At 36.9% G+C, this 144,179-nt stretch overlaps 5 protein-coding genes, 1 long non-coding RNA gene and 1 other non-coding gene across 10 annotated transcripts in view; 5 read left to right on the top strand and 2 right to left on the bottom strand.

Annotated features, from left to right (window-relative positions):
- Nucleotides 1-19,190: 19,190 nt before the first annotated feature.
- LOC133823814 (uncharacterized) lies at nt 19,191-20,633 on the top strand. Its single transcript, XM_062256663.1, has one exon. It carries the CDS (start codon nt 19,191-19,193, stop codon nt 20,631-20,633), a length of 1,443 nt encoding a protein of 480 aa, XP_062112647.1.
- Nucleotides 20,634-63,552: 42,919 nt separating this feature from the next.
- Nucleotides 63,553-64,113, top strand: LOC133823812 (uncharacterized). The gene is made up of 2 exons (XM_062256658.1): nt 63,553-63,705; nt 63,805-64,113. Exons 1-2 carry the CDS (start codon nt 63,553-63,555, stop codon nt 64,111-64,113), a joined length of 462 nt encoding a protein of 153 aa, XP_062112642.1.
- Nucleotides 64,114-64,847: 734 nt separating this feature from the next.
- LOC133821019 (uncharacterized) lies at nt 64,848-66,661 on the top strand. The gene is made up of 4 exons (XR_009887266.1): nt 64,848-65,032; nt 65,113-65,187; nt 65,648-65,709; nt 66,429-66,661. It is a non-coding gene; the product is annotated as an uncharacterized LOC133821019 (long non-coding RNA).
- An 8,700-nt stretch (nt 66,662-75,361) lies between these two features.
- Nucleotides 75,362-78,988, top strand: LOC133822365 (F-box/kelch-repeat protein At1g67480). 2 transcript variants are annotated; one of them, XM_062254668.1, is made up of 4 exons: nt 75,362-75,583; nt 76,410-76,479; nt 76,576-77,528; nt 78,183-78,988. In XM_062254668.1, exons 3-4 carry the CDS (start codon nt 76,993-76,995, stop codon nt 78,811-78,813), a joined length of 1,167 nt encoding a protein of 388 aa, XP_062110652.1. In that variant the 5' UTR covers nt 75,362-75,583; nt 76,410-76,479; nt 76,576-76,992; the 3' UTR covers nt 78,814-78,988. The 2 variants fall into 2 exon arrangements, with proteins under 2 accessions (XP_062110652.1, XP_062110653.1); XM_062254669.1 differs by lacking the exon at nt 75,362-75,583 and adding an exon at nt 75,707-75,757.
- Nucleotides 78,989-79,454: 466 nt separating this feature from the next.
- On the top strand, nt 79,455-85,053 carry LOC133822363 (nuclear pore complex protein NUP54). The gene is made up of 9 exons (XM_062254667.1): nt 79,455-80,024; nt 80,116-80,169; nt 80,284-80,343; nt 80,463-80,573; nt 82,918-82,983; nt 83,066-83,152; nt 83,259-83,360; nt 83,462-83,611; nt 84,380-85,053. Exons 1-9 carry the CDS (start codon nt 79,539-79,541, stop codon nt 84,488-84,490), a joined length of 1,227 nt encoding a protein of 408 aa, XP_062110651.1. The 5' UTR covers nt 79,455-79,538; the 3' UTR covers nt 84,491-85,053.
- Nucleotides 85,054-89,848: 4,795 nt separating this feature from the next.
- LOC133828336 (small nucleolar RNA R71) lies at nt 89,849-89,954 on the bottom strand. Its single transcript, XR_009890962.1, has one exon. It is a non-coding gene; the product is annotated as a small nucleolar RNA R71 (small nucleolar RNA).
- Nucleotides 89,955-133,781: 43,827 nt separating this feature from the next.
- Nucleotides 133,782-144,179, bottom strand: part of LOC133822362 (mannosyl-oligosaccharide glucosidase GCS1) — a 17,694-nt gene continuing 7,296 nt past the window's right edge. For 2 of the 3 annotated variants that reach the window (XM_062254664.1, XM_062254666.1), the window contains exons 9-22: nt 138,798-138,905; nt 137,499-137,620; nt 137,281-137,388; nt 137,114-137,187; nt 136,624-136,749; nt 136,292-136,359; nt 135,733-135,879; nt 135,605-135,655; nt 135,363-135,419; nt 134,840-134,989; nt 134,633-134,724; nt 134,425-134,534; nt 134,285-134,348; nt 133,782-134,177 (exon numbers count right to left, since the gene is read on the bottom strand). In XM_062254664.1, the coding sequence (XP_062110648.1) occupies nt 134,033-134,177; nt 134,285-134,348; nt 134,425-134,534; nt 134,633-134,724; nt 134,840-134,989; nt 135,363-135,419; nt 135,605-135,655; nt 135,733-135,879; nt 136,292-136,359; nt 136,624-136,749; nt 137,114-137,187; nt 137,281-137,388; nt 137,499-137,620; nt 138,798-138,905 (1,422 nt within the window). In that variant the 3' untranslated portion in view covers nt 133,782-134,032. The remainder of the gene's footprint in view (nt 134,178-134,284; nt 134,349-134,424; nt 134,535-134,632; nt 134,725-134,839; nt 134,990-135,362; nt 135,420-135,604; nt 135,656-135,732; nt 135,880-136,291; nt 136,360-136,623; nt 136,750-137,113; nt 137,188-137,280; nt 137,389-137,498; nt 137,621-138,797; nt 138,906-144,179) is intronic. The other variant, XM_062254665.1, reaches the window with a different exon arrangement.

Here is a 144,179-nt window from a genome sequence, read left to right as displayed (position 1 = left end):
ATATAAAATTTCCAATTTATTTTAATATTATTGGGAAAACAAAATTTTTTAAAAATATATAATTAAAAATCAAATTTAAATAATCGTTTTCTAGCACAATTCTTAGTCGGCAATGCTTAACCTTTGCTGACGCAATTTCACAATGCTTATAGAATATCTTTGGCCAACGCATAATTGCGCCGGCTAAGATATAGGTTTTTCTCAGCCCATATATGACAAAGATATAGACTTTTCCCGACGCAAAACTGTGCTGGAAAAATTCATTCCCTCAATTTTGTTGTTCACTTTTTTCCCCGGCATGTCTCATTTTTACCCGCACAAAATTACACCAGTGATTGTTGATTTTTCAGACATATTTCATTTTGTGGTGGAAAAAGTCTAATTAGTGGACCTCTGGCGTCACTATTTGGCGACGCAAAATTGCGCCGACAAAAATAACATTTTTGTAGTGTATACACATAAGATTCTATAACTTAAGCATAATAATAAAAAAGAATCAAAATAATGAACGAAACAAACACTACCTTTATTACTGTTTGTCTCACTAACTTTTTTAGGCTATTCTTAATATTAAATATGCTAAAGTAGAAAGGAAAAATTACTCTCACTCCAATGAATGGTACTACATCAGGAAAAATTTGGGAGCTGCAACGTCTAGCCATGGAACAAATGTTGTTGCTGCAGCACCATCTGGTCGTGGACGAAATGGTGCAGCTGCAACGTCGGACTGTGGATGATTTGGTGTAGCTGGGCATGGACGATGTAGTGCAATTGCAACTTCAAAGTGTTGCTATTGGAAATAATGAGGAGTTGCTGGCAGTGTAGAAAAGTGGGGTTGCGAAGCAAATGGTACAATTGCAGCACCACCATTTGGCTAAAACTGAGTAGCTGCCGATGTTGGGAAAAAGTGTGGATATGGCGACGGGAAAAAATGTGGAAAATTATTTAGCGGCTGAGTAAATTCACCATATGGTATATCAATCGGTACCAACGGTGGGATTGGTAATGCACTTTGTGGTAGCATATGGGGCGGCAAACGTGGATGTTATCGGGAGCCAGTAGTACTCATGTGTCGTGGCTGCAGACGGGGCGTCAGCTGTGGATGTGGAAGTGATCGTGTAAGTGTAGTATTCCTTCCATGTTGTGCGGCTTATAAAGAAAAATTTGGTGGTTGGATTCTTCTGGGATAAACTTGAGTGGTGAACCAGTTTGTAGCAATCAAGTCTCTGCCTGAAAAAGTCTGATTACCAACACTATTAAGCGACCGAGTAAATTCACCATATGGTATATCAATCGGTACCAGTGGTGGGATTGGTAATGCACTCTGTGGCAGCATATGGGGCGGCATACGTGGATGTAATCGGGAGCCAGTAGTACTCATGTGTCGTGGCTGCAGACAGGGCGGCAGCTGTGGACGTAGACGTGATCGTGTAAGTGTAGTATTCCATCCATGTTGTGCGACTTATAAAGAATCATATGGTGGTTGAATTCTTCTGGGATAAACTTGAGTGGTGAACCAGATTGTAGCAATCAAGTCACTGCCTGAAAAAGTATGATTGCCAACACTAGCGTTAGGAAATATGATAACCCTTAGATCATTGGAAGTGTTTGATTCAGGTAAATAAAAACTTATAATTGAATAAGGCAACAAGAGAAAAATCAGTAGTTGTTGATAGTCTTTGCGAATTTGAGGTAAGAAAATATATAATTAACGCTTTTATTATTTTGGTTTGGTACAAAAGTAAAGTTTGAATGGTTGTACTCCTAGAATTCATCTTCCATTGTTCTATCTATTATGAAATGAAATGAAGTTAGTGTCATAAAAAATATTGTTAGGACATCCAACAAAACAAATGATATTTATCGTCTTGAAGATATGCGTATATATATATATATAGAAATACCTATAGATATGTGAACTGCACAAATATGTATGAAAACTTGAGAAATATGATTACAATAGTGAAACTCACAACTTCGTCTTGAAGATCAATGACAAAACCTAAATGTATCCAAACTTAAATCACAATGTACAAAACCCACAAAGCAAGATTAATAAAAACACAAAATTCATCACCCAAAACTAGGTAAAAAATCACTAAACATACACCAATGCACAACTACCACTACTTCAAGAACTCAAGGAGGCCAAGATCATCAAACACCCAAGTTCAGTCGTATTATTATAAATCCATATCAAAGAACCCAAAATATTAAATATGCCAATAACAGAAAGACTACAAAGTTTATATCTTTCACCTCGGAACCATCTAAATGGACCGACAAAGAAAATTCAATGATCAAAATGCCTTGCATGAGAATATCATTTCAAGAAAACCAACCAGTCATAACATTTTGGCTCTTCTTAATATTAAATATGCTCAAGTAGAAAGGAAACATGAATCTAACTCCAATGAATGGTACTACAGCGCGAAAAATTGGGGAGCTGCAACGTCGGACCATGGAACAAATGTTGTGTCTCCAACACCATCTGGTCGTGGACGAAATGGTGCAGCTACAACGTCGGACTGTGGATGAATTGTTGCAGCTATCCATGGACGATGTAGTGAACTTGCTACTTCAAAGTGTTGTTGTTGGAAAGAATGAGGAGCTGCTGGCGGTGTATAAAAGTGGGGTTGCGGAGCAATTGGTACAACTGCAGCACCATCATTTGGCCAAAATTGAGGAGCTACCGGTGGTGGGAAAAAGTGTGGATATGGCAACGGGAAAATATGTGGAGCATTATTCTGCGGCCGAGTAAATTCACAATATGGTATACCAATAGGCAGCAGCGGTGGAATTGGTAATGCTCTCCGTGCATGCATATGGCGCAGCGGACGTGGACGTGATCGGGAGCCAGTAGTACTCATGTGTCATGGCTGGAGACGGGGCGGCAGTCGTGGACGTGGACGTGATCGTGAAAGAGTAGTATTCCTTCCATGTTGTGCGGCTTGTGAATAAAAATTTGGTGGTTGAATACTTCTAGGATCAACTTGAGTGTTGAACCAGTTTGTAGCAATCAAGTCACTTCCTGGAAAAGTCTGATTGCCAACACTAGCATTAGGAAATTTGATAGTCCTTAGATCGCTGGAAGTGTTTGATTCAAGTAAATAAAAACTTACAATAGAATAAAGCAACAAAGGATTATTAACATTCGCAGAAAAAATCAGTAGTTGTTGATTTGGGGTAAGAAAAACATATAATTAACGCCCTTTTTATTCTAGTTTGGCACAAAAGTAAAGTTTGAATGGTTGTACTCCCAGAATTCATCTTCCATTGTTCTATCTATTATGAAATGAAATGAAGTTAGTGTCAGAAAAAACATTGTTAGGACATCCAACAAAACAAATGATCTTTATCGTCTTAAAGATATGTGTATATATATATAGAAATACCTATAGATATGTGAACTGCACAAATATGTATGAAAACTTGAGTGGACGTGGCGCGACAGTCGTCGACGTGGACGTGATCATGAAAGAGTAGTATTTCTTCCGTGTTGTGCGGCTTATGAAGAAAAATTTGGTGGTTGAATGCTTTTGGGATCAACTTGAGTGGTGAACCAGTTTGTAGCAATCAAGTCACTACATGGAAAATTCTGATTGCCAACACTAGCGTTAGGAAATGTGATAGCCCTTAGATTGTTGGAAGTGTTTGACTCAGGGAAATCAAAACTTATAATTGAATAAGGCAACAAAGGATTATTAACGTTCAGAGAAAAATCAGTAGTTGTTGATGGTCTTTGCGGATTTGGGGTAAGAAAAACATATAATTATTGTCCTCATTATTCTGATTTGGTACAAAAGTAAAGTTTGAATGGTTGTAATCCCAAGAGTCATATTCCATTGTTTTATCTATTCTGAAATGAAATGAAGTTAGTGTCATAAAAAATATTGTTAGGACATCCAACAAAACAAATGATCTTTATCGTCTTAAAGATATGTGTATATATATATATAGAAATACCTATAGATATGTGAATTGCACAAATATGTATGAAAACTTTTGAAATATGATTACTATAGTGAAACTTACAACTTCGTCTTGAAGATCAATGCCAAAATCTAAATGTATCCAAACTTAAATCACAATGTACAAAACCCACAAAGCAAGATTAATAAAAACACAAAATTCATCACCCAAAACTACGTAAAAAAATCACTAAACATACCCCAATGCACAACTACTACTACTTCAAGAACTCAAGGAGGCCAAGATCATCAAACACCCAAGTTCAGTCGTATTATTATAAATCCATATCAAAGAACCCAAAATATTAAATATGTCAATAACAGAAAGACTAAAAAGTTTATACCTTACACCTCGGAACCATCTAAATGGACCGATAAAGAAAAATCAATGATCAAAATGCCTCGCATGAGAATATCATTTCAAGAAAACCAACCCGTCATAACATTTTCTAATGTAAAGTGGAATAGTCTTACCTATTACAAGTGGAAAGAGAGACAGAGCGAGAGAAGAGAGACAAATGGGATTTGGCCCTTTTTGGTCTCTTTTTTGGACTTTAAAGTTTTTGGCGTGGGGTCCTCATGAGCAGACCATTTCCACGTGTTAGCTAAATGATTATGTGGCATTGAAGCACTGGACGTAAGCCCTTACCAAGCTGCGCCCGCGTGGTGTGCGCACCTAGGGTTGTACGTGTGCATAGACACGCGCATCAGGCATACGTGCGCTCGTGTATGGGCACAAACCATCGTGGACGAAAACACCATGGGCAAATAAAATATTCTCTGGGTAGAGTGTGGTTGAAAAACATTCTAGTAGGGCATAGGATGTGAGGTTAAGAGAACTTTAACATATATGTTTGGGAAGGTTCCCAAATAGGGAAATATGTCTCCCAAGCAAAAATCATATATGTTCCTTGTAGAGGGGTGAATCTCCAAAATGCTCTTTAGGATGGGTGGTACCTATGCCCCAAAGAGAAGTCATTGGCCATGGCCTAGGGTTTGTGTCTGACCTATGTTAATGTATGTCTAAGCATGTTTAGAATGGTAGGATTCGAGTACTGTGGGGTTAACGCGATGTGGCGCCAAACTCATGTGTGTGCATGCACAAAGGCGTGCGCGCATCTGGAGGTTGGGGTAAGAAAAACATATAATTAATGCCCTCATTATTCTGGTTTGGTACAAAAGTAAAGTTTGAATGGTTGTACTCCTAGAATTCATCTTCCATTGTTCTATCTATTATGAAATGAAATGATGTTATTGTCAGAAAAAAAAACATTGTTAGGACATCCAACAAAACAAATGATCTTTATCCTCTTGAAGATATGTGCATATATATATATACAAATACCTATAGATATGTGAATTGCATAAATATGTATGAAAACTGAAGAAAGATGATTATTATAGTGAAACTCACAACTTCGTCTTGAAGATCAGTGTCAAAACCTAAATGTAACCAAACTTAAATCACAATGTACAAAACCCACAAAGCAAGATTAATAAAAACGCAAAATTCATCACCCAAAACTACGTCATGAAATCACTAAACATACCCCAATGCACAACTACTACTACTTCAAGAACTCAAGGAGGCCAAGATCATCAAACACCCAAGTTCAGTCATATTATTATAAATCCATATCAAAGAACCCAAAATATTAAATATGCCAAGAACAGAAAGACTATAAAGTTTATACCTTACACCCCGGAACCATCTAAATGGACCGATAAAGAACAATTAATGATCAAAATGCCTTGCATGAGAATATCATTTCAAGAAAACCAACCCATCATAACATTTTCTAATGTAAAGTGGAATAGTCTTACCTGTTACAAGTGGAAAGAGAGATAGAGCAAGAGAAGAGAGACAAATGGGCTTTGGCCCGTTTTGGTCTCTATTTTGGACTTTAAAGTTTTGGGCGTGGGGTCCTCATGGGTAGACCATTTCCATGTGTTAGCTAACTGATTATGTGGCATTGAAGCACTGGATGTAAGCCCTCACCAAGTTGCGCCCGCGTGGTGTGCGCACCTAGGATTGTACGTGTGCATAGACACATGCATCAGGCAGACATTCCCACGCGCATGAGTGCAAACCATGGTGGACAGAAATACCATGGACAATTAAAATATCCCCCAGGCGAAGTGTGGTTGAAAAGCATTCTAGTAGGGTCTAGGATGTGAGTTTAAGAGGGTTTGAACATATTTGTTTTGGAAGGTTTCCAAAAATGAAAATATGTCTCCCAAGAAAAAACTCATATATGTTCCTGATAGAGGGGTGAATCTCCAAAATGCTCTTTAGAAAGGGTGGTGCCTATGACCAAGAGGTAAGTTGTCGGTCGTGGCCTGGGGATGGTGTCTGAGCTATGTTAAGGTGTGGCTAAGCATGTTTAAAGGTGGGATGTGTGCGTGCGTGCGTTTCATGGTTGGTACGCAGTGCACGCACATGGTGCACGTGGTGGCTGATAAGGGTGCCTTGTGAACAGACATGACCAAGCGATTATTTGACGATTACTAGGAGTTATCAAATGTATCCACGGGGTGTGCTTAGATACGTTGAGGGATGGATCGAACGGTACTTGACCTGAATGCTTGGCTTAGCGGAGTGTGGCTGCTCAGTGGAGACTTGGCATGGCTTAAGGACGTGTTGCACACTGGTTGATCCAGCTAACACCTAGACGGTTGGGGTTGTCAACTGATGCCACTATTGGCATGTTATTTTATATAGCTTGGGCTCTTGAGACATCAGGATGTGATGTCTAGGGCAATACACTGTTGTATATTCTTTGTGTTTATGATTGAATGCAGAGTTGGGAAAGGGTTCTCAGAATCGTGTGTGTGCCTATTATAATCATGTGTGCGTCATTGTTTTACTTGATATCAAGTGTGTGCCTCGAGTGATCGAACAATTTGGTTTTTCCCATTGTGTGTGTGCGAATTTAGTGTGTGTTGGTTTGGCTAACTTGGTTGAGAACTCAAGCCATCACAGACAAAGATTTAACCCTAAGACAGCTTGTATTTAAGCCTTGATCATGTAGGGATTCTGGGAGCAATGGTTATAATGGCAGAATTGAGAGATAGGGTCCACAGACTCGAGGAGAATGTTGGAGCCCCTCTGAATGACAATGTTTTGAGTTTGTTCATTCTGGATGAATAACACACGAACCAGTTGATTGTTCTCAGAAATGTTGTATATGACTTGCCATAAAAGACGTTACCGAAAGGTTCGAAGTAATTGGCTAGGCTATGACCGAGACGGAGAAGGATTTAACGAAGAAGATTAAAGGGTTCTCTAAAGAAGTTCAAACCCTGTCACGTTCGGTGAAGGATCGTTTCATGGCGGTGGATGTAGATGTTGCCTTGATAAAAAGGACGATGGTTAACCAAACCCCAACACCCAAATCTTCTACTAATTCTTCTATGATCAAGGTGCCTGAACCAAAGTCTTTCAATGGGAGCCGAAATTAAAGGAACTGGAAAATTTCCTTTGGAATGTTGATCAGTACTTCAGGTTTGCAAGGATTCTTGATTCGGAACGGTTTACAATAACGAGTATGTACCTTCAAGGTTACACCAAGTTGTGGTGGCACATCAGAATGGAAGACGATGCTAATGCAAGTCGACCAAAGATTGAGACATTAGATGTCTTGAAGAAGGAATTGAAGGATCAGTTCCTCCCCCGAAACATGACATGGGTTTCCAGGGAGTTTCTCAAAAAGCTTAAGCACACGGGAACAGTACGAGATTATGTCAAGGAATTTAGTTCCTTGTTACTGGACATCAATAACATGTTCAAGGAGGACAAGATGTTCAATTGTCTATTAGGACTACAACCTTGGGCGCAGGCTGAACTTAGAAGGCAGGCGGTGATAGATCTACCCACGTCCATTGTTGCTGCTGAGAAACTGGTAGATTATAAGTACACATCCCGGACTTCATAAGGGAATGTTGCTAAGAACTCTCATAGTGGGAAGAAGAGCAATAAGTCTTCGTTTTAAAAAAGGGGACAGAATCAATAAGAGGGAAAGAAGAAAAAAGGATAGGGAGACAGAAACCATAAAGGCTCCACCAATACATCTAACTCTCAGAATAAAGGAAAGAGCATTGGATGCTTTCTTTGCAACGGTCCCTACATGGCTCGTGAATGTCCGAAGAGGGAAAAGTTGCCAGCATTGATTGCTTAGGAGGGCAGTAGTAACAAAGAGACTGGAAACCAAGATGGTCCTTTCCGGATGAACCCACTACAGTTACTGAACGCACTTACTGCAGACAAGCCGACTCAATTGAAAGGCTTGATGTACGCGAAGTCATATGTCAATGGCAGGGAAGTCAAGGCTATGGTTGATTCTGGTACAACAAACTAGGGGAGCACAAAAAAACCCATAATTCGCCCCACCTGCCTAACCCATCAAAACCAGGCCGCTTTGAACCCGTCCATTAAAAAACCCGCTAAAATTGGGTTGGGTTGAACCCAACCTGCCACAAGATGGGTTGGGTACGGGTTTCAATAATATAAGGAGGGTCCCACCCGCACCCGCTACTTTATTCTTTTTTGTATATACATTTATAGTAATAATCTAAATCTAAAAATACAACCCATAAAGGGTTCATTAAAAATTATAAAATTTGTGACCTTTTTAATATGTTTGATGGAGATATTGGATTTTGGGATGTGAATCATTGTATTCATTATATTTATGTATATATAGTTATGGTAGTTCAAAGATTTAACATTTTTTAGTGAAAGATTTTGTTGCTATGAGATTAATGGTGGTAACTTAGGAATTTTGTATAAAAACTTGTTTAGGAAGATAGGTGAAAAAAGAAATAGTGTTACTTGTATTGATGGTTTAATATTAGTGAAATTTTTCATAACAAAACTCAAATTGTTGAAATTATTAATGTGTGAATTGATGAGTTTAATACCATTTATAATTTTTATAATTTAGATAATTATTAGAATTTTAGTTTGTAAAGTTTAACATTCAAGTTTGAGATGTGATAATATTTTATCAAGTTATTATTCATGATGACATTGATGAGTAAAGATGATATAAATTTGAATTTTATGGTCTACAATTTTTTGTTTTTTTTAAATATCATTAGTTGATAATTTTGAACTTTAAATCAACTCAACCCGCCCATAAAACTGCATAAAACATCCCAAACCGCACACTTGTTGGGTAGTTATATTTTTTGAAAACCGGCAAATAAAAAAATCGCATAAACCTCCCAAAACCCGCCCAATCTGCCCGCCATGCACCCCTACAACAAACAATTTTGTTTCACAACGTGAGGCAGATAGATTAGAGTTGGATGTTGCTTAGTGTTCCACGAAACTGATGGTCGTGAACTCTGAGGCAAAACCCATTCAAGGGGCTGCAACAACTACACTGAAGATTGGAATATGGAAGGCAAAGTGCAATCTGATGGTGGTGCCTCTTGATGATTAAGATTTGATACTTGGAATTGAGTTTTTGGGTGCAACAAAGGCCATGGTGGCATCGTATCTGAGAGGTCTTATGATATGTGATGAAGGGAGTCCATGCTTCGTTGAAACAATTTCTGTAAACCAGAGTAGGGAGAAGGGCATTGAATTGCAGTCGGCTAAGCAGTTCAAGTCTAGAATGAAGAAAAGGAAATCAAGCCCATGTCGCAGCATTGATTGAGATCAAGCCTAATCAGGTTGTGGAAGTACCTGATTTTGTGGCAGTCATGTTAAGCGAGTTTGCTGACATGATGCCTCCATAATTTCCTAAAGAGTTACCACCGAGGAGGGAAATTGACCACAAGATCGAGTTGGAGCCAGGGACCAGACCATTGGCAAGGGCCCTTTATAGGATGGGTCCTGCAGAATTGCCTGAGTTGCAGAAATAGTTAGATAAGTTAGTAGAAGTTGGGTTAGTGCAACCATATAAGGCTCCTTATGAAGCCAGTTCTATTCCAAAAGAAGCAAGATAGATCGCTACGTATGTGTGTGGATTATCATGCATTAAACAAGGTAACGGTGAAAAACAAGTATCTAGTCTCAAATGTTGCAGACTTGTTTGAATTGTTGTCCAAAGCCTCATACTTTATCAAGACGGACCTCAGGGTAGGTACTGGCAGGTTAGGATCGCACCAGAGGATGAGTCAAAAACTACATGTGTAACTAGGTATGGTTCATATGAGTTTCTGGTAATGCCTTTTGGCTTGACTAATGCCCCTGCAACGTTTTGCAATTTGATGAACGATGTGTTGTGTGAGTTCTTGGATCAATTTGTTGTTGTCTATTTGGATGATATTGTTGTTTATAGTAATACTCTAGTTTAACATGTGAGGCATCTAAGGGAGGTGTTCTCAAAGCTAAGGGAATTTAAGCATTATGTCAAGAAGGAGAAATGTGAGTTTTGTCGCCAGAAAGTGAAATTCTTGGGACATTGGGTTAGCAATGGCAAGTTGAGGATGGACAAAGGCAAGATCAGGGCAATAGTAGATTGGCCTGCTCCAAAGAAGGTGGTAGACCTTCTATCATTTCTTGGGCTAGCCAACTACTGTCGGAAATTCATAAAGGGGTATTCAAAGAGAGTGAGTCCCTTGAACGACTTGCTGAAGAAGGACAAGCAATAGTGCTGGTCCGAAGAATGCAAAGAAGCTTTTGAAAAGTTAAAAGTGGAAATATCTTCAGAAACTGTCTTGAAGCTTCCTGGTCTTGACTTGCCATTCGAAAAACACACTGATGTGTCTGATAGAGCCTTGGGTGGAGTACTGGTGCAAGAGGGGCACCCAATTGCATTTGAAAGTCGAAAGCTGAAAGATGCAGAACAATGATATTCTGCTCACGAAAAGGAGATGGCAGCAGTGGTACACTACCTAGATGTATTGAGACATTACCTTCTGGGAACGAGATTTACAGTGGTTACGGACAATGCGTCCAACACTTACTTCAAGTCTCAGAAGAAGCTAACTGTAACGCCATGGATAACCAAGACTATTACACTGTGTATTTTAAAATAGTACAAGACTTGCTAATCAAGTCGTTTGAACAGTAATGTGATCCTAAGCTAGTTAGCAGGTTAGGGTTAAAAGATTTTGATCTTAAACGGTTAATTTTTCATTAAAATAAACGTTTGGTACATGGGATCCCAAAAACAGGGTTTAAGAGACAAATTTACAATTCTAAAAAATATATACAACCAGTGGCCACTCTAATGGCAAAATACAAATTTTAGGCTCTGTCCCTGTACTTTCCCTCGGCCGTGGTAGACGAGCAGCTGACTATGTACACCTTGCCCCCAGAGCTCTCCAACTCATGGTTGGTCCAACTTACCCTTGCCTTTACCTGCACCACGCAGCACTCGTGAGCTAAGGCCCAGCAAGAAAACCATAACAGTAAATACACAATCAATGATATCAATCGCTCAATCATGAGACTATCATTTCAAAGCTTAAAAAATCTTAAGTATCAAATTGATAATAGTAAACATATACATTCAAACTTATATCTCAGATAATATGCAAATGCTCAGGGTCGGCGCCCTTAGGCCGAGCCCTCTGTTTACTCCACTGACTCTGACTCGCTTAGGCCAAGTCCAGTGTTTATCAAGCTGACCCCAGTCACAGTGGTTGAGCCACGTCCTATGCGTAAATCATCAGCCCCAGCTCTCTTAGGCCATTAATTTCATGTTCGCATAATAGTATCACAGTTATACCATACATACATATCCAGATACAGGGAATCTCAGTCCCAACACAGCCACACAAGGGTGTAGTTTTCTTACCTTGAATTCCAAGCGGAGATAATAGAACGGTCCCAAGCATGATCCTCAGCCTTGACTGTAACACCCTGGTTACCCCAGAACAGTTACGGTGAACCAGAAATTTGACTCGCTACCCGAGTCCTTTGGTTAAAAACGTGCATCTAAGTGTTATTAACAAGCTAAGGTGGAAAACCAATAAAAAAGAAAGGATATATTTTATTTAATACATAAAACTGTTCATGGGCCCATCAAAAAAATTTACAAGTTATTTACAACTCAAAATGGTCATTACTGTTTCAAATTTACAAACTCGCCGACCTAAGCGACAAAAATAAGGTAAACCCCCTAGTTCCTCTGAGAACTCCTTGGCCGTGGTGGTCAAGCGACCGCATATGTACACAGCATCACCTAAGCTCTCCACTCAAGGCTGGGTGAGCTTTTCTTTCCCTTTACCTGCACCACATAGCACCCATGAGCCAAGGCCCAGCAAGAAAACACAATATAGCATGATATAATATCAACAATGATCATAATAATCATTCAGGACTATCAATCCAAAATAAAGGAGTGACAATTAGAAAAGTCACTGAGGTGGGCACAACTTCCTTTAGCCATGTGAAGATAGGGTCACTGGGGCTTAACAGATAAGTGAACCTTTCACTAGCTTAAATAGGTTAGGTGCATGATGACTAGTCACCAACATAACCTACCTCATGACTATAGAGTCATAACCATGGAACACTGCTCCCTATCCATGTGACAAGCAGTCACCTAGGCCTTAGGCCTTGGCTCTAAGTAACTAGCTTAGACTAGTCAAGTGCTTATGATTTTCATCAACCTTAGGGTTGGTCCAGCATTAATGCCTTAGAGTCATTCAACGCTGATATCTATTAGATCTAATCTTCATTCGGCCTTGCGTTCAGGACGCTTATGCCGTTCTGACTCTTAGGTCAGTAATACGCGACTAGTGTCGTCCCTGACTAGTCAGTGCCATACACAAGTAATCAAAATTCGCTAGTATTTAATATGCAATCAATATCCACATTTATCAACCAACATGCCTCAACAACAATCATGCATGTCATATACACAAGGTGCAGTTTTCTTACCTCTGATTCAAGCGAGAATAAATAAAAGAACGACCCTTGAGAACGATCTGACTTTTAGTCCTTTAGTGGTCACCTAGTCATAACCAAATATGGGACACCATCAATAAAATGATTAATAAAGGTTCCCAAACCAAGATCTAGCCTTCGGGACATCAATCCCCACTAATTCGGGTAGTAGGAACAATCCCGAGGCCTAAAACCAAGTTCCCGAGGTCAAAACACTCAAACGGGCTCAAACCTGCCCAAGGGCTGCGGCCCTAACACCTTGAGCCGCGACCCCCAGCCACTCCAGGAGCAAGGGTCGCGGTGCCCTACACCCAGGGCCGCGGCACCCAGCAAGGAAAAATCGCTCCACCAGCTTCTTCGAGCTAGGGCCGCAGCGCCCAAGAACAGGGCCGCGACCCCCAACCCAGAACCATCCCCAAACTCATTTTCCTTCCCCCCAAACACCCCAAAAACATACCTAAACACTCCCAAATCAAAGTTCCCAAGCTTCCCAATGATCCAAAACCATCAAATCCCAAGGCTCGAACGAACCAAAAACTCAACGATTCACAAAATCCAATTCGAAGCTTAGAAACGCTAAAAACTCAAAACTTAAAACTTAGATTACCTTTGATTGGGTTGTTTCTAGTCAAATCCTTCGGTCAAGAAGCTTCTAATCTTTCCTTGGATCGCTGTGCCTCGATTCTCGCTTGATTCCGACTCCTAGAAATCGAGATATCTTCGAAAGTGCCTCGAACAATAAAATGAACTAACGGGAAGAGAACGAGAGGTTTTCTAACATACAGTTCTAGATACTTCAAGCTTAAGTAACCTCAAATAAAACCTAGTGCTCGGGGTCCCAAAAACACCCCTGGGGACACTATAGTCAAAACTCCCAGAATTTCCTCATGATCTCAATAACTCCCAATTTATCATCAAATAACATTCTCATTACTCAATATCACAATAAAAGACCCCCGTTATGACAAAATTGCTAATTTATAATATAAGACTGTCTCATGCCGAATAGCTCGAATATATCTCCATAATAATGGGATCTCATTCACAAATCACAATATGCACCCGAATATACAATTATGCCCTCAACAGGCCAAATTACCAAAATATCATAATAGTCAAATGTGGACCCACATGCATGCATATAACATCGTATTATAATATAATTCACATAAACATGCACATAATCATTTAATGGCATAATTAAATAGTTATGGCCCTCCCGACCTACTAATTCAGCCATTACTCGGTCTTTTCCTTCAAGGTATAGGGTGATGGTTGATTTAGGGTGAGCTATGTGATGCTATTGTATAAACAAAGTTGCATGGCATCTACTTCAAGTTATGAAATAAGGATATGCAGTAACCATTTATACATTATATAGTATTTATAGTTTGTGATGGTAGACATATTAAGTTCATTATTGTGATTAGTGCTTTTAAATTCTAATTTATTGATGCTCCATTTAGATTATTAATTGCTAATAGTTTATGGGCCTTAAGAGCCTAAGACTGTGTTTGTTCACTCTACTTACTCACATCAGTACTGGCAGCAATTTATCTTGTGTTGTTGGGACAAATTTTGTGTAGTTTTTCTGATTCATTCATTGAATTCTAGTTCATATGGAGAGTCTTAAAGGCTTTCTTGATGCGTTCATCTTTATTGGGTTGTAACTCTGAGGTCTTGTATTCAAGTATGAAGTTGCTAATTACTTGCCATTGCATGGCAGAATAGATTTCAAGAACTCAGATATAAAACATGAATTTACTTTATCATATTTATTGTATGTATTTTGTTTTTATAACCACTATGCATTTATAGAAACGTGACTTTGTTTCTGAGTTGTTGTAAATTAAAGAAATTCTATTATTCATGTGAAGTTTCTAAGATTTTTATGTTGCTGCAAAGAACATTGCTAATCTTCAAAAGGAGCTAACTTCGACCAAATAGATTCTTCAGACCCAATCAAAGATAGTGGACGCTCTAAGTACACGGGTGGGTGGGTGTTTGGAAAAAAAATTATTTGTTATTTTATTGATACTATTTTTTATTTTACAATTTTGAATGATAATTGTATTACTTTAGTGGAGTTTGAATATCTTAGATATTCATCCGTAGTGAAGTAGGTTATAGAAATTCTGTGTGCTGCGGTGATAACGGAAGATTGAGAACTTGCATGTCTTAGTGAAGTAGGTTCTGATAATTTTGTGTGCTGCGGTGATATATGGATGAAAACCTGTGTGCTGTTTGATTTGTTTGACATGTTGGTGTTGATTGTGACAGATGGCTAGGCTAGTAAATTAGGGGATATGCTATCCGATTTTCTATAGATTTTTTTGTACTTAGTTTTGTGTGGAAATATGAAAATGATAACTGCCACAATGATAAATTTGTGATCCAAATATTTAACATTTGACCGTCTAATTAATAATTAAGTTGAATTTCAATTTTTCTACTAATCACAAAATTTGCTTAATCCAAGCCTCAAATGAGTCAATTTAGAGTAACTATGTGATCACAGATTTGTGCTTTCGAGATTATAAGTGCAGGGCAGGTCTTTCTAGAATTTAAATCAAAATCCTCATCTTTTCTCTCCCAAAAGAGTAAGTGATGTGAGTGGTGTGAGTGCTTGGATACTATTTGGTTTATTATTTTAGATAAGCTACAGTTTGGTTTCCTATATTAATATACGGTTTAGTATATATTATTTTTTATGGATTGATTACATATGTTTGCATACTTATATATTAATTATTGTTTTAATTTTTGCATAAAATTTGATAATAAGATACTAAGTATATATGTGAGTGAAATTATATGATACCAAAATTTTATATCTTTGTCCTATTAAAAATTTAGAATTATTTTATGATTTTACTATTACATTAAATTTGGTAATCACATTCTAGTTGGTATATATGTGATTGGTTGGATCTTAAAATCCAATTCTCTCATTGTGATTTGGATCCTATTTATCACAAAATTTGGATGATTTCATGCATTGCATGGTAAAAACATAATAAAAAAATTGGATTTGGATTTGATTAGGTAATATTATGAGATCATTCATTATTAGTATATATACCAAGAGAAGAGAGATCAAGGATCTATATTGTAATGCCATGGTTACCCCAGAACCGTTACGGTGAATAGTGAACCGAAAATTTGACCCGCTACCCGAGTCCTTTGGTTAAAAATGTGTTCTAAGTGTTATTAACAGGCTAAGGTAGAAAATCAATAAAAATGAAAGGATGTGCTTTATTTAATACATAAAACTGTTCATGGGCCCACAAGAACATTTACAAATTATTTACAACTCAAAATGGTCATTACTGTTTCAAAATTACAAACCTGCCAACCTAAGCGGCAAAAATAAGGTAAACCCCCTAGTTCCTCTGAGAACTCCTTGGCCGTGGTGGTCAAGCGGCCGCATATGTACACATCACCACCTAAGCTCTCCACTCAAGGCTGGGTGAGCTTTTCTTTCCCTTTACCTGCACCACATAGCACTCATGAGCCAAAGCCCAGCAAGAAAGCACAGTATTGTATATAAACATTATCAAAGGATTATCATTATAATCACACAAAGCTTAAAGCTCTTAAACAGATGAGTGAATATCACTTGAGGTTCTAGAAAACCATATTGAGTGACTGACAAGCAAGTCACTAATTTAAACAGAAGAGTGGCTGCTGGGTAAGCCACTAGCCTTAAACAGATGAGAGACTGATGGGTAAGTCTCTAACTTAATAGATGAGTGACTGATGGGTAAGTCACACAAGCGCTTATAGTATTCATCGAACTTGAGGTCGGTCTGGCATTAATGCTCTTTGAGTCATCCAATGCAGATGTCGATTAGATCTAATCTTTATTGGCTTGTGTTGAACACGCTAAGGTCGTCCTATCTTATGAGTCAACATTATGTGACCAGTGCCCAGTACCACTGCAGAACCTGACTAATGAGTCACAACTTCACAGTTGATACTGACACCTTTGCCAATTCTGACTAATGAGTCAGTACCATGCACAAGTGAGCAAGTTTTGCTAAGAATTCGATAATCAATCCATGTCCACATTTACACAATCAACATGCCTCAAGAATAATCATGCATGCCACATATGGGGTGCAGTTTTCTTACCTCTGATTCGAGCTAGAATGAATAGAAGAATGACCCTTGAGAACGATCTAGCTCTTAGTCCTTTAGCGGTCACCTAATCATAACCAAATATGAGACACCATCAATAAAATAATAATCAAAGGTTCCCAAACCAATATCTAGCCTCCAGGACATCAATCCACACTAATTCGGGTAGTAGGAACGATCCTGAGGCCTAAAACCATGTTCTCGAGGCCAAAACACTCAAACGGGCTCAACCCTGCTCAAGGGCTGTGGCCCTAGCACCTTGGGCCGCGGCGCCCAACAAGCACAAATCCTCCCACCTGCTTCTTCGAGCTAGGGCCGCGGCACCCCAAGAACAGGGTCACGACCCCCAACCCAGAACACGCCCAAACTCGTTCTCCAACATCCCAAAGCCTCCAAAACCATGCCTAAACATTACCAAATCATCACATCAAAGTTCCCAAGCTTCCCAATGATCCAAAACCATCAAAACCAAGGTTCAATCGAACCAAAAACTCAACAATTCACAAAATCCAATACAAAGCTTAGAAACTCTAAAAACTTAAAACTTTAAACTTAGATTACCTTTAATTGGGTTGTTTCTCGTCAAATCCTTCGATCAAGAAGCTTCTAATCTTTCCTAGGATCGCTATGCCTCGATCCTCGCTTGATTCCGACTCCTAGAACTCGAGATATCTTCGAAAACACTTTGAACAGTGAAAATGAACTAACGGGGAAGAACGAGAGGTTTTCTAACGTACGTTCTATCTGACAAGCTACTTCAAGCTTAAGTAACCTCAAATAAAACCCAGTGCTCGGGGTCCCAAAAACACTCCCGGGGATATTACAGTCAAAACTTCCAGAATTTCACCATGATCTCAATAACTCCCAATTTATCATCAAATAAACATTCTTACTACCCAATAATTGACCCCGTTATGACAAAACTGCTAATCCATTATATGGGACCCTCTCATATCGAATAGCTCGAATATATCTCCATAATAATGGAATCTCATTCACAAATCACATTATGCACCCAAATACTCAAATATGCCCTCAATGGGCCAAATTATCAAAACATCATAATATTCAAATGTGGACCCACATGCATGCATATAACATCATATTATAATATAATTCACATAAACATGCATATATTCATTTAATGGCATAATTAAACAGTTATGGCCCTCCCAGCCTACTAATCCAGCCACTAAACCGCATTAGGGATTTCGGGGCATTACATATATTTGATCACATCAAGGAAATTTCTTTAAGTATTTACTTTGTTTAGTTTAAGTGGTATAATGATGAAGCTAATGTAACTTGTGGCTTACATTTATTCATCTTTCTAGTATTGTTGAAAACAATGCATATAAACACAAACCATTATTATTAACAAACGAGCAACTTTTTGCATGCCTTGAATATATAATATAATTAGACACACACACACAGAGAAAATATGTCTAAATAAAAAAGCACTTAAAGTGTTCATTAGACAAATAATAGTTGTTGATACAAGTGTGACACGTAAAAGAATATACAAGTATGTATGCATATATTTGTTGTGTTGATTTTAACCTTTTTAAAAGAGCATGTCAACATCTAACCTTTTTTCTTTTTTTTATAATGTTGATTAAAATGAATAGGTTAATATTTTGATTGGTCTTAAAGCATTGGATTGGTAGCTAATTGCAAGAGGTATGTTGTATTTGATTTAGTTTTAAAAAATTTCAATATTTTACCATTTTGAATGATAACTGTACTACTTTAGTGGAGTTTGAATATCTTAGATATTCATCCGTAGTGAAGTAGGTTATGGGAATTATGTGTGCTGCAGTGATAACGAAAGATTGAGAACTTGCATGTGTTAGTGAAGTAGGTTATGAGAATTTTGTGTGCTGCGGTGATATATGGATGAAAATTTGTGTGTTGTTTGATTTGTTTGACATGTTGATGTTGATTGTGACAGATGGCTAGGCTAGTAAATTAGGGGATATGCTGTCTGATTTTCTATAGATTTTCTTGTACTTAGTTCTGTTTTGTATGTTTATTTTATTTTATTTTCTTAATTTTAATTTTTTATTAAAACAACTAGGCGCAATATGGAAAAAGAATGGATGTCAGCTGATAGGTTGTCAGTAGAATATATAAAAGGGGTCGATGAGTTTCTTAAATTTAGTTTGGATCATGCCAAAGATCCAAACTATATTTGTTGTCCTTGTAGTAAGTGTGGAAATATGAAAAAGATGACTGCCACAATAATAAAAGAGCACTTTTATTTCCACGGGATAGACAAAAGTTATAAAATATGGTATTGGCATGGTGAAGAGCTTCATGTTACTCCGGACCCTCCTATGATGAATGAAGTTCGAAATTATAGGCAATTGGATCGTGAGGATAATTTAGATGAAATGATTGACGATGCATATTATGAATCAGAAGTAGATCCCGTTAAGTTTGAAAATCTTCTTAATGACGCTGAAAAGCCGATTTACTCTGGTTGCACTAAATTTTCAAAGTTGTCAGCCCTTCTTAGATTGTACAATATAAAAGCCAAAAATGGATGGAGTGATAAGAGTTTCACGGAATTGTTAGTTTTTTTGAAAGATTTACTGCCTGAAGAAAACGAGATGCCCGTATCATTTTACGAGGCTAAGAAAACTATGTGCTCATTAGGCTTGCAATATGAAAAAATACATGATTGTCCTAATGATTGCGTATTATATCGAAATAGCCTTGTAGATGCGAATTCATGTCCTACTTGTGGTGTGTCCAGATGGCAAAAGAAAAAGAATTTAGAGGAAGTTAAGGAAGGAGTACCAGTAAAAGTTTTGTGGTATATTCCTCCAATTCCTCGTTTGATTCGATTTTATCGAAATGTTGATCATGCTAAGAATTTGACTTGGCATGCAAATGAGAGAATAAAAGACGGTAGACTTAGACATCCTGCTGACTCACCAGCGTGGAAGACAATGGATTTTGAATGGCCTTCATTTGCCAATGAACCTAGAAATATTCGTCTAGCTCTTTCTACGGATGGAATTAATCCTCATACTTCTCTCAGTAGTAAGTATAGTTGTTGGCATGTTATGCTAGTCATATATAATTTATCGCCATGGCTTTGTATGAAAAGGAAGTTTACCTTATTGACCTTGCTGATATCTGGACCTAAACAACCTGGTAACGATATTGACGTCTACTTAGCTCCCCTAATTGATGACTTGAAAACTTTATGGAATGAAGGAGTTAGGGCTTATGACGCATACCGAAAAGAAAAATTTACCCTTCGAGCGGTGTTGTTATGGACAATCAACGACTTCCCCGCTTATGGAAATTTATCTGGTTACAATGTAAAAGGATATAAATCTTGTCCTATTTGTGAGGAGAAGACTTCCTCTCAATATTTGAAACATTCCCGCAAGGTGTGCTATATGGGACATAGAAAATTCTTGCCCCGGAGACATTATTTTAGAACTTGGAAAAATGCATTCAATGGTGAACAAGAGTTTGGTTTGGCTCCAGTTCCTTTGACTGGGAATCAAGTACTTAATAAAGTATCTGTAATTCAGTTTAAGGTAGGAAAATCTATTATTTGTTCAATTAAGAAAAAGAAGGGTCGTGGAAAGAGTGTTGGCAAGGATAAGACTGAAGTTAGTTTGACTAGTGCGGATGAGTCTACAAGTCCTTGACGAAGTTCGAGAAAAATGGGTGATGTCATTTTTACAATTGGTTAGAGCAAAATGAATGATGTTATAGCTAGCTTATTACAATACATATTCAGAAATTTTTAATTTCTTTTGCAAAAATTTTTTGCCATTTTTTTAGTATTTTCTTTTCAAATTTCTTTTAATACATTTTCGACACTCAAAGGGATATATATTTTTAAATTAAAATGAAAATTTTAGCTGCATTTTTTAAAAAAAAAATATACTTTTAAGGGCATGCAAAGCGAGTCCTAAAAAATTACTTAAAGACACTCGTGAGTCCTAAAAAATTACTTAAAGACACTCGCGAGTCCTAAAAAATTACTTAAAGGCACTCAACCAAATTTTTTAGGACTCGCAACACGAGTCCTAAAAACTTAATTAAAGGCACTCAACCAGATTTTTTAGGACTTGTGTTGCGAGTCCTAAAAAACCTCAGTTTTTAAGGCTCTCAAATAGATGACTCGCGCCCCGCGAGTCCTAAAAACTTTTTTAGGACTCGCAATGCTAGTCCTAAAAAACCTTTTTTGTAGTAGTGTACGTAAAAAAATCACTAAACATACCCCAATGCACAACTACTACTACTTCAAGAACTCAAGGAGGCCAAGATCATCAAACACCCAAGTTTAGTCATATTATTATAAATTTATATCAAAGAACCCAAAATATTAAATATGCCAAGAACAGAAAGACTACAAAGTTTATACCATACACCTCGGAACCATCTAAATGGACTGATAAAGAAAAATCAATGATCAAAATGCTTTGCATGAGAATATCATTTCAAGAAAACCAACGAGTCATAACATTTTCTAATGTAAAGTGGAATAGTCTTACCTATTACAAGTGGAAAGAGAGAGAGAGCGAGAGCACAGAGAGAGGGAGGGAGAGAAAGAGCGAGAGAAGAGAGACAATTGGGCTTTGGCACTTTTTGGTCTCTGTTTTGGATTTTAAAGGTTTGGGCATGGGGTCCTCATGGGCAGACCATAAGTCCACGTGTTAGCTAACTGATTACGTGGCATTGAAGCACTGGACGTAAGGGTGGAAATTTGGGTCATGACACGACACGACACGGAAATAAATGGGTTTGGGTGACACGTTTAATAATTGGGTCGTGTTCATGTTTACCTTAATTGTGTCGTGTCATAATCGTGTTGACCCATTTAATAATCGTGTTTTGTCATAATCGTGTCACACACGATAACACGAATAATTTTCATAGGTTTTATGCTTTTTTTCATATAGTTATGATTAATCGTGTTCGTGTCATGTTCATGTCGTGTTGACTTGTTTAATCATCGTGTCATGTTCGTGTTTACCTTAATCATACACGAATCTGACACATTTACACGAATTTCCAGCCCTAACTGGACGTAAGCCTCTCACCAAGTTGTGCGCGCGTGGTGTGCGTTCCTAGGGTTGTACACATGCGCAAACACGCGCATCAGGCAGACGTTTGCGTGCGCAAACAATGGTGGACAGAAATACCATGGACAAATAAAATATAACCTAGGCGAAGTATGGTTGAAAAGCATTCTAGTAGGGTCTAGGATGTGAGTTTAAGAAGGCTTGAACATATTTGTTTGGGAAGATTTCCAAAAATGGAAATATGTCTCCCAAGAAAAAAATCATATATGTTCCTAACAGCGGGGTGAATCTCCAAAATGCTCTTTAGAAGGGGTGGTGCCTACACCCCAGAGAGAAGTCGTCAGTCGTTGCCTAGGGTTGGTGTCCGAGCTATGTTAACGTATGGCTAAGCATATTTAAAGGTGGCATGTGTGTGCACGCATGTTTCATGGTTGGCACGCAGTGCACGCACATAGTGCATGTGGTGGCTGATAAGGGTGCCTTGTGAACAGACGTGACCAAGTAATTATTTGACGATTACTAGGAGTTATCAGGTGGATCCACGTGTTGTGCTTAGATTTGTTGAGGGATGGATCGAATGGTGCTTGACCCGAATGCTTGACTTAGCGACGTGTGGCTACTCAGTGGAGACTTGGCATGGCTGAAGGATATGTTGCACACTGGTTGGTCTAGTTAACACCTAGACGGTTGGGGTTGTCAATCGATGCCACTATTGGCATGTTATTCTATATAGCTTGGGCGCTTAAGACATTAGGATGTGATGTCCAGGGCAATACACTGTTGTATATTCTTTGTGTTTATGATTGAATGCAGAGTTGGGAAAGGGTTCCTGTAATCGTGTGTGTGTCATTATTTTACTTGATATCAAGTGTGTGCCTTGAGTGATCGAACAGTTTGGTGTTTCCAATTGTGTGTGTGCGAATTTAGTGTGTTGGTTTGGCTGACTTGGTTGAGAACTCAAGTCATCAAACGCAAAAATTATAGGCAAAGATTTGACATTGGATGTATTCTTTTAACCTTTTGACTCTTTTTTATATTTTTAATATTTTATTAAGCATAAATATAATAAGTTAAAGTTGAGAGTTTCTATTTTACGTGCATATAAACAAATTTAGGCATGCAATTAATTGTTTCAACCCTATATATAATTTTATTATAAATTATTATGAATTTTTTATTTAAAAACTATATATTAATATAAATTCAAATATTATAAAATATTATTATTTAATACAAGACTATATATTTAATAATTATATTAATAATTCAAATATTATAAAATATCATTATTATAATAAGGGGTATTTACAGCATAAATATTCAATGTTTTACACTTGTTACAGTTAAATACCTAATTTTTTATTTTTACAGCAAAAATACCCAATGTTCAATATATGTTAAAGATAAATACCTAATATTTTTTATTTACGGTAAAAATACCAAAAGTTGCTAAAACATTGCTTTTACAGTACCTCATTTGTTAGAGTTGTTAAGTGTTGACTCATCAAAAATGTAACACTCCATAATTTGGGTATTCTTGTCCTTAAAATATGTATTTTTTAAATTTGAATTAATTTAAAATGTCTTTTTAATTCATTTTTCTAATTTAAAATATTTTAAAAAATATATGTTATGAAATGGACTGATTACACAGTGACAAATGTCTGCTTAGTCAACATATTTAACAGCTCTAATAGATGAGGTACGTACAAAAGCAATGTTTTAGCAACTTTTGGTATTTTTTCCGCAAAGAAAAAAAATTAGGTATTTATCTTTTAACATATATTGAACATTGGGTATTTTTGCTGTAAAAATAAAAAATTAGGTACTTACCTGTAACAAGTGTGAATCATTGTGTATTTATGCTACAAATACCCCTTATAATAATATATAATACAAAACTAAATATTTAATAATTATATTAATATAAATTTAAATGTTAAAAAATATTATTATTATAATAATATATATAATATATAATCCTAATTTTTACAAATTTTTGATAGAATAAATATTTAGTAATTATATTAATATGAATTCAAATATTATAAATATCATTATTATAATAATATTTAATACAAGATTATATATTTAATAATTATATTATTATAAAATATAATTATAATAATAATATATAATTCATAATCTTAATTTTTATTAAAAATTTTATTATTTATATATAAAAAGAAAACATGTTATTTTTTTTATTTGATGTAACTTATATAAATATATATATTTATATTAAATAATAATTAACATTATAAATATATTGTATACAGGTGTTGTGTATATATGAATAGTATGACTGTGTAACTACATAAGATATTAAAATAATATTTTATCTTATTTTAAGAATAAACAAGTTTCTTCTTCAACAATTAAGGTGTAATTTGTATAATATCATAAATATTTTGTACCTTAAATAGATTAGTTTGTGATCTAAAATGTTATCATATTATAAATATATTTTTAAAAAATCATAAATAATATTTTGATTTAATTTTTTTTTAATATGTTTATGTCATTTTTTTTATATATAATGTTGTTTATTTATTTAAAATTTATATGACAGCCATAAAAATGTAATAAAATAATTAATAATTTTTTTAAATAAAACTAAATAAACAGGCATGGTAAATTATAAATAAATATGTGTAGAGAAAAGAAAAATAAAAGTATAAATAGAAGCATCCATTTTGTAATTATGGGGTATTTTTATTTCATTACAAGCTTGCCATGATTCAATAATCTCTCTTTTTCATCTACTCCTTCAATGCATATACACTGTTAAAATATTTGGTTTTCCATTGTTTATTTTAGGATTAATTTTTTTTAATGTATATTATTTTTTCCATTTTCCTTTAAAAAATTATTTCTATTTACTAAAAATCATTGAAAAATTCAAAAAATCGTAAAAAAAAAATACATGTATAAAAAATCTTATACATATGAGGCTTGTAAAAAAGTTTAAAATAAGGAAGAAGAAGAGAGATTAATGGGCCTAAAATGTTGTTGCCCACAAGGCATTACCCTTTTAAACTATTGGGCTGGAAACCATATGGCCCAATAAGAAGTCCATTTACTTTAGACATTCTAAACAAAATTAAGGCTTATAAAATTAAGAAGAAGAAGGGAATATATATCACTTTGTGCTGGAGCTTAATCAAATGAGTGATTTAACGCTTGAGGTTCTGGTAAACCATAATGAGTGACTGATGAGCAAGTTACTAGTTTAAACAGATGAGTTATTACTAGGTAAGTCACTAGCTTAAACAGATGAGTAACTACTGGGTAAGTCACATGGGGCTCAGCACACACAGCCATGTGACTATCTATTTGGTACCGTGTGTTTTATCGAAATACAGATTTTGTATCTTATGTTTTCAATAATGCTCATTTGGTACCATGTAATTTGAAATTATATATAATTAATATCCTAGACTCAAATTTGAATAATAAAATTTTATAAATATGCTCAAACTGTCATCAGTTATATGTAATTAACTAGGGTATATAATAATTTGTTATTCTGTATTTTATCAAAATACAAACTTGGTATCTTATATTTTCAATAATGTTAATCTGGTATCTTGTAATTTAAAATCGTACATATTTGATACTTTGGACTCAAATTTGAACAATAAAATTTTATCAATATGATCAAATGATCATCATTTATATGTAATTAGGTAATTAAATTTGAATTTGAAACTCATATCATTGAGTATAATTTGATTATATTAATCAAATTTTAGTCCAATGTACCAAATATGTACATTTCAAATTACACAGTACCAGATAAATATTATTAAAAACATAGGGTACCGAGTATGTATTTCGATAAAACATATGGTACCAAATAAATATTTACCCAATTAACTAATTAAATTTAAATTTGAAAATCATATAATTGAGAACAGTTTGGTCATATTGATAAAATTTAAATCTAGAGTACCAAATATGAACGATTTCAAATTACAGAGTACCAAGTAAGTATTATTGAAAACATAGGGTATCAAGTATGTATTTCGATATAACCCAAGATACTAAATAAGTATTTAACCAAAAAAAATTACATCTAAATACATATTTTTAGAAATAATTATAGATATAACCTATTTCTTAGAGATGGGTTTTGGTATAAGTCCGATTATCCTAGCATGAATCATTTAAATTGTAAATACTTTTTAGTTTGTGATGATTGATTTGTTTATTATGACTACTATTTTGAGTTGAGTGTTGATGAATACATATGTTTTGAAGTATGTAAGTTTTTCTTTTCAAACCTGAACCGTATACCTTTGAGTTGTTATGTCTTAATACCTATAAGTATCTTGACACATACGAGTTTTAATACATATGCATGTTATATCTTAAGCCAATTGAAATCCGTAATGGGGAAAGATTATAGTTTCCATTTTGTTAAAAGAGTACATTGTGTGGTTGTTTTTGTTAAATTGTAAAATAATATTACGAGCATTAAATCCATAACTCAGATTCAAATCAACATTACATGCTCATACAACAATCCAGGAATACATTTTATTTAGAACATTGAATTGAATATATAGAGATAAAACATACCTCACATTGAGTCTCCAATGTTCATTCTTGAATATCTTACGATCTACACAAAACAATATTAGAAAAATAATGCAAGAGAGAACTTATGGAAAGCAACCCTTACCGAAACCACATATGTCTGTATTTACCCAACAACACATATGTTCTATATATATGTCTCGTATACCTTCTTACCCTAAGGGGTATATTGGGCCTATTGGACTTATATTATTAGATATGGTGGACTATGGTTTAATGAGTCAACCTATAGTTTTAGGATGCTACCATGTACCTCAATTGTAATTAGATTAATATTAATCATCCCATTATGGTCTTTAACTACTCGTAGGCACTCTAAAAAATGATTGTGATAATAGAATTATATTTGTAATTATATTAGTCCATATCAAATTCTAACAGTTTTTACATCATACTATCCATTCTACACAACAAGCCTTTTGTGTAGATTTTTGTCCAGTATATGATTTATATGTATGTAATTTGATTTTAATATAGATAATATATATATACAGTATGCTTGCTCATCAACTGATATTATATATTCTGTTTTTTTTTTAATTCATGTGTTAAGATAAAATATTTTTAGTTTTATCGTTTTTAGTTGTGGATCTTAACTTCAAGTCACAAGAAAGAATAGAGGTTTTTTTTTTTTTGGTAAACTTGAAGGCCGATTATTTTGTCTTTATGTCTGCTCTTGGATTTTTAGTATCTATTTGATAATTTTTCAGGTCGATATTAAACATGGGATTATTTCTATTTAGACTATGCACGACTTTATTAAAAATCGTTAATGAGTTTATACTTTGTGCCACATCTATTTGTCAGTTAATGATTTATACTACCGTTTTTTATTTCCCGGCAAACAGATAGCATGATTTACTTATCTATTTTAAGATTATTTCCATTCCACCTATAATTTTGTAAAGGACTTTATAATAATATATCACTATAACAAAATAATTATAAGTTTGTTATAAAAAAAAATAATATACTCAAATGGACTATAATATTATTAAATATAATAGATTTTATATTCATGACAAATATCTCTCATAATTAATTCATATCCTCATTCATTATTAATGACATATTCCAAAACATTTAACACTCATTAAAACAATTATTAAATATAATAAAATATTATTTTTTTAATCGTTTTAAAGTAGAAATACGTTATCACATTATAAAATATATCATGTAATTATATATTATAGTATGATATTATGTAATTTTTGATTGCATATTATACACAATAACAAGTTATTTAAGAGATTCCAATTAGTTCCAAATTGCATATCACACTAATGGATATCATACAAATATTGTATGTCAACTCATAACAAATTATTTTGGATACCAATTAGTACCGAATGACATAAGATACCAATAAATATCATATTGTATACTAAATGATCATAATAAGTTATTTTGGATACCAACTAGTATATATATCAAAGTGCATAACAATTAATACACAATTACATATGATACCAATAAGTATCAGATTGCATATTAGCTCATAACAAGTTATTTTGGATACCAATTAGTACCAAATTACATATGATATCAACAAATATCTTTTTGTATATACTAGCTTGTATAGGATATCTCCAATAAGTAGTTAAATATGGTAGCATATATTTTTAGATAAGATACTAAATAGTAAATGTTTTATAAGATACAAACAAACAGATTCTATAGGATACTAAATAGTATTGTTTTATTAATTATGTAGTAGTATACTACAACACAAAGTAAATGGAGAAATAGAATAATAATGATTATAAAGTAACTATTATTTTGATACTATTTAGTGGTTTATGTGATTTTTTTAGGAGCTAAACTAATAAATGATAACAAAATAAAATATAGAATAGCAAATAATATCCAAATAAATCAATTCTCAATATTGAAGTAAACATGGAACATTGTTCATTCAAAATAAAAATTTACTACTTATAAATTGTTTAAAAAAACATAGAACTCGACAATTAGGGATTGAAAAAACTCAGTCGTAAAAAGCAAAGAAAATAAGGAAAAAATTGATTTAGTCATAATTAGGAAAGCAATTAATTAAGGAAATGCAATAAATTAATATTTCCAATTGGGTATATTATACACATAATTATTGAATTAATAAATTAGTTTATATTAAAAAAGTAGTGGGTATACTAAATAAGTAAATAAAACTTGAATATTTGTTATTTAAGTTAATAAATATTTTAATATGGGTATATTAAAATATCAATAACAAATTAGTAATTATTTATAATATAAAGTGTGTGAGTGTAAATTTTCTTTTTTTCAAATTATGATTTACGTGTATTAAAAATAAAGTACCTACGGAAATGAGGGCAAATGAGTAAATTTATTAGCACCACACATATTTCATAGACATCTGGGGAGTTCACTATGGCCAATGTCTATTTAAAAAAAAAAGAAGAAGATAATGTAATATTTTAACTTTACACAACAATCAAATGAGAATTAGAATAGATTTCATTTCCTCAAAACTGGTGTTTGGCTCGTTAATTAAAAAATTTATTTTTTGTTTTTAAAATTAAAGTTGTATTTTGTTTTTAAAATTTAAAAAATGATATTTATTTTTAAAACATAAAATTTGTTTTTTGAAAACAATCACGGATGTTTGACATTATTTTCAGAAAATAATTTTTAAAAATAAAGTTAGAAAAAATACAAAATTTTGAGAATAACAAAAATTATTTTTAGTCGTTTTCAAATTTTTTTGTCAATTTTTTTCTCGACTTTTTTAATTATTATCTCACATTATTTTCTCTCTCATTATTTTATCTCTCCTCACTTTTTCTAACATCACTCTCTCTCATTATTTTTATCTCCTTATTTTTTCTCTCATCACTTATTATCTCATTATTTTATTTCTCATCACTTTCTATATTTTTATTTTCTCTCTCCTTATTTTTTCTATCTCGTCATTTTTTCTCTCATTTTTTTTGCATAAATTTCTCCCTTCTCAATTTTTCTTCCTCAAAATTTCTCTTATTACTTTCTCCCTTCTTATTTTTTATTATTTTTTCTTTCACATTACTTTATCTCATTATTTATTACAAATTTTTAAATAATTTTTCTCTTTGTAAATATATTTATTACTTTTTTATTTAAGATTTAAATAAATTAAACTAAAATATTATTTTTATAAAACATTAATCAAACATATGTTGTTTTCTGTTATTAAAACGACAAAAATTATTTTCTGTTTAATTTTTTAAAATACAATTTTAAAAATAAAAAATAATATCAAATAAATCTTAACAGATTAACAGTGTATCTATCATTATTCTAAGTAAAAATCTTATTCTTGGCATCACGTGCCACCACCACACGTGCTAGCAGACTGTTTTTTTCTTTATGAGAAGAAACTCTTTACTCAAAACACAATTTGAAAAAGCCTTGGTAATCACAATTTGGGGGGCACCTCCCATAGAAACAAAATACCAACAACACGTGAAGACAGAGCCCATTTTTGCAACAAAGTGAGATGAGGTGTTTGTTCTCCTACTAACCCAAACTACACGACCAGAGCCCACTCACAAACTGAAAAAGATAAGTAATTGTCCCTTCATGGCATTTTGTGGTTTGGACAGCATTAAAAGCACCCAACAATTAATTTAGAAAATAGGTCAATCTCTATTCTTCGAAATCTAAAATGCAACAATTAGACCACGCCATTCAGCCTCCAAACCCAATTGGCCAATTGCTTCAAAACAGTACACAATCCAATTTTTGCCCTTAGAATCTGTATCCCCTATCTTAACGCAACGTTTTATGACCAGGTTCAAAAACCCCACCTAATGCCTAATAGGTACATTTTGCCCACCTAAAAAAAGGTACATTTTGCACCGAACAATAGAATTTAAATTATTTTTTCATATTCGAATATCTTTCACGATAACTAACTACGCTACCAATTTAACAAATCTATTAAACAAATAATGTCATAGTTCTATTTCTATATTTTTAATGAAAAAATAGTATATCATTATTAAGAGTACCCATTGAGGCTATTTTAGTTAGCACGATGTATTGAACTTTTTGCTTTGATTTTTTGTTCTTAAGGCGAGTTTATTATACTCAAAAAGTGACAAAACTCACTAACACTTTTTAAGCTTAATATATAAGTTAAAGACCACACTATGAACTATTTTTTTTTTTTTTAAATGTCAACTAACGTTTGAGTATTTAACCAAATACTTAAATCTAACTGTCACTCCCTTTAGTGTTACGTAGATAGAATAGAATGTTTGTACACCTCAACAACACGTTAGACTAGACTTTCATTCCTTATCTAAGAACTGACTTTTGCCATATATGATAATTTATGACAAAAACTTACAAGTTAGATAAGATCAAATCAAAATTTAAAGCAAACCCTTTCAAAAATATAGGGTCAGTTGGCATTAGAAAAAACCCAAAATTAATGTAATCACGAGATAGAGATCAATACGTGTTTCTTACCAATTCAAAGTCATTAAGAATAATTTGCTGTTTATTGTATTAAGACTAAATACTTGTTATAGTATGGCTCTTCAACATTGCAAAAAGTCGATTTACAACAAACCTAAAATTTGAAAAGCTAAGTAGTGATTATTAGGAAGGACTGGTTTAATTAGGCGAATAAAAAGACTTTGATGGGAATACCTTTTTGTAGTATTCGTTTTATAATTAGTTGAATAACTAATTATGTATTTAATAAGATGTATCACAATAAATTTATATATTTTTAATAAATATCAAAAAATAAAGATGTCATCTTTTTTTTAATATATAATATTTGTTGACATTTTACATTTTAGTTTAACTTATTTTATATATTGATAAAGCAAACTAAATATATTGAGTGAACACATCTCTTGCCAATTGGGATTATTATTTGTGTTTTTGCATGTTTTTGTACGAGACATTATCTACTAGGAGCATCTTTAATGCAATGGCTTGACTAACTTTTGTAAGATTAATATCAATGTGGCTACCGAAGAGTTTTATATATTGTGAGTGTTACCCCCTCATCAGGCCAGGCGCGCATAGGTGCGCGCAGACAGGGGTGTGCGCGCACAGGTGCATGCATCAGGCAGATGTGCGCGCGTCAGGAGATTAACGCGCGCGCACATGGGCGCAAGCTTGGGAGGAACGGACACCACCGAGCCAAACAATTATTCCTTGGGCAGAGTTTGGTTGAAAAGGATCCTAGAGGGGTCTATGATGTGAGGTTAAAAGGGCTTGAGGATTTGAGCTTAGGAAGGTTTCCAAAAATGGAAATATGTCTCCCAAGCAAAAATCATATAAGTTCCTGCCAGAGGGCTAAATCTCCAGACTCCTCCTTAGAGGGGGTGACCTTGGTGCCCCCAGGGTGGGTCTTCGGCCAATGCCTAAGGACGGTGTCTAGGCCATATTTGGGTGTTGTTAAGCTTTCAAAAACGTGGGAAATCAAGTGTTGGATTATTGGCGCCATATGGCGCCAAGAGGGTTGGTGCGCGCGCGTGTGCGCTCTCGTCTGACAGGTGGCGTGCTCCTAGGTGTCCACATGCTGACTGATGAAGGTGTCCCTACGAACGGGTGTGATTGAGCAGTTACATGACGGTTATTAGGGATTATCTGAGAGGGATCCACGTGGAACGTCGTGACCCTTGGAGGAGATTCCAACAGTAGATGTCCCATGAGCTTGGCTGGGCGACAAGTGTCCATCTGAGGGGCAAGTGGCTTGCCTGGTGGATGTGTTGCATGCTGGTTGGTCCAGCAAACACCTAGGTGGTTGGGGTTGTCAACCATTGCCACTGTTGGCATGTTATTTATATGGCTTAGGCGCCTGAGACATCGGTATGTGATGTCCAGCGCATGTACACCGGTGTTCTTTGTATTTTGTGAGTAATATACAAAGTTGGGAGAGGGCTCCCATAATTGTAGTGTGTGCCTTTACTTGTGTTCATGCATGTTTATTTACCTGATACACGAGAGTGTGTGAGTTTGTGATCCGAGTATTGTTGGTGTGCGTATTAGTGTTGGGTTGGCTGACTAAGTTGGGGAACTTAGGCCATTACAGGAAAAAAAAATACATAGCGTAGATTGGCCATGTAACAACTGGTATCAGAGTGCAGTTTCGTGTTGGGAAACTTGCAACAATGGCGACAATGGCAGAATTGAGAGAGAGGGTGGAACGGCTTGAGGAGTGCGTTGGTGCTCCAGCGGATGACAACTCTGTCAGTTTGTTCATTCTCGGAGAAGAACATTCTGAGCAGTTGACTGTCATGGGGAATGCTATCACAGATTTGCAAAAGGATGCCACTGAAAGGATCGGTGTAATCGGTCAGGCGATGACTGAGATGGAGGGGGATCTGTCTGAGAAGATCAAGACGTTGTCTGAGGATGTCCTAGTTCTTTCACGGTCTCTGAAGGACCGAGCCATGGCGTTGGATGCGAATATGGTTTTGTTGAAGAGGGTTATGGCTAATCAGGGCTTTGAGTCTTTTGGTAGTTCCTCCATGGTCAAGGTTCCTGAACCGAAAACCTTTAATGGCAGTCGTGATTCGAAGGAATTGGAGAATTTCCTTTGGGATGTCGAACAGTATTTCAGAGCCGCGAGGATTCCGGATTCTGAGAAAGTTTCGATAACCAGCATGTATCTTCAGGGTGACGCCAAGTTATGGTGGCGTACCAGAATGGAAGATGACGCTAGTGCGGGCCGTCCCAAGATCGAGACATGGGATGTCTTGAAGAAGGAGTTGAAAGATCAATTCCTCCCTTGTAACACAGCGTGGGTTGCGAGGGAGTCTCTCAAAAAGTTGAAGCACACTGGAACAGTAAGAGATTACGTTAAGGAATTTAGTTCCTTATTGCTGGATATTAAGAACATGTACGAGGAGGACAAATTGTTCAATTTTCTATCAGGTCTTCAGCCGTGGGCACAGGCTGAACTTCGAAGGCAAGCGATGGTGGATTTACCCACGTCCATTGCAGCGGCCGAAAAACTAGTAGATTTTAAATACACAGCCCAGACTTCGCAGGGCAATGCGAGTAAAAAGTCTAACAATGGTGGGAAGAAGAACAACAACAACAAACCCTCGGGTTCTCAGGGAGGATAGAGAAACGATGGGAAGAAGAAAGATGGTGGGGGAGGGAACGAACGGAAGAGTTCCTCCAACACATCTGACAATCGTGGCAAAGGGGAAAATGGGGGCTACTTTATTTGCCAAGGCCCTCATTTCGCGCGGGAATGTCCCTTAAGAGGCAAAGTGAACGCAATGGTTACCGAGGAGACGGGAACCGCGAGCCAGGAGGGACAACCCCGGATGAATCCCCTATAGTTGTTGAATGCGTTAACAACAGGTCCGACTACCCAGTTTAAGGGGTTGTTGTACGTTAAAGCTTTTGTCAACAGAAGGGAAGTGAAGGCCATGGTTGATTCGGGTGCGACGAATAATTTCGTAGCACACCGGGAGGCGGAGAGACTAGGTCTCGATGTTGTTCAGAGTTCCACTAAGTTGAAAGCTATGAATTCAGAGGCAAAGCCAATCCAGGGTTCGGCTAGGATCACCTTGAAGGTTGGCTCGTGGGAGACAGAGAGCAATCTAATGGTGGTGCCTCTAGATGACTTTGATCTGATCCTTGGAATTGAATTTCTTAGTGCGACAAAAGCCTTGGTGGCACTGTATCTGCGTGGAGTAATGATATGTGACGAGGCAAGGCCGTGCTTCGTCGAAGCTGTTGCTGGGAACCAAAGTAGGGAGAAAGGTGTTGAGCTGTAGTCGGCCAAGCAGTTTAAAGCAGGTTTGAAAAAGGGAAACGAAGCTTACGTCGCGGCGTTGACAGAGATCAAGCCAGACCAAGTTGTTGAAGTACCGGATTCTGTGGCTGAGGTGTTAGCGGAGTATGCTGATGTGATGCCTCCTGAGTTACCAAGGGAATTACCACCAAGGAGAGCCATCGATCATAAAATCGAATTAGAACCAGGGACTAGGCCGCCGGCCAAGGCCCCTTACCGGATGGGTCCGGCAGAGCTGGCTGAGTTGAGAAAACAGTTGGATGACTTACTCGACGCAGGGTTGGTACAGCCATCCAAGGCTTCGTATGGTGCTCCAGTTCTTTTTCAGAGGAAACAAGACGGATCGCAGCGTATGTGCATGGATTACAGGGCATTGAATAAAGTAACAGTGAAGAACAAATACCCAGTGCTGAATGCTGCAGATTTGTTTGATCGGTTATCTAAGGCATCGTATTTCACTAAGCTAGACCTCAGATCGGGGTACTGGCAAGTCAGGATCGCGCCGGGGGACGAGTCAAAGACCACGTGCGTGACGAGGTATGGCTCTTTTGAGTTTTTGGTTATGCCGTTTGGGTTGACCAATGCCCCGGCTACGTTTTGCAACCTTATGAATGATGTTTTGTATGAGTTTTTAGATCGTTTTGTGGTGGTTTATCTTGATGACATTGTCGTTTATAGCAATACTTTGGTAGAGCATGTGAGACACCTGAGGTAGGTGTTCTCAAAGTTGAAGGAATTCAAGTTGTATGTTAAGAAAGAGAAATGTGAGTTTTGCCGGCAGGAAGTCAAGTTCCTAGGGCATTGGGTTAGTAAGGGTAAATTACGAATGGATGGGGATAAAATCAGGGCAATAGTTGATTGGCCCGCTCCGAAGAAAGTGGTTGAGCTACGGTCATTTTTGGGGTTGGCAAACTATTATCGGAAGTTCATCAAGGGGTATTCAAAGAAAGTGAGTTCTCTAACAGATCTTCTGAAGAAGGACAAGCAATGGTGCTGGTCTGAAGACTGTGCGGAAGCCTTTGAGAATTTGAAGGTGGTAGTATCTTCAGAGCCTGCCCTTAGGCTCCCAGATTTTGAATTACCATTCGAAGTACACACTGATGCATCCGATAGAGCATTGGGTGGAGTATTGGTGCAAGAGGGGCACCCAGTTGCATTCGAGAGCAGAAAGCTAAAGGATGCAGAGCAAAGGTACTCTTCTCATGAGAAAGAGATGACAGCAGTGGTACATTGCCTAGATGTCTGGCGACATTACTTGCTGGGAACAAGATTTACGGTGGTCACCGATAATGTGGCCAATACGTACTTTAAGTCTCAGAAGAAACTAACTCCAAAACAAGCACGGTGGCAGGAGTATTTAGCTGAGTTTGATTTTGTATGGGTTCACAGATCCGGGAGGCAGAATCATGTTGTTGATGCTCTGAGCCGAAAAAACGTGGAGACTTACATTGCGGCGTTGTCTCAGGTGGAGACAACCTTTCTTAGCCGGGTGAGGGAGCAGTCCCTGCTCGATTCCGAATACGCCAAGTTGAAAACGCAGGTCACCGAGGGGGTGGTGCGAAGATATTGGCTTGAAGACGGCTTGCTATACTCCAAGGGTAGCAGGTTGTTTGTTCCGAAAAATGGGGGTTTAAGAACAGAACTGTTGCGGGAAACACACGATCCACAGTGGGCAAGGCACCCAGGTGTGGAGTGGATGATGGCTTTGTTAGCTAGGTCCTACTATTGGCCTAAGATGGAGGAAGATGTAGAGACGTATGTCCGGACTTGTTTAGTTTGTCAGCAGGACAAGACTGAAAGGAAGAGAGAGGCCGGCTTGCTACAGCCTCTGCCTATTCCGGAGCATCCGTGGCAAAGCATCAGTATGGATTTCATTGTGGGGTTCCCGAACATTGAGGGAATGAGATCGATTTTGGTTGTTGTCGATCGTTTTTCAAAATATGGTATTTTCATTCCCGCACCACATGCGTGTACAACAGAGGTGGCTACTGGTTTGATAATGAAACATGTGGTGAAATACTTTGGTATTCCAGTTGATATCATCAGTGACAGAGATTCTCGGTTTACGGGAAGGTTTTGGACCACTTTGTTCAATATGTTGGGGTCGGATTTAAAGTTTTCCACTGCAAATCATCCCCAAACCGATGGTCAGACCGAGAGAATGAATCAACTGCTGGAAGAATACTTGAGACATTATGTTACTGCAAGCCAGAGGAACTGGGTGGAGTTGTTGGATGTGGCCCAATACTGCTACAACGTTCATCAGTCTTCGGCTACAGGGATGAGTCCCGCAGAACTAGTGTTTGGGAGACAGCCATTGACGCCGCATGAGGTGGCGAAGCAGAAATCTCAAGGTTCTTGTTCGTCTGCATATCGGTTTGTGAGAGATAGGACCGAGTTGCTGGAACAAGCAAGGGATAGTCTTGCCAAAGCTTCTAAGAGTATGAAGAAATATGCGGATCAGCGTAGGCGAGATGTTGAGTTTTCTGTTGGGGACAAAGTTATGTTGAAACTTACACCCCAGATTTGGAAAAAGGTGACAGATAAGCGTTACCACAAAGGATTGGTACAGAAGTATGATGGGCCTTTCGAGATTGTGAAGAAAGTGGGAGCGGTGGTTTATAGGCTGCAGTTTCTAGAAAGATATAAGGTACACCCTACATTTCATGTAAGTTTTCTGAAGAAATTTCATGATGATGGTTCAGGTTCGAGGCAGCAGGCAGTAAGAGCTCCTCCTACTGTGAGGAAGCAATTCGAGAAGGAAATCGAGTGAGTGCTTGAGCATATAATACTTGGTGCCAGCAAGAAGAATCAGAGGATGGAGTATCTGGTTCAATGGAAGGGCGAGGAAGTAGCTGACGCTACTTGGGAGAAAGCAATGTCCTTGTGGCAGTTCGAGGACCAGGTGAATGCGTATCTCCAAAATATCTCAACAAGGACGTCGAGTTCTTCTGGTGGGGGAGGTCTGTTACCCCCTCATCAGGCCAGGCGCGCATAGGTGCGCGCAGACAGGGGTGTGCGCGCACAGGCGCGTGCATCAGGCAGATGTGCGCATGTCAGGAGGTTAGCGTGCGCGCACATGGGCGCGGGCTTGGGTGGAACAGACACCACCGAGCCAAACAATTATTCCTTGGGCGAAGTTTGGTTGAAAAGGATCCTAGAGGGGTCTAGGATGTGAGGTTAAAAGGGCTTGAGGATTTGAGCTTGGGAAGGTTTCCAAAAATGGAAATATGTCTCCCAAGCAAAAATCATATAAGTTCCTGCCAGAGGGCTAAATCTCCAGAATCCTCCTTAGAGGGGGTGACCTTGGTGCCCCCAGGGTGGGTCTTCGGCCAATGCCTAGGGACGGTGTCTAGGCCATATTTGGGTGTTGTTAAGCTTTCAAAAACGTGGGAAATCAAGTGTTGGATTATTGGCGCCATATGGCGCCAAGAGGGTTGGTGCGCGCGCGTGTGCGCTCTCGTCTGACAGGTGGCGTGCTCCTGGGTGTCCACATGCTGACTGATGAAGGTGTCCCTACGAACGGGTGTGATTGAGCAGTTACATGACGGTTATTAGGGATTATCTGAGAGGGATCCACGTGGAACGTCGTGACCCTTGGAGGAGATTCCAACAGTAGATGTCCCAAGAGCTTGGTTGGGCGACAAGTGTCCATCTGAGGGGCAAGTGGCTTGCCTGGTGGATGTGTTGCATGCTGGTTGGTTGGTCCAGCAAACACCTAGGTGGTTGGGGTTGTCAACCATTGCCACTGTTGGCATGTTATTTATATGGCTTAGGTGCCTGAGACATCGGTATGTGATGTCCGGTGCATGTACACCGGTGTTCTTTGTATTTTGTGAGTAATATACAAAGTTGGGAGAGGGCTCCCGTAACTGTGGTGTGTGCCTTTACTTGTGTTCATGCATGTTTATTTACCTGATACACGAGAGTGTGTGAGTTTGTGATCCGAGTATTGTTGGTGTGCGTATTAGTGTTGGATTGGCTGACTAAGTTGGGGAACTTAGGCCATTACAGGAAAAAAAAATACATAGCGTAGATTGGCCCTGTAACAGTGAGAGACATTGGCAACGTTGTCACTGCCAAGCAACGTTGCCTCTTTTTTTTTTTTTTTAAAAAACTATTATTTTTTCATATTTTATATACTTTGGCAACCAAAAGTAATGCTACCATTAAAGTTGTTCTAAGAGCATCTCGAGCGCTACTGCAACTTCTGAGTTTTGTTAGTCCTTACGACAAGTGGTGTTGCCAAAGCAGTAGAGTACAAAACTTTTGGTGGACAACGTTGCCTGACAGTGTCAACATTTCTTTCCTTTCCTTTTTTTTTTGTTTGAAAAAACAACCACTATTCAATGTGATGTAAGACCATGGAGTTGCCTACCATTGTACTCTTTTTTTTAAGATAAAGTTACCAAATGTGATGTGAAAGAGAGAAAAAATAAAAATTTCAGATGAATTGGTAATTTTTAAGAATTTTTGGCAATCATTAAAGTTAATACATTAGAGATGCTCTAAGATGTTGATTTTTAACATGGAAGTCGATGACTCATGTAAATTTTGTAGTACTATTTTTTTGTTTTGACAAAATATTGTTAAATTATTGAAAAAAAAAAGTTGGTACACTCTTTGTATTTTCGGTACTTGGATAATTATAATCCTATTTTTTTTTATATGACATTATACATTGTAGATATAACAATTATCTCATCAGTTTTCGAGAAGTTTCGAATCATTTATAATACCAAAAACATGATTCTAACAGTATTTTGCACGTGTATATATATATATTCAACTCTAATATTTCTCAAAACAGTTCATTCCCCCCAAAAATAGTCATTTAATGGACTAGTTCATGCATTTTATTACACGAAAATAAAGCCATTGTTATAGTATAAGGGAAATTTGAACTTTTATGCTTAATGAGGGGTATTAAGTCAAAAAATGCTAGGCTCTTTAATCATTTCAAAAAATGCTAAAACTTTTGACAGTACCCAAAATGCCCCTCTCATAATTCCTCTACCCTTTTCTCTTCCCTCTTCTTGTTTTCCTCTCTCTCTCTCTCTCTCTTGGTTCACTCTCTCTCACTCACCTCACCTCACGGCACCACTAAGAGCAACACGGTCGACAACCTTGGCATTACCAACAGCCGAGCTCCTCCCACAGAGGAAGCCATTTGTAGAGATCAAGACGATGTCCAAAGTAAATTTTGAGGAATCTTGGAGTAAAAACTTATGGGTAAGCAATTTTTTCTTAAATACTTGGATTAGTGATGTTTCCTTTAATCTTTTTGGGCATTTCGAACAAATCTGAGCAATATTTGCACATATTTTTAGTTTTTTCTTGGGTTTTTTGTCAATCTGCGTTTTCTGCACTTTTATGGGTTTGAGTTGTGCTCAATGGTTGCTGTAATGCCCCAAAATCCCTAATGCGATTTAATAGTTGGATAAGTAGGCTGGGAGGGCCATGATTAATTTATTATGCTATTAAATGATTATGTGCATGTTTATGTGAATTATATTATAATATGATGTTAAATGCATGCATGTGGGTCTACATTTCATTATAGGGGCATTTTGGTAATTTGGCCTGTTGATGGCAAAATTGTGTATTTTCATGCATGTTGATGAACTATTGATGAGGCCACATTATAATGTGGATTTGTTCGAGTTTTTCAGCATGAGATGATCTTTTAATGTAAGTTAGCGGTTTGGTCATAACGGGGTTGACTGCGGGGCTCGGGGTGAATCTCGGGGTAATTTGGTGATTAGAACATTACCGGGAATTAAAGGGTAATGGGATATGGTTTATTGGTATTTGAGAATAATGGAAATGACCAGAATTGGAGAACGTTAATTAAGATTAACGAAATAGGCGGGAAAGGACGGTTTTACCCTTGGGAACCTTTAAAAGAATTTAAATGACCTAGGGGCAATAAGGTCTTTTCACCCTAAGGATATATTAGCCATTGAAGGCTGTAGAACCTTGCCAAAACATAGTATGTTTTCTTCTCTCCCGTACATCATTTTCTTCTCTTTTCTTCTTGAGTTTTTTAGCTTAATTTGAGGATTCAAGCTAAGGAAGTGGACCTTGAGGGCTTAGAGTTGTGTTCCACCATTGAAGAAGGTTCTAAACTGAGCTTGAGGTAAGGTTTTAGCCATTAAAACTCTGGTTCTTGCCCTGTTTTTCATTTGGTTTTCAGCTGGATTTTTGAATTGGATAATGGGAATTGATGGGAGTTTTTGGCAAGGGTTACTTGGGTTATGATGTCTAAGACTTATGTATATGGTGTTTGGGTTCATTTGGGAGTTTAAAATGAGGTTTGGAAGCTTGTTGTTCAGGTTGGAAATGGTGGTGTCGAAGGAGGGAAAAACCAGGGTTGAAACCTTGGTTGTAGCGCTACAACGCCCATCCATGGGTGCTACAGCGCTAGCCAGGGCTAATCAACCCTGCTTGTAGCGTTGGGACGGTAGAGGGATAGCATTGTAGCGCTAGGGGTGTAGCGCTGTAGCGCTACCTTGCTTTTCCAGATTTCTATTTTGGGCACTTATGAGGGTTTTTGGATCGGGGTTTCAATTCCTAAGGCTCAGGATCGAATCTACTCACCGTTTGGGTACAATTTGGGGTCCCAGGAGTGAGGTTTAGGTCAAGAACCTTTTATGGTTGATTTTCATTAATGGAGGTTATATTTGGTTATGACTAGGTGACCGCTAAGGAATCAAAGGGCAGATCGTTCTCAAGGGTCGTTCTTTTACTATTTCTCGCTCGAACCAGAGGTAAGAAAATTGCACCCCATATGTGACATGCATGGTTATTCATGAAGCATGTTGAGTGACATATATGTGGACATTGATTGCATATTAAATGCTTAGCAATCTTGCTTACTTGTGAATGGCACTGACTTATTAGTCAGAATCGACAATGGTGTCAGTATTAACTGTGAAGCTGTGACTTACTAGTCAAGTTCGGCAGTAGTACTGAGCACTGGTCGTATGGTATTGGCTTAAGAGTCAAGAACGGTTTTAGCATGTTTAACGCAAGCCGAAAAGATTAGATCTAATCGATATCAGCATTGAATGACTCATCATGAGCATTAATGCCGAACCGACCTCAAGTTCGATGAAAACTAAAAACGCTTGTCTATTCTAATGGCTAGTCACTTAGAGCCAGGGCCAGAAGACCCATGTGACTACATCGTCACGTGGCTAAGGGTGCGAAACCCACATTAGTGGCTCCATGGTCACTCATTTGCTAAGGGTGCGGAACCCACATTAGTGACTTACACATCAGTCACTCATTTGTTTAGGGCTATAAGCTCTGGATGATTATCATAATCATCGTCTGAAATTATGTACATGTAGTAATGAGTTTTCTTGCTGAGCCTTGGCTCATGGGTGCTATGTGGTGTAGGTAAAGGGAAAGAAAAGCTCACCCAACCTTGAGTGGAGAGTTTAGGTGGCAATGTGTACATATGCGGTCACTTGACCACCACGGTCAAGGAGTTTCTCGGAGGAACTAGGGGTTAACCCTATTTTTGCCGCTTAGGTCAGCGATTTGTAATTTTTACACTGTAATGACCATTTTGGATTGTAAATAACTTGTAAATGTTTTTATGGTCCCATGTACAGTTTTATGTTTTAAATAAAATATATCATTTTCTTTTTTATCGAGTTTTTTCACCTTAGCCTATTAATAACACCTAGATGCACGTTTATAACCAAATGACTCGATTAGCGAGTTAAGCACGGTTCAAGGCTCACAGTAACGGTCTTGGAGTAACCAGGGCGTTACAATGTGATTTTGCATGTTTTCATGCATGCTCGATGTTTACTCGATGGTGTGCATTTTCATTATGTTTTTGGTATGCTCGATGGGTATTGTTTCTTGCTCGATGGCCGCCGAGGCATACTCGATGGCATCCCCGACACATGCTTGTTGATTTTTTTTCTAGTTTTTCAACTAATTGTATTTGTGTTTTTTTTATTTCAGGTTCTATTATTTATGTATTTGTTTCTTACAACGGTATTTGGGAAACAGATGGTAGGAAATTGTATTTTAAGGATGTTGAAGGTGAAGTGATACTAATAGAGAATGATGTCACTTACTTGCAACTGCTTGACATACTGCACGAGACATTTCAGGTGGATAGAGAGGTGTATGAATTGAAACTCGAGGTGCCATATGTATGCAGCGACCAACCATTTGCATTGGTTCAATTGAGGAATGATCGTCAAGTTCGTGTATTCTTAGGAATAAGCTTGAAAGAATGGATAGACTTATGTGTGACTCTAGTTAAGAAGAATGTCATATGAGATCCTTCTCCTAGTGTGAACAAAAAAGACATGACCAGTGTTGATCCATCTCCTGCAGGTAGCAGTTACAAGCATCTTAGTGAGGTGGGCACTTTTATTCCAGTTACTGATCCGATGGCTACTGTTCAGCTTGATATACCACATGGAGTTCCCACAGGTGTGCTTGAGGCATATGAGTATGATCCCTATGTGAATGATGACCTAGTTGGTAATTGCTTTGAAGATAATGATGATGGTTCTGAGGAAGACTCGTATTATAGTGTAGATGTTTCAAATGAGGAGTTAGACATTTCCCAAGCCCAACAAGTAGAAGAAGAGTCAGGACTGCCTCTTGCACAAGCACACCTCCCAACTCAAGGACGCAGAACACCTGCCAGAAGCAGTAATCATCCTGGTAGGACATAAGATAACACTAGGTGGAGGGAGACAATTGTATCAAGAGAGGATCACACCATTTGGAGTGCCTTAATGTTTACAAAAGAAGATATTGATGCATCTGCTAAAACCCATACCTTATAATTTGGTGCAACAATGGGAGAAATATATGTTGGGAAGACTTTTGAGGACAAGATTGATTAAAAACCAAAGCTGATCTATTTGTAATGAAGAATAACTTTGAGTATGTGGTTAAAAAGTCTGGTACTGACGTGTAGTATATCACATGCAAAGATCCTGACTATTGTTGGAGACTGAGAGGAAAAAAATTATCAATGTCCCCCATGAAGAGCGTACACACATACTCACTAGAAGTGCGACAAAAAATTCATCGTCAAGCCACGCCGTGGGTTGTTGGGCACCTCATAAATAAAAAATACGCAGTCGATGGGACCAGCTACATGACAAACAACATAAATGAGGATGTGAAGAAAAATTTCGGTATTGATATGAGTTATGAAAAGGCATGGAGATGTAGAGAGAAGGCACTTACGTATGTTAGGGGGACATATGAAGATTCATATTGTAAGTTACCATCCTACTTGCACATGTTGCAGCAAAAGAATCCAAGTACAATTACTGATTTTGTCACTGAAGATGGTCGTTTCCTATATTGCTTATTTTCCCTTGGAGTTTGTAGAAGTAGATTCAGATTTTGTCGTCCTTTGATATGTGTTAATGACACATTCTTGAAGAACAAGTACGGTGGCCACATGCTATGTGCCATTGCGTTGGATGCGAATAGTCATTTATATCCAATTGCGTTCGGGTTGGTGGATAGTGAGAACCACAACTTGTGGAAATATTTCATGATGATGTTGAAGGAAGTCATTGGGGACGTTGATTGTAACGCCCCAACTCCAGGGGCCGCTACAGTGCACATTGCAAATAGTGCTAAACTCGCTAATCGAGTCATTTGGCCATATACATGTAACTAAGTATGATTAGCAGTTTAGGGATTAAAAATTTCGGTTAAGGTATAACGTCTCATTAGAACGTCTATTATATACATTGGGATCCCAAAAATATAATTTCAGAGTCTATTACAAGAAAATATTTACATCAGGCCGTTCTAAGCGGCAAAACAGGGTTTAACCCTAGTTCCTCTTTCAAACCTCGTCCAAGTATTGGTCGAGCAGCTGCATATGTACACGTCATCACCTAAGCCCTTCAACTTAAGGTTGGTCAAGCTTCCTTTTGCCTTTACCTGCACCACACAGCACCCGTGAGCCGAAGCCCAGCAAGAAAACTCATATGCTTATAAACAGTCATATCATGATATCAAATCATATCTGGCATGCCTAGCAAACATAGCTTTATTCAAGCATGCAAATGAATTCAAACAATGCTGGGGTATCCAGGATAAGAAATCCTGCCCTTCTGATTGGAGGACTATCAAGTCAATCCTAATCAGATGAGTGTTTCGACACTTGAGATTCTGGTAAACCATGCTGAGTGACTAACAAGCAAGTCACTACGGGGCTCAACACCCAAAGCCATGCATATGATGATCAAAATGATCATACAGAGCTCATAGCTCTGATCAGATGAGTGAATATCACTTTGAGGTCCTGTTAAACCATAATGAGTGACTGCCAAACAAGTCACTAGGGGATCAGTGCCTATAGCCGTGTAACGACACCGTTACCTGGGCTTTCCTGCAATGGCTCTAACCAAATGAGTGACTGATGGGTAGTCATTAGCTTAAGCAGAAGAGTGCCTGATAGGTAAGCCACTAGCCTTAATAGATGAGAGACTGATGGGTAAGTCTCTAACTTAACAGATGAGTGACTGATGGGTAAGTCACACAAGCGCTTATAATATTCATCGAACTTGAGGTCGATCCGGCATTAATGCTCTTTGAGTCATTCAATGCAGATTGTCGATTAGATCTAATCTTTGTTGGCTTGCGTTGAACACGCGAAGGCTGTCCTGACTTATGAGTCAGCACCGTGTGACCAGTGCCCAGTACCACTGCCGAACCTGACTAATGAGTCACAGCTTCACAGTTGATACTAACACCTTTGCCAATTCTGACTAATGAGTCAGTACCATGCACAAGTAAGCAATGCTATCAATATGTATCATATGTCATTTATCCAAGAGTAGGACATTTAGCATGCTTACCTAACAGTTGCTAGCATAATCATGATCATGCACAAACACAGAGACTCAAGCTCTAATCAATCTCACAGTCAATATTCATGGCATGCCCTAATCACATGTTTCTCGTGCATCACACTTAATCATCCAGCATGCCTCAACAATAACCATATGCAAATGAGCAAGATTGCTAAGCTTTTGATATGCTATCAATGTTCACATTTAAACATCCAAAATGCATCAAGAATGACGATGCATGTCACATATGGGGTGCAGTTCTCTTTCCTCTGGTTCGAGCGAGAATTAGGACAAGAACGACCCTTGAGAACGATCGATCCTTTAATCCCTTAGCGGTCACCTAGTCATAACCAAATATAATCTCCAATTAATGAAAATCAACAATGATAGGGTCTTGGTCTAAACCCCACTCTCGGGACCTCGAAACATGCCCACAAGGTGAGTAGATTTGATCCCGGGCCTTAAGGATTGAAACCCCGAGCCAAAAACCCTTAAAAACACTTAAAACAGGGTTATGAAGAAACAGGGTAGTGCTACAGCGTTGCCCTCCTAGCGCCCTAGTGCTCAAGACAGAACCAAAATCGCCCAACCTCCTCTGCAGGTAGCGCTATAGCACCTTACACTAGGCGTTGTAGCGCTACCTTCAGCCAGCTTCAGCCCAGAAATTTCCTCCTTCGATTCTACCATTTCCAACCCAAATCAAAAGCTTCCAAACATCAAATTCAGTCCCAAATGAACCTAAAAACCATCCTCACATGCCCCAAGCATCACAACCCCAAGAACCCTAGCCAAAACACCCATTGAAACCCAACTTTCAAACTCAAAAACCAGCTGGAACTTAACTCAGAAAACAGAGCAAAAGCTATAGTTCTAATGGCTAAAAACTCACCTCAATCTCAGCAACACACCCTCTTCAATGGTGGAGCATAACCCTAGCTTATCCTGGCTTGATTCCTCAAACAAAGCATGAAAATCCAGAGAGAAAATGGAGGAAAAAGACCATCGGAAGAGAAGGAGAAAGGATACTCTGTTTTTGCTTCTCTTCTACAGCCTTAATGGCTTATATAAATCCTTTAGGGGGGAAAAGACCTAAATGCCCTTAAGTCTAAAATAAAACCTTAACAGCCACCAAGGGCAAAACCGTCCTTTCGCACCTATTTCGTTAATCATAATTAACATTCTCCAATTCCCGCTATTCTCAATATTCTCGAACACCAATAATCCATATCCCATTATCCTTTAATTCCCGGTAATGCTCTAATCATTAAAACCACCTCGAGACTCACCCCGAGCCCCAATCTTAAACCCGTTATGACTAGACCGAACACTTACATTTCATGATCGTCTCATGCCGAAAGGCTCGAACATATCTCCATAATGATGGGATCTCATTCACGAATCACAAAATGCACACAAATTCACAATTATGCTCTAAACGGCCCAAATTGCCAAAACAGTTTAATAAACAGTTGTGGACCCACATGCATGTATATAACATCATATTATGATATAATTCACATAAACATGCATATAATCATTGAGTAGCATAATAAATCAATTATGGCCCTCCCGACCTCCTAATCAAGGTCTTAACCCTTATTAGGAAATTCGGGGCATTACATTGATGACCTGGCTTTCGTGTCAGATAGGCACACTAGCATTATTCATGCTCTAGAAACTGTCTTTCCCAATGCCTACCATGATGCATGCTACCATCACATCAGTATGAATGTGAAAGCTAAGTTCAAGACTGATCATTGTCACAATGAGATGTGGACAGCAACCTATGCATGGAAGAAGACCGAATGTCTAAAGAATTTTGAAAATATTAAGTGAATGGTGTAGGATCTTAAAATTTAAATCTAGATGCATGCTTCCTATTATTTTTCCAAACACATAATAGAAACATAGAATAACACGACATACATATGAACATTAGATTCGTAAATTAACATAAACACAATGATGTAGAAACTTACGAATACGCAGCGGAACTGGAACAACTCCTTCCTTCAATCTCTCTAACTCTTGATTCCTTTCTGTAGCAGAGTATTATCAAGAGATTGAACTAGATTAGCAACACAGTCTTCCTCACCAAGCCTTTGATCAATCTAGAACTAGTGTGGGCTGGTTCTCAACACATGAGAAAGAGATCTAGAAAAGAAGAAGAGAAAGTGGCTAAGAAAGGATTAGAGTGTCTAGGTTTTCACTTACCCAATGAATCAACTGATACTGACTTATGAAAACCCTAGATATCATATTCCTTATATAGACAACTTAATGGGCTTTATTTAAATTTAAATTTAAATTTAAATTTTGAATTAATTAAACTAATAAACAAAAGGATAAAAGCCTTGGGCTCCCACAAATGGACTTGGGCCCAATACTTTTATTTTAAATTTAAATCCCAATTGGGCCTAAATTCAAAACCTTTTATTTATTTATTTATTTTAATTAATTAACTAAATCCTTATTCAAATTAACTAATTATAATTTGAAACTTGATTTAATTTTTATTTATTTATATTGACACCAATTTAACAATATTAATAAATTTACCCAAAGATTCTCTTTTATTCTCTAAATCTCATATCTCTATAAATTTTCCAAAATTGACCTAGTCAACTTTAAAAAAATCCTAATTGATAATTAAATCAATTAATTGAGACATTCTAGATGATTTACTCAAAGGTGATGCGGGGACCATGGATCCATGAAATCAAGCTCCAATAAGTTACCGTGAATTTATTTACGAATAATTTCACTACCTTATTAATTCCTCGTGACTCCACTATAGACTTGGAATTGAACTCTTGAATTCATAGAACGTATTTTCCAAAGCATAAATACGTTATCCATTGTTATAACCATTACAGTTAGTCAATCCTCTATCAATGACTTACTAACAAGCTGGGTGAAAATTACCGTTTTACCCCTCATCAGTATTTTATCCTTAACTCCCACTAAGTTCCTTATAAACGATATTTCCGTGAACTTAATCACAGAAATGAGATCTCAATCATTTAACCTTTTGAACAAAGCAATTAAGGAAATCATCTTTTCACTTCTCATACAGAAGTTATAGATTTCATATCTATGAATAATACTCCCACTCAATTTCATTACTAAATCTCCAAGATGTAAGTATGGGCTAGACCGTAGGGTAAGCTGGTAACGAACAAGTCAAAAGATTTAAATAATATAATTAGCAGAATATTATCACTCAGAATTAAGATCGACTTAACCTATGGTCAACGTTGTGATATTGATTAGATTCGATAACAACGATACTTATTTATCAATCAATAATCAATATCGGTCCTAGTCCGATGTAACCAAATACATCCGATCATATCTACTTGGTCAATGCCTTGGACAAGACATCACACTCCTAATGTGTAAGTAGATCATATCGTAGATTTCCTAATCAGTGAAAATCCAATGCACTGATCTAATCTAGGACTTGTTCTTTTGAACATATAATTACAACTATAATCCACTGTGACCTAGTCACCATAATTGTAACTATCCATATGTTCAGGATTTTATGAATGTTTGTATTAATTGAATAAACATGTAATAAAACAAGCGAACAATGCAATTGAATAAACAAAATGATTTCTACTTCTTTTATTGATAATAATAATGTGTTACATAAGAAAAAAGGTTTTATTAAGGGCATAAAACCCAACAAATGGATCCTCCCATAGCTGCCTATCTGGAGGGAATTGGTTTCGATAAGTAGTCTCGTCCTTTCTTTCCTAGGAAATGATACAATATAATGACAAGCAACTACGTTGAAAGCTTCAACAACAAGACCAAGGATGCAAGAACCTTTCTAGTTACAATTTTTTTGGAATTCATGTAGTTAACACTACAGTCTTGATAATCTGAACGACGTAGTGTGACAGAGAAGACTACCACCAAGTTATCCACCTTGATGGAGGCAAATGTATCGAACAATGTTGACAAAGGAAGGTTCATGAATGCCTATGACCTTGGCTAATTTAAGTTTCATGTAACTGGTGAAGATGGTGATGTTGAGGTGAATTTGATGACGAAATCATGCTCATGTGGGGTATTCTAAATCATAGGCATACCTTGTCCCCATGTAGCTGCAACAACTATAGAGCGTGGGGTGAACCTTTACTCTTTGTGTTCATCGTTTTACACCATTAAGTCATGGAGGAATTCATACAAAGAAACCATTTACCCAACTGGGAACGGGGATGATTGGATACTTCAAGAAGACATTAAGAATATGGTAGTTGGTGTACCCGTAGAGAAACAACAAGTTGGTAGTCCAAAGAAGCCAAAGTTAGGAAGACCAAGGAAAAATCGTTGGCCATTCGGCGGGAAAAAGATGTGAAAATGCGTAAGTGCAGTAGATGCGGTGGTCGTGGCCACAACAAGTCCTCATGCAAAGCTCGGCTCTGAGTATAATTTTTGTTTTCTTTTATTTAAACTAGATTAGTCAGGTTTTTTTCTGTATTTTATTGTAACTGCATTCTGTGTTGGTCATCTATTCGATGCCTGCTCGATGCATGTTCGAGTCCTGCTCGATGGCAGCTAAGGCATGCTCGATGGCCACCAAATCATGCTCGATGGCATGCTCGATGACTGTCCATGTGTATTTCAAATGCCTAATAATTCTATTACTAGCTAAATTAATGAATAAAACTTGATGCATGCTCGACGGCTACTCAACGCTTGGATTTTTAGTACTCATTGTCGTTAATGATTTGCATGCTTGATGCTACACGATGTTCTCATGCTCAATGTAAGTTCAATGCATGATTGATACATAATTTTTTTTAATAACTTAAATTTTAAGCAAAGATATATAACAAAAAGAGAATGTTCAATGCCTAACATTCTGATACCATAAGTCAATTATCCACTTGTTTCTGAACAACTCAATGTTGTCATTACAGATCGTGTCAAGTGGTAGCCTACCCAACAAGTGCTCGATGTGCTTGATGGCGTACATACCACAATCTCCACTATGAATGAAATATAAACTGCATTAGTAACAAAATCAACATAAAATTAAAAAAAAAACTAGAATAATAACAATGTGAAAATCAACCAATCGAACCCTATCAAACCCAAATTAAGATAACTAAAACCAGGACATATGCCTCTACCCATCGAAACTACATCGAGCCAATATCGAACCCACATCGAACCAATATATATCAGCCAAAATAGAAATAATACAAACATTTCTAGTCGAAGAATTTTGATTACCTGACTTTGGTCTGGGGTACTAAATCAACTGGCATGCGGTTCACCTTGAAATCTTTGCATCTTTTAGCTCCAGGTGGAATCGTCAACCGAGGGTCGTCCTTGAAAAGATGTGACTGTAATAACAACGATGGGAACAAAGTAGACCATGACTTCATAAAAAGATTGCAGTTGTTTCTCACTTATCACCGTCACGTCTGAATCATAAACATTCAGAGTCCAAGTAGAAATGGATGCTTCAATTGCAAACCAATGCGCTTGAAGGTAGTTCTGGCACCAATATACAATGTCCATCCCCTTCCACAACACTAGAAATTGATTGCCAATGCTCATAATCATTGACACCACATCTGAATCCCACAAAAACTTTTTCTTATCCTCTTCCTTGGCATTCTGATATGCGTTATACCGGGTTGGTACCACTTGTGAGAACATTATATTCATCACAACAGCATCTTGGCGATACGCCCCGAGATAGAACTGGCGATGCCTATGTAGCATATGCTTGGTCGCATCAATATGCTGCAAAATAAATAGGAAAGAAATTGTTAAAACCAACCCAATTGAACCCCTATCGAACAAACATCAAACCCACATTGAGCCAATGTCGAACCAGACAACAAACCATATCGAACCAACATCGAACCCACATCGAGCCAATATCGAACTAGACAACAGACCACATCAAACCTATATCGAACCAGAACACACCCCATTGAACCAATCTCGAACCCAAAATGAAGCTACTAGAATCACAACATTTGCCTCTACCCATCGAACACACCATCGAACCCAAATTGAAACTACTAGAACCACAGCAGTTCCCTCTACCCATTGAGCCTATATCGAACCTTATCGAACCAACTTAAAACTACTAGAACCATGTCACTTGTCTTCAAATCAGTCTCAAATGGCCCAACACTGAAGTTCAACCCTATAACCAGAGCAAACTCGCCTATACCAAATCTACAGGGTCTAGATCCCAAATGGAAATGCAACTCATCCTCTTTGTTGCACTGGATCTTGCGCAACATTACTTGATGTATGAGAGATGTAGAGAAGTCCAACTCCTCAGCCATGAAAAACTGTTTGAAAAGGGATTCCTTCACCCTTTCTATCAACCCGAGCTCCTCAAATTTGTCCTTGATTGTTTTAAAGTAACCATGACCCTTATATGTGACTCGACTGAGAAAGTGATCTGTCAAGGGAAAAAGAAACTTCGGCATCTACAAAAAAAATATATAATACAGTTAAACATAATCACATGAAAAATCCATCAATAAATATACATGCAACCATTGAACCCCTATCGAGTACCCATCGAACTAGAAAAACTGGACATTTCCATCAAAAAACTATCCAATCGAACCAACCTCGAGCATGCATCGAATCACCATCGAGCCCACTCTTGGAACCTCTAAGGCCCACCCTATTGAACAACCCTCAAGCATGCATTGAACCATCATCGAACCCAACAAAATACCGAACCCATCGAGCATGCATCGAACCCCCATCGATCATGCATCGAATCCCTCAATCTTAAACCTGGAACCCCTAATGGGCCTACCCCGTCGAACCCAATCGAGCATGCATCGAACCCCCATCAAGCATGCATCAAACCCACAGAAGCATAAACTTGGAACCCCAAATGACCTAACCTATCGAACCCAATCGAGCATGCATCGAACCCCTTCTATCACCCATCGAGTATGCATCGAACCCCCTAAATGCCTACCCTATCGAGCCTATATCGAGAATGCATCAAACCCTACTGACCATGCACTTGGAACCCCTCCTATCAACCCTAGTATCATTGAGAAAGAATCGAGTATGCATCGAACCCAACGAGCCTTACCCATCGAACCATTGAGCAACATAAAAAAAAACCAAGCAAAAACCCACTCTGAAATCAACATACCCATTCCAAAATACTCAAACAAACCAGATCAATATGCTCAATAAAACACGTCTAGCTTAAAAATGATTTTAAGTATGCAATAAACGAAGAATGTCACAATATTCAAACAAAAAATTAAAAAAAATCATTTAATATCTACCTTAACCTTTAGCTTTGTTAATTCTGTGGGTCGGGGATCGTTTATTAGAGGCAGTAGCAGAGGCGGAAAAAGATCGAGTGTTTGGATTTGGGTTTGGGTGCTTCAGGGTTTGAGAAGAGACGAGGGTTTAGGTTTAGGTTTGGGTGCTTCAGGGTCTCAGTAAATCGATGGGGAGGTCATCGAGGTGGGTGGGTGCTATGGCGAGAAAGACTTTGAACCGAGAGAGAGAGAGAGGGAGATAGAGAGAGAGAGAGAGAGAGAGAGAGAGGAGGGGGGGAGAAGAGAGAAGTGAGAGGTTCAAAATAAGAAGGATATTTTGGGTATAGTATCCATAAGTGGCATCATTTTGAAATGATCAAAATACCTAGCATTGTTATTTTTAATTACAACCCCCATTAAGCATAAAAACTCAAATTTTCCCTAGTATAATTCCCCTCACATATTCATAAATTAAAAAACAATTGACATTATCATATCGAGAATGACATAATTGATATAAAGTTGGCATATGGTGATTTTAAATTAAGTCTAGATATTCGCCACTATAATCATGTGCCGACAACTTTATCTCTCTTAATATTTTACTATATAGCCAGCTGTTGTTGCGAGGAAATTTCAGTCGTTAACTCATGCGACCTCCCCATCCCATTTAATATTCTATACTATATGTTGGTAACAGTAGCAACATAACGCAGTCGATGCCATTTGCTTTGATATTTTTTGTTTATATATAATAGTCGGTTACTGGGTTGCTCACCCACGAATACTCATACAATCCCTTCATTCATATAATATTTATGTATTTTTAATTTTGAAATTTTCATTTGTTTATGATAATCCAGGCTTAGCATAAATTGTACTTTGAGGAAATTTTTTAATTCCATTAGGACCACCATTGATATTTTTTTTAAATTGTTGATGCTATAAAAAATATAAATGTTATGGTCTAGTAGTGTAATTATACGACAATGACATTGGTCAATTGAGAAATTAAAAGTGTTCAACATTAGAAAAAGTGATAAATGAATGTAATCAATAATTAATTTATAATTTTGGAGTTCTAGAAAAGATGAGAGAAATTAAAAAGTCATTAGGTTTTTTTTTTTGTTTGAAGGGTTCTTACTTTTTGAGATCATGTGTTTTGTTTCATTAGCTTTTTGGATCATGTGTTTTGACAAATTATTTTTGGGACGATGTGTTTTGTAAAATAGTTCAAATAGAATCTTATACCCAATTTCGATGAAGAAAATTTTGAATATGACAACACAATTATTAAGTAGAATGATTGTACTTTTTTTATGAATTATTTGTGATTATTGTAAAAAAATTTGACCAAAATCGAATTTAGAAGTCTATTTGAACTATTTTATAAAACATGGAGTCCAAAAAATAATTTATCAAAATACAAGGTCTAAACAGATAATGGAACAAATCACAGATTTCAAAAAATTATAAACCTTTTTTTTAAAGTACCATTCTTAATAGAATTATCATGTTATTTGTTTGCATTTAATAACATATAATTTAAAATAATTGAAAATTATTTATATGATAATTTAGGGTCTGATTGATATATTATTTGAATCTCATTTTATCATTTTAAAAACTTGAAAATATTGGGACTTACAAGAATAAGTGATTGGTAAGATAGTTTTGAAAATAAAATTCAAATCACTATTCTAATTTTATGTTCTAAAATAAAAAACAAGAAATCACAATTTCTCTGATTCCGAATCATTGTATTCTAAAATCCTACACATTTATTACTTTTTTATATTTTCATTTTCTCTACCAATCACATATTTAGTTTTTAAAAACAAAAAACAATTTTCAAATACTAAATCAATCACAATTTCAAAAACATATTTTCAGACTATAACTTCAGATTTTTATTTCAGAAACACACTTTTTAAAAATGCAGTTTCTCAATCGCAAAATTGTCAGTCCTTTAGACTTTGTTGTATCTTAATTAACTAAGAATTTATTTTGTTATTCTCATTTTTGAAAAAGCGACAAATAGCGATGACCATGACTGTTAGAAGGGTATGCTCGCCCAAATACTATTTGTATGAACATATAAGTGGAGCGCATAAGATGTCCTTGTTACACATGAGTTCTGTTTGCATAAGTTGTCAAAATGAGCATTGTTTCCATATTGAATTATGTAATTAAATAAGATTAAATACCCAAATTATAGGAGACATGTTGTATATGTTTCTTTCGGTTGTAACCTAACCCTACCATAAATACAGAGAGCATGGGTCATTGTGGGAGAGTCTATCTCTTTGTATTGAGAGAACTCTATATAATCAAAGCTAAATTGATTGTAGAAAACTCAAGTGACCTCGTTCTGATTATATAGTTTTTAAGCTTAAATAATGATAATAAAAGTGATTTGTGAACATAGGTTGATTCTTAAACCAAATCAAGTAAAATATCTATTCTTATACCTCAATTATTTCCTTCATCTTTCATCTTCTAAAACACAAATTCTTTCAATCAATCCTAAAAATGATTCGTTAATGAAAAATTGTATCAACAATTGTAAATTTTTAAAGTAGTAAAACTTATATTTTAATTTAGAGTAATGATATTTTCACACAATTTATACTAAAACGTTACACTTATATATCAAATCTTTTCAACCAATTACCTCAATAACAACATTCACAAATATATATTTTTTTAATAATATTATAGAATTAATTTAAACTTTATATTCTGTTCATATTGTATATTTTAATAATTTTGAGTGATAACAAACTTATTTTGATTGTGAAATTTTATGTTATATGCATATTAACTTAGTGAAATTTTTTAATATGCCACCATAAGTTACTATCTCAAATATATGACAATTTCAATTTTTTAAACAAAAATACCCTTAACATTGAAATACTCATTTTCTCTCTCAATCCAAACTTTCTCTCTCTAACATCTCTTATTCTCTCACTCTCTCTAACATTCTAATCTTGTAGATCTCGAAAAAATACCAAAATTAAAAAAAAAAATTATCTGAAACCGACATTTGAGTGAAAAAATATGAATCTCCAAAGTTTTCGTCAAGTTTTAGGACAGAGTATCGAAATTGCATCGAAATTGCATCGAAAAAACATCGTTTGAGATAAAATCAAGTGTTGACCCTCAAATTAGCCAACGACACGGAATCAAGTATATAATAGGATATATAAACGACACTTGAAAAGATGATCTAATGGAAAGGAAAAACACCAAGAATTATAGTGGTTCGGCCCCAGTGATTGGTAATGACCTACGTCCTCTTTGTGATATTGTTATTATAGAATCCTGAAGTCGTGATCAAAGAACTAGGGTTCTTGAGTTTCACAAAACTTAGGCGTAATACAATCAGATGGCAACAACTCACCTTAGCTCTTCTTCTTTCTCTTAAGAAAAAAAGCTAATGAATCCAAAAGTCCCCTCCTTGAGCTATTTCATGCATATTTATAGGCTCAAGGAGGGTTACATATGATAACGTGTTATATCTTATCCTTAATAACTGCGTATCAAGGATAATTATGAAGAAATATTCAAATGCAGTTAATATTAGATTACAACCTAAGAAGGAAATAAATCGGGCTTCACGACCAGCCTGGTCGTGACAAAAATTAACACCGACGAGAAGGCGCGCTTCTGGTCGATAGCCGAACAGCACCTCTGCCTTTTAATTCTGCCATGTGTCAATCCATGTGTAAGTAATCTTTGCCACGTCATCAATGACCTTTTTTGGGTAACATTTTCCCCCCAAGTTTATTTATTGCGACCAGCAATAAGTAAACTTAGGAAACTAACATTTCGTGTGCCCCACGAAATCTGTTAGAACCACCCATGTCTTCTCGAAAAACGTGACCAATCATGTCTAATCAGGTCCTTTATTTTCCCAAAAGTGTGTCCGACTGCCATTCCACTTCTCCATACTTAGAAAAAAAGTAACTCATGATTGCCTCTTTTATCGTGCCTTGGTCTTCATAAATAATCTTCAAGTTACCATTTTTACCTTTTACTTGCCTTTGCCTTCTTGAAGAACGCTGAAGTACTCGCGCCCCAGAGCCCAAAAACTTTCAAACATCTATACTTGGATGCCCGATAGCACTCATCTTTGGACTTCAATCTTTATATGAGTAAGTTTCACAAATTTTCTTGTCCTTTTAGTTGATATTCGAAACTGCCTTATGCGTGTTTTTATCTCTGAAATCTTTCATGTTCTTGGCCGAAAATATATGGGGATCGTTTGCATGTTGACAGATGATTAATAGGGTAGCGAAATATTGTTTCGTATGAGTTAGGAGCCAGTTTGGTAGTCGAGATTGTGGATTTATGGCGTAAAATCGAAGTAAAAATTTGATTTTTATGCTAGGTGAAAAACTGGGTTTTTCCCGCCCCTTCGGAGTCGAAAAAGCTTTTTCCCAAAAAACTTTTTACTTCCGCTGTTCAATCTGTTTTTCAAATTTCTTGTATAAAACTTAGTGTTTCTGTTAGAATGCTGCTGGTCATATACGCGAGCAACGTTATTCCAACTTTCAACACAAGATTTTAAGCTGTGCGTCTTATCTCCTCCTTTCTTTGTTCGCAACTTTCATGCAAGATCCGTGGGGAGGAGAAAGACCCATCGACGATGACTTATTGGCTCAGCTACTTGAGAACGAGGGCAACCGTCATCGCTAATACCTGACATTCCCTTTTCTCGTGCCACTTCAAACACTCCATCCGTCCTTATCCAAAACATGGCTCAAGCAAAAACTACGGCCCAGAAAAAGAAAACTCCCTATCCTTCGAATCAGCCTGCTCCTCGAGTTGAAGTTCCCTCGACCAGTGGTCGAGCAGAAAATATCCCTGACCCCAATATCCAAGCTCATGCTCAGCCCCGAAATGTCATTCAACTAGATGTTGAATGGTATGTTATCTCTGAAAGCCGAGTGACGATCAGAATGATCGCCAACTACATCAAGAAATATGGACTCACGGAGGTGACATTAGTTCGACCCAACCAAGACCAACGGGCGAACCTGCCCGGAGGCGCCTTCAGTGCCTGGTCGAGATACCATATTGAGGCAGGGGCTACCTTGCCTCTTCACCCATTCTTCCAAGGGGTGGCCAACTATTTCGGAGTCGCCCATTTTCAAATAACTCCCAATGGGTATAGAATGCTTGCAGCACTCTATATCCTTTACAGTCACAAAAAATGGCCCGTGCCAACTCCTCATGAGGTTAATTATTTGTTCGACCTCAAATCCAACCCCAACCAAGAAGGTACGGGGTTCTTTCACTTTTGTCACCAGGAGACTGGGCGCACCTTCTTGACCGACACCACTCACATATCGAACGTGGGGAGGTACTACCAGGAGTATTTCCTTACGACCGACATGATCGCGAACAATTTGGCCTTTGCTCAAGGAGGTAAAACCTTTGTACCACTGGCTGTTAATATTTATTTAGTGTTTCCTCCACACTTTCTTAGACTTTTAACGCTTTTCAGGCCCATGGCTGCGACTAGACCCCACTCCAGACATGGAGTTGAGATCAGCCCTCTTGGCCAGTATGATTGACGTGGTGTAAAGTGTCAAACATCTGGTCATAGAGGCTAACTTTAGGCTGGTCGGCCTTTTGGCCCCTCATCAGGACATGAGGGAGTCAACAACGGGGAGTGCTACTGGCGGAGAAGTTCCCGAGCAGCACTCGGACGTGGAACAAACCCCTCCGAGGAGGGCCACCAGAGTAACAATCAGGGAACCTTCCAGCACCCCGCGGGCTGTCGCTCCCAATGCCCCAAAGGGAAAAGGGAAAAAGAAAGCCACCGAACCCCTCGAGCCCCTCAACAAATCTTCGGACGAGAACGATACTGATCTCTCGCTCTTAGATAGCTTGCCAATTCCCCATCACTTATTTGACGGGGACGGCAATTTTAAGTACGCTCCAAATTTAGATTCATCCTTCTTCATGCCAGAGAGTGAGTATAAGACTAGTATAGTTTATAATGTAGCGACCAGTAATGATAGCTCGGGTATTTCACTTACAATTTTTTATGTTTCTTTTCCTGACATAACATATTTAATTGTTTATACTGTCTCACTGCTCAAATGTTTGCTTCTGTTTCAGATATGGACTCCGAGTGCGTGTTCGACTTATACAGCGCCCCCGACGCTCCCGCGGCTCCCTCGAGCAAAAAGAAAGCGAGCAAGAGGCATCCTGGGGAAAGCAGTAAAATGCCTCAGACTAAGAAGCCTCGCATTGCAGGCCTCCTGGAGGATGGACCCTTAGCCAATGCAACTCCACCACCTTCTCCCCACGAGCAGCAGACACCCTCTGCTTCTGCCAGGTCGACTCCATCTCCAGCGGCCCCAACTAATCAGACTCAGCAGGCTGGTCCTGCTTCCACCGGGGGCGAAATAACAAGTCGTGCCTTCAGATAGGTCAAAGACAAGGTCGCGAAAATTGTGAAGCACGATCGCTGCCGAGAGGCGATGCCTGCGATTAAGACAATGGATGTCGACCAGATCCTAACCCGCGCTTTAAATGAATTTGCCAGTGTAAGTTATCTTTTCTTGTGGAGACGGCTTCTTGTATACCTTACAATGAGTCTAATCTTTACCGCCGGCCGTAGGCATTTCTAACCCTTACCGCCGGCCGGCTACGCTCGGGTGCTGTCACCGAGCAGTCCAAATCCTTGGAGCAACAACATGCTGACGAACTCAAAGCTACCGAATTGAAATATGCTGAACAGTTTGCGGCGGTGCTCGAGGAGAAGAAAAAACTGGCTGAGGAGTTGAAGGAGAAGCAAAGTGCTCTGGATAAGGCCATCGAGCAGAGAGACAACTTCAAGGAGTCTAACCGCGTCAATTACCGCGCGGCTAAAAAGCTCGAAGAGGATTTGGCCGCGAGCAAACATGAGACTACAACTTTGGAGGGCTGGATCGAGAAGCTTGAGAAAGCCAATGCCAGCAATTTGGAAAGGTACAAGAGCGCCACGAGAAAGTGTTTTTATGACTTCTGGAAACACAACCAAGGGGCGGACTTCAGCTACCTTCCCGAGCACGCAAGGCAAGCCGAGATAGTCCGCTGCGTTGCTCAACTGGCAGAAGAAGATCCTGCCTCGCCTGAAATCTCTTTGGCGACTGGCATGGACGGGGTGGACAATGAAACTGCAGATGTCATCGACCAGGGTACCCCTCAAGATCCTCCGGCTTCGTAGTCTGCTATTTCTTTTAATCTTTCAAGTACACGACCTACGTGTCGTAATGTAAAGACATTAATTTTTTATTGCTGCATGGGCATCTATTTTCCTTTTAATCAGACAATTACATCCGAGCAGTACTGCTCGCAGTGTAAAGTAATTCGTTTTTGATATTATAACATCTTTTTATTTTATTATAATATATGTTCACATGACCGAACTTAGCATAGCACTTTGGTTTGATTTAACAAAATAACAAAATTTTGAAAAATACTCTAAGTACCCTAGCATGCTTTCACTTATTTTGCTCATGTGTTTACATACCTTTTAATGATATGCTTTGCTTACTTGTACCTTATGTGCCCCCCAAGTGATCGAGGAGCTTTAGGTCCTTGGTCACTTGCCTTGACCAGAACCTGTTCGAACATTACTGCTCGTAGCAATATAGTTAGAATTATAATACAGAAAAACAACACACGTAATGAGCAAATACTTGTAATAAATACAATAATTGGCAAGAAATGACTGGCTGCGCACAGTCCCTTATATTTCTCGTCATAAATGGACGAAACATGTCTGTACGAGTGATCAATAAGATCTTACACTTATAAGCGATCGGTCACATAAGATGACCAACCCTTTTTCAAAACTTGTAAAAAGTAAAATTAATACAAGCCAATTCTTTAAGAAGAATTGTTTATTGGTAATACTTGCGCAGGTGTTCTCCATTCCAATAGTGAGGAACAAGATCTCTGTTTAAGCGTGCAAGTTTATAGGTGCCTGGGTGAAGGACTTCTTCAATCTGGTATGGGCCTTCCCAATTGGGTCCGAGTACTCCAGCAGCTTGGTCACGGGTGTTTAGAAAAACTCTTCGGAGTACAAGATCTCCAACATTGAACTTTCTTTCTCGCACTTTAGAGTTGAAATACTGGGCGACCTTCTGCTGGTACGCAGTTACTCAGAGTTGGGCTTGTTCTCGTTTCTCATTGATTGAGTCCAGGGATTCCATCAATAGCTGGCTGTTTGAATCTTGATCGTACGCTATTCGGAATTGCGAAGGCAGATCTAACTCAACAGGCAACATAGCTTCATATCCATAAGCTAAAGAGAATTATATTAGTACAATGTTACCATCTGGAGAGATTTTGTATTCTACTCATTGGTTGAGGGGGTTCCTATTTGCATTGATGGTAGGGAATTATATGTTGATCTAATAATGTTAGAGATGCACGATTATGAGGTGATTTTGGGTATGGATTGGCTTTCAAAGTATAATGCCACTATTGATTGTAGAAGGAAAACAGTGATATTTAAGCCTTCGGAGGAAAATGAGTTTATGTTTACTGGAGCGACATCAAAAATTTGCATTCCATTAATTTCTGTGATGAAGGCCAGGCGACTGTTGGAAAGTGGATGTGTGGGTTATCTCACCAGTGTGGTTGAGACGTATAAGGAGCAAAAGTTAAAACCGGAAGATGTACCGGTAGTTAGAGATTTCTTAGAAGTATTTCCAGAAGATTTACCGGGATTGCCTCCAGACAGAGAAATTGAATTTGTGATCGAGCTACTTCCTGGTACAGCCCCTGTGTCCAAGGCACCTTATAGAATGGCACCAACAGAACTAAAGGAATTAAAGATACAGTTGCAAGAACTCCTGGATAAAAAGTTTATCAGGCCTAGTTTTTCACCATGGGGAGCTCCGGTGCTATTTGTGAAGAAAAAGGATGGGACAATGCGAATGTGTATTGATTATAGAGAATTAAACAAGTTTACAGTCAAGAATAAGTATCCACTTCCTAGAATTGATGATCTTTTTGATCAATTACAAGGAAGAGGAGTATTTTCAAAGATTGATTTGAGATCAGGGTATCACCAATTAAAGATTAGAGAAGAGGATGTACCAAAAACTGCATTTCGAACTCGGTATGGCCATTATGAGTTCCTTGTGATGCCATTTGGATTAACTAATGCTCCAGCGGCATTCATGGACTTGATGAACTGGGTGTTTAAGGACTACCTTGATAAGTTTGTAATAGTGTTTATTGATGATATCTTGGTGTATTCTCGATCCAAATAAGAACATGAGGAACATTTGAGGTTGACGTTGGAGAAATTAAAAGAAAAACAACTCTATGCCAAATTTAAGAAATGTGAATTTTGGCTAGAGAAGGTGGCATTTTTGGGCCATATAGTCTCAAAAGATGGTATTTCGGTGGATCCATCAAAGATTGAAGCTGTTAGTAAGTGGAATAGACCAACAAATGTTTCAGAAGTAAGGAGTTTTCTGGGATTAGCAGGCTATTACCGAAGATTTGTTGAAGGATTTTCCAAGATAGCAATGCCATTGACACGACTCACGAGGAAGAATCATAAGTTTGAATGGACTGAAGCTTGTGATAAAAGTTTTCAAGATTTGAAGCAAAGATTGGTTTCTGCTCCAATACTTACTATTCCATCTGGATCAGGAGGACTTGTGATTTATAGTGACGCTTCAAAGCAAGGTTTAGGGTGTGTGTTGATGCAGAATGGCAAAGTCATAACTTATGCTTCTAGACAATTGAAGGACTATGAACAGAAGTATCCAACACATGATCTAGAGTTGGCAGCAGTTGTTTTTGCACTAAAGATTTGGAGACATTATCTATATGGTGAGAAGTGCGAAATATATACCGATCATAAAAGTCTTAAGTATTTCTTCACTCAGAAGGAATTAAATATGAGACAAAGGAGATGGTTGGAGCTAGTGAAAGATTATGATTGTCAAATACTTTATCATCCTGGAAAAGCAAATGTAGTTGCAGACGCACTGAGTAGAAAATCTCATGGTAATGTGTCATTTTTGAGGAAATTGACAAGACCACTTCAGGAGGACATGTGCAGAGCGGAGATTGAGGTAATCACAGGAAGATTATCAGTAATGACTATTCAGTCTACCTTGTTAGAGAGAATCAAACAAGGTCAATGTGAGGATCCTTACTTGGTGGAACAAAAAGGTGAATTGGAAAGTGGGAAGGTCAATGAGTTTAGTGTGTCATGTAATGGGATGCTAAAGTTCAAGGAAAGAGTCTGTGTCCCTAATAATGAGGAGTTGAAGAGAGAAATCCTTACCGAAGCTCACAATACCTTGTATTCAGTGCATCCGGGGACGACCAAGATGTTTAATGACTTGAAAAGACATTACTGGTGGCCCAACATGAGAAAGGATGTGGTCGAGTTTGTAGCCAAGTGTTTAACCTGTCAACAAGTGAAAGCTGAACATCAGAAACCTGCTGGTTTACTACAACCAATACGGATACCAGAGTGGAAATAGGAAGAGATTACTATGGATTTTGTAGTTGGATTGCCAAAGACTTCTAAACAACATGATGCTATCTGGGTTATAGTAGACCGATATACCAAATCAGCACACTTTCTTCCGGTACGCATGACTTATACTATGGATCAGTGGGCTGAATTATATGTTCAAGAGATTGTTAGACTTCATGGAATGCTAGTATCTATAATTTCAGACCGGGATGCTCGATTTACTTCATTGTTTTGGGAAAGTTTGCAGAGAGCATTGGGCACAAAATTGAAGTTTACTAAGGCATATCACCCCCAATCTGATGGACAATCTGAAAGGACCATTCAAACTCTTGAAGATATGCTTTGAGCTTGTGTCCTAGATTTTCAAGGATCATGGGAGAAGTATTTGTGTTTGATAGAGTTTTCTTATAACAATAGCTTTCATGCAACGATTGGTGTAGCACCGTATGAAATGTTATATGGCAGAAAATGCAGATCACCAATTCATTGGGATGAAATGGGAGAAAGAAAGTATCTTGGTCCAGATCTGGTCAGAAGGACAACTAAAGCAGTAGAGAAGATAAGAAAAAGAATGTTAACTGCTCAGAGTAGGCAAAAGAGTTACGCTGATCGAAAGCGAAGAGATGTGGAGTTCAACATTGGGGACAAGGTATTTCTGAAAATTGCCCCTATGAAAGGAGCAATGAGGTTTGGAAAGAAAGGGAAGTTAAGCCCAAGATTTATTGGACCTTTTGAAGTATTGGAAAAGGTGGGAAAGGTAGCCTATAGACTGGCATTACCGCCATCATTGTCAAATGTCCACGATGTTTTTCATGTCTCATTATTGAGAAAATACGTACCAGATCCTTCACATGTGCTAAACTACGAACCAATAGAAGTTGAACAAGACCTAACATATGAAGAAAAACCAGTGAGAGTTCTTGACAGAAAAGAGAAAAAGTTGAGAAATAAGAAGATTTCACTGGTTAAGGTCTTGTGGAGAAGTTCAAACATTGAGAAAATGACATGGGAAGGGGAAGATGAAATGAGATCTAAATACCCAAAGCTATTTGGGTAAGAGAAATTTCGAGGACGAAATTTTTATAAGGTGTAGAGGATTGTAGCACCCACATTATTTTGATATAATATAGCCAATAATCACATGATTGCATTGCATTGCATTACATATCATACAATATGTATAATTTGAGCATATGCATATTCTTATAAGTGTTTTCATGTATAAGTATAAAAGTTGTGTATGTGATGTCTATATGTATGCTCAATATTATTAACCTTGTGGCATTTGAGTTGTCTTTTATGGGTGTTTGATGTGCTCAAGATATAAGAAAGTATGAAAAATATGGACAAGGCATGGAATTAAGTGAGGAAAGTGAGATATAGAAGGCAAAATATGTTAAGTGGTGAAAAATAGTACAATGTTGATTACTAGTATTTTGGGGTAAAATTGAGTATTAGTCGATTTACCAAATATAATTGAGGTATGATTAAGGTCTCATTGATGAAGTAAAAATGGTTTTAGAACCATTAGATCAATTCTTGATGGGAGGTATACATAATCAGTGGTATTGATGCAAAGTCAAAACAAGCTTAGCATAAGTGCGTTACGCTTGATCGGGTAAGCATAACTATTGGGTATGAACTCATATGGACCTAAGGTTTGGTGTGAGTGTTTTACACATAAGGATAATAGGCCTAGCAGATGATTAATTCGAAATTATTGAAGTGATAAGGTTTTCATAAGTCAAAAGGTGAAATGATGAGATGAAAGGTGTCAAATTTTGATACAATAAGGCCAAATCATTGAAAATAAAGAATTTCCATCAACCTTATCACTTTGCACGACCATTACTCTGAAAAACAGAGAGAAAAGAAAACCAAAAACCATTTCTTGGCTGGTTTGAAGAAATTCTAAAGGGATCCAAGTGAAATCAAAGCCAAAGAAGTGGATTAAGCTTAGTTCTAACCTTTTTATGGTAAGTTCTTGTACTTGGAAGTTAAACCATGTTTTTGAATTTTTCTGAAAGCTTATATATGGTGTTTTATCCTTTTTAAGATATTTCTTGGGGTTTCCAAGTAGTTTGAGGTTTAGAAAAGCTTGAAGAGATTGTTTTCGCCGAAAAGTTGCTCGGTAAGTGAAATTTTGTGTTTTATGAGGTTTTTGGGGTTCTTGGAGTACAAGCTGATTTTTGGTTACTTGATTGAGTTTATAAGAGAGTATAAATGTTTGAATAGATGTGGAGACTCATTTAATTTAGGTGATGATCTAGGAAATTAGACTTTTATCAAAATTGGTATATGATAACTTTATGATGAATTATGTTGGTATTTGGGATATATATGGTTATGGCAGGTTATTTGATGTTGATTATTGGTTGATTTTGATATTTGAGGATAGCTAAAATTAAGGGGAAACTCTGTCAAAATTTCTCCAAATGTCTAAGATAAATCTAATGCTCGATCTAGGTGGTTTAAGGCATTTTAGGCATGTTTTGGGTATGAAATTTGATATGATGTTTTATGGGTATTTTTAAATGAGAGTTCAATGTATTACTGCCATCATTATGATGAAAAATCCATGCCATTGTCAGGATAAGCACATCAATACCTAAGACACCACTTGTTACACGGTGAAATATATTTTGGACAGAAGGTAAGTAAAGTACTCAACTGCAACACAAGAATTACATGTTATGTGAAAGTGTGCATTATTTGAATATTTTGTGAGTAAGTGGTATTAACATACATTGACACTTCATCATAAATTTGTATGCATGGCATAATAATGATATGGTAAATTATTATATGATATAAGACCATGCATGATATTATGATGATTAATCATATGATGCCTTTGCAAGTTTTGTGCAACATAAAAGAAATTTGTAATAAGAAGTTTAAGTTCAGTGCCACTGTTTTGAAAAGGTAAATGAAAGTGTTAATAAGTGTAAATGGAGGCCTATAGTAGGCTTATAGTGGCTGCCCAATAATTTGGGCTGGGTTTTAGTGAACCAATTATATTGTTTGCCATATTTCCATTTTTATTTCTCCTCCATATGAGTTATTGTTATATGTATTGACACCACAGTGTGTGGGCCGCCTTAACTCTTGAGCCCGACGGGGCAACGATGGAATAAGGTTTTTAATGTGCCCTACTGTGGTGATGGCTAGCCGGAGGAGAACCCATGGGATTTTATATTATATGTGTAACAAGCCCTGCAGGCATTGACTAATTCAAACAGTGTGCACAATATTAAGGGGCCCAAAATTTAAAAAGAAGTTGTGTATGTCCATTGATATTGGGTAATCATTAGCATTCCATGCATTACTTTGCTTACTGAGCTTTAGGCTCACAGTTGTCTTGTGTTGCAGGTAGAGAAAGAAATGTGTGAATGACATGAGGAGAATTGAAGCATGGTCCTGACCCTGATTTGTACATATGAACATATCGATCTTTTGTGGGTTATTTCAGTTATCAGTGAGATGTTTGTAATAAAGTGTGAAGTTATGTTTTGAAAATAAATTGGGTTATTTAATACTTATGTATAATATGTTTGAGACACACTTTATGTTTAATGTAAATAATGTGAAATAAGTTTTCAAGTTTAAAAAAAAAAATGTCCAGACTTCCGTAGTAATAAATTATGATATAGTTTTAAAACGTAACACCTCAAATATGGTTTTAACTAAAATAAGTGAGGGTGTTACGAGTAAGATATATCGAACTGCCCGAGTTCGACTGCCCACTTTAGCAATCTACCCGCAGCCTCTGGTTTTTGCAGGACTTGTCAAAGAGGCTGGTCGGTCAAGACCGTAATCGGATGAGCTTGGAAGTAAGGCCGCAGCTTCCTAGAGGCCAAAACTAGGCAACAGGCTAGTTTCTCGATGGGCGGGTACCGCTGTTCTGCTCCAATCAGCCTTTTGCTTACGTAGTAGACAGCCTTCTGCACGCCTTCTTCTTCTCTTACTAAAATAACACTAGTAGTGTATTCTGTGATTGCCAGGTAGATGAACAAAGTTTCTTTATCGACCGATTTTGACAGGATGGGTGGTTGCGCCATACGTGTTTTTAGTGCTTGAAAGGCATGTTCGCACTCATCCGTCCATTCAAACTTCTTATTGCCTCTAAGTAGATTAAAGAATGGGACGCACTTATCTGTTGATTTTGAAATAAATCTACTAAGAGCGGCAATTCTTCTGGTTAAGCTTTGAACATCCTTGATCTTCGCTGGTGACTTCATGTCGATCAAGGCTTTAATTTTCTCGGGATTGGCTTCAATTCCTCTTGAGTTAACTATAAATCCCAAGAATTTCCCTGACCTTACTCTGAAGGAGCATTTAAGGGGATTTAAATTCATCCGATATTTATTCAAGACACTGAAGCACTCCTGCAAATCCCTCATATGCCCTTCTGCTTTCTTCGACTTGACCAGCATGTCGTTGACATAGACCTCCATGTTTGTGCCGATCAACTCCTTAAACATGTGGTTGACGAGTCTCTGGTAAGTTGCACCTGCGTTTTTCAAACCGAAGGGCATCACTTTGTAACAGTAGAGCCCTGTATCAGTTCGAAAGCTAGTGTGATCTTCATCAGGGGGATGCATACTAATTTGATTATACCCGGAGTACGCATCCATGAATGAGAGGATCTCATGCCCTGCAGTGGCATCGACCAGCTGGTCGATCCTTGGGAGTGGGAAACAATCTTTGGGGCATGCTTTATTTAGGTCTGTAAAATCCACACACGTATGCCACTTGCCATTCAACCTGGGCACTAGTACAGGATTAGAGACCCACGATGGATAAAACGCCACCCTGATGAACCCATTCTCCTTCAGCTTCTCGACTTCCTCTTTCAAGGCCCTTGATCTATCTTTGTCGAGCATCCTTCTTTTTTGTTGTACTGGTGGAAAACTCTTGTCGATGTTTAGGACATGGCTGATGACTGCAAGATTTATCTCGACCATGTCTTTATGCGACCAGGCAAAGACCTCCTGGTTCCTCCTTAAATACTCTACCAGTGCTTGTTTTGTTGTTGTCTCTAAGTTTTTATTGACTTTCACAACTCTGATCGGATTTTCCTCATTGAGTTGGACCTCTTCGAGGTCCTCGATGGGGCCCACTTCTTCTTCAAAATCCCCAAAGCGAGGATCTAAGTCCCTATCCTCCCTTTGGGCAATGCCCTATTTGGTGAGATTATCACCCGAGTGGGCCTGAAAATCAGTCGCCATTTGCAACTCCTTTCCAGTGGCGTCTCTCGATACACCCTTCTTCGCCTTGGTGATTGAGGCATTGTAGCACTCCCTTGCTTCCCTCTGGTTTCCCCATACGCATCCTATCCCTGCGTCCGTTGGGAATTTCATAGCGAGGTGCCATATGGAGGTGACGGCTTGTAGGTCGACCAAAATTGGTCTCCCGATTACAGCGTTGTATGCTGAAGGACAATCAACTACTATAAAAGTAGTGAGTAATGTTCTATTAGCAGGTGCAGTACCTGCTGTAATCGGGAGTCTAATCGACCCTGTTGGGGTGATCCCTTCTCCGGAGAAACCATAAATGGTTTGGTTGCAGGGCTCCAGGTCCTTAACGGATAACTTCATCCTTTCTAGTGAAGACTTGTAAAGGATGTTGACCAAACTTCCTGTATCGACCAACACCCTTTTCACCATCATGTTTGCAATCTGCACGTCTACGACCATCGGATCGGAGTGTCGGAATCGCACGTGCTGGGCATCGTCGTCAGAGAAGGTTATCAGTTCCTCCTCTGTTCGAGCCTTTTTTGGTGCTCGATCCTCAACACTCATCATCTCGATGTCCTGGTCGTGGCGCGGGGTTCGAGCATATCGTTCCCTCGCCTTCCCACTATCTTCTGCAAGATGTGGGCCTCCGCAGACGGTGAGTAGGGTGCCTGCCACAGGAGCTGGCTGTAAAGGTGGCGAGCGTTGGTGTGCAGACGCGGGCTCATTGCCACCTTGAGCCTCTCGCTGAGAACCTCTCGCGGCTCGCACATATCTTCTTAAACGTCCCTGCCTTATCAGGAACTTAATTTCGTCCTTCAGCTAATTACATTCGTTAGTGTCGTGCCCGTAGTCGTTGTGAAAACGACAGAACTTTGTGGTATCTCTCTTGGAGATATCTTTCCTTATAGGTGCGGGTCGTTTGTAGGGCACGCTTGAGCTGGTCGCCTGGTAGACCTCAGCCCGACTTTCAACAAGGGCAGTGTAGTTGGTGAATCACGGTTCATACCGATTACCTTTGGGGCGCTTATTCTCGGAGGTCGAGGGTTCGTTGTTCGCCCGCTTCCCACCATTTCTACCATTGCCATTCCTGTTGCCTTTGCCGTTGCCATTGGGTTTTTCCGACCCATTGGCGGCTTTGGCGGGTTCTTCCTTGGGCCCTTTGTCTTTTGTTGGCGATTTCCCTTCATTGGCAATCACATCTTCGAGCTTGATGTACTGATCAGCTCGATCTAAGAACTCTTGGGTGCTTCTTACCCCATTCTTTCTGAGGCTTCTCCAGAGGGGTGAATGGCGTCTAACCCCAGCAGTTAGGGCCATCATCTTACCTTCATCGTCCACAGTTTTGGCTCCAGCTGCAGCTCGCATGAAGCGCTAAACATATTCTTTCAAAGGCTCTCCTTCTTTCTGGCGTATCTCGACCAGTTGGTTTGCCTCAGTGGGGTGCATGCGACCTGCATAGAACTGTCCATAAAACTCCTTTACGAACATTTCCCATGATACTATACTAGCAGGAGGGAACTTAAAGAACCACTCTTGAGCAGTGTCAGACAGTGTTGCCAGGAAGATGCGGCAGCGGGCATCTTCTGACACCTTTTGTATATCCATTTGTATCTCAAACTTATTAACGTGAGATATCGGGTCTCCATACCCGTCGAAATTCGGCAATGTTGGCATTTTGAATTTACTGGGGGTTTCAGCCACAACAATCCTCTGTACTAGGGGGTGCCTCTCCTCCGATCGTACTCAATGTGGGATGTTCGCCCCCCGACCAGCTGCTGCACCGCTTGGTTCAGGGCATCGATTTGAGCCTGAACAACTTTTGGGATTGTTGGGGCCTCTGGCACCGAGGGAACGTACTCATCGTGCCTTTCTCGGCGGTCATTAAGTACGTCCCTCAGATCATCGTCTCTTCGTCGCTGCTCGCTGGCTCCCAGCCAACTAAAGACATTCTGCTGCCTGGGTTGCCCCCCAGCATTATGGCCCGCTGGTCGGTCCTCTCTAGGTGGGGGGCTCCTGCCCCCACCTCTTTCTTCGTTCCTCCGACCAGCATTTCTTCTGCCAGAATCAGCCTCATTGTAGTCGTGCCCATCTCTGCATTGTGGCTGACTATGGTGTGACCAGCTATTCACCTTGTTGCCTCCTCGGGCTAGCATTTCCTGAGTGTTAGGGAGAGGCCTGCGCTGGTCGATGGGTCCCCGTGCATTGTTATGCCTTGGGGGGCCCCGGACCGCAGAGCCTGTCTCGGAGTTCCTCCTGTTGGCAGAAGGACGTTGTCCCCTGCTCGGTGGATGTGGCTCTTTATCCCCTGGGCGTCTAGGGCTGCGGGGCAGTTGCCCGGCCCTATTCTGTCTCGGGCGCTGGGGATTGCCTCGACCAGCCTGAGATGGAGGCTGCTGCTCAGGATCCCTAGGTGAGACATCATCCTGAGCCACAGGAGGTTGCTCCGGCCTTTGAGGGCTTACAGGCTGGAGTGGAGGGCTAGGATTGGGACCCCTTTGAGGCGGCCCGTTTGGTGGCCGATTTGGCTGGGAGGCTGGCGCAGCCTGATTCCTAGCCAGTTGGATGGCTGCCATGGCATCCCTCAGTCGACGATCCATCTCAGCCTGTCGCTCGCTCAGCTCTTGACGCTGGCGCTCTATTTCTCTTTTCTGCGACGCCATTATCTCTGCAGCATTCTCTTGATTGGCCCTCAGATTGGCCAACTCATCCTGCAACACTCCCAGCGTTGCCTTCAAGGTTTCAGAATCCAACTCCTCCTCATCAAACTCCAAGTGTGGTTCGTCCTCAGCCAAATTTGGAGGAGAAGGTTGGGATGATGCAGCGCCAGCGCCCTGTCCTGTCTTCTTGGATGTTTTCGCCATTGGATTCTTTCACAAGCTCTCAATGAAAGCACTAGAATGTTGACCCTCAAATTAGCCAACGACACAGAGTCAAGTATATGATAGGATATATAAACGACACTTGAAAAGATGATCTAATGGAAAGGAAAAACACCAAGAATTATAGTGGTTCGGCCCCAGTGATTGGTAATGACCTACATCCACTTTGTGATATTGTTATTATAGAATCCTGAAGTCGTGATCAAAGAACTAGGGTTCTTGAGTTTCACAAAACTTAGGCGTAATACAATCAGATGGCAACAACTCACCTTAGCTCTTCTTCTTTCTCTTAAGCAAAAAAGCTAATGAATCCAAAAGTCCTCTCCTTGAGCTATTTCATGCATATTTATAGGTTTAAGGAGGGTTACATATGATAACGTGTCATATCTTATCCTTAATAATCGCGTATCAAGGATAATTATGAAGAAATATTCAAATGCAGTTAATATTAGATTACAACCTAAGAAAGAAATAAATCGGGCATCACGACCAGCCTAGTCATGACAAAAATTAACACCGACGAGAAGGCGCGCTTCTGGTCGATAGCTGAACAGCACCTCTGCCTTTTAATTCCGCCACGTGTCAATCCATGTGTAAGTAATCTTTGCCACATCATCAATGACCTTTTTTGGGTAAACGTCAAGTTTTCATTATTGCATCAAAACTTCATCGATGTATCATCAATTTTGCATCGAAATACCATCGATTTGACATCGAAAAGTCATCGTTTTGGCAAAAAAAAGTTTTCATGATTGCATCGCAACAGCATCGAAATACCATCGATTTTGCATCAAAACATCATCGATGTACCATCGATTTTGCATCGAAAAAACATCGTTTTGCCCAAAAAATAAGTTTTTATGATTGCATCGAAACACTATCGATTTTGCATCGAAAAATCGATGGTACATCGATGATGTTTTGATATAATCATGAAAACTTGATTTTTATCCAAAACGATGCTTTTTTGATGCAAAATCGATGTTATTTCGATGCTGTTGCGATATAATCATACAAACTTGTTTTTTTGGCAAAAACGATGACTTTTCGATGCAAAATCGATGATGTTTCGATGCCAAATCGATGATATTCTGATGCAAAACTGATGGTACATCGATGATGTTTCGATGCAATCATGAAAACTTGATTTTTATCCAAAACAATGCTTTTTCGATGCAATTTTGATGCAATTTCGATGCTCTGCACTGAAATTTGACGAAAATTTTGGAGATTCATATTTTTTCACTCAAATGTCAGTTTCAGATGATTTTTTTTTTAATTTTGGTATTTTTTCGAGATCTACAAGATTAGAATGTTAGAGAGAGTGAGAGAATAAGAGATGTTAGAGACAGAAAGTTTGGATTGAGAGAAAAAATAGATATTTGAATGTTAGATGTATTTTTGTCTAAAAAATTAAAATTATCATATATTTAGGATAGTAACTTATTGTGACATATTAAAAAATTTCACTAAGTTATTAGACATGTAACATAAAATTTTCCTTTTGATTTTAGATATTTGAATGTTAGATGTATTTTTGTCTAAAAAATTAAAATTATCATATATTTAGGATAGTAACTTATTGTGACATATTAAAAAATTTCACTAAGTTATTAGACATGTAACATAAAATTTTCCTTTTGATTTTACCGTCTATTTTTTTTATATATTTAAAAAAAATCAAGATGCATAAACGATTGAGTTGAATAGTTCAATACTTCAATATATACTCATGCTGCGAACAACCACATTGACATTGAATATTTATTCAACATACAAATATTTTTAATCAAGGTTTACTCAATTATATATATATATATAAATATATTTTTTTAGCAATATATATTAAAAAATATCAATATAGAACAATTGCACAAGAAAGTATGTGTCCGAGCAGATACACGCCAACCTATTAGCCAATATAAAAAAATATAATAGAAAATAAAAATAAAAGTAAAGAAGAAGATAACACAAGACAGACTCGTTTCAGTGGATCACAACAGAAGAGGTTCTTCCACGAAATGGAGACCCATCATCCCATGCCCATCCAAGATGCCCTGACCTGCCCGGCCAACATTACGGGCAGGTAAACACTGTTATAGTATTATAGTTTCTTTGGGTGGGTCCCACTTAACAAAATAAGACCCAATGGATCACCCGCCGTCAAATTCTATCCGACTAAAGTCATATACAATCGACCCAACCTAAAGCCAACGACCCCCCCGCACCACCACCACTTCCACCATAAATTAATAGACAACGACCACCTTATCCCACTTCTTCAATTGTGCACCTAAAATTTCAACATTAATTTATCATTTAATTCTTTTTCTCTCTTTTTGACTTGGAATTTATTAATTAACTAATCATGCCCACATGCAAATTAAGATATTTTAGTCATTTTTAAACCACAATATATTTTTTTTTTGAAAAAAAATATTTTAAGTATATGTTATACAACATTTGTGTAGCACCCAAAAATCCCACGTCCGATACTAAAGGAGTTTTCACTAACCAAAACACACAGCAATAATAGATTCGTTCCATATTTCTCCATTATTGCAACTTTTGTCCTATAATAATATTATTCTTAAATTGACTGTGGAATTAATATCAAGCATGCAATTTTTTTTGTGGCACTTGTGATTCTAGAGAACATAGAATCATTAACAAGTACTTTTAGATATTCTTGGATTTGTGTTTAGGATTTTCGATTCTGGCCTTTCCATTTTCAGCTCAGATTCTAGTTTAGGAACACGACCAGTAGTGGCTCAGTTACCAGACATTTTAGATTCTCATTTTTGGCTCAAAAAGTTCCTGTAAACTTGAGAAGTTTCGTAATGCATTTTATGTGATTGAAATTTGCTGAGTTATTTTTGATATTTTATTATATAAATTATATATATTTTTATGACCAGCAACAGAGAAAAATAATTATGGAGATCGATTGATGGTGTAATGGATATATGAATGGAGTAAGTTGCGTTGTTATACGGGGGAGGTGAAACCTTGACTGTTTTATTATAATAATTTATTTGAAAAAAAAACAAAAATGAAAAAGAAAAAAGACTAACTTAACTATAAGAAATTGTTGAGAAATGAAATAGTGATTTTTTGGTTGCTTAAAAGTCAAAATTTTTATTGATTTTAGTATTATTGAGATGATTGCTATTTGAAGTTTTCGTGAATAGGTAAATTAGTCTTTAAATGATTTGCTTTAGCAATTAAGTTTTTAACTTTAACTTAATTAGTAATTGATTTTAGTTTGTAAAATTTTGGCAGTTATAACATATTTTTGGAGAGAATATTTATTTACATTGTAAATATGAGACAAATTCAAGAGGCAAAATAATAGAACAAAATTGTTACGAATTTCAGAATATAAAGTTAATTGCTGCAATGTATAAATTCAGGAAAAGAAAATAAATTCAAAGATAATTTTACTAATCTGGATAATGGATAATGTAATACCAGTAGTAGGTGGTGTGTGTTTGACTGACCCATGCTCACCACCACGTGTTAAGAACAAAAATAAAAATAAAAACAAAATTATAGGCCACCAAACAAAACGGGAAAAAAGAAATTAAAATATCGTAACCAAAAAAAGACCGAGTTTGATTCATGAATAAAGTCTAATGGTGTGATTGGTATTAGATTTAGATTTGATTTTATGTTTTTAAAAACTCAAAATGAGTGAACCCACTAAAATATATGATTGATATGGTATTTTTGAAAACTGTATCCTAATCAGAATTTTAATATTGTGTTATAATTTAGAAAACGAGAAAAACTTGTTTTCTCAGTTTTGTAAAATTATTTTCCAAAATCTCACATATTTTAGTTTCTGTTATATTTTCAAATTTAATACCAATCATAAATTTAATTTTGTAAAACTCAAAAACAGTTTACTGATATTGAACCAATCACATTTTTTAAAACATGTTTTTAGTCACTAAATTCAGATTTTCATTTCAGAATCCACTTTTTAAAAATACACTTTTTCAATCACTAACCAATCACACCCTAAGCTCTCCGAGTCATCGATCAAATCGAAATCATGATCTACAATCTGACGGTCCAGATTAACTGCACGGATAATCGTATTATCCGAGTACTTTTACCTAAAATATTCTCTTTAATTTTATAAATAATTAAATATATATATTTTTCCTCCTTCCTTTATTTCGGGAACACAACCAAATTAGACTCTTTATAGCAATCTCTTTCCTTACCGGTTGAGCGGAAATGTCATTCTGACGTGGTCCGGTTCTGTAAGCTTTATCTCCTCACTTCTCTACTTATAAATTCTCCTCATTATTCTCTCTCACTTCAAAATCATCCGCCTTCGCGCAATATAGAGATTCCAACTAGCTTTATTTTTTTATACCAAAATCTTCCATTATTTCAGGTATACATCTTTTTTATTTTCAACATTTTCATTTATGCCATTATTATTTTGTGTGCGGATTTTTTGGCATTAGATCTGTAACAGTTCTTCTTCTTACATGGATTTTTGTGCTTATTTTGATAGTTTTGGATTTTGTTCGTGGTGTACTAATTGAGCTAACAGCTAAAAATGAATGTAGGTTTCTTTGTTTTGTATTTATCAAATTTTAATTTAAAAATCGCAAGCTTGTAACTGTAATTTTTGGACAGTTGTAAATTGTGTTGTGTTGCTGGATAGTTCATATCTGAAAATTGGATCTTTAATTTTCTTTCATCAAATTTGAACTCACTAGCTGATGTAGTACATATCTGAAAAATTGTATTTTGACTTTACTAGCTGGGATTCCTCTACACAAATTAAGGGTAAAATTCATTGTCCTTGAATGAAATTTAGATTTGTATTGTCATAGCATAGTATAATTGCACGATTATGACGACTATTCATATATGATCTACTTTTTTTTATCTTTACTTTTGCATTTTTCAACTTCTTGGGATGGATCTTAGATCTGAGGGAGTAGTTTTACCTTAGCTGCAAAGATTAGAGAATAGCCTTTTATTTGCTTATATTGGTATAGTGATATCTGAATTTTTTGAACTTAGAGAAGTACACAGTTATAAATTTAGTCAAATGTTATAATTTTAGGCGTTCTAGTGGTTTTGTGGATGAGTCTTGCTAATCCTAGCAGAATCATTATTATATTATGGTATTTATGTTCTAAAATCAATTTTTGGTTATCTATGAGTTGACCCTTTGTTTGTTTTTTCCCTGGTATATGATAATATAGGTGAAAACCATTATCAAGAAAATGGAAGTTAGTGGAGGCTAAAACCTGCTTGGTTTTATGGCAGTGATCGGTAAGTTTTTCTTTTTTTAAACCTCTCAATCTCCATGGCTACTGATGAATTTATACTGCTTTTTCTTATTTATTATGCACTATGTTTATTGTATAGGCATTTGGCAAATGTGTGGAGGGCAAGCTACAGCAGTCTTACAAATTAATTTGAATAAAGGAACAGGAATCAACTTTTCTAAGAGCAGAACCTCTGGTATGGAATTTGAATCAGACCGGAGGAAACACAAGAAATCGTTGGCATTTACCGCTGAAGTTATTCGTTCTGCAACATTTTTTATGGCTTGGTCTTGTAGAATCCCTTTAGGTGATGCATATCATGAATTTCTTTAGTTGAAGGTCTAATTATAAAATCATTAAGTCATCCTTTGAGAGCTAAAGTTTAGTCAAGGGTGAGGAATCATCTAGTTATCAACAAACTTTGAGAGCTAAACTTTGAGAGCTAAAGTTTAGTCAAGGGTGAGGAATCATCTAGTTATCAACAAACCTCTTGATCTAAGTAGCTGCTCTTACAAAAATGCCTGGCTTTCTGAGTGAAAGCAAGAGATTTAAACAACCAACTATGAGTTTATTTGATTCACTCAAACAGGATACTTTGATTCACTCAAAAAGTTATCCTAGTTTGTCTTCTCAACTGCTAGATGAAGTTGACAGTCACAGCCCCATTCTACCTGGGCTGCCTGATGATGTGGCAAAACATTGCCTTGCTCTCGTACCTCGTGCCAACTTCCCAACGATGGGTGGTGTGTGTAAGAAATGGAGGTCATTTATTCAAAGCAAAGAGTTTATCACTGTGAGGCAATTAGCTGGAGTACTTGAGGAGTGGCTCTATATCTTAACTGTGGATGCTGAAGGAAAGGAGAGCCACTGGGAGGTGTTGGATTGCGTGGGGAACAAAAACCGTATTCTTCCTGCCATGCCTGGTTTAGCTAAATCTGGGTTTGGGGTAGTTGTTCTAAATGGAAAACTTCTTGTCGTGGCGGGCTATTCAGTGATCAATGGAGTGGTCTTTGCATCACCAGATGTTTATCAATATGATTCTTGTCTCAACAGGTTTGTTTTTCCTTTCCTTGGAGTTCTTCTCTTCTTTGGAGTGTGATTTTCTTCTTAGTTATTATAATTTCAAAGGTTTATAGTGGTTAACATCTGCAAAAGTAGGTTATTAAGATTTCACAAGAAGTTTTATCTTTGCATCTATTAAATTATTCTCTATAAGGAATAGCCATAATTGTGCTACTCTATCTAAATAAGCTCTCGCTTAATGATCTCATTTAATAAAAAAACAGTTTTTTTTTGTCATTACCACCATGCTCACTGCATAAATGGTAGTGAATTAGCTTATTTGATTATTAATAGTTTGATAGTATCATTTGTCTCCAACATGATGAACTCCTTTGAACTAAATAATTGATTTTAAAGGAAGGTAACCAATTGTTTTGTATCATACAGTGTGCAGACCTACAGTATACCTTGTTATGGTTTGTACATGTACTAGCATCCGCATTTTGCTTCTCACTTTTTAAAATATGCATCCATAAGCTCATTGAATACCTGGTATACAATGGCCTCTTTTTAATATTACTGTTGGCATGTTGAATGCATTGCTGCAATTTTATCAGTTTACTTAACATGAGACTCGTTTTGGCCCTGAAAGAGTAAGAAGTGTTTTTTTTTTGCTAATTCTGGGATACATGGTTTTATTTGCAGCTGGAGCAAATTAGCAGACATGAATGTTGCTCGATATGACTTTGCTTCTGCTGAAGTTAATGGAAAAGTTTATGCAGTTGGAGGCTACGGAATTGATGGCAACAGTCTATCTAGTGCTGAGGTGTACGACCCTGAAACCAATTCATGGAGCATCATAGAGTCTCTTCGTCGTCCGAGGTGGGGTTGCTTTGCTTGTGGATTTGAGGGGAAGCTCTATGTCATGGGGGGAAGGTCAAGCTTCACCATTGGAAATTCAAAGTTTGTGGATGTCTACAATCCCGAGAAGCAAAGTTGGTGTGAGATGAAGAAGAATGGCTGTGTCATGGTCACTGCTCATGCTGTGGTGGGGAAGAATCTCTTCTGTATGGAGTGGAAGAACCAGCGGAAACTTGCTATTTTCAATTCGGTTGACAATTCATGGAAGATGGTACCTGTTCCATTGACAGGGAGTGCTAGTATTGGTTTTCGATTTGGAATATTGGATGGGAAACTTCTACTGTTCTCACTGGAGAAAGAACCCAATTATCAAACTCTGCTGTATGATCCTAATGGCGCCCCCGGATCGGAATGGCAGACTTCTGAGATCAAGCCTTCTGGTTCATGCTTGTACTGTGTTACCATCAAGGCCTGAAAGTTTAATTACCCTTTCTTTATGAGCCTAGTCTTCTATTTGCTGAACTTCTTTTATTGACTGGATTAATATTTTAAGCTGTTAACTCTTTGTTGTACTGTGATATTAAAGACATATCATGGATGATCCGATCTATGAACTTGAAACATTATTTTATGGATGGCAATTTGCAATACTGTATTGAATCATATAATTTCATTTGCGAAATTGGTTAAGATAGATGATTTTAAAGGCCCCAGATAATGTTTGCTTCCGTACAAACTAAAAGCTTCAAATAAATGGTAATACATTATTGACAAATTGATGAGTAAAAAGGGATTATGTGATGTTATTCCTATTATTTTCGGCTGAATAGTAATATTTGGATACCATAAATAGCTCAGTGTTCATTAAATAGTTGTTTCTTTTCCTTATACCCGAGAATTCCACGTTGTATTTTCCCCTAAATGAAAAATCTCATGTTTTCTTTAAAATTGTCAGAAATTATTTGGGACTAAATTTTCAAAAGAATTAAAGGACGCAAAAAAATAAAAGAAAATTAGGTCCTTTCACAAAAAAATAAAAGTGATATATTTGCAATTGGGAGTTTTGATTCAAGCCAGATAGCTAGGCCCGTTCTAGGTGGCCCAAAAAGCCCAGAAACCGCAAAGGAGAATCGGCCGAGGGTTTCGCTTTTCAATTCTTTGCGAAGTTCAAACGAACATTTTTCATTTCCAACTTCGAAAATGTTCGGATCTCAGTCTTCAGCACCGGCCTTTGGCACTCCATCTTCAACTCCGGCCTTCGGCGCTTCGTCTTCAACCCCGGCCTTCGGTACTCCCTCCTCTAACCCAGCCTTCGGCACTCCGTCTTCAAACCCGGCCTTTGGCACTCCATCTTCGACTCCGGCATTTGGAACACCATCATCCGGTTCTCTTTTCGGCAATGCATCTTCGGCCTCAGCCTTTGGGGCTCCGTCAACACCGTCTTTCAACACCGGCTTCGGTTCTTTGCTCTCGACTCCTTTTTCTTCACAAACTCAGCCACAGCAGAACTCATTGTTTCAACAGCAGAGTCCGTTGTTTCAGCAGCAGACGCAGTCAGCGGGTGGTTTTGGTTTTCAGACTCCGTTCTCGACGCCTCAGTCCTCTCTTTTTCCTAATTCGCAATTGACTACTCAAATGGCTCCTGTTGCTCCTATTTCGTTCTCTCTCGCCGATCGCGACATTCAAGTACTGTATCTATCTTTGTTCAAAACCCTAAACCTACTAAAATTTGCCTTGATTTTGATGTGTGATTTCTTATTGCTTTTGTGAAAATTAGACAATTGTTGAAGCTTACAAGGAGGATCCTGCAAACCCTAAATATTCTTTTAAGGTCTGTTTTATTTTTTCTGTTATGTATATCGTTATATATTCAAGAGTATCAATTTCCAATTATGTTTTTACATTCTCTGCTGTGAGGCTTTAATTTTTGTGTTTATATTTGCAGCATTTGCTGTTCAGTGTCACCGATGCCCAGTATAGAGTGAAGCCTGCTGGTGTATCGGATGTGAGTTTTTTTTTTTCGTTTCTCTTTGCGTAATGTGCGTTATTTATGCTTTATGGTATATACTGCTATTATTTATCTTCCTTTTCCGACTAAATCCGGAGAATAGTTTGCAATGCCAGATTATGTGGGCAGAGGCTATGAGAAAGCTTGAGGGTATGGAAAGTACAGACCGAGAACGGTTATGGCCTCAGCTTGTTCATGGTTTCAAGGATCTTTCACAACGCCTAAAGGTACTTTTGTTAGTCTTATACATGTAGAGGTTTTATTTTACCTTGGTTTGCTTTGTTTTATAGTTGATTTGAAAAACTAATCAAGGATAAAATGTGTGGTGTGGTTAGAATATTTATATGTATTGTTTATCATCCCAATATGACTTGGATTTTCCTCAAATTTTATGTTCAATAGTGAACTTTGATCATACATGTTTTGGTTTGTGTGTTTGGATTTGAAATAAGTTTGATTGATGTACTTTTATATGTTATACGATGCTTGCAGCATCTCCTTGGAAGCTCGCTTAGATTAGTTAAATTTCAAATAAAATAGCTAGAAAAACTGGTAATTTTATCTATTTTAGCTAGTAATTTTAACTGTCTTTAGTCAAATATCTAGTGAAGTTGCATTTTTTTACCTCCATGCTCTGTCATTAGATATTTTTAGAAAACTTTGAATCACTCTACTAGCTCAATTGAGAGAAGAACAAGCTTTCAGGTAATTTCTTTCTCCTTTTATTATAAAATTGAATTTGATATGGAAACGAACAATTTAAAATAGAAAACAGTAGAACCTATAGCTATTGTTCTATGTGCTTTCTATTAAAATATTAATGTTTAGCTGAAATAGAGTATGTGACTTGCTCTGAAGTGTTTAGTTAAAATACTTTTCTAATTATTTTAGTCAAATTTTGAGATGTTTTAAGTTAATCCAATCATGATAGTTATTTTAACTAAATTAAAATGTGAAAAGGCGTTTTTTAAAATCCAATTATGATATCTATTTTAAGGCAGTTCAGGGAGGTGTATGCCTCCCTCTGTCAATAGAAAATAGGGCTTAAATGTGGGCTATTTTGTTTTAAGACGTTTTAAGTTTTTTAAAAATCAATTAAAAAGAGTCAAATATTTTTCAATTAAATATTAATATTTGAGTTGAAGCTTGCCTTGCATTACGCCATTAGGCTTATTCCTTGCCTCATGAAGACAAAATGCTTCAATTCTTTAGATTTTTTGTTTGTACTTTTTATAAACATGGAACTAAATATTAATGTTTTAATTAATATGATAAATGAAAAACCTGTTTTTAATCAAAATTATTTGTTTTTTTTATGTCAATTTGGATATTAAAATTATAAGAGAGACAATTGACTAGGATTGCTGTTTGACAAATTACTTATGTACAAGGTGATTCAAGCAATGTTCAATAAATGTTTTTAAGGTGTTTTGTTTTGGTGGGGCGAGGCAAGGCATAATGAGGTGCAAGTCTCAAAAAGATTTAAATAATTATCTTTGAAATTGAATAATTAAAAGAGTTAAAATGACTCGTACATTGTCTAAAATTCTAAATTTAAGATAAAAATTTAGTTTCTAGAACTAGAATGCTAGATTCTACTTTCTTTGAACCAACTTAAGTAATAGATGGCAGAGAAGAAGCTTTGGCTGGGGATAGAACTAAAGGGATTAGAGTTCAAGACAGATTTTTTTGCGGTTTTTTTTTTTTTTTTTTGAATAACTTGAAGCCTCTTTAAACAAAGGCTTGCCTCTGGGCTTTTAAGCCCTATTTTTATTGATCGAGGGAGGTGTACCTGTGAGGTGCCGCCTGGGGGCGTATTCTCACATCAGGGAGGCACAACTCCTTGTACCACCTTAGGCATAAAGGTACACCTCAAAACTGACATTTTAAATCTTGGATTCAAGTTCTAAAATATAGCTATTGATGTAGGGAGTGGTTGGAGTTTGGAAAATAGCTATTTTGACTATATATAGCTGACATGGTTGAAGATGCTCTTAAGACCTTGTTGTCTCTCAACAATTGTATTTATCTTCAGTAACTTACCAAGTTTATTACAGGTTATACCTTATTAATATACGAGTTTAACCAATAGTTTTTTACTGTATTGTTTGCTAGTTCATTGATGTAAGAATTGCAATTTCTGGGGCCTGTAATGCACCTTTTGGACTGTAGCTAAATACTTCTGTGGTAAATATTAATAGTAATGGCTATGGTTTGGTGGATATATACTAAGTTTCATGAAAATGTTCAGTCATAGACATTTGTAGCGTAGGAAACCCCAGCCAAGAAGAGGGTGCTGGCACTGCCATTTCCAGCCAAGAAGAATGTGGTTTTGCTTGAAAATATATATTTATTAACGGAAAAAAAAGGGAGAATGTAGCATACTCTTGTAGGTTGCTGACTTATTCAGCTTGGCATATTTTTTCATTAATTCCTCCACCTTTGATCTGTAATTTGAGGTTTTTGGGTAGCCATGTTGCAGTGTTACTTGCTGAGGTTTTTCTTTTGCCTATTATTGGTAATGTTCTTTTTGGTTGGTGTGCTGGATAGTGATGCTCCAATTGTGTGCAGCTCCAAGATGAAGTCATTGTTTCAGATGCTGAGAGATTGCGAATGACCCAAAGCAATGTGAAGATGGTATCATTCTAGATTCTAATATCCATGTATCTATTGTATAAGAATATTAAAGTGTCTCATTTTTGTTTATGCTTTAATGCAGCTTCAAAGACATTTTCAAGCAGACACCCTTCCGAGAATCCAAAGAATGAGACAAAAAGAGCAAGGTCTTCAAAGGCGCCTTTTGAAGGTTGGACAATTTATATGCTGTGTTTGGGATCATTTTTATTTACTAATGCATCTCAAGTGCTTGCTTGTGTGTTTTGGATTTATCTTACTTCTTTTGGTTGCAAAAGGTAATGAAAATAATGGAGGCATTGGAGGGAAAGGGTTGTCGTCTGCCTTTAACAAAAGGGGAAGCTGAACTTGCTGAGAAATTAGCTGCAATTGCAAGACAGGTGGCATTTTGTTGTCCTTTTTTTAATATATTATTTTTGGTGACCTTGTAGGGTTGCCCTTTTTATTGGTCAGTTATAATGATTAGTGTATACATTTTCAGTTAAAAGGAGCTGGAGCAGAGCTTTCTAGAAGGGTACAGAACCTGCTTGCCATGTCGCGTGTCCAAGAATATTCTATTATTGGTGGTGGTTCTGTCTATCTTCCGGGATCAACCAAAATACATGACCGGAGTCTTGCTGATATGCAAGAGGTGAGTGAGACAAATATGATTTCATTTTAGATTGGGACAAATTTATAAATTCTTGAGTATTAAAGTCTGAATCTCAACATGCCCCCGAACTGAAATAGCAGTATTTTGTTTGATACTAGTGTGGTAGGCATTTTAGGGTGATATTGTAGATATATATCTTTTTCTATCAATTTTTTTTTCACACATGCAATTATCGTTGTATTCCCCTGCTTTAAGGAATATCTTTATACATCCTTGGCCTTTTTGTTTTTCGTACCTTTTCGTTTCCCTTTCAATGATCTCTAACTCCCATTGGCTTGCATTATCTTGGCAGCTGTTATATATTTTCTTATATCTTTTTTGGCTTTAATAAATTAATAGCGTTAAGGAGACAAATGGGTAAGAGATCGTTAGTGTGTGTGCTGTGTGATTTTGAATAAATGTGATATGAGCATCAAGTTGTCTTTTAGGTTGCCACTTGTTTATCTGTATGATCATTTTCATTTTATTCTTTTGTTTGGTTAAAACAATTTAAGAAGACAATACCCAGGCTTGGGGCATATTGAGATTCGTGCTATATATAGCAGGTGGGGATTATACGAAATTTGTAATTTGTTTTATTCTATATATATATTTTTTGTGTGGCTATATTTTTATTCATTAAGTGTGAAGTTTGGGGCATGTTGGTGTAGTGTTGAATCATATTATACGATATGCAAGTCAAATGCATTGTTCTTCTGGTCTATGATTGATGATGTTGGATAATTAAGTATTATGTATGTGGAACAGGTATTACAACAGCAGACTGAAGCGATTGCAAGACTGGGCAATGTTTTGAAGAGAGATATGAGGGACATGGAGATTATAATGGCTGAGGACACAGATATGATAGATGATTAAAGTCTAATCGAAATCTCATTATCATCTTATTACTGGCGCTATATGGATGCTTTCAGTCACTTGACTCGGCCTATTAATTCAGCCCCAGCCAACCTTGTGTTTAGTTTTATTTACATCCCTCTCTTCTCATCATTTAATGTTCCATTTTTTATGTTTGGGTGGTCTTGTTTTGAGAGATTTATCATTTTTGGCCTGAGAGGTTGACAACAGCAGAATATGCAATGTTGGTTCCTTTCGAGACCGGAGGGATTACAATACTAACACTAACATGCAGGGGCTAACCATATATATTGTCATGTATAATTTTGATATTTTTGTATGTTGACTAACTCACTAGAGTATGACGTTACCTCCTGGCACTATTAAGCTTATTATTGGGAGTGGTTGTAGCTTTTGCAATTCGAATTTGGGCCATTAAAATGAACTTTCCCAATAGGCCCAAGTTGCAAATTGAAGTTTGTGTGGAAGCTGCAAGTTGTAATTTGCTTTAAGAGCAAGTTGACGTTTAAATGGAATGGACCCATAGACTTCTTTCTACGCCCATACTAAAAATGGGCAAATAATTTCGTCTATTTTTAAATAAGGGTACTTTACTAAAATATGGAAAAAAAACAAGTTACTTTCTATACTTATGGACATAAAATTTAGGCTATTTAGGTTTTTACCTCTAAACTATGATCAATATATATATTATTGTGTTCTCTGATTTTTTTTATCTTATGTAGCTATCACATTATCAATACTGTGTATAATTTAAAATTAAAAATATATATTTTTTATAAAATATTAAAAAATATATATTTTTTCTTTTAAATTCATAAAAAAATAATTTTTCTTAATAAATTCTTAAAAAATTAATTAAATAAAATTTTTAAATATTAAAAAAAAAACTGAAAATGATCTTTTTTTTTACAAAATTTAAACTAATATTATTTAAACTTTATTAATTCTGTCATTATAAAAAATGAATAATATAATTTTTGCCAAACAAAAAAATTAAATGAGGTTCCGTTTATATTTTCAATGTATGAAAATTTTCTTTAACTAATCTTCCTTTTAAGAATTTAAGAGAAAAAAGTTTTTTTTTTGAATTATTTTGAATTTTAATATTTTATAAGAAATATATATTTTTTAATTTTAAATTATACACATGAGGTTGACGTGGCAATGCAAGTCAACAATATGTTAGGCATATAGGATAGAACTTAATAGAAGTCTCACTTTACAATACTATGAATAGTTTGGGGGTAACTTTTAACGATTCGAAAAAATTAGGGGCACAATAATGTATTGGTCATAGTTCGAGAGGCAAAAATCGTAAATAACCTAAAACTTATGCCACAAAATATTGTAACTAGCAAAAAAAAAGTTTAAAATATGGGAATCCTATGTTTCTTTCACCCACTCTCTCTTACTTTTCCTCTCTTCCTCGTGTATCTTTCACCCACTCTCTTCAATTTTTCTCACAACAATAGCAGCCAACCATTCTCTCTTAACAATGAGAGTTTTCTCACACTGACAACCAAAAATGGATGTCGTACCTCCGGTCACTGACGACGCCATCTCCGCTTCTTCTTCTTCTTCACGTTTTTCTTATTTTTCTTCTTCGTCTTCTTTGTTACTTCAGATCTAATTTTTTTTTTTCAGATTTGGTTTTTTTTTCTAGATCTGTCTAAGTAATCAGATACTGTCACTATCTTGTTTTGTTTCAGATCTGAGTTTTTTGTGGACCTAGTTGTAACCAATTACCTTATTCAATCTCATTTTTCCTCTAGTTTTAATGTTTTTTTTTTTTTTCTAATTGTTCTTCTTCTTTTTCACATCTAATTTTGCATTTTAAATCTCAATTTCTTTTCTTCCAGCCCTAACTGTAACTGATTAACATCACGATTTGTTCAGGATTTTTTTAGGCCTATTTAAGTAACCAGGTACCATGACAACTAATTCTTTTTATTCATATCTATTTGATTAGTGCTCAAAAATGAAAATTCATTGGTTTTAAAGTGTAAAATAAATTAAGTTTTGATTAATATTTTTATAAATTTATTGTAATATATTTTATAATTGAAAATATTAATTTTAAATTTAATTTGTGTTTAATTTTTAGGAAATAAATTGCATTTGGACATTAATAAAAAGAGAGAACAAAGAATGGTTAAAACCGAAAAAGAAAATGAAGAAAGTGGCATTTTTGAGGAATTTGGCCCAGTCCCGAAGGCCCAAACCAAAGGCTCAGCCCTTCCTTCCTCTTCCCAGCTGTCAGGTGTCGTGCTCTCCTCGCGCCACGCGTCCCAGCCAACTACTCCAGCGCGCGCCACGTGTCCAGACCTCAGCCAGCCCTTCATGCCAATCAGCTCCCTTCAGCAACGCAACCTGAAGCCCAAACGTGATCACCAGTCACGTTCCAGCCTTCCCCAACAGCCCACGAAGGCCCAACACTTCCAAACTTCCAGCGGCCCACGTAGCCAGCCTAAAAGCAGCCTTCCTCGCCCAAGCTTCTTCAGCGTAGCCTTCAAGCCCAACAACTCCAGCAGGCCCAACTCTCCCAGCCACAACGCAGGCCCGCAGCCCAGCTTTCTCCTCTCCCAGCCAGCGCCTACGTGGCGCCTTCCCATTGGCTGGGAATGGGTCAAAACCCTCTTGTGTCACCAGCCATGTTTTGTGGGTATTGGGTTTTGCACATTACTACTTTGAGCTTTAAAACTCATATTTTTGTGGTATTTTAGAAAAGGGAAAAATGACCATACATCAAAATAGCTAGGTTAATATTAATAATAAGATTTGATTTTTCAAAATCATATTTTATTATTAATATTTCAGATTTATTTTGTAAACCCCATTTTGTTGTTTAATTTCTTTTTAGCCATTTTCTCCATCTATAAATAGGGACTCTTTCTTCATAATATGTATGTAATTTTTAGAGTAAAGAAACTATAGTAAAATTTCTACTCACTTTCTTCTCATATTTTCTTCTTAGAATTTTGTGAGAATCATGAGCATAATGACCTAATCTTCCTAGGAAGGCTAGGGATGATTCCATATGCTAGTGATGTTATTTTGCTATTTTGATTTACTATGATCTTAATGTAAAATATTTGAGTTATTTATGTTCTCTCATCTCCATCTCTATTTTGTTATCTTTATTTACTTATGCTAATAGTATATAGGATTAGTCATGCTCTTTCTATGTGCTTCTAATTAGTAAAAGTAATATTGATACATAATTTTATGTCTAATCTTCTATTGCATTATTGTTCTTGGGTATTTTGTCATTTTTAGATTTTTCATAAGACTAACATTGTGTTTTTAAAGTAAAGAACTTTATAACTCAAATGGACTTTTGTTAGAAAAGAATATGAACTTTAATGTTAGATTTTCCAAGTAAATGTTGGGATGTGACTATTTACTTGTGTATTTTTGCAAATCAAGTAACCAAGTAACTAAGCAAGCATATGGATGATTCTTGAAACATTTCCATTTCTCAAACTCTTGATTAAATCTTACCTTTATTTCACCTATCTCATTTTATCATTTCATCAAAAACACAACATCAAAATCTTAAATCTCTTTTCATTTCCATCTTTTCATTTATTTATTGTTACTAATTTTTGTGTTATTTTCTACTAATCTTTTGAGTTTAGGTTACCTCCTTGTGGATCGACCGCCCGATTATACTACAACCACCGCTTAGTGGTTGTCACGATTTGGGCGTTAAACAAATTTTGGCGCCGTTGCCGGGGAGGTAGTTTTCAAAGGTTTAGTGAAATTGTTACAAAAAAATATTAGTAACTTTATTTGTATTTTTGTTGGTGTGAATATTGTGTTAGTATAGTCTTTATTTTTTTATTTTTTTTATTGTACTAATTTTTAGTTAATTTGGTTATTTTTATTTAAAAACAAAACAAAAAAAATCATAAAAAAAAGGTTAGTTATTTATATATATATATATATATATTTTTCTCATTCTTTCTTCTTTTTTGGTAAAAAAAAAAAATTAAACATATATAAATGTACATATAAAAAAAAACATAAATATTTATTTCTTAATTTTTTTTTCTTTTCTACTTTTCGGATAAAAAAAACATTATATAAATATATATAAACTTATATTTTTTTCTTTTTAACTATAGTTTCATTAATCTTTTTTTTTTTTAATTTCTTGTTGTTTTTTTTAATTAAATAAATATTTGTAAAAAAAAAAAAGATTAAGCTTGTTTTCTTATTTTTACTTTAATTTTCTTTTCTTTATTTTATCTTTGTGTCGTTTATTTTGTTGCTTAGTTAGACTTTTCTTTTTCTTTGCCTTAGTTTCCCTTAGAATTTAGGTTTCAAAAAAAAAAAAAAAACATAAAATTGTATAAAATTGTTCATAAAATTTCAATCATAAAACGCTTAGTATTGGGAACAATTGTATAATACTCCAAATGGTAGAAACCGATATTGTTCTGTCTAGAAAGATTGGTTGTTAAATAAGGTTTGTGATAGTGTTACCCTCCACACTTACCTGGGAACCTCGAGGAGTTCTGTCTAGGCAAGTGTGGATCTAAAGCGGTACCTTGGCAACCTTCCCAATCGGCCTGGGAACATTTCGAGCATCTACATTTGCACTATTATATTGTTGAACTTATTACTATAAGAAAACCAAGATTGTTCTGTCAAAATAAGCAATTTCACTCTACTTAAAGGCTGTTTGGTTGAAAAGGTTGACTGGTGATCCACCATACTTACTCAGTAACCTCGGGGAGTTCTAGTAAGGCGTTGGAAATCACCCAAAAACCTCCAAATCTACCTGGGAACAAGTTTAACAAAAAAATAAAATATAAATAAATAAATAAATATAATTCTGATTTCCAAGAGTGGATGAATCATCACGAAACTTCTAGTGACACTTCTTTCAATTCATCTACCACTCCTTCCGGAACTCCTCCCACCAATCCTACTTCTCCACAAACTTTTGCTGATAATAATTCATTCGCAATGGCTCGCAATGATGAAATCCAACCAAGGACTCTCAATGACTACCTCCATCCTACTCGCACTTCCACGCCTTCGTGCATTATCTTCCCTCCTAATATGCCCGCATTAGACGTTAAACCTGGCATGATTCAACTCTTGCCCACATTTCATGGAATGGAAAACGAAAGCCCATACATGCATATCAGAGAATTCGAGGAGGTAGTAGCCACGTTCTATAACCGAGTCAAAAATGCCGATGTTGTGCGACTGAAGTTCTTCCCCTTCTCCTTGAAGGACAAAGCCAAAAGCTGGTTATACTCCTTGAGACCTAGGTCTATTGGAACATGGGAGGAGATGACCAAATCTTTCTTTCTGAAACACTTCCCCAGCCATAAGACGAAAAGTCTAAAACGACAGATTTCCACATTTTCCCAAAAGGACAATGAAACGTTCTATCAAGTCTGGGAAAGATTCAAAGACCTGTTAAATCAATGCCCGCACATGGCTATGAGAACTGGCATTTGGTTAGTTACTTCTATGAAGGCCTCACGAGTCACGAGCGTCATTTTGTAGAAATGTTATGCAATGGTGAATTCCTCGAAAAAGAGCCAGATGATGCTCTTGAATATCTCGAAGAAACCGCGAAAAAGTCTCACACCTGGACTGGTCCAAGTGCTACTGACAGCACCAACCGACACAAACCATCTGGGATCTATCAACTTCGAGAAGAGGATAGTGTTAAGCCCCAACTCGAAGCTTTGAAAAAGCAGTTTGAGGTCTTAATGATGAAAAATGGCCAAAAATCGCACATGATCGCTCAAGCGGAACCGCAAGAACCTTGCCTTGTCTGTGGAGGGGCGGAGCATTTAGCTAAGGACTGCTTAGCTTTGAATGAAATGAGGGGGGTTTATGAGGAGCAATGCAATGCCTTAGGGGCATATAACAAGCCATTCTCCCATACATACAACCCTGGTTGGAGAAACCACCCAAATTTCAGTTGGAGAGATTCCAACTAAGCTCAATCTTCTGGAGGCCAATGGAGAAATGAGCAACAAGTTCAACCATCAAAGGCGTATTCTGCACCTCAATACAATGCTCATCCACAACGAAATTCTCTCGAGAATACTCTTCATGCATTCATCGAGGAACAATCCAATCTAAATTGCCAAATGATGGAGGAAATCAAGGAAATGAAATGTCAATTCTCAAAATTGACTGAATCCTTGGCCAATCCGGAAAAAGGCAAACTTCCCTCCCAACCGAAATTCAATGTGCAAGGCCAACACATGGCCCAATCTTCAAATTATAATGATCAAAATGTCAAGGAAGTAAATGCCATCACGACGAGAAGCGGTAAAACTTTGCCAGACCTACCCATAAAATCCAACTCTCCCAGTATTCCAAAAGTCATTTCCGAAAATCCACCACTCAATGCCACTCCAAAGGTACCATTTCCCCAGGCTTTGAAACCTGTTGGGAAACTTCCTGATAACCGAGCTGAAATCCTTGAGTACTTGACACAAGTGAAGATCAATCTTCCTTTGCTTCACATCATAAAACAAGTGCCCGCTTATGCCAAAATCATCAAGGATCTTTGCATTGCAAAAAGGAAGCACCATGTCAAGAAGACTGCTGCAACGCCCCAAACTCCAGGGACCGTTACGGTGTGCCTTGTAAACAGTGCTAAACTCGCTAACCGAGTCATTTGGCCAAAATCGTGAACTAAGTATGATTAGCGGTTTAGGGATTAAAAACTTTGGTTAGGATGTAACGTTTCACTAGAACGTTTAATATATACAGTGGGATCCCGAAAATATAATTTCAGAGTTTATTACAGAAAATATTTACAACAGGCCGTTCTAAGCGGCAAAACAGGGTTTAACCTTAGTTCCACTTTAAACCTCAGCCGTGGTGGACGAGCAGCTGCATATGTACACATCATCACCTAAGCTCTTCAACTCAAGGATGGTCCAGCTTCCTCTTGCATTTACCTGCACCACATAGCACCCGTGAGCCGAAGCCCAGCAAGAAAACACAATATAACATGATATAATATCAACAATAACCATAATAGCCATTCGGAACCAACGGTCCATAACAGATAGGTGACAATAGCCAAAAGTCACAGAAGTGGGTACAGCACTCTCTCCAGCCATGTGACGATAGGGTCACCAGGGCTTAATTGATAGGTGGTTCCTTCATAAGCTTGATCAGGATAGGTGCATGGTGATAGGTCACCAACATAACCATCCTCCCGACTCTAGAGCGTAACTAAGGACATCGTCCCCCAGCCATGTGACGATAGGGTCACCAGGGCCATGATCATCTGGTCTTAGACCAGGCAAGCGCTTATAAGTTCTTCGACCTTAGGGTCGGTTCGACATTAATGCCATAGAGCCATTCAATGCATAATTATCGACTTTAGAGTCGGTCCCTGACTAGTCAGTGCCATACACAAGTAAGTCATGCCACCAATCATATATCACATGTTCAATACTCATAAACAAGGTGTTCAGCATGCTTACTTAACAGATACTAGTACAATTAGGACCATGCATAAACACAGAGGCTCAAGCTCTGAACGATATCATACCCAGTATACAAAGCATGTCCTAATCACATGTTTCCCATGCATCATATGCAATATATCCAACAATCCAACATGCACCAATAACAGCCATGCATGTCACGTTTGATAATCAACCAATATGCATCAAGAATAGCCATGCATGTCATACTTAATAATCAGCCGACATGCATCAAGAACAGCCATGCATGTCATACTCAATAATCAACCAACATGCATCAATAACAGCTATGCATGTCACATATACATTGGGTGCAATTTTCTTACCTCAAAGTCGAGCTAGAATGATTTAAAGAACGACCCTTGAGAACGATCAACTTTTAGTCCTTTAGCGGTCACCTAGTCATAACCAAATATAAGATATAATCAATAAAAATGATCAACATAAGTTCCCGAACCAATATCTAGCCTCCGAGACATCAATCCACACTTAACCAGGTAGTAGGATCAACCCCGAGGCCTATGGCAAGCATCCCTAAGCTAAAAACACAATTTTAGCCAAAAATGCTCTGATGGGTCGCGGCTCACCACAGCCATGCCGCGGCTCATCTCCCTGACAGAGGAATTTTTGCCTCAGAAGCCACCTTAGGCCGCGGCACACTAAAGCCGAGCCGTGGCTCATTACCCAGATCAGCCAAAAATTCAACACGCACCAGCTCGACCTCCCCTGCATAATCCCTTAGAACCAAGCCTCCAAACTAGTTCCAAACCTTCTCCAAACACTCAATTCAACCTTTAAACAACATCTATATAAAACCCTCATCAAAACCCAAATCAAACATCAACCTAACTCCCATTAATTCCAATTAACCACCAAGAATTCACAAGCTGAAATCTTAAACTAAAACAGAGTATAAACCAGAAACTTATGGCTGACCTTACCTCAAATCCGAGTTTGAACCTCCTTCAATGGCTGAACTAAGTTCCTAAGCTTCCACCTTTGATTTCCTAGCTTAACTCCTCAATTTGAGCTCTCAAAATCCAAAGGGAAAAATGAAGGGAAAAGCTTGTACGAGAGAGAAAGGAAGAAGAGATGAGGATGGCTCTATTTTATTTTGTTTTCCACAGCCTTCTAAAACTCAAAGGCTGATATAAATCCTTAAGGTCAAAAGACCATAATGCCCCTAGGCCAAATAAATCCCTCTAAAAGCTTCCGAGGGGAAAACAGTCTTTTCCCGCCTATCTCGTTAATCATAATTAACGCTCTCCAATTCCCGCTATTCTCAATATTCCCAAATACCAATAAATCATATCCCATTACCCTTTAATTTCCGGTAATGCTCTAATCATTAAATTCACCCCGAGACTCACCCCGAGCCCCAAACTTAAACCCGTTATGACTAGACCGAACACTTACATCTCATGATCGTCTCATGTCGAATAGCTCAAACCAATCCACCTTATAATGTGGCTATATTAATTAATCACAATCATGCACCCAAAATACACAATTATGCCCACAGTGGCCAAATTACCAAAATACCCTCACAATAATAAATTCTCCCATATGCATGCATTCACCATCATATAATAATATAATTAACGTAAACATGCATATAACCATTAAATACCATAATAAATCAATTATGGCCCTCCCGGCCTCCTAATCAAGGTCCTAAACCTTATTAGGAAATTTGGGGCATTACAACTGCCTTTTTGACTGAGCAAGTGAGTGCGGTGATTGAACAAAAGGCACCGCCAAAATACAAAGATCCCCGGTTGTTCCACCATTTCTTGCCAAATTGGGACCCATGAAGTCAGCCGAGCCTTACTTGATCTTGGCACGAGTGTAAACCTCATGCCTTACTCTGTATACTCACAACTCGGTCTTGGAGAAATGAAGCCAACATTTGTTGTGCTACAGCTTGCTGATCGCTCCACTAAAAAGCCTAGGGGTATTGTTGAGGATGTTTTAGTTCAAATTGAAAAATTCTATTACCCCGTGGATTTTCTTATTCTTGATACCCAATCTATGGTAAACATGGATTCTAAAATTCCTATTATCCTCAGAAGACCATTCCTTGCTACAACAAATGCTTTGATCAATTGTCGGAATGGTCTAATGAAGATATCGTTTGGAAACATGACTCTTGAAGTCAACATCTTCCACATCGGGAAACAACCCCGAGAAGATGATGAATGCTATCAAACATTCACGATTGACTCTTTAATTCCGGAGGAGGTTCAATTGCTAAGCAACTTTGATAATCTTGATGAACTCCTCCTTCTGTCAGACAATGAAAGTCCCAGTTCTATTGAGTCCACTCTTGCAGTATCAGATTGCATAGACTCACGCAATAGAAGAACTCATTTTTGGCAACCTCGCTTTGAAGAGCTACCTCATGAGAGGGCACAGCCAAAGACTTCAGCCGAAGAGGTTATAATTGTTCAATTGACCCAACTTCCCGAGGGTTTGAAACATGCCTTCTTGGGAGACGGTGAAACCTTTCCAGTTATCATCTCGTCCAACCTTCGAAATTATCAAGAATTGCAGTTACTTGAGCAACTGCGAACGCATAAATCGGCAATAGGTTGGACGCTTGCTGATATCAAAGGTATTAGCCCTTTAATTTTCTCCCATCGAATCAATCTGGAGGATGAGGCTATCCCTCGAAGAGACCCTCAAAGGAGATTGAACCCCACAATGAAAGAAGTTGTAAAAAATGAAGTTTTGAAATTGCTAGGCGCTGGTATTATTTACCCAGTAGGTGATAGCAAATAGGTTAGCCTGACTCAAGTCGTGTTCAAGAAATCTGGTGTCACCATGATCCAAAACGAAAAAGGGATCCTTGTCCCCACAAAAACGGTGACGGGGTGGCGCATGTGCATCGATTATAGAAAATTAAATGTCGCCTCCCGTAAAGATCATTTTCCACTCCCATTCATTGATCAAATCCTTGAACGTGTAGCTGGTCATCCATTCTATTGCTTTCTTGATGGCTATTATGGCTATTATCAAATTGAGATTGCATTAGAGGATCAAGATAAGACCATTTTCACTTGTCCCTTTGGCACTTTTGCTTTACGGCGTATGCCATTTGGCTTGTGTAATGCACCAGCTACTTTCCAAAGATGCATGATGAGCATCTTTAGTGACATGATCGAAAAATCAATGGAAGTATTCATGGATGACCTAACCATTTTTGGAAACTCCTTTGAGACATGTCTTCCTCATCTTGAAGCTGTTTTAAAACGATGCATTGAGAAAGGACTTGTACTCAATTGGGAGAAATATCACTCCATGGTATCTTCTGGCATAGTCTTAGGCCACATTGTTTCTGAAAAAGGAATTGAGGTTGATCAATCCAAAGTCGACCTTATCTCCAACCTGCCGACTCCTAAGACTGTCAAGATGTTAGGTCATTTCTTGGTCATGCTGGTTTCTATAGGAGGTTCATACAAAAATTTTCAATGATTGCCCGTCCGCTAAGCAACCTACTAGCCAAAGATGCCACTTTTGAATGGACACCTAAGTGTGAGGAATCATTCTGAATGCTTTTCAATCCACTCACTTCTGTTCCCATCATTCAGTCACCCGATTGGAGTCTTCGTTTCGAGATCATGTGTGACGCTAGCAACTTTGCTGTGGGAGTTGTGCTAGGACAACGAAGGGAGGGGAAACCCTTTGTTGTCTATTATGCAAGCCGAACTCTCAATAATGCTCAAATGAACTATTCCACTACTGAAAAAGAGTTGCTTGCCGCTGTCTTTGCCCTTGACAAATTCTGATCTTATTTGATTGGCTCACCTATTACGATCTTCACAGATCACTCCGCCCTTAAGTATATCATTTCCAAAAAGGATGCTAAGGCATGATTAATACGGTGGATCCTTCTCCTGCAAGAATTTAATATAACGATCAAAGACAAGAAAGGCGTTGAAAATGTCGTCGCGGACCACTTGTCCCGACTTGAATTCAGCGATCCCACTGACGGTCCACCTATTCATGATGATTTCCCCGATGAACAATTGCTTTATGTTGCTAAGTTACCGTGGTATGCTCACATTGTCAACTACTTAGTAACAAGTGAACTCCCATCTAAATGGAGTTCACAAGACAAACGCAAATTTCTGGTCGAGGTGCGCAATTTCTTTTGGGATGACCCATATTTATTCAAGTATTGCCCCGACCAAATCATGCGAAGATGCATCCACGACGATGAGGTGTCTAGTGTGCTGAATTTTTGCCACAATGATGCTTGTGGTGGTCACTTCTCTATGAAAAAAACCGTTGCAAAAATCTTACAATGCGGCCTTTACTGGCCCACTCTGTTTAAAGACACCAATGATTTCTGTCGTTCTTGTGTAAGGTGCCAAAAGTTAGGGTCTTTATCCCGTCGACACATGATGCCCTTGAACACAATTCTTGTTATCAAAATATTTGATTGTTGGGGGATAGACTTTATGAGACCATTTCCACCTTCTTTTGGCTACTTTTACATTCTTCTCGCTGTGGATTATGTTTTCAAATGGGTCGAGGTTGTACCATGCCAAACCAATGATAACGCTACAGTTGTCAAATTCTTGAAAGAAAATGTGTTATCAAGGTTCGGTACCCCTCGCGCTATCATCAGTGATCAAGGCACTCATTTTTGCAACCGGTTCTTTGAGGCTCTTATGCGCAAGTACGGTGTACTTCATAAAGTTGAAAATGCCTATCATCCACAAACCAATGGTCAAGCTGAGATAGCCAATAGGGAGATAAAAAAAATTCTAGAAAAGACGGTAAATCCCGACCGCAAAGATTGGTCTACACGTCTTCTAGACGCTCTTTGGGCATACCGCACTGCTTTCAAATCTCCTCTTGGTATGTCTCCCTATCGACTTGTCTTTGGAAAAGCCTGTCATTTACCTGTCGAGCTCGAGCATAAAGCATATTGGGCTATCAAAGCCCTAAACTTAGATCTGAATGTCACAGGTATCAATCGCAAACTCCAGTTGTCCGAAATTGAGGAGTTGAGAAACGATGCATATGAAAATTCCAAGATTTATAAGGAAAAATTGAAAATCTCTCACGATAAACAAATACTGAGAAAACACTTTGAGCCAAACCAGAAAGTGCATCTGTATGATTCTCGCTTGCACTTGCACCCCAGTAAACTGTGATCGCGATGGACTGGTCCATTTGTCGTGAAACAAGTATTTCCCAACGGTTTGTTTGAGGTCGCGTTCCCAACCGATGGGAGAATTTTTCGAGTCAATGGCCAAAGACTGAAGCATTACATTGAGAGTATGAGTCGTGTTGAGGAGGTCCTTCTTAAGGACCCAATCTATACACTCTGAAGTTTTGAATGGTTTGCGTGTTTGTTCTTTTTATTTTTTATCTTTATTTTTCTGTCTTTCTTTTATTTTTGTATGTTTCATTTTTGTATTCTGTTTGTTTTGGGGTATTGTTACCAGGCTATTTTCGCTCTCGCCTCATGAACATGGTCATCATCCAGGTGTTCTCTCTCCTTACCATTTTCCTTGATTATTCATTTTGACATTGAGGACACTGTCTGATTTTCGGTTGGGGGTGGTGAGCATGCATTAGCTTTCATTTGGAAAACCTTATTGTTGTTAGCATTCTTTTGGAAACATTATTGTCTTGTTGAATTTTTTTTAAGTCAAATTTTCTCAAAATTATCCAAGCATGAGTATAACTTGTTGGTTTGAGTTAGTTCTTACTATGTTTAGCTATTAAGAAGTGATTTTCAGAGTTCTTTTGTGCACTTTCCAAACATGTGACAAATTAGTTGTTAACACAAATAGTTGAGAGAAATTTCAAGTTTAAAGTTTTTCATTTCTTGGTGAGTTGTAAGAGTTGAGAAAACAACTTTTTGAACTTTTATTGATCATTTGAGTTGGTAAAGTCACATCTTTGGAATTTAAAACATGACATGTACTAGATGGATGTTTTTCATATAAGAATGAGTCTTTGTAATAATTTTTAAATTTATGTTCAATAGATTTTGTTTGTAATTTCCTTTCATTTTTGTGTTGTCTCTTGTCAAAAAAAAAATTAAAAAAAGGAAAAAGAATGATGAAAAAAAAAAGAAGAAAACAAAAGAAAAAGAAAAAAAATAGATAAAAGAAAAAAAATTAAAAAAAAAAGAGAACAAGAGCAACACTTCCTTCTATTATTTTGTAGTTGTTGAAAAAAAAATATTTCTATTACTATTATTTGTGTAATTGTATTAAAAAAAATTATTATCATTATAGTTCACTTTTTTATTTATCATTTCTAGTTAGTTGTCATTTTGTTCTTGGATTTTTCTCATGTAAATCTCAAAGGTTGTTTGTCATTTGAATTCCAATAAGTTGATTTGCCTATCTTGTGATCAATAGTTGTTCAAATTGCTTGTCCTAAAAAGTTTATCTTTTCTCATTTGAGCGTAAACTGTTACATTTCCAACTCCAAGAGTGTAATCATTCCCATACAAATACTTTCAATGCCTGTAAAGAATTTGGAGTTGAGATCTTTATACTTTTGAGATTTTTCAATACTATTTGTGTTATGGCTTGCGATAAAAAGAATATGGTTTGGTGCACACACACACAACTCTGAAATCGCAACTATAGTAGCTTAGATAGTAATTTCTGACTTCTTGCTGATACTTTGAAGATGCTTAGATGGTTTTTCTTGGTTTGACTTGATTATTCAACTTGACAATTTTCTTTTTCGCTTGAATTGCTAGGGACTAGCAATAAGCTAGTTGGGGGTTGTGATTAGTGCTCAAAAATGCAAATTCATTGGTTTTACAGTGTAAAATAAATTAAGTTTTAACTAATAGTTTCATAAATTTATTGTAATATATTTTATAATTGAAAATATTAATTTTAAATTTAATTTGTGTTTAATTTTCAGGAAATAAATTTCATTTGGACATTAATAAAAAGAGAGAACAAAGAATGGTTAAAACCGAAAAAGAAAATGAAGAAAGTGGCATTTTTGAGGAATTTGGCCCAGACCTGAAGGCCCAAACCAAAGGCCCAGCCCTTCCTTCCTCTTCCCCTAGCTGCCAGATGTCATGCTCTCTTCGCGCCACGCGTCCCAGCCAGCCACTCCAGCGCGCGCCACGTGTCCAGACCTCAGCCAGCCCTTCACGCCAATCAACTCCCTTCAACAACGCAACCTGAAGCCCAAACGTGATCACCAGTCACGTTCCAGCCTTCCCCAACTGCCCACGCAGGCCCAGCACTTCCAAACTTCTAGCGGCCCACGTAGCCATCCCAAAAGCAGCCTTCCTCCCCCAAGCTTCTTCAGCGTAGCCTCCAAGCCCAACTCTCCCAGTCACAACGCAGGCCCGCAGCCCAGCTTTCTCCTCTCTCAGCCAGCGCCTACGTGGCGCCTTCCCATTGGCTGGGAATGGGTCAAAACCCTCTTGTGTCACCAGCCATGTTTTGTGGGTATTGGGTTTTGCACATTACTACTTTGAGCTTTAAAACTCATATTTTTGTGGTATTTTAGAAAAGGGAAAAATGACCATACATCAAAATAGCTAGGTTAATATTAATAATAAGATTTGATTTTTCAAAATCATATTTTATTATTAATATTTCAGATTTATTTTGTAAACCCCATTTTGTTGTTTAATTTCTTTTTAGCCATTTTCTCCATCTATAAATAGGGACTCTTTCTTCATAATATGTATGTAATTTTTAGAGTAAAGAAACTATAGTAAAATTTCTACTCACTTTCTTCTCATATTTTTTTCTTAGAATTTTGTGAGAATAATGAGCATAATGGCCTAATCTTCCTAGGAAGGTTAGGGATGATTCCATATGCTAGTGATGTTATTTTGCTACTTTGATTTACTATGTTCTTAATGTAAAATGTTTGAGTTATTTATGTTCTCTCATCTCCATCTCTATTTTGTTATCTTTATTTACTTATGCTAATAGTATATAGGATTAGTCATGCTCTTTCTATGTGCTTCTAATTAGTAAAAGTAATATTGATACATAATTTTATGTCTAATCTTCTATTGCATTATTGCCCTTGGGTATTTTGTCATTTTTAGATTTTTCATAAGATTAACATTGTGCTTTTAAAGTAAAGAACTTTATAACTCAAATGGACTTTTGTTAGAAAATAATATGGACTTTAATGTTAGATTTTCCAAGTAAATGTTAGGATGTGACTATTTACTTGTGTATTTTTGCAAATCAAGTAACCAAGTAACTAAGCAAGCATATGGATGATTCTTGAAACCTTTCCATTTCTCAAACTCTTGATTACATCTTACCTTTATTTCACCTATCTCATTTTATCATTTCATCAAAAAGACAACATCAAAATCTCAAATCTCTTTTCATTTCCATCTTTTTATTTATTTATTATTACTAATTTTTGTGTTATTTTCTACTAATATTTTGAGTTTAGGTTACCTCCTTGTGGATCGACCGCCCGATTATACTACAACCACCACTTAGTGGTTGTCACGATTTGGGTGTTAAACATTATTTTTTTTAGACCTAGATGTAACCAGTTTCAATAACGATCAATTTATATATATATTTTTTTTTTAGATTTGATTTTGTTTTCACACCCGACTAACCAAGTACCATGGCGACTTGTTTTTTTTTAGATCTAATTTTTTTTCAAAACTAGCTGTAACCAGTTACGATTATGATCAGTTTAGATTTTTTGTTTGGATCCTATTTTTTTTCTAGGTTTGGGTAAGTAATCAGTTACCATCGCAATTGATTCATTTTTTCTTCATATCTATTTTTTTTTTCAGACCTAGCTATGACCAGTTACTTTCACGATCAATTTAGTTTATTTTTTTAAATCTCACTAAGTAACCAGTTACAATTAAATTTGAATTTTGATAATGGCACATTACTAAAAAATCATTATTATTTTTTATACACCGCTTAAAAAATAAAACTGAGTTTGTTAGTGGTAACCAATTACCACACATCACTAAAGAAAAATTGACGTTGGCATACGATTACTACCACATTAAAAAAAACTAAAACTGTTTTGATAGTGGTAAGCGGTTACTGCATAGAAAATGTTGAAGAAAATAAAAAATGGAAGAAAAGAAGAAGAAATGGGAATAAAAAGCATGGTCAAGGTCTCATTTTTTTTCTTCAAAAAATAATGTAAAAAACGTTTTATAAATTATGAATGATAAAAAATATTATAAATAGATTAAAATTATAAAAATAACCTCAAAATATCTTAAAACTATCTACTAAAACTGTAGAAAAATAAAATATTACGAATATGTGGGAAAAAAACTCCAATAAAAATGTAAATAAACAAATATACCATAAGAAACTTAAGAAAAAAAAAACTGTCATATTTTTCAAAGTTAAAAAAAATCTCATATTTGGTATAATTTTCTCATAATATATTAGGTTGTTTTTTGAAGGATTTTAGGTCCAAAATGTAAGTAAAGAGTCCATCAGATATCAGCTTGAACATCAGATATCAGCTTGAACCAGTGATGCAGCCATTGGGCTTTCGAATTATTTAAAGAGGAAATTACACCAAATATGAGATTCTTTTTTAAACTTTGAAAAATATGGCAATTTTTTTTCTTAAGTTTTTATGGCATATTTTTTTGTTTACATTTTTATGGGTGTTTTTTCCCCATATATTTCTAATATTTTATTTGTATACCATATTTTATTTTTTATAAAGTAGTAGTAGTTAGTTTTAATATGTTTTGAGGTTATTTTTTTAATTTTAATATATTTGTATTAATTTTTATCATTCATATTTTATAAAACATTTTTTTTACATTATTTTTTGAAGAAAAAAACTGAGACCTTCATCACCATGCTTTTTATTTCTATTTCTTCTTCTTTTCTTTCATTTTTTTATCTTCTTCAATCAATATTTTCTCCGCAGTAACCGGTTACCACTATCAAAACAATTTTGATTTTTTATTTGTGGTAGTAATCGTATGCCACTGTCATTTTTTTTAGTGATGTGTGATAACTGGTTACAATTATAAAAATTAGTTTTATATTTTAAGTGGTGTTGTAGTAACTAGTTACAACTATAAAAATAATTTTGATTTTTTTAGTAATGTACCATTATCAAAATACCAACTGGATTATCAAAAACTCATATGAGAAAAATAAATTAAATTGATCGTGAAGGTAACTGGTTACAGCTAGGTCTGAAAAAAAATAGATATGAAAAAAAAAGAACTAGTTGCAATGGTAACCAGTTACTTAGCCAGACCTAGAAACAAATAGGATCCAAACAAAAAATATAAAATTATCATAATCGTAACTGGTTACAGATAGGTTTGAAAAAAAATTAGATCTAAAAAAAAAAATAAGTCGCCATGGTACCTGGTTAGTCGGGTGTGAAAACAAAATCAAATCTAAACAAAAAAAATATAAATTGATCGTTATTGAAACTGGTTACATCTAGGTCTAAAAAAATCAGATTTGAATAAATAGAATTAAACGTCATTTTACTCGGTTACTTAAACAGATTTAGAAAAAAAACCATAAACCAGAATAGATCGTGACTGTAACCAGTTACAATTAGGTTTAGAAGAAAAAAGATTAAATATGAAGTGCAAAATCAGATGTGAAGAAGAAGAAGAAGAGGGGCGAAGGTACGCCGCCGTCAGGGGCAGGGGAGGAGGTGCGTTGTCATCGGGGGTGGGGGCTGAGGTAGCATCGTTGACAGACAACTGAGATGAGGGAACCAAATAGGGGAGGAGAGAAGAAGAAATGAGAAAGAGGGAGATATAGTGAGTGAGAAAGAATGATAATCTATTTTTTTATATATTCTATGGAATTGCCATATTTAAATTTTATTTTTCAAAACTTACCATTTTTTGTATAATTATTTTTTTTCCATATTTACATAGACTTCTTTATTTTTAATTGGCCCAAAAATTTAGCTTGGGTCTCTTTTTATATTTGAAACCATTGTTAATTTATTAGGCTTCATATTTTTTTAAAATTGGGCCTATGCGAATATTTAAGGGAAATTTACAATTATATACCTAAAATCTAAAGTATTTACAAAAATATCTTCAACCAAATTATTTACACAAATACCAGTGCCACGTCACCATAGCAAACTGAATTTTGAAAAAATTGGGAAATCTCGCTTCCCGATTATTTTTTTTATGGTTGTAATGGGTTACCTTTTGGTTGCTTACGATACCGATAAGATACCAATAAATCAATTTTTTTTATTAAATACTTTATTTTTAGATCATATTATTTCAATACCTTTTGGTTACCTCTAAAATTCAATTGTAGATATGTTAATATATCAATTAGTTATTTTTATGTTATATTATGGTATCTTATTATTTAAGATATATTTTGGTAATCTTTAAGCTTATTTAAGAAACTAATGAGTTGCCATATAGTATAATAATTTATCATATATTTTATTAATAAAAATTTATTTAGTATACTACTGTTACACCCAAATTTCGAAATTGTCATAAATGACCCTCGAAATGTAGGCTTGTAAAGTGTAAGCTCGAAAATAGAAAGTAAGGGCTCAACACTTGTATAAATGTGCATGATTCATGACTCGTTCCTGTTGGTGTTCGAGCACAAGTTCAGAAGGTTCGAGCTTAAGCATCAAGCTCGAAAGGATGGATTTTCTCCGATGCGTATGAGTGCAATTCGAGCCTTCGTTGCTGTAGAATCCAAGAATTTTACTTAGCTAGTTAGATAGTAGTAGTAGTAGTAATAGCTAGTAGTAGTTATAGTATGTTTATTACTGTGGATTTTGGTTCAAGCCGGGACTTAGTTGAACACTTGTAGCAACACTTACAGATTTTATAAGTTTAACCTATAGTTTAAGAATATTAATTATAACATAAGGTTTGATTAATATAGCTGATCATGAAGGTGATATTTATTATACTATAAGGTTTAGATAGAACTAATAAGATCATGACACTTGTCATGTGCATGTTTATTGAGAAATTAAGTATTTTTTAGGAATAGTTTTATAAGAGAAATATTTGAAAACCCCAGAATCTGCCAGCAACTTTAAAATCGTTATATGAATCAGTCAAAGCTGTTTACTTAATTCAAATTAGGCTGAAAAAGTGCAATTACGTGTATAATATTTCAGCGTATGCCGATATATCGCAACTCTAGGGGCGATATATCGCCACACGGGGAATATGAAAACACGTAACTTCGCATGAACGCTTCGACGAGCCTCGAGGATATAAGCCCATGCGATATATCGCCTACCATGGGCGATATATCGGCCCTAGGGCAAGATTTTTAAATGGTTTTGAAACTGATCTCATTCAACACTCAACCTCTTAGAAAGCCTCTGAATCTTTTGACCGAGTCTTAAGCCTCTGCTGAATGAATATTCAAATGTTTTTCAATTAAATATTCATTATTTTTATTCAAGCTAAAAGAAGATATTTTCATTCTTGGAACTCTATAAATAGGACCTAGTGCCTAGCCATTTCTTTCATTCTTTAAGCTGAGTTCAGAGCCTTCAAGCTGCTAGGTTTACTTTAGAGTGTTAAACACTTGGGTTGGGGTTATAAGCTTTATCACCTTAAGCTTATTAAACACTTGGGAAGTAAGGTTAATAGTGTGTTTTTTGATATCAAGGTGTAGTTCGGTTCTAGTGCATTCAAAGGTATTCCTATTCCTAGTTCATTTCTGTATGTTTCATTAGTTTCATTAGTTTCTTATAGTTTCCTTTACTCAAATCCTAACTCAATATTTTCCATTCTTGGTTAGGTATTTAAGTTCTTTGAACTTGAGGTTTCTTTTCAGTAAGCTCTTCTTCTCGGTGGTTTAGACTCATTTCTTTTTCATTTCCTTCTTTTAGAAATACTCACCTTCTCATTGTTGGTTTTAGGAGTGTTCCAAAATCCCGTCCTTGTTCTCACATCCCGGTATTGGTAAGGAAAATAGGATAGATTCTATATGTTTATATGTTATGTTTATGTATAATATGCTATGATAATTTTATGTTATGTTATGTTTTTTTTTTATCTAGGGCTCATAGTTGCTTAGTTAGCAAGCCCTAGTGTTTATCATTTTCATGTTTAGAGTTATAATTTACCCTACCTCAGATATTAGACAGAGGACCTAGATGGGTTATCATACACTACCATGTGATCTAACCTACCTCAAATATTAGACAGGGGACGTAGATAGTTTATCACATGTCATAATGGCCATTAATATTGTAGTCCTATATAGTATACGTCTTTATAGTCATATGTTTATAGTTTGTGTTTATGTTTATGTTTTATGCTTTTAGTAGATTTTTCCTTGCTGGGCATTAGGCTCATTCCTTTATTTTTATGTATGTAGGAAAATAGTTATGGCAGCGGAAAGATTATTGGCAGCTTGGGATTGTGTATTGAGGAAGAATGGATTCGGTGGACTGCGTGAACGATTTGAGGACGACGTTGTTTTATTATATATCTATGTATTTTCCGCACTTGGTTTTGTAACAAATTTATTCAAGATTTAAGTTATGTTTTATTTTCAAACAATGGGATCCCATACCCCGAATTATATGTATTTCAACATTTACTTTATAGTTTTTAATAGAATTATGAATGTTTCGTTTGTATGTTTTCTTAAGAATAATGTCTATGTATAAGCAGTTTTAATGGTCCAAAGTCTTAGAATTAGTTGGGTCAGTACAATTGCAAGCTCGAAGAGATTGGTCTCCAAAGGTTGAGCTCGATGAAATCACTGGATAAGGATGAGGCTAACCAAAATAATGAGCTCGAAGTGTTGGTCGATCACGAAAACATGTAAACCTTGCATTCGAGGTCAATAATGCAGTTTGAACACAGTTGCTGTTAGGAAATCTCTATTCCTTAAGGATTTGTTATATAAGTGATATTAAATCCCAAATATCATGGGATATTATATAATTAATGAATTTAATTATATTTATTTCAAATTTGAATTGTAACTTCCCGAAATGAAGGGAAGATATGTTGTTAACCAGTCTATAAATAGACTGGAGAATTTTATTTGTAGATACGCACAATTTGGTACTGAGAACACTCTGCTAAATTTCTTTGTAAAAGGTTTAAGAGAATACCACCAATCAATAATATTGACTCGCGGACTAGGCAGATTTTAATTGCTGAACCACGTAAAATTCTCATTGTACTTCTTTATTTTCTTAATTCATTGTTTAGTGCTCTTTAGATTTAAGTTGACGAAAAATGGCATCAACAGTTTGGTGCTTTCATTGAGAGCATTAAGCAAGTCATTGGATTGTTTAATCAGAAACCTCCTGAATTACCAATGGCCTCCGCGAACAACCCCAGCACTGGTGGGAAAGCATTGCCCCAAATATCGGAGGAGCAAACACCTTACTCTGAAGATTACCCACGTCGACCTAGGAAGCAGCCCATGACTGACTACGACCTAGAGGAGGGGAGTGCATGTAACGCCCTAAATGCCAGGGACCGTTACGGTGCGCATTTAAACAGTGCTAAACCTGCTAACCGAGTCATTTGGCCATAATCGTGTAACTAAGTATGATTAGCGGTTTAGGGATTAAAAATTTTGGCTAAGATATAACGTTTCACTAAAACGTTTACTGTATACATTGAGATCCCAAAAATATAATTTAAAGGTTCATTACAAGAAAATATTTACAACCAGCCGATCTAAGCAGCAAAACAGGGTTTAACCCTAGTTCCTCTTTCAACCCTCGGCCGTGGCGGTCGAGCAGCCGCATATGTACACATCGTCACCTAAGCTCTCCAACTCAAGGATGGTCCAGCTTTCTTTTGCCTTTACCTGCACCACATAGCACCCGTGAGCCAAAGCCCAGCAAGAAAACTCAATATGCTCATGAACAGTAATATCATGTCATCAAATTATAACGTGCATGCCTAGCAATAATAGCCTTAATCACGCATGCAAATAAGTTCTAATAATGATGAGTATATAACATCAATCGATGATCATAATAATCATCCAGCGCTTTTAGCCCTAAATAGAAGAGTGACAGTTGTAAAAGTCACTAAGGTGGGTTCCATTCCCATTAGCCATGTGACAATACAATCACCTGGGCTTTACAAATAAGTGATTCTTTCACTAGCTTAACACAAGATAGGTATTTGATGAAATAGTCACCAACATACACCTACCGAGTGACCTTAGAGTCACTAACGTGGGATTCCATTTCCCTCAGCCATGTGACAAAACGGTCACCTAGGCCTTTGGCCCTGGCTCTGAGTAACTAGTCATAGACTAGACAAAAAGGGAATGAATATAGGGTCCCAACTGTGGGTACCGCTCCCTTAGCCATGTGACGATAGGGTCACCTGGGACTTTGGCCCCGACTCTGAGTAACTAGTCATAGAACTAGGCAAGCGCTTATAATTTTCATCGAACTTAGGGTCGGTCCAGCATTAATGCTCCATATGAGTCATTCAATGCTGATGTTCATCGAACTTAGGGTCGGTCCAACATTAATGCTCCATATGAGTCATTCAATGTCGATGTTTATTAGATCTAATCTTTTATCAGCTTTGTGTTCATGGCGCTTATGCCACTTCTGACTCTTAGGTCAGTAACACGCACAAGTAAGCAATGCTACCAGGCATATATCATATGTCAAATATCCGAATACAGGGCATTCAACATGCTTACTTAACAATTGCTAGCATAATTGGGATCATGCACAAATACAGAGACTCAAGCTCTGATCAATCTCTTATTTAACATTCATGGCATGCCCTAACCACATGTATCTCGTGCATCACATGCATCACATTTAAACACTCGACATGCCTCAATAATAACCATGCATGTCATAAATATAGGGTGCAGTTTTCTTACCTTTGGTCCAAGCACAGGTTACCAATAAACGAGCCACAAGCACGATCCTGATTCCAAGCCTCTAGTGATAACCTAGTCACAACCATAATATAAAACCTCATAAAAATGAGAATAAAAGGCTCCCAAACCAAGACCTAGCCTCCGAGACATCGATTCCCACTAAACTGGGTAGTAGGAACGATCTCGAGGTCTAAGGTTTGAGTTCCCATGCTCAAAACATAATTTTGGCCATAAATGGCACCAAGCGTTGCGGCCCTCAGGCCAAACAGAAACCTCCACTTGCTTCATTGAGCCTGGGCCACGGCGCCCAAGAATAGGGTCTCGACACAACCACGAACTAGCCATTTTTTCCCAATTTTACCATTTTAAAACCTTCCAAAAACCTATCCAAATATCTCCAAACTCAAAAAATCAAAGTTCCCAAACATCCATGAGCCAAAACCAATAAAACCCAAGTCTCAAATCAATCAAAAACTCATCAAAACACAAAGTCCAATTCAAGCTTAAAAACTTCAAAAACTTAGAACTTAAAACTTGAATTACCTCTGATTGAGTTGTTTCCCAACTAAATCCTCCGGCCAATAAGCTTCTAATCTTCCCTAGAATCGCTATGCCTCAATCCTCGCTTGAATCCGAGTCCTAGAACTCAAGTTTCCTTTGAAAATGCGATCGGGAGATGAAAATGGAACTTTGAGGGAGAGAGAACTTACTGAACGTTCTTTTTATTTCTTAACAGGTTTCTTCAAGCTTAAGTAGCCTCAAACAAATCCTAACGCTCGGGGTCCCAAAAACGTCCCCCGGGGCAAAATAGTCAAAACCTCCAAAATTTCTCCCTGATCTTACTAACTCCCAATTTATCATCAAATATTAATTCTCATTACCCAATAACCCGATAATGCTAAATACCCCTTGACTCACTCCGAGTCAAGCATAAATCTCGTTGTGACTTTCCCACTAGCTTACCTCCTAGGATCGTCTTGTGCTAAGTAACCCTAGCATAACCAAATAATAATAAAGCACCACACACATATCACATATATGCCAAATATGCCCGAAATGGCCAAAATATGAAAATCACCCAATTAATCAGAAATGGATTCACATGCATATTTAATACACCTAAACATGCATATTATCATTTAATAACATAATAAATCAATTATGGTCCTCCTGGCCTCCTAATCAAAGTCCTAAACCTTATTAGGGAATTTGGGACATTACAGTGCATCCTCTGATTCCTAGGGACCGCCTGCTCCCAAGCTTGACGAGGACCTCTACTATAATCGAGAGAGGTATATTCCCATTGTTGAACTGGAGAAAGACCAACTGCGCCAACAATTGGCAGAGGCTACAGGGCGCAACAAAGAATTGGCCAGACATGCCGCTGAGGTCCAGACACCACCCCGGAGGCCAAGAGGGCATCCTCGAGGGAGCACGATCACCAGGAGGGCTGAGCAAGGGGCCCAGCAGGCTCAGCCGGGGCCCAGGGCAAACCTTGGCGTGAACGCCCTAGGAGAAATACTCGAACTAATACTACTGGTAATCTGACTGTGGAAGTGTCTACAAGAACAGGGAATAACTGAGCTCCTCCAGTAGCTCGGAGTTCTAATCCTAAAGCAGTCGGGAATAACCCGGAACCTGTCCGGGAAAATTCTGGACCTTCTAAGCCCAACAATGGGAGGCCACCACCATCTCCTATAAGACATCCACAATTTCCTATAAGACGCCCCTCACCAGTCCGAGAGGCTCCATAACCACATCCTCATAGGAACCAGGCAGGAGAGGCTGCACCACAAAGGCCCTTTCGCAGTGGTAGTCAAGATGGGAACCGCAAAGCCAGACATGGACATGGGGGCGAGAGGGAGGCGACTCGAGAACACAGGGATGTGCAACCGGCGGGAAGCCATGTGTCGAAATCACAAACTATTGGAGCAAGGAGGCCGGTGGAAGATCCACCTCGTAACCACCGAACCCTCCAGCCAGAGAGAAACGTTAGTTTCATAAGTGGGAGCTCAGATCACACTAGGTATGTAAGCATGTATAATACTGAACCCAGGAATACTGAGAATCAAGGCAATCATCCTGACCTTCGAGATCACCTGAACCATAACTAGGGGCAAGGCAATCCTACAAACCCTGATTTGCATGACCATTTGAACAGTCGAAAACAGCCGGCATATGGGAATCAGTATAACCCTATACCGGGACAAGGAGCTGGGGTTTTTATAAACAATAACCAGCTCCCCCAAACACAAGCCTAGCCTCCAGTGGACTTGGTCCAGGAGAGAATTAATGAGCTCAAAAGGGCGTTCAGGCTCCTTCAGGATGAAAAAAACAGGGATATGGCTGAACACTCCGATCAGGAGCTCGAGCCTTTTTCCCCACATATCTCCAACACGCCATTTCCTCAGGGGTTTAGGATACCCCACGTAGCACTATTTGATGGGAACTTAGACCCATACAACCATTTGAGCACATTCAATACCATCATGCGAGCCAACAATGTTGGTTATAAGCTCTGGTGTATGTTGTTCCCAGCTACTCTGACAGGACCAGTGTAATGCCCTAAAATCCCTAATGCGGTTTAATGGCTGGATTAGTAGGTCGGGAGGGCCATGCTTGTTTTATTATGTCATTAAATGATTATATGCATGTTTATGTGAATTATATTATAATATGATGTTAAATACATGCATGTGGGTCCACATTTCATGACAGGGGTATTTTGGTAATTTGGCCAATTGAGGGCGTAATTGTATATTTGTATGCATGTCGGTGATGTATTGTTGAGGCCACATTATAATGTGGATTTTTTCGAGCTATTCGGCATGAGACGATCTTGGAATATTAAGTAGCGGTTTAGTCATAACAGGATTAAGTTCGAGGCTCGGGGTGAGTCTCGGGGTGATTTAATGATTAGAGCGTTGCCAGGAATTAAAGGGTAATGGGATATGAATTAGTGGTATTTGGGAATAGCGGGAATTGGAGGGTGTTAATTATGATTAACGAAATAGGTTGGAAATGACGATTTTACCCTTGGGAGTTTTTAGAAACTCTTATTTGACCTAGGGGCATTAAGGTCATTTGGCTTGAGATATGTATGACTTGGTTGGCTGTAGAAACATTCAGAACAAAACAGAGCCTTCACTTCTTCTTCACGTACATCATCTTCCCTCTATCTTCCTTTGGAATTTTTGGTCCCAAATTAAAGAATTAAGACAGGAAGTCAAGATTTGGAGGTTATAGACTTGATTCATCCATTGAAGGGGATTCAAAACCAGTTTGAGGTAAGATATTATCCATGAATTTCAAGAGTTTTTTTGTTTTTCTTATAGTTTTCAGCCTATGGATTTTGATATGGATAGTTGGAATCAATGGGAGTTTTTGGGTTTGGATGCTTAGGTTTTGATGAGGGTATGATGTAGATGAAGTTTAGGGGTTGAATTGGATTTTTTGGTAAGGTTGGTTTCAAGGGGAATCGCAAGGAGGGAAAAACAGGGATGTTGCTGGTCTGAAGCTGGCGCCCCAGCGCTATGCAGGGCAGAGGCTAGGGCTTCTCTGCCTTGGGTCAGCGCCCTAGCGCCAATGGGCAGCACCCCAGCTCTAGGCCAATTTTAGGGGATGTCATTTTTAGGGCTCGGGATGGTTTTTAAGGCTCGGGGGTTGGTTACTTTACCCCGTTTGAGTAGATTGAGAATCCCGAGAGTGTGGAATTGATCCCGGGAGTGTGGTTTTAGATTGTGAACCATTCATTGATTTACTTTATTAATGGTTTCTAATTGGTTATGATTAGGTAACCGCTAAGGAATCTAAAGGTTGATCTTTCTCAAGGGTCGTTCTTATATTAATTCTCGCTCGAACCAGAGGTAAGAAAACTGTATCCCATTCATGAGGCATGTTGAATGTGTAAATGTGGACATGGATTGATTATTGAATGCTTAGCAAAGCTTGCTCACTTGTGCATGGCACTAAATAATTAGTCAGAATTGGCAAAGGTGTCAGTATCAACTGTGAAGCTGGGACTTATTAGTCAAGTTCGGCAGTGGTACTGGGCACTGGTCACACAGTGCTGACTCATAAGTCAGGAAGGGCCTTAGCGTGTTCAACGCAAGCCAATAAAGATTAGATCTAATCGACATCTGCATTAAATGACTCAGAAGAGCGTTAATGCCGGACCGACCTCAAGTTCGATGAAAACTAAAAGCACTTGTATGACTTACCCATCAATCACTCATTTGTTTAAGCTAGTGACTTACCCAGCAGTCACTCATCTGTTTATGCTAGTGACTTACCTAGCAATCACCCATCTGTTTAAGTTAGTGACTTGCTTGTCAGTCACTCAGTATGGTTTACCAGAACCTCAAGTGTTGAATCACTCATTTGATTAAGAGCTATAAGCTCTTTCATGGTTATTGTAACCTCAAGTGATATGCACTCATCTGTTCAGAGCTATAAGCTCTGTGTGATTATAATAATAATCATTTGTTAATATTTATATGCATTACTGTGTTTTCTTGTTGGGTTTTGGCTCATGGGTGCCATGTGGTGCAAGTAAAGGGAAAGAAAAACTCACCCAGCCTTGAGTGGAGAGCTTAGGTGGTGATGTGTACATATGCGGTCGCTTGACCACCACGGCCAAGGAGTTCTCAGAGGAACCAGGGGGTTTACCCTATTTTTGCCGCTTAGGTCGGCGGGTTGTAAATTTAAACAGTAATGACCATTTTGAGTTGTAAATAACTTGTAAACGTTTTGATGGGCCCATGAACATTTTTATGTTTTAAATAAAATATATCATTTCCTTTTGATTGGTTTTCTACCTTAGCCTGTCAATAACACTTAGAAGCACGTTTTTAACCAAAGGACTCGGGTAGCGAGTTAAATTTCTGGTTCACCGTAATTGTTCTGGGCTAACCAGGGCATTACAACCAGCAAAAAATTGGTTCAAAAAATTTAGAAGACATTCGATCTTGTCTTGGGATCAGTTTGCGAAGGAATTTAAGAAGCAATTCAAAGCCATGGTAGGCGCCAGGCATGAAGCCTTGACCTTATGTCCGACAACAACAGGGAGAGTCATTGAAGAGTTACCTAACAAGGTTTAATATAGAAGTGGCTCGAGCCCGCAACGTCGACGACAATGGCCACCTTATGGCTATAAGAGCCGGTATATTATCAGGGAGTCCCCTTTGGGATGATATGCAAAGAAAACCTATAAGGTCATTAACCGAGTTCAATAGGAGGGCCCAGAGATTTGTCAATGTAGAGGAGGCGAGGTCAGCATTAAATCTGACCTCTCAACCCATAACTACAACAACAAATGTTAACTCAGCCTCAACCTCGGATACCCCATCGACATCAAGACCCTCCGAAGATAACCCTTCAAAAAGAAAGAAAAATGAAGGGAATAACTCTGAGGCTGACGGGGGGAAAAATAAGAAGGGAGACAAATATTTCTCCATTTGTACGGTATATACCAAGCTCAATGAGACTCGGGAAAATATCTTCCTCACCAATGAGAATCAGGTCCCGTTTAGGCGACCTGATCCAATGCAGAATCAGAAGGCGAAAAGGGACTCTAATAAATATTGCAAATTCCACAGGGACGTCAAACATACCACTGATGAGTGCCGACAACTGAAAGACGAGATCGAAGGCTTGATCTCGATAGGGTATTTCGGAAAATATGTTAGAAACCATAACACTAATCAAGCCTCGACAGGACAAAGGGCAGTGTATGCGCAACCTGCCCAACAAAACAACAATTCTCGAGCACGGGAGGAGGATCGATCTCCCCCAATAGATGGGGAGAATGTGGTAACCATCTCCGGGGGACCTCACTTTGCCAGATTGGGCATAAATGCCCAGAAAAGATACGTAAACGAACTCAAAACTAGAGACGGTTCTCCCCACGAGCCTGAGCCACGAGCTCCGAAGAAACAGAGGGTTGAAACTCAACCTATCACTTTTACAGAAGAGGACGCGTCACATGTCCAATTTCCTTATAACGATCCCCTAGTCATCACACTTCAACTCGCTAACAAAAGGGTATGCAGAGTCCTGGTTGATAACAGGAGCTCTGTTAATATCCTTTATAAAGCCAGTCTAGAAAAGATGGGACTCACGCTTCGAGATTTGAAAGCCTGTGCAACCACGTTGTACGGATTTTCCAGAGATGGATTGCTTGTACGAGATCCATTGAACTTCCCATAACCTTGGGAGACTATTCAGTCTTGGTAACCAAGATAATGGAGTTTGTGGTGGTGGATACCCCGTCGGCCTACAACGTATTGCTCGGGGGACCAGCCCTGATTGGGTTGGGGGTAGTATCGTCTGTTAGGCATTTAGCCATCAAGTTCCCGACGTCTAGTGGCATCGAGACGCTGAAGGGAGACCAGCTTGTGGCAAAGGAATGTTATAGCATTTCCATGAGAGGGAAAATCCCAACAAGTGCACAAACGCTTGTGATTATTCGAGAAATGGACGGATCCATGTTCGAGATAGAAGAAGAGATCGACCCTAGAGTTGAAGAAAGGGTCGATCTCGAGCCTTGGAAGAGTTTGAAGAAGTAAAGCACGATGAGAACGATACCACAAGGGTGGTCAAGATAGGAAAAAATCTTTTTGAAAGTGCAAGATAACAATTAACTTGTTTTTTGAAAGAAAATCAGGATGTATTTGCATGGTCGCACTAGGATATGGTAGAGATTAGTCTGAATGTTATAAGGCATGTACTCAATATTGATAAAATCTTCCCCCCAAAGCAACAAAAATGGAGGCTCCTGGACGTCGACAGAAAGAAATCCCTAAAAGAGGAGGTCGAGAGGTTAAAAGCAAATCTATTAATTCGAGATGCTTTTTATCCTGATAGGATAACAAATCCTGTGTTGGTCCCGAAACCCAATGGCAAATGGCGAACATGCATCAACTATTCGTGTAATATCCAACATTTTCATAATACATTTTTTATTATAAATCAGAGTTTCAATACATAAAATGTACAAGTTTACAAATTTACAAATTTAAGAAATAGTATTTAAAACATGATTTTATATTGTTAATGAGATTAAAGAGATTGAGAAACTTGAGTAGTCAAGTATTGGACCCAAATGTCATATAATTTTAATTGGGGATTTTTATAAAATTAAGAAAGTTTTGCTAAAAGGCTTATTTGAAAAGAATTTTAATATTTCGGGTCCAAGTGTAATTTCAAAAAAAAGGGCTTCAACCTTTACCCGTAGCCTCTCTTTCTCTCCTCAGAAAAAATTTATTCTCTTTCTATCTCCTTCTCTTCCTCTTTCTTTCTCTCTCTTTCTCCTCTTTGTGTGCTACTGTTGTCGACGACGTATGACTACTTTTCGGCTGCCACATATAGCCACGCGCCGGACCGTTGGATTCAGAGGCCTCCAAACTATCGACCACGTGGGAATCTAGAGCTCACTCACCGATTAAACACCTCAACCGACCGATTTAAGTTCGGCCACCCCGCGACTTCAAAGTTGCGATTCGGCCACCTCGGGCATCCGTTTGCCGATCTGTCACCACCATCGTGTTCCTCGTGTCATGGGCTTCAAAACCCAATAAATTGTTCCTACATCTACCATAGTTGGGTGGTGGGCCCACCACGAGCCACCGCGATCTACCGTAGATCGACGGTCGAAACTTAGTGTTCAAGGTTGCGGAGATCATTTTGAGTTTCAGAAAATCATCGTTTGACTTGTTGTGGAACCCGATCATTGTGGTATAATTTCTTTGACCTATATTGTGATTAATTAAAATAATTGTTATTATGTGTATTTATAGTATATAATTATATATTCTTGATTTATTGAATATTTTTCTGTAATTATACTGGCTGTCTGGGATTATATGTATTTCTAATACAGGTTTTCATTTTGGGATTGTCCATTTTATAGCCGTTGTGCTGTCCAATTTTCTAGAAAATATTAGATATTAAATAAATTATAAAAATACACATTTAATTGATTTTCTATTAATATGGAAATTATTATGATTAATTAATTTTAATTATTATTGTTATTATTTTGTTAAGTAAATCAAGAATATAGTTTCATGTATATATATATATATATGAAAAGTGTGATTTATAGTAAACCTATTATTTAACAATTATTATTGTATATTAATATTTTTGTTAATATTTGAATATTAAAATAATATCAAATATTAGTTTCTTACAGTTATTGATATTTGTAAGCCAGTGAATTTTGGAGAAAGTATATTTATTATATCACTAGAATTGATATTATGACTAATTAATAATAATATAAATATTTATATTTATATTATTATCATTATATCGATTATTACAATTTTATGTTAAAAAATATGATTTCTTTTATAAAATGACTATTTGAATATATATGTTCATATACGTATTGTTATTGAAGTATTTTGTTATTAATATTGAAATAAGTTTATTTATAGACGATAATTATTATTGTTGTTGTGATTATTATTATTATTATTATTATTATCATAAGAGTACATTATCTTATGAGCAAGGTTTAAAGCATGGTTTATATGAAGAGTTATTTGCATTACGTTGATAATAATTATTATTATCATTTATATAGTTCCTGGTATTGTTAATATACACTATCAATAGTGTATATTTACGATTTTGATAGAATTTAATAAATGATGTGCCTTGAATAGGATTTGTATCGATTTGATTGATTGACTCTTGGTGGGCAGTTTTAAAATAAGCTAAGGACCTAAGGTAAGTAAATCTCACATTTTGTGCTTAAGTGTAAAATGCATGACTACATTGATTGTGTATATCTGATGAGTTAAGTATGGGATGATGATGATACATATGATAAGTATGTGAAGAATGGTTATATGAATATCATAATGGTGTTGTGTGATATATAATTGATGAATTTTGTGATATGTGAAAGTTGTCTTACTTGGTTAAGATTGATATGAATTATGTGCAAGTATGTGTTCTTATGTTGATGAATATGTGGATTACTTTTATGTTCATGATTTTGTTATATGTTATGATATATGAAGCATTTAAGTTTTTAGGCTGGAAACCTTAGACCTGAGCTATAGCTCTACGTTAAGGAATAACAATGCCACCAACCCAAAGCTTCATGTATTATGACTAAAGATGTTTTGAGTTATATGAGATGTGATACAATGCCTTGATTGAATACCATCAAACATGAACATTGGCATTTCAGCATCTACATGTATGCATGGCATGTACAGTTATGTGAAACATTATTATGTGATATAAGATCATGCATAAGAATATGAGAAAAGTTATGAAATGCCTTGAAAAGTCTTATGTAAAGTTAAACATTTTAATGACACAAGGCTTAAGCAAAGTGATAATAAGATGTTTGAAAAGAGTGTCATTGTTTCGATGAAGCAATTAAGTAAGTTCAGTAAAGAAGACGGAGGTCTATAAGACTTATAGTTGCTGCCCACTAGTGTGGGCTAGGTCAGAGTTGACCATTCAGATATGTTTGCCATGTTCTCGTCTTTCTCCTCCATATGTGTAATAAGTATGGCAGCTATGGCAACGATGAAATGAGTGTTATGATGAGCCTTGCTGCGATGATGGCTAGCCGGAGGAGAACCCATGGGATTTTATATGATATGTGTAACAAGCCCTGCATGAATTGGCTGAACCAAACAGTGTGCACAAGTGAAATTGGGCCCATAAAAATGTGAAAGTAAAAGAAAGAGCATTAAAGTAAAGTTTGAAAGTGCATGAGCAATAAATGTAATGCATAAGTATATAAGTCAATATATTAGTATATGTGTACTTCAAACTCACGGCATTCATGTGTATGTGTATGCATGAGATTTGCTTACTGAGCGTTAGCTCATTATGTTATTTTCCAACATTTTTCCAGGTGTGGCTTTAGATGTTGAGCAACTTGTGGAGCACAGACTCAGTAGCAATGCAATAGTGGTTTAGGGTTTTTCATATTGCTACATTAAACTTAAAGTATTCATACGTGTAATAATTTCTATTAATAAGTTTATATAAAGGTTTTAAATTTTTATGTATTTCTTAGTATCATTTTATTTAATTCATTTGGTCAAGTGTCTAACATACTCGTAAACCCTAGAATTACAAGTATGTGGCAGACGTACCCTACCTTAGGGGCGTCACAATTCGAACCTCAACAGGCATCCCCCAAGGATTGCTTTCCCTTCCCTCGAATCGACCAACTCTAGATGTCACTGCAGGTCACAACATCATGTCATTCATGGATGCTTATTCTGGATATAACCAAATTGCCATGCATGCACCTAACCAAGAACATACGAGCTTTGTAACCGACAAGGGATTGTATTGCTACAACATCATGCCTTTCGGGCTCAAAAATGCGGGAGCCACATACCAAAGATTGGTAAATAGGATGTTTGTTGAGTAGATAGGGAATAACATGGAAGTTTATGTGGATGATATGTTAGTCAAATCCAAACATAACAATAACCATGTAGACGATCTCGTTGAATGTTTTGTCGTACTTCAGAAATACAATATGAAACTTAACCGACAAAAATGCTCATTCGAAGTATTTTTGGGTAAGGGTTCATAGTGAATGCTCGGGGTATAGAGGCTAATCCCGACAAGATCAAAGCTTTAATAGACATGTCCTCACCTCGAAAACATAAAGATGTCCAGATCTTAACTGGACGAATGGTGACGTTAAGTAGGTTTATCTCAAAATCTACAGACTGATGCCTTCCATTCTTTAATCTTTTAAGAGGGGGCAAAAAGTTCAAGTGGTCAAATGAGTGTTAACTCGCATTTCAGAATCTTAAGAAACACCTTCTTGAGCCACCGATCTTGTCTAAACCTATCACAGAAGAAGTTGTATACGTATACCTCGCCACAACCTAGCATGCCATTAGTGTAGTACTAGTACGGGAGGATAAGAAAGTACAAAAACTTGTATACTACGTCAACAAAAGATTAATGCGGGCAGAATCGAGATACCCATTAATGGAGAAACTGGCTTTGTGCCTGATGCACGCATCTCAAAAGCTTCGACCGTATTTCCAGGCACATCCTATTCATGTGTTAACTAACCAGCCATTGAGGCAGGTGTTATATAAGCCTGAAGCATCCGGAAGACAGTTGAAATGAGTTGTAGAGCTCGGACAGTTCAAGATTACTTATCATCCTAGAACAACGATCAAAGGACAGGCTTTGGAAGATTTTATTTTCGAATGCACATGGATCTCCAACGAGGAAGTCGTAACCCCAGCCTGCGAGTTGTGGAGACTTTAGGTCAATGGATCCTCCAATGAAAACGGATCAAGGGCAAGAATCATTCTAATCACCCCAACGGGAAATCGCTTCCACTCGGCGCTAAGGTTTGGCTTCGAGGCATCAAACAACGAGGCTCAATACGAGGCGTTATTAGCAGGACTTCAAATAGCCACCGAGCTCAAAGCAAAGGCCATTCATTGCTATAGCGACTCACAACTGGTTGTTAACCAAGTCCTGGGTGAATATCAGACTCGTGGTATAAAAATGGTCGCTTACCTGGAGAAGGTAAAAGCAGCATTCGAATGGTTTGAGTCCTACACTATAGAACAAGTCCCCCGAGAGCAAAATTCAAATAGAGACGCATTGGCCAAGCTCGCCATGACTAACGAAACCTATACACTCAACGTGGTCCCAGTAGAATTTCTACCGACCCCAACTATAAATGAGCCTGATAAGGAAGATACAAACATGATTGACTCGCGACCCACTTGGATGACCCCAATCGTTGACTACCTCGAAACCAGAAGTCTCCCAGCGAACTGGAACGAGGCTAGAAAGCTTATGTACCAAATACCAAGATATACCATTTTGGAAGGAAAATTGTACAGAAGGGGGTACTCTATGCCATTACTTCTGTGTGTAACTCCTCCTGAGGCCAAAAATATTTTGGAAGAAATCCATGAAGGATTTTGTGGAGATCACACCGGGGGCATAGCTTGTCAAAAAAGGTGTTTAGGCAAGGGTACTTCTGGCCAACAGTCAAGGAAGACTCGTTCGAGTACGCAAAACGCTATGATAAATGTCAACGATTTGCCTCTATACCACGAGCTCCACCCACCAAGTTTACCATGATGATCTCCCCATGGCCATTCGCGATATAGGGAATTGACCTCTGATTAGTTGTGAAAAATACATATTTATTGATTTTAATAGTAAAAATAAATTAAGTTTTAATTAATATTTTCATGGAATTAATATGATTTATTTTATAAATGAAAATATTTGATTATGATTTAATTTATTGTTATTTTGTAGGAATTAAGAGAAATGAAGAGAAAATGAAACAATTAAATCTGAAAAAAGAGAAGAGAAATATGACATTTTTCTTGAAACATAGAGGCAAATCTGAAGCCCCCAAGCCCAGGTCCAGCCTCCTCCTTCCTCTCTCCCAGCGCCAGGTGGCGTGCCCTCTTCTCGCCACGCATCCCAGCCAGTAACCAAGCCCAGCCCGCGCCCCACCTGGTGACCCGGCCCATTGACCCGCGCCCCATCTGGCGACCCACGAGCCTCCAAGCCCAGCCCACGCCAACCAGCCCAGCAGCCCTTGCCTCCTTCAGCATCCAAACCCGCGAGCCCATCAGCAACCCGTGTGACCCGACCCGATTTGGCCTTCTCTTCCCCAGCCAGCGCCCATGTGGCGCGCTCCCATTGGCTGGGAATGGGTCAAACCCACCTCTGCCACCAGCCACCTTCAGCCCATGTTTTGTGGGTATTGGGCCTTGCACATTCCCATTTTAAGCTTTAAAGCTCACCTTTTTTTGGTGTTTTAGAAAAAGGGCATATTGACCGTGCACCAAAATAACTAGGTTAATATTTATAATAAGATTTGATTTTTCAAAATCATATTTTATTATTAATATTTCAGATTTATTTTGTAAACCCCATTTTGTTGTTTAATTTCTTTTTAGTCATTTTCTCCCTCTATAAATAGGGACTCTCCTTTCACATTTAGAATGTAATTTTTAGGTAGCAAAACTCTACCAAATTTTAGTCTCATTTCGCATATTTTCTCTCTAGAATTTCATGAAAATGTCTAGCATAATAGGCTAACCTTCTTAGGAAGGTTAGGATGATCCTATATGCACTATGACTTTGTTTGGTATTTTTTATTCACCATGTGCTTAAATTTTATATATTTGAGTGATTTATTTTCTTTCATCTCTACTTCTTCATCTTGTTTCTATATTTATGTTTGCTAATAGTAAATAAAGTTTGTCAAACACTTTCTATGTATTATCAAATTAGTGAAAATAATATAGATAATATCTTTATCATTTTTTCCATCTCATTCATATATATTTACTTTTGCTAAAATCTATATAGAATTAGTCATGCTCTTTCTATGTATCTTATAAATAGTAAAAGTAATATTTGTGATAGGTTTTATGTCCAATCTTTTATTGAATTATTGCCAATGGTATAATGTCATTTTTAGATTTCTCATAAGATTTATCTCATCTTTCTATGGTAATGAATAATAAACACTTGAATACATTTTTGTGAAACATATTTGTGCTTCAATGTTAAATCTTCCAAATGAATAGTTGGGATGTGAACTACTCATTTGTGTAAGTTTTATGAATCAAAGATCCAAATAAATAAGTATGCATATTGGTGACTCTTGATCCTTCCTACTTGTTACCTATTGTTACATCACACTTTAGTCTATCTTTATTTCTAATCTTTAAATCTCAAAAACAACAAAAATATCACTTGTCCTATTTTCCTCATATTATTTATCTCTAAACTTTATTTATTGATTAACGTTAATTCCTTGCCTCCTTGGGGAATCAACCACCCGATCTATACTACAACCACCGTTGAGTAGATGCACGTTTTGGGCGTTAAACAACCTCATAGGCTCCTTGCCAAGTGGAAAAGGTAGAGTAAGATATGTTGTAGTCGCAGTGAATTATTTCAAAAAGTGGACCGAAGCTGAACCCTTGGCCACCATTACCTCGAAGAAAGTCCTAGATTTCGTAGTGAAAAACATCATCTGCAGATATGGGATGCCCAGAAGATAGTATCAAATTATGGAACCTAGTTCGACAGTGATTTGTTTACACACTTTTGCGAGAATAATGGGATAATAAAAAAAAATTCCTCCGTGGCCCATCCCCAGGCGAATGGCCAGGTCGAAGTAGTCAACAAAACCTTGAAAAGTTCCATGAAGAAAAGGTTAGAAGAAGCAAATGGGAGATGGCCAAAGGAGTTGCCTCGAGTCTTGTGGGCCTATAGAACCACGACAAGAACTTCAACGGGGCATACCCCTTCTCCCTGGCTTATGGATGCGAGGCCATGTTGCCAATTAAGGTCGAAATCCCAACTATAAGGCGCGATGCATATGATCAGGCCTCGAACCAATCCTAGCTCGAAGAAAGTCTGGACTTCATCGAAGAAAGACGAGACGAAGCCCAGTTGAAAAATGTTGCATACCAGCAACGGGCTACCAGATATTTTAACAAGAAGGTCCGAGATAGGAAATTTGGATTTGGAGACTTGGTGCTAAGGCGCGTATTTTTGGCCACGGGAGACCCATCTGCTGGGGCACTTGGTCCTAATGGGGAAGGGCCCTATCAGATCAAGTCCATTATTCGACCTGGAGTATATAAGCTGGCGGGGCTAAATGGAGGATTGGTTCCGCAAGCTTGGAATGGTGAACTTCTACGACCTTATTATCAGTAATGTAGGAATGATGTTTTCATTTTAACCAAGCATGTATTTTTTTTTTGCTTATCAGTAAAGTACTAAATTTCATTCAAAAGTTGTATTTTTTATTGTTATCTTTTTTGTGAACCCTCAAAATTCAATAACCTAAGATCGCAATCATAGGATATTAAGGGGGCATAAGTGGTATAAAATCATACCATAGACTCGAAAAAATATAACATGAATAAAAAATATCTCTAATGGCAATGCCTGGATTATTAACCCGACATGAAGAAAGTAATAAGTGTATGGATCATTAACCAAACACGCGAACTAAAAATGTCTAGATTATTAACCCGATATGAAGAAAGTAATAAGTGTATGGACCATGAACCAAACACGCGAGATAAACAAGTCTGGAACAAACCAGCAAAGCCTAATCAACAATAAAAAAAGTTGGAATTCTAGATAAACCAACTGTAAATTGTAAGTCGAAACTAGGGCTGGAAATTTTTGCAAACAAGTTTCGACCTCGCAACCTTGAGGCCATACTCGAGGATGAGGAAAAGTAACTGGAAAAGCAAAATATAACTAGACTAACAAGGATACATACCAATTAAGTATTTTTCAAATACATGGTAAAAGTAAAGTTCGTCCTTGACAATAACGAAGTCGAACATGGATATTTCGAATAAACTATGCATAAATGTATTGAAATTCGAACTTAAATCCAATATTTATTTGTACAAATAAACAAGTATAAAAGCAGGTCCTTAATAATAACGTGCTCGAAATATTTTGATCCAGAAATATAGTGCATAATATTAAGGCAAAATGCTAAAGGTTAAGCAAATTGCATAAAGATTTTTGAGCTAGAAAATTGAAAGCACAAAAATTACTATTGATATAAATTCATAAGATAATTAAATAGCTCTAAATCGAGCTGTAAATTGTCACTGTCCCGAGGGCACAAAAAAAGATAATTACAAAAATTATAATGGGTCGCAGCCCATGATCTCGGCTTCAAGGCTTAGATGCCTCTCCAACCGCAGTCCCAGAAGCCTCTGCTGCCTCCTTAGCCTTGAGCCTGGCCTCTTCCTCCTCGAGTTGAGCCTGCCATTTGGTAATGAATTCCGTCTCCAGATTGTCAAGGAAGCTGGTGTCGAGGTTGGGATTGTTGACCCAAATTCGGTACATCGCCATGTCTACGGCGCGATCCTTTTTGGTCTTGAACTCCTCTAGAAGATGAGCCTTCTCACCCTAGATAACTTCAAAGGTCATCTTCTTCTCCTCTTCCAGCTTGGCATTGAGTCCCCGAATCTCCTTGATCTCGGAGTCTTTGGCCTCGACCTCCTTCAAGGTCACTTCCAGATACAATTCAAGTTCGGGAATCTTTTGGACCTCTTTCAAAGTTTTCTCTAGCCTCGACTAAAGCTTGGAAACTTTCTAAATTGGCGCATCCCTTGCTGCAATTTCTAGTTGGGCTGCTTTGAGATCATCCTTAAGCTTTAGCTGGGCATCTCGAGCCTCCTGCGCAAGCACTCTGCTCGTTGCAACCTCGTTATTCAGCAAGAAGTTATGCTGAACAAAGGATACGAATGCCTACACACAAAAATAAACAGAGGTCAGCAAAGCACAAGCCAAATTTAGTACATAATAAGAAGGTTAAAGCAAAAATAACTAATCGAGGAGAACAACTCACCACCCTTGTCGAAAATAGTATTGGCATCTCGGGAAGAGGTCAAAAATTCCCATTGAGCGGCCCCAAGGTGGTTGAAACTTTGACCCACGCGGGTCAAAGCATCAAATCTAAGGTTGACTCCATGGGTCCCAGCCGCACTATCGATCACAAACTCAGGCACATGAGTTGAGATCAATAGGAAGCGTTCACGCACAGGAGCTTGGACCTTTCTCGTTTGGGCTGCAGGAATTTTCTGGATCTTTTGGGCATCAGCAGGAGGCATAGTTTTTGGAGGCATCGCAAACTCAATGGCTTAATTCGGCCCGATCTTAGAAGATGTTTCAGGTTCGGTAGCATGATTGGAATCTAGGGGAACCAAGGTCGGGGTACCACCTCGGTCTTTCTGTACATCTTGGAGGAGCAGCCTCCCTTTTGTGACGCTCTTTGGTATTTGCTCGCCTTCGAGGCCATAGGCCTGCTGAGCACGTTGTCCATGTAACGCCCTGGATAGCCAAGACCGTTACACTGTGTGTTTATAAAGTGCTAGACTTGCTAATCAAGTCATTCAATTAAAAACGTGTTACTGAAACTATAGAGGAACTAGGGTTAAAATGTTTTGGTCTCAAAAGTCGCATTTTCATTAAGAAACATTATCTGTTTACACGGGATCCCAAAAATATTAAGTTTAAAGACCGTTTACAAAAGTCATAAGGTTTAGATGCAATAGCAAGCCATATTAAGGCAAAACAGACAGTTAGGCAATCCCTATCCTGATCCACTCCTCGACCATGGCGATCGAACAGCTGGCTATGTACATTCAACCCCGCAGCTCTCCATCTCAGGATTGGTCCAGCTTGCCCTTGCCTTTACCTGCACCACGTAGCACCCGTGAGCCAAGGCCCAACAAGAAAACACAACAACAGAGCATAAGCAATCAACAGACAAATCAATATCTCACATTGCATCACATAATCTCAACCATATAATCATTCAGTATAATCAAGTATCCCACATACTAAACATATCAACTCATATCATACACAGTTCACAAATGATAACTAGGGCTAGCGCCCTCAGAACGCTCCCTCCGTTATCCCACTGACTCCAGCCCGCTTAAACCGAGCTCAGTGAATATTAAGCTGTCCTCGGCTACCAGTGGCCAAGCCGCGCCCTGTGCGCAAATATTATGTACGGCACTCTTGGGCCGCTTTTACATGTCCCATGGCATAATACCATCATTGACACGATACAAATATCAGGAGCACTTAGTCCCATCACAAGCATAGAGTCGGGTGCAGTTTTCTTACCTTTCAATTCGCTAGCTTTGATCACTCGACTCCTTAAGCACGATCCTTCCCGAGCCCTAGCGCTCACCTAGACACAATCATAGGCCAAAGTCATCATCAAACCTCAAGTCCAAAACCTAGCCTCGGGGCCAATCCCGAGCCCCCGGAAAGTCCTAGTTCCACCAAACAAGGTGGTGGAATCAAACCCCAAACCCTAGGTCAAAAGCCCTTGCAAACAACCCTAAAATCCCCTTCAGAAGACAGGGTAGCGCTACAGCGCTCATGGAAGGGTGCTACAGCGCTACAAACAGAAGCAAAATCCCCTCAACAAGCTTGGCCTAGCGCTAGTCACAGACAGACCAACACCAGTTTTTCCCTTCCTGCGATTTCCTCGAACCATCCTCAACCAAAACTTCCCCAAACCTTTACCAAACTCAAAGACAACCTTATGAACATACTCCACTCATCCCAAGCACCCCAAATACCTAGAACTCAAGCACATGCATCCCCAAACTCAAAATTCACCATAGCCACTTCTAAACATTAAAACTCAGCAGAAACCAGTTGAACATCAAAGTTAGAAGCTTAGAATTTATACCTTTGGTGGAATTTCGAACTCAAGTTGCCTCTAGACTTCCTTGGCTTGCTCTTCCTCAACTATTGGCCCCAACTTTCCTAAAATTCCCCATCAACACAGCTTAGATATCTTAGCTAAGAACCAAAACCAGAGCTGAAGAAACTTACAGAATTTTACCTCAAGTGTTGGTGAGTTCTTGCTAAACCTCTGCCAATTCCTCAAACCTAGCTTAGGTTCCTTGATGCTCAGCCTAACCCAGCTCTCCTCTGAGCTTTGCTCCAAAAATCCTCAAGAAACTGATGAAGGAAGTATAAACCGACCTTAGAAAACTCTCTCTGTTTTCTCCCTTTCTTTTCCATTCCTTTTCCTTCTTTTCTCTCTTTCATACTTCTACACTTCTCTACAATTTCCACTAACATAAAGTCTCAGTAATTCCCATCTTCAGAAAGCCAAATGACCTTAATGCCCTCCCCTTTATTTCTAACCCTTTAATCCACTTAAGGGCATCTTAGTCATTTCACCCTAATTCCCGCTAACTCCTCGAGTGTCTCAAATATTTACCGCTTAAGTCTCGATACCTAACTAGTCTCCAATTATATTCTTCGATATTAAAATAGATCCCAATATACTCACCAAATTCAAATTTATACCCCTAGACTCACCCCTAGCCGGGTATAAATCCCCGCTACGACTTTTTCGCTACTTTGCTCACTAGGATCGTCTCGAGTCACAGATCTCAGATATATCCACATAATATGTGGTCTCGACAATTTTCACATATATCAAAGCAGTTATGCCCATAGTGGCCAAAATTACGATTATGCCCTTCTAACCTAATCAGGGCCTACATGCATACTACTACACATAGTCATGCATCTCAGATATTCAAATAGTCATATAACATGCTTTAAATCATAATCATGCATCTTACTCATTAAAGTCACACATAATTCCCATTATGCCCTCCAGGCACACTAATCAAGGCCATTAAGCCTTATTAGCAAATTTAGGTCGTTACAGTCCAAGTCCGAGTCCATGTCACCTGAAAAACATAAAGATTGTATATGAATAATCGAACAGGGGTTATTATAACTAACAAGACTCAAAGATAATAGAAACCTAACTGGTACTCTCGGCCGAGCTTGAGCTTGGAGACCAAGAAATTCCCCTATCTTCTGATAACTCTAGGGGAGTCCCCTCTCTATAGGCGGGGGATAGTCTCGAATGGTCCCTATAACATTGGTCCAATATTGTACAACTACCCCATTCTAGACATCGATTAAGCTATAAATGGTCTGGTATTGTTCTAACCAACTATCGAACCTACGGACTCTAAGGTCCACTTTTGACCATGCTAAGAAGTTATCTCTAGGGTCTTTGAACACGATCATCACGTTAGGCTCGTGTTTGAGCAATGGCGGAGACTACATAGAGTGATCCAACAATACTTTACCTCCGTCAGCCGAGCTCGTTGAGGCCTCATCGTGGGCTTCGTTGCAACAGACTGGTCGATTGTGATGACGGGAGGCAGCGGCACAGAATTGTGAGCCTGAGGTCCTCCTCCTCGGGGGAAGTTTGGCAGTGGAAATTGGTACATCTTCCCACCTCTGATATTTTCAAATCCCCGAGTCATCCAAGGATTCGCCTTCGCTTAAAAGGCTGCAAGCTTGGAGCTTGTCTTCATGGAGGAGGTACGTTAATGACCTTCGACCATAAGGGAGCTAGAGAATGGCTGCCTTGTGCTCCTTCATAGCATTTTTTGGAGTGGGGCGGTGGTAGTTGGCTGTAGGCAAGAATAGAGTGAATATTTCGAGTTCGATTACTCAAGGAAAAATGGAAAAGAATGTATTAAAATACTTACGAATGCGTTGGAAGGAATAGAATCGGGAATGAGCGAGCCCATCTGTCTAGAAGAATGCTATCTTGAAATTTGGAGGATGGTTTGGTATGTCCTCAAATAACTGTTTCTCCTTCGGGTAGCTCGATAAATAATAGAAGTTGTCTCCTCCGCGAGCTCGAGAAGGGTTGCTCTTGAGGCAAAAGAGATACAATATCTCTTGTGCTGAAGGCCCGTCCCATTTCATCTCGTGGTATAGCGACCTAAGGGCTGACAAGACCCTGGAAGAATTGGTCTGAGTTGGAAGAGGACGAGACCAACGTAATCCAAAAAAATCTTGAAGTAAGTCTTCAAGGGTAGCATCACGACTCCAAGCGGCGAGTTTGACTTTACGGCCAGGATTGCCATCTCCCGAGGCAAAGCAGCTCCTTTCATTTGAGGTCGCAGGGCGGCATATCAGTGTACCAGAAAGTTTGAGGCCATGGTAGGCTAACAGTTCTAATAGATGGGCGGTGGAAGTGACTAAGCTCTATTAGTGCTCAGCTTCGAAAAAATCCTCCTTCGAGGTGGGGACTGAGAGAATTTGGGAGGTGGATGGATGGGTCGAAGAGTCCTCCATTAGGATAAATGACAGTGCACCGGGTGGAAAGGCGACGGTGAAGAGTCCTCTATTAGGATAAATGACAGTGCACCGGGTGGAAAGGTGATGGTGACTTTAAACTTGGGATCTAAGGGAATAGGTCTGATCTTGGGGTCTAGATCAGGATAAGCCACCACTCGAAGTCTCTTCCTCTTTCTCTCTTCGACCTCGTCTATCTGACGTCAAAAATTGTCTCACGTGTCTTCTTGCTCACACCTCTCTTTGTGCTCACGGATCAATTGCTAATTTTGAGTGAAATGCGATTCAGGAATGGGAGTTGATGGGTGATAAAGGATAGCGAACTCGAGCCCCACCGATTCTCAAAGTACTGCAACATCTAACAAGGAAGAAAAAGGTGAGGGCCCATCATATAGAAAATCATAAGGAGATTATAATTTTGATAACTCGAGCTCGAAAGCTCGAGATAACAAGATTTCCTCAATCGAGACTAAAGGCTCGAAAGGGCGAGATTAACTCGAATGTCATTCCCGAACTATTGTAAAGTTCGGGCATCGAGGGTGCACCCACGTGAGAGTGGGGAGGTTATTACCAGTTTAGAAGAATCCCAGATTTCCAGGGAAAAAAGTTTGCAGTTACCCGAAAAGGTGAAGTTTTTGGGATTCGTGCATTTAAACCCTAAACCAAAACCCTATTTCTTAAGCTACATGGAACCCATGATCTAAACATCCCATTACCTAAAAAAACTCCATTTTTATATGTTTCTACCATAAAAATTTTTGTCTAAATTGTGATTCTAATCACACCAAATCTATTCGGATCAAAAACTTGCCTAGTGCAAAAGTAAAGCCTTAAAAAACTGGTAAAAACCAGAAAAGATTTTCTCACGAACAGATGAAACACACGTAAAAAGAAAAGTAAGAGAATCAAGAGTAGAAACTTACACAAAGTTGTTCGTGGATATGAGGAAATCGTCGACTAAAGGAGCAGTTTCAAGAATGATTTCACAAAACCAAAGGAGGAAAGGGTACTCTGTCTTTTGGGCTTAGAGAACATGCAAAGATAACCATGATTTTTTCCTCTTTTTTTTTTGGTTTCTCTCTAGTTCGTGCTTTCTGAGGAGTAAAAATGAGTGTGATGAAGATGAAGAGGGTATATATATGCACCTCAATGGGGATGTCAAGGGTCGAAATGATCGGGGCCCTTAATTTGAGTTAAATGAGGATCTGAAGGATCACATTTAATGTATACACTGGCGGCAAAAAGGTCCTAGGAAAGGACATATGCAGAAATAGGGAGAACTTGAGTACTCTTTGTGTGAGATCCCCAAGTGACGTGTGTCCATACTCGAGTGTGGTAGGTGGCACGTTTTTCGAAAGGTGAAGTTCAAAAGTTTCCTTCTTATAGGATTCGAACCAACACTTTTGAGGGGGCAAAATGTTACACCCAAATTTCGAAATCGTCATAAATGAGCCTCGAAATGTAGGCTCATAAAGTGTAAGCTTGAAAATGGCAAGTAAGGGCTCAACACTTGTATAAATGTGCATGATTCATGACTCATTCCTATTGGTGTTCGAGCACAAGTTCAGAAGGTTTGAGCTTAAGCATCAAGCTCGAAAGGATAGATTTTCTCCGATGCGTATGAGTGCAATTCGATCCTTCGTTGCAAGCTCGAAGAGATTGGTCTCCGAAGGTTAAGCTCAATAAAATCACTGGATAAGGATGAGGCTGACCAGAATAACAAGCTCGAAGTGTTGGCCGATCTCAAAAGCGTGTATACCTTGCGTTCGAGGTCAGTAACGCAGTTTGAACACGGTTGCTGTTAAGAAATCTCTATTCCTTAGGGATTTGTTATATAACTGATGTTAAATCCCAAATATCATGGGATATTATACAAGTAATGCATTTAATTATATTTATTTCAAATTTGAATTGTAACTTCCCGAAATGAAGGGAAGATATGTTGTTAACGAGTCTATAAATAGACTGGAGAATTTCATTTGTAGATACGCACAATTTGATACTGAGAACACTCTGCTAATTGCTTTGTAAAAGTTTTAAGAGAATCAATAATATTGACTCGTGGACTAGGCAGATTTTAACTGTTGAACCACGTAAAATTCTCATTGTTCTTCTTTATTTTCTTAATTTATTGTTTAGTGCTCTTCATATTTAAGTTGACGAAAAACGGCGTCAACAACTACGATAACTTTTAATAAACTTTTTTATTCACTCATGTAATTTATATGTGTTATTATTAAAATATTTATACGTTACCTTCAGGTCTATTTTAGAAACTAATTAGTTATCATATAATATAAAAAGTTACTCCTATAATTTTAAGTTATCATGAATAGCTTATTAGAGAATGATATTATTTAGTATATTGCATAGTTACTTTTAAAAGCTACATTTTCGTTGTTTTAAAATCATTTAAGATACCAATTGATTACCTTTTGATATATGACTAAATTTTTTAGTATGCCACAAATTTAAAGCAACCAACAAACTTAGTGAGTTACCAAAAAGAGTTTTTTTATGTTCTATTTAAAAGTTACCAAACAATATCCTAAAGAATCTATTTTAAAAAAGTTACTTGAAATGTTTATAAAATAGCTTTAAAGTTGTTTAGAATACCATATGGTATCTTTTAAATGTAAAATAAGAATACAAGTTTTGGTATATTAAATTTTGTTTAAGTTTACAGTTTAGTTACTTTTTTTGTTAAAATAATATGAAAAAGAAACATTTTATTCTGGTCATCTTCTCTAATGACGGCGGAAAAATATATGCTTCCCACATATCAAAATAATCACATTGAAGACTATGTCACAATGGTACCACTCTTGATCCCAACCAACTAGCGGTGTGGCCAGAAAAAAATTTTGAAGTTAAAAAGAAGAAAGAAAGAAGGAAGTAAGGGTGAAAAAAACCAAAAAAATGTTCCTGTAAAAAAAACCAAAAAAACTGACAAAAACAGCACTTGAAAAATGGAATTAATGAAAATTAAATTAAGGACGTGTAAATTTTTCATTATTTAAATCCCTAACCTTTTTTTTTAATTTTAGGCAAGGCGTAAATCTGAGGTTCATAATGTTATTTTCACGTGTTTGATGTTATCTCAATGATCTTATGGGTGGTGTTTATTTCTGAGGTCTATTGTGTCTTGTTGATGGGGCCAATTATATTTCAAGTCAATGCTGATGGCTTAAGTTGGAAAAATTACACATAGCACTGTAAATTTCAAAAAAAATTGAAAAATACGAAATTTTACAAAAATTACAAAAATACAGATAACAATTTATTGCGGTTCTATTACAATTTTCTATTTAGTCTGTAAATGTTGTTTACAAAATTGTAACATATAGTTACAAACGTGTAAATTTTAATTACAAATTTATAAACTTTGGTTATATAAAGTGTATTGTTACAAATTTATAAACTTTGTTTAAAAAAAAAATCTATATTTATGATTATCCCACTTCATATTTTTATAAATTTCGTATTTTTAGTATTTTTTTTAAATCTTAATTATTTTTGTGAATTTCCCTATAAGTTTATCCAAGTTACATAAAAATTGGGGCTAATGGGCATTTGAATTAATTTAAAATCCATGTTGTGTTATTTCTATGGGCCTATTCAAAAAATTGAGTCCGAAATAAGAACTAAAAGAAACCCAATATTTTAGTTTGGGCCAGAGCGTATAATTAGGCCCACTGTGTTATTTCGCTGGACCAATAAAACAGTTGACCACTTTTGGAATTTTTAAAAAATATAGGTTTTATGATATCCAGATAATTATACTTTTTTTTTAATTTATATGGAAATATATATTAAAAAAAATTAAATTATGAAAACTATAATTGGTAGCTAACTAAAATATAAAAATGTCATATTTTTAATATAGTTATATTTTCTTTGATTTTGAAGGTAATTTTATTTTATATTTTCAATTTTTTACTTTTTTATTTATTTTTTAATTATTTTTCAGTTATTTTTTTTTTACTTATTTTTCTTCTATTTTTTTATTTTTTTATTTTTTCCTTAGTCATTTTTTCTTTATTTCCATTAGTCTTCTTTTTCTTATTATTCATTTATCTATTTTTTTTTATTTAATTTGTATTATTTTGTTTTTTTTTTCATATTTTTTCAGTTTTCTTTCCTCTTTTTTTCATTTTCTTCCAACTATTTTTTCTTTATTTTTGTATTTATTATTTTCTCATTCTATTTTTTTTTTCTTTTTTCACACATGAAGTTTTTTTCTTCTACCAATTTTTTCATTCATATTTTTTTTCTTTTAATTTTTCCATTATTTTTCTTCTTCTTTTCATTTTTATTCATTCATCTGTTTTTTTCTTTCATTATTATCAAATTGATTTTTTCAGCATTTTTTTTTACTCTATCCTTATAGGAACACCAAAAGTTGAAAGGAAAACTAATAAAAATATGAAAACATAAATAGGTAACCAGTTATCCTGATGAGAACATTCAAATATACAAAAACAAAATTATATGAAGAAGATGAGAAAGAAAGGAAAGTTAGTGGATCTAATTTTTTTTTTTCTATCTTCATATCTATAGTAATTGGTTACTTTCCAGTTCTTTGTGTATATATTTCGAGAGATAATTGGTTACCTTCACGTTATATTTCTGAATTCTCTATGGTAATAGTTAGCTATGTTACTAAAATCATAGTTACTTCTTCATTTTTTTAATAAAGTGTTCATCTTTTTCCTTCAAATTCTCTTTTCATATTTAATGAGTAACTAACCCCTCTTATGGTAACTGATTACCTTTCTCATGACAGAAAGTTACTCCTCTCAAAATAAATGGTTACCCCTCCTGGTACATGCTATTTAACATAACTCTAGCATTTTTTTCCATATCTGTCAAAGATCACTCAAGTAACTAGTTACCTTACCTAGGATTTGAAAAATGAAACATACAATCTAAAAATATATATATTTATAATAAATAAAAAAATAATTTTAAACACAATTCACATTAAAAAAAATTACAAAACAACCAAAGAAAAATTTAATATAAAATTAAAAATATAAAAAAACAAATAAGCTAAAAAAATAATAATTAAATTACAAACATATCCTTCCAAATTAATAAAACTTGATTAAGAAAAACTATAGCATAAACTAACTTTTATATAAAAATATAAATAAAATAAACACGTAAAAGTGAAAATTCTTAAAAAAAAAAATGCCATAAACTTTTTTTTTTTTTTTTTAAATCCATGATTTTGCATACTTTCAAAAAACTCATATAAAATGTAATTTCCAAATATTTTGGTCGGCACAATAGAACTTTTTCTTTAATTGGGACTATGGAGTATAAGGCGAGTATCGATATAAACCCCGTTAATCTAACCTTCCCTATCTAGATTTCTTTAATACATTATTTGACGATTGTATCGAGTCTTTTTACAACTGGCCTCCGCGCATAATTTAAGTAATTAAAAAAAAAAAGAACTATCTAGTTTTACTCACCAAACTCAATAAGAGAACTAGATGGGGGGCATTATTGAATTTATATATCTAAGTCCCGGCATAATCTTCGGCCATAATCAATAGTACGAGAGATGTCCACCCAGTAAAAAGGCGAGCACCTTTTCCCTTACCGTTCTTCTGATCGTACTGTTCCCATAAAAAGCCAGTTCGGTGATAATTGTGAACGACATTTCTGCATCAAGTTTTGGCATATTATACAATAAAGTTTTCTTAATAAACCCGATAGCCTAAGCAATTTACAGCCAGAATATAGTTGGAAGATATGTGAATAGTAAGTACCTAACCAAATTGCTCCTCAAATCATCATAGATGGTTCTCGCTCTGTCTTTAAATGGTCCATCTTCTGCAGCAAAATAAAAATCAAATAAAAGCAGTAAAACAAGGAATATATTTAGGAAAGGATTGTCATGGTAAAATACCTTTAGAGTAATGGTTAAGCGCAGATAGAATCATGTAATTCATATTCATCCAAATTGGACCCCTCCAATACGGAGGGTCATGCTCTGTGTTTCGTTTCATGTACATGGAGCTGTAAAGAAGATTATATTACTTAGTACTATGGAAAGAATAAACAATCAGGGGCCAGTTTTGGAATTTAGCAACGTAGAAGACTGGTCTGATACTTACCTTGATCTGGCAAGAGAACGAATTCCAAAATCGGTCCATAAGGTGCTCCTGTTTGATATAAGGTCCAGCTGCTTTCCCAAAATCCATGATTCCTATATTAAGAAAAAAATTACGAAAAATAAAGACTAAGAGAGAGATCTTAGTATATTTCTGCTGCAATATCAATTAAAATGACGTTATCTTTTGATGAGAACATGTGCAACTCACTGGTGGAATGATCTTCCTCATGAATGGGAAAAGGCTCACATAGCCAACATGAGGGACCAGTCTCAACTTGGGGTTTTCTAAAACTTCACGAACAAGCTCTCGACTTGCATAGTTGTTTCCATTCATGATTTCTTTCCAGCTTAAACGAACCTTGCATAACCAAACCAACCTCAAAAGTCAGTAGATAAATTTGGTAAAGCAAAGAACAAAGGCTATTTACCTGACATTACAACACTAAGTATAACTATATCCACCAATTATCACGAGACAAGAGATGCTTGCATGTAAGAGTAACCACTCATCATTCCCTAGCACCAATTACAAATTTATAATGGGACAGAAGAAGCTAGCATGTGACACTGAGAAGCTAAAATTGAAGTAAAAGCAATCATGATTTCCTTACAAGCATAGAATACAGAGAAAGACGGAGAATATAGAGGACCCAATAACTAGATTTCATGTTTACAAATACATAAATGGAAAGAAAGGCTAGGGATGAGAAAAATGTTATTACATAGCATACCTTTTCGGTATGGTAACCAAAATCAAAATATGCACCGTGTGCATCATCGAAGTGCATCTGTACATCAAGAACAAGTGAGATGAAAAAACAGCTATAATAAATTAAGAGCACAATTCTAGGTATACAAATAGAAACATTAAATGCAAGCCTTAAAATACCATCACAACATTTATTTTAGAGTGAAAAAGGGTTAAAAAAAATAGAATTGCCAAAAATTGAGAGAATAATAAATCAGGACAAACCTCATTCAGAATTTTAAAATCTGAAAGTAGCTTGGCTGTGTTACCGTACTCCTGCACCATTTTAATATAAAATATTAATCTGGCATTACACACTAGTATTTGATACATCAAAATGTTCACCATCATACCTTTCCAAATTCATTTTTCTCAAAAAGCTCCGTAATAGAATGCAAACAATCTGCTGCAAGAAGCATCCAGCATCTAAGATCCAAATGACGTTCATCCTCAGTTGGGTGTGAAGCTCGTGGGTAATCATCCAAACCAGAAGAAAGTGTCTGGGGGAACCCAAAAAATCAAATTAAATTGTTATCTTCGAAAAGAAAACAGTCATCAAAATAATAGTAATGAGCTTATTAATCAAAACAAGAAATGTCACAAGGATCTTGGTTGATTAAAGACAATAACACATATTAATCAAGACACACAACTGGACAAAGTCTAACACTCCAAAATGGATTGAATCATAGACTAGGAAGGGATTAATTCTAATACCCAATCTCATGTTGAATATGTGTTCCAATGATATTAGTTAAGTGGAACAGGAGTCAGGAAACATGGAAAATAATAGAGAACACTAGATATCTTAAAAGACAGGCTTTACCTGTAATGCCTAATGACCCTAGCATATGATGCCCACCTAGACAAACCCAAACAATATCAAATGTAGTAAGATAGAAGTCAAACAACCTTTGGATTTAATTCCCGCCTTGTCATATTGTCTCTTCCATGCCAATAGTAGCTGCTCACTTCCTTCCCTGTTTTTCAAAAGGAATAAAATTTCAAACCAATCAAATGATTAAGAATAAAAAAAAGGACTTGCCGCATACAACATGCAAGACTTCAGTGGAAAAACCAAAACATGCTTCTCTACGACTCTGCATTATGATGATAGATATGTCCTTTCTAATGTACATAAATTCTTGATTAAACAGAAAAATGCCAGATAGGCACCCCACTTTCAATTAAAATAAAGAAAGAAAATAAAATGCAATGAAGCAGCAGGCAGTCAAAAAGGGTACCTGACTGGGATGTATTGAACCATTGAAACCATGCTTCGAGGCGAACAAAAGCCCGCTCCAAGAATGAAATTATCTCATTGCGTTCAACAGAATTAAATTTGTTTTCCTTCAAACCATGAATCATATCTGAAATTTCAAACCACATTAGATTATCCGTGCATCAAGACACCAATTTATAAAAAAAATTTAAAAAAAAAGAAAGTGACATGTTCTTGAGAAATATAAAGATAATATATATATATATATATTTATATAAAGATACATTGCTGAACAAATATCAGCAACAAATGAAAATTTAAAGAAAAAGGTTGCGCAATACATAACAAGATGTGTGATTACCAAAATCTAATATCGTGGAGTTGCTAAAGATTCAACTCAACATAAGCATTACCATCAACAAACTTGTAAATTTTCAGTGAAAAAAATGAGCTACAAGTAGACTCGTTGAGAAGATTATTCGTTTAGCCCCTGGGGGAAGAGAGGAGATTACCATGTAACACAAGAAATAAAGTTGGTGGATTTCCATTTGTTGGGTACTGAATGACAAATTCCTCAGGGACCTTACTGCAATATCCCATAAGATAATACGCAAGTTTTAGAACTAATCTTTTATGTTAACACGCTGATTTAGAGGACATAACTGATGAACTATATTACCTTAGAGCTTCAGCACCTAAAATTTGCTCACGTGGAATCCACCCATCAATATTCATTAGATCTAACCAATGTCCAACAATATCCATGGAAATATGAATATCCCATCGCCTGCTCAATGTGGAAATTTTATAAATAACACAATCCCCAAAATGGAAATAAAAGCATAAGCAATTGACATCTTATGTTAATATTATATATATAGACATAAATCAACACACCATATCAATAACTGATGAAAGCCCTCATCCCACAAGAATCCCCGAGGAAAGAAAGGTCGACTTGGAACAGCTGTGTAAAGCTCAGCTGGCCAATACGAAATAAAATTATCAAGAGTGCCCACCTGAGAAAAAAAATTGCATACTGTATAAATTTGTCAGAGTTATGAAAGCTGATCACAACTGCAGAAGAATTAAAGTTTCATGCAGAGAGATGGTCCAAAAAATTTATAACTAAAATCAGATATGACCAGTGGTTTTCATGTACTGTTAATCAGTCAAACTGATGCAAATACATATGGATAAAAAGGATTTATATTATGATTCAAGTACTTTGGATATTTTTTAGATTTTATCTTATTTTGAGTTATTAGAATTTAAAGTATATTTTAGTTTCCTAGTTGAAGCAGGCCAATGTTATTTGTCTATCCACTAGGTCTGGTTATGTTATTTACACCAACTATAATAAATAAATAAATAAATACATTCTCTATATTGTTATCTTTCTCGTAGAATTCTCCATTGATTCTATTATTCTATTATATTCTCTCTTCTTGGCTCTAAATTCTCTCTCTTCCCTAAATCACTTCTTTTTCTTCTTCTTTCTTTAATTTCCTCTATTTTGTTCTGCATCAATAACCGCCAATGCCATTGGTAGACTTTTTTTTTTTTTTTGAAATAGGCCTCACTATGCTAAAACATTTGGAGTTATTACTTATGAAACTAGCAGAATTATTAAGACTTTCCGACTCTACTTATCCCCCCACCTTTCACTTAAAAAATTTTGTGTTACCATGATTCTTATTATATATTTCTGTTTCTGTTAAAGTTTTCTCAAAGCTGAAAAGCATAAATAGTCACTTGGCTCTAACTTCTCTATCTCTTCCCTAAATCACTTCTTTTTCCTCTTCTTTCTTCAATTTCCTCTATTTTTTTCTACATCAATAACCGCCAATGCCATGGGTAGACCTTTTTTTTTTTGAAATAGGCCTCACTATGCTAAAACATTTGGAGTTATTACTTATGAAACTAGCAGAATTATTAAGACTTTCCGACTCTACTTATCCCCCTACCTTTTCACTTAAAAATTTTCGCGTTACCATGATTCTTTTTATATATTTCTGTTTCTGTTAAAGTTTTCCCAAAGCTGAAACGCATAAATAGTCACTTGGTTAGCAAGGGAACAACTAGTTATCTTTGGACAGTCATATAACTAGTTGTCTTCCGCTTCACAAATCTTTATACATAGTACAATATGAAATAAAAAATGGACAGGGTTTAGAATAAATTCAGACAACTTACATTCGAATCTCTAGGAAATGAAATTTTTGACTGGCCATAAAAGTAGCCAATGCCACCCAACATGTTTCCAAGAGCAAACTTGCCAGCAACAACAGAATCTACGTCAACCTGAAAAAAGTGACAACATGATTTTAGAGAGAAATATCTTTATGCTTTAAACATCTAGAAAGCAGCTTTCATCATTATAAATATACAACGCTAGCAATTTTACCATCCACATCACGCACTTCCAGAATTCTTTTATTATAGCTATCTAGGTGCATAAAAATGCAAATTCAAGGACAATCAAGATGAACTCTCAGCTTTAACGAGAATATTTCTTTTCAAATTAGGAATTTGGAAACAAAAAGAAAACATCTAGAAAGTGTTAGACCCTTGGTTAGGTATACTTATTTTAGAAAGAAAGGAAAGGGTGAGTTTGTTAATTAGAAGGGAGTATTCAAAACATGCCTAGCTGTATCTAATTAACTAGGATATAAATAGGGTAGACTAAGTAACCATTATATGAATGTTTTGTTTTTGGAAGAGTTCAACTCTTTGGGAGAGACCAAGCCTCTCGAAAGCTTGGAAACCTATTGCATACTTTTGTGTTTTACTATAATAAAGAATTTCAGCATTTTTTATCACAAAATAAGCTTTGATAGTGAACCAATTCCTATCAAATTGGTACTAGAGCCAAAGTTTCACTATGACGAAACAAGCCTAGGAAAGAATGGATGCATTGGAAGAAGGATTTGCAAACTTTCAAATCAAATTGAGTGCAGAGATGAATGACCTAAAGGAGACTATCAAGAAAGAGATTAGAGGCGAAATCTAGGAAGAATTGCAGCAGGTTGCATTTGTCTTTCAGCAATTCTAAGCACAATTGAAGCAGTTTTTCAGTCTCAAGAGAAAACCACCAAAAGCAAACAATAATCCACCAAGAACATAAAATCATCTTTGGATGGGAAGACAAAGGAGGCAATTGTTCTTAGTCCAATCATGGAAGCCTCGACTAATCCTGCAAATTTCAATTTCCCTTCCCACAACAAAGCTGAATTTCGACTAAGAAAACATGAAATGCCAACCTTTGATGAAAACTAACCCGAATGGCTTGATCCTTAAGGTTGAGAAGTACTTTACCTTCAACCAATTTACCAATAAAGAGAAGATAAAAGCAACTGTAATTAGATTGGAAGAAGAGGCACTTGTGCTATCAGTGAATTATAAAAATTAAAAAGACAAAAAAAGGCTATTTGTCCTATGGAAGAGTTCAACATCTTGTTATTAAAGCAATTTAGGCCGATTCAAGAAGGCACTCTTGAGCTGCAATTTCTCACACTTTGGAAAGAGGGTACATGATTATTGCAACAAGTTAATTGAGTTGTTAGCCTCTCTTAGCTCAATTTCAGATGGGGTTTCTTTGTTCAAATTTTTCAATGGCTTATCTTCGAATATTCAAAACAAGGTTAGGATGTGGAAATCACAAGCCAATGAATGCACCATGGAACTTGCCCAACAAATTGAAGAGAAGAATCGATGGATTCTTGGGAACAAGGCATTTAAATGGATCAACTGCAGGAGAGCAAAAAAAGGAGACCAGTCATTTGGTACCTTTATTTCCCTAGACTGAGACCACCTGGGGGAGGAACCCAAACTCCAAAACTTTTGGAGAGGTGAAGAAGATGTCTAAAGTTGAAAATGAGAAGAAAATGGGTTATGTTTTCGCTATGTGGAACAAGGAAGCAGATGAAGCCTTTGAAGAACTAAAGTAAGCTATAACGATTCCTTCGAAGAACTAAAGTAAGCTATAACGATGCTTCGGGATACAAACTAGGAGCATTCCTTTGAAAGCAATGCCTAAATGCTTTTCTCAACCACATCCTAGGTTCACAAGCACGACAAAAGTCCATTTAAGGGGTGTTCATTGGGCGATTGGTCGGATTATTGGGGATTTTTACTCGTCCAATGTTGAAGTCAGGTTAGCATGGCCAACCCGTAACCTACCCATTTAAGGGAAAACAGTTTTTAAGCTCATCCAATGAAATGGTCGAGTTAGCGGCCAAACCCGACTTCATCTTGATGTTTTTTATTTTAAAAAAAAAAAAAAAACTATGTTATTTTGCTTGTTTAATTATTTCAAGATATCATAGAGTAACTCAATAACATAATTAAAGGCTTAAAGATTAAAAAAAAACTAAAAGAAGAGAATTTTTTATTTTTTCTAAATTAGTTTAAATATATTATAAAAAAATATTCTAAATTAATTGTTTTAATTAGGAGAAACTATTAATTGAATCAACATTGAACATTTATCCTCAAAATAAATAATTATGTTATTTTGGTTGTTTATTTTTTTAATATAAATTGTGTGTATATATAAAAAATAAAAAAAACATGTTCATTGGGCGGGTCGAGTTACATTAGGCGGGTTGGGACTGATTTCCAAACTACTCCCCAGTGTAATAATTAGGCGGGTTAAAATTTCATCATTTTTTTCTTTTCGTTAGTTTTTTTGGGTTGGTTCGGGCGAGTTATTCAAGTTACAAACTTTGTTTGAATCCTACCATTTATGAAGGAGTTGATGGCTATAATCTTTGCAATTTAGAAATGGAGACCATACACTTGTTAGATCAACGTTTCTTAGTCATAACAAGCCAGCAAAGGTTAGAGACCCTATTGGAACATCAATTGATAGATTCATATTTTCAAAAGTGGATGACCAAGTTGATTGGATATGACTGAAATTTAAGATAAAACAAGGGCAAGCAATAGAATAGCTATCCTCTATCACACATTCAAGAAATTCAAGAACCAATGGAATGTATAACTTTATTTGTTCCTCAATGGCAACATTGGGAACAATTAAAGGCATATTTGGAAGCATATTTATTCATCACTACAGTGAAAGAGGATTTGACCACGAGAACGCAAAACCATGAGGATTTCGCATTTAAAAATGGTTGTTTAACATACATAGGGCAATCGGTGATTCCCAAGACTTCTAAGCTTATTTTTCAATTGACTTCTGAAATTCATTGCTCCCCTATGGGTGGGCATTTGAGAGAGATGAAGACCTATTGAAGAATTAAGGTTGAACTTTATTGGGAAAGCACAAGAAAGAACATAATAAAAAAATTTCAGTTACGCACGCTTTGTCAACATAACAAGTATTCCCGCTAAGTTGTACTTAAATATGAAGGTCTCTAATCCTAAGCGATGATGCGGGGATCTACTCACACTATTGAGAGATTACCTAATAAGATGAATGGAATTAAATGTAGTGGATAAACTAAGCAAATATGCTCAATTGCTATTTTATTGCACTAAAACCCTTTTACCGCAGCCATAGTTGCATCAGTATTTGTTAGGGAATTAGTAAGAATAGATGGAATGCCATACCTCATCATCACGAACCGAGATAGATTTTTTCATGAGTTGGTTTTGAAAAGCGATTTTTAAAATGCAAGGGACCACACGCAATGGAAACATGGCCTACCACCCAAAAACGAAGGGGTAGTAAATATGCATCTCGAAACCTATTCACGACGATTTTCCTAAGAGAAAGAAAGCCAACCAATGGAATTACCTAATAAGATGAATGGAATTAAATGTAGTGGATAAACTAAGCAAATATGCTCAATTGCTCATTTTATTGCACTAAAACCCTTTTACCGCAGCCATAGTTGCATCAGTATTTGTTAGGGAATTAGTAAGAATAGATGGAATGCCATAACTCATCATCACGAACCGAGATAGATTTTTTCATGAGTTGGTTTTGGAAAGCGATTTTTAAAATGCAAGGGACCACACGCAAAGGAAACATGGCCTACCACCCAAAAACGAAGGGGTAGTAAATATGCGTCTCGAAACCTATTCACGACGCTTTTCCTATGAGAAAGAAAGCCAACCAATGGCAGAAATGGTTAAGTTGGGCCTAGCATTGGTATAATACCAATTTTCAACTCAACAATTAAGTGCACCAATTTCCAAGAATTGTACCCACCCACCTACTTTAATCAAATTTGAATGAAGAACCATTCAAGTCTCTGAAGTTGATAAACTACAAGAAGATCGAGATGCCATCCTAGATGACTTAAGCACTACGCCAATAAGAAGCGTCACCATGAATAATATAATTTCGAAGACTTAGTTTTTCAAATGTTAAGGCCACATACCAATAGAAATCACTAGCACGACAATGAAATGGAGAACTTTCAACAAGATACTATGGGACCTTTATAGTGGAACAAAGGATATGAAAAATAGCTCACAACAACAATACACCCTATTTTTCATGTTCCACAGCTTCGACACACAATTAGATAGATCTTGGCTTCACCAAATATTCCCTCACAACTATCAACAGAGCTAGAAATGAAGGTGAAACTGGAAGCACTTTTAGGCCTACAGCCAAAGCAAGGTAATGGATTGGATGAAAAAGATGTCTTGATGTAGTGGAAAAATCTGTCAAAATTGAAGCAACTTGGGAGGATTATTAAACTAGAACCACAATTTCCTAATTCCACCATGAAGAAAAGTGAAACTTTGGCAAGGGGAAATGTTAAACCCTTGATTAGATGTTTTTATTCTAGAAAGAAAGAATTTAAAACATGTCCAGATGAATATAACTAGCTAGGATATAAATAGGCTACCTTAAGGGTTAGATCATTATCTGGTTGCTTCCTTTTTGAAGAGTTTGAGTCATTGGGAAAGACCAAGCCTCTCGAAAGCTTGGAAACCTATTGTGTACTTTTGTGTTCTATGACAGTATTTTAAGCATCAGCATTTTTCATTCAAGAAATAAGTTCTGATAGTGAATAAGTTCCTATCAAAAAGAAGTTTTCGTCATTATAGAAGTATAACTCTAGCAATTTTAGCATCCACATCACATTACAATCTACCATTATCCATGATGCATTAGTTTGTAAAAATAGACAGATTTAGGGTAATATTTTTCTGTTATTTTATTTCTAATACACAGCAGTGTATATAACATGTACAATAATTCTATAAAGAGAAACAAATCAAATAATAAAGATACAATAAATCCCTAAACTAAATCCCTAAAAATATGATACAATAAAATCATAATTATTATACAGCTATACCGTATAATAATAATAATAATAAAATACTGATTTTCCAACACTCCCCTCAAGCTGGACTAAAAATGTTCTCTATAGCCAGCTTGCTAGTCAGAAAATCAAATTGTTTCTTACACAATCCTTTTGTAAAAATATCTGCCACCTGCTCTTTAGTAGAAACATAAGGCATACACACTAGACCGCTCTCAATTTTCTCCTTAATAAAATGCTTATCTACTTCAACATGCAGGATTATGAGCAATTGCAATAGTTGCCTTGTTGTCACAATATAACTTCATAGGAGATGATTGAGATG

This window comes from Humulus lupulus, chromosome 3 (genome assembly GCF_963169125.1).
Source record: "Humulus lupulus chromosome 3, drHumLupu1.1, whole genome shotgun sequence".
NCBI classification, from domain to species: Eukaryota; Viridiplantae; Streptophyta; class Magnoliopsida; order Rosales; family Cannabaceae; genus Humulus; species Humulus lupulus.
The sequence above is the reverse complement of the archived record's forward strand: the minus strand, read 5'-3'. Positions and strand labels throughout refer to the sequence as shown.

Coding starts and splice junctions, on each gene's coding strand:
- LOC133823814 (XM_062256663.1), top strand. CDS start 19,191: ATGACTGCCACAATAATAAAAGAGCACTTTTATTTCCACGGGATAGAC.
- LOC133823812 (XM_062256658.1), top strand. CDS start 63,553: ATGGGAGAAAGAAAGTATCTTGGTCCAGATCTGGTCAGAAGGACAACT. Junction 63,706..63,804: donor AGTTCAACATTGGGGACAAG/GTATTTCTGAAA, acceptor GTATTGGAAAAG/GTGGGAAAGGTAGCCTATAG.
- LOC133822365 (XM_062254668.1), top strand. CDS start 76,993: ATGCCTGGCTTTCTGAGTGAAAGCAAGAGATTTAAACAACCAACTATG. Junction 77,529..78,182: donor TATGATTCTTGTCTCAACAG/GTTTGTTTTTCC, acceptor TTTTATTTGCAG/CTGGAGCAAATTAGCAGACA.
- LOC133822363 (XM_062254667.1), top strand. CDS start 79,539: ATGTTCGGATCTCAGTCTTCAGCACCGGCCTTTGGCACTCCATCTTCA. Junction 83,153..83,258: donor TTCAAAGGCGCCTTTTGAAG/GTTGGACAATTT, acceptor TGGTTGCAAAAG/GTAATGAAAATAATGGAGGC. Junction 83,361..83,461: donor TAGCTGCAATTGCAAGACAG/GTGGCATTTTGT, acceptor ATACATTTTCAG/TTAAAAGGAGCTGGAGCAGA.